At 40.1% G+C, this 141,994-nt stretch overlaps 9 protein-coding genes and 2 long non-coding RNA genes across 13 annotated transcripts; 8 read left to right on the forward strand and 3 right to left on the reverse strand.

Annotated features, from left to right (window-relative positions):
* Window positions 1–10,526: 10,526 nt before the first annotated feature.
* On the forward strand, window positions 10,527–13,874 carry LOC308411368 (uncharacterized protein; the record flags this gene model as incomplete). Its single annotated transcript, XM_080905249.1, has 4 exons — window positions 10,527–12,460; window positions 12,704–13,293; window positions 13,588–13,805; window positions 13,859–13,874. The coding sequence occupies exons 1-4, from the start codon at window positions 12,259–12,261 to the stop codon at window positions 13,872–13,874; spliced, it is 1,026 nt and encodes a 341-aa protein (XP_080761375.1). The 5' UTR covers window positions 10,527–12,258.
* Window positions 13,875–14,814: 940 nt separating this feature from the next.
* Window positions 14,815–16,617, forward strand: LOC308412210. The gene is made up of 3 exons (XR_013974538.1): window positions 14,815–15,238; window positions 15,506–16,311; window positions 16,470–16,617. It is a non-coding gene; the product is annotated as an uncharacterized lncRNA (long non-coding RNA).
* Window positions 16,618–17,727: 1,110 nt separating this feature from the next.
* On the forward strand, window positions 17,728–18,750 carry LOC308412211. Its single transcript, XR_013974539.1, has 2 exons — window positions 17,728–17,808; window positions 18,323–18,750. It is a non-coding gene; the product is annotated as an uncharacterized lncRNA (long non-coding RNA).
* Window positions 18,751–23,068: 4,318 nt separating this feature from the next.
* LOC308411309 (uncharacterized protein) lies at window positions 23,069–25,906 on the forward strand. The gene is given in 4 exon segments (XM_080905194.1): window positions 23,069–23,215; window positions 23,499–23,607; window positions 25,088–25,230; window positions 25,233–25,906. Coding segments are annotated over 3 exon segments (525 nt in total). The 5' UTR covers window positions 23,069–23,215; window positions 23,499–23,503; the 3' UTR covers window positions 25,511–25,906.
* Window positions 25,907–26,171: 265 nt separating this feature from the next.
* Window positions 26,172–28,020, forward strand: apnl (actinoporin-like protein). Its single transcript, XM_080905284.1, has 3 exons — window positions 26,172–26,471; window positions 26,942–27,072; window positions 27,176–28,020. The coding sequence occupies exons 2-3, from the start codon at window positions 26,969–26,971 to the stop codon at window positions 27,630–27,632; spliced, it is 561 nt and encodes a 186-aa protein (XP_080761410.1). The 5' UTR covers window positions 26,172–26,471; window positions 26,942–26,968; the 3' UTR covers window positions 27,633–28,020.
* Window positions 28,021–35,925: 7,905 nt separating this feature from the next.
* Window positions 35,926–40,516, reverse strand: ramp2 (receptor (G protein-coupled) activity modifying protein 2). 2 transcript variants are annotated; one of them, XM_080905467.1, is made up of 6 exons: window positions 40,353–40,516; window positions 39,699–39,761; window positions 39,577–39,609; window positions 37,755–37,772; window positions 37,458–37,587; window positions 35,926–37,369 (listed from the first exon to the last, which is right to left on the reverse strand). In XM_080905467.1, the coding sequence occupies exons 1-6, from the start codon at window positions 40,411–40,413 to the stop codon at window positions 37,120–37,122; spliced, it is 555 nt and encodes a 184-aa protein (XP_080761593.1). In that variant the 5' UTR covers window positions 40,414–40,516; the 3' UTR covers window positions 35,926–37,119. The 2 variants fall into 2 exon arrangements, with proteins under 2 accessions (XP_080761593.1, XP_080761594.1); XM_080905468.1 differs by lacking the exons at window positions 39,577–39,609; window positions 39,699–39,761; window positions 40,353–40,516 and adding an exon at window positions 38,004–39,556.
* Window positions 40,517–43,142: 2,626 nt separating this feature from the next.
* On the forward strand, window positions 43,143–55,182 carry ezh1 (enhancer of zeste 1 polycomb repressive complex 2 subunit). Of its 2 annotated transcripts, none has more exons than XM_080906207.1 (20): window positions 43,143–43,598; window positions 44,490–44,665; window positions 44,936–45,061; window positions 45,740–45,862; window positions 46,297–46,414; window positions 46,909–47,139; window positions 47,712–47,814; window positions 48,105–48,268; window positions 48,454–48,545; window positions 48,658–48,811; window positions 49,814–49,998; window positions 51,378–51,469; window positions 51,597–51,625; window positions 51,736–51,861; window positions 52,955–53,133; window positions 53,221–53,316; window positions 53,411–53,492; window positions 53,583–53,663; window positions 53,763–53,847; window positions 53,933–55,182. In XM_080906207.1, exons 2-20 carry the CDS (start codon window positions 44,492–44,494, stop codon window positions 53,991–53,993), a joined length of 2,301 nt encoding a protein of 766 aa, XP_080762333.1. In that variant the 5' UTR covers window positions 43,143–43,598; window positions 44,490–44,491; the 3' UTR covers window positions 53,994–55,182. The 2 variants fall into 2 exon arrangements, with proteins under 2 accessions (XP_080762333.1, XP_080762334.1); XM_080906208.1 differs by having other exon boundaries at window positions 43,143–43,365.
* Window positions 55,183–58,018: 2,836 nt separating this feature from the next.
* On the reverse strand, window positions 58,019–74,591 carry cntnap1 (contactin associated protein 1). The gene is made up of 24 exons (XM_080905640.1): window positions 74,463–74,591; window positions 70,054–70,155; window positions 69,372–69,565; window positions 68,939–69,092; window positions 68,458–68,661; window positions 68,050–68,234; window positions 67,804–67,953; window positions 67,368–67,629; window positions 66,676–66,825; window positions 66,404–66,578; window positions 65,932–66,038; window positions 65,695–65,817; window positions 65,118–65,321; window positions 64,852–65,008; window positions 64,652–64,779; window positions 64,374–64,547; window positions 64,051–64,269; window positions 63,705–63,944; window positions 63,392–63,631; window positions 63,103–63,230; window positions 62,545–62,638; window positions 62,194–62,424; window positions 62,057–62,101; window positions 58,019–58,744 (listed from the first exon to the last, which is right to left on the reverse strand). The coding sequence occupies exons 1-24, from the start codon at window positions 74,521–74,523 to the stop codon at window positions 58,545–58,547; spliced, it is 3,927 nt and encodes a 1,308-aa protein (XP_080761766.1). The 5' UTR covers window positions 74,524–74,591; the 3' UTR covers window positions 58,019–58,544.
* Window positions 74,592–85,491: 10,900 nt separating this feature from the next.
* Window positions 85,492–126,683, forward strand: plekhh3 (pleckstrin homology, MyTH4 and FERM domain containing H3). Its single transcript, XM_080904847.1, has 13 exons — window positions 85,492–86,129; window positions 92,438–92,493; window positions 104,523–104,617; window positions 108,409–108,591; window positions 110,070–110,227; window positions 112,693–112,816; window positions 113,546–113,843; window positions 115,807–116,014; window positions 116,225–116,352; window positions 116,977–117,097; window positions 117,536–118,024; window positions 118,148–118,339; window positions 123,243–126,683. Exons 1-13 carry the CDS (start codon window positions 85,995–85,997, stop codon window positions 123,411–123,413), a joined length of 2,358 nt encoding a protein of 785 aa, XP_080760973.1. The 5' UTR covers window positions 85,492–85,994; the 3' UTR covers window positions 123,414–126,683.
* On the reverse strand, window positions 125,714–133,073 carry tubg1 (tubulin, gamma 1). The gene is made up of 11 exons (XM_080904849.1): window positions 132,882–133,073; window positions 132,409–132,521; window positions 131,982–132,149; window positions 131,797–131,865; window positions 130,475–130,554; window positions 130,259–130,385; window positions 128,560–128,646; window positions 127,849–127,998; window positions 127,608–127,760; window positions 127,356–127,517; window positions 125,714–126,816 (listed from the first exon to the last, which is right to left on the reverse strand). The coding sequence occupies exons 1-11, from the start codon at window positions 132,928–132,930 to the stop codon at window positions 126,619–126,621; spliced, it is 1,356 nt and encodes a 451-aa protein (XP_080760975.1). The 5' UTR covers window positions 132,931–133,073; the 3' UTR covers window positions 125,714–126,618.
* A 1,253-nt stretch (window positions 133,074–134,326) lies between these two features.
* Window positions 134,327–141,548, forward strand: retreg3 (reticulophagy regulator family member 3). Its single transcript, XM_080904848.1, has 10 exons — window positions 134,327–134,410; window positions 134,635–134,911; window positions 136,324–136,430; window positions 136,798–136,828; window positions 136,948–137,074; window positions 137,916–138,000; window positions 138,475–138,612; window positions 138,937–139,016; window positions 139,673–139,805; window positions 139,893–141,548. Exons 2-10 carry the CDS (start codon window positions 134,664–134,666, stop codon window positions 140,438–140,440), a joined length of 1,497 nt encoding a protein of 498 aa, XP_080760974.1. The 5' UTR covers window positions 134,327–134,410; window positions 134,635–134,663; the 3' UTR covers window positions 140,441–141,548.
* The last annotated feature ends 446 nt before the right edge of the window (window positions 141,549–141,994 follow it).

A 141,994-nucleotide genomic window follows, 5' to 3' on the forward strand; every position in this document is an offset into this window, starting at 1 on the left:
AGTATTTAGTCAGCCACCGATGTGCAAGTTCCCCCACTTAAAATGATGACAGAGGTCAGTAATTTGCACCAGAGGTACACTTCAACTGTGAGAGACAGAATGTGAAAAAAAAAATCCATGAATTCACATGGTAGGATTTGTAAAGAATTTATTCGTAAATCAGGGTGGAAAATAAGTATTTGGTCACCTCAAACAAGGAAAATCTCTGGCTCTCACAGACCTGTAACGTCTTCTGTACGAAGCTTTTCTGTCCCCCACTCGTTACCTGTATGAATGACACCTGTTTGAACTCATCATCTGTATAAAAGACACCTGTCCACAGCCTCAAACAGTCAGACTCCAAACGCCGCCATGGCCAAGACCAAAGAGCTTTCGAAGGACACCAGGAAAAGTATTGTAGACCTGCACCAGACTGGGAAGAGTGAATCTACAATAGGCAAGCAGCTTGGTGTGAAAAAATCAACTGTGGGAGCAATCATCAGAAAATGGAAGACATACAAGACCACTGATAATCTCCCTCGATCTGGGGCTCCACGCAAGATCTCATCCCGTGGGGTCAAAATGATCATGAGAACGGTGAGCAAAGATCCCAGAACCACACGGGGGGACCTGGTGAATGACCTGCAGAGAGCTGGGACCAAAGTAACAAAGGTCACCATCAGTAACACACTACAACGGCAGGGAATCAAATCCCGCAGTGCCAGACGTGTTCCGCTGCTGAAGCCAGTGCATGTCCAGGCCCGTCTGAAGTTTGCCAGAGAGCACATGGATGATACAGCAGAGGATTGGGAGAATGTCATGTGGTCAGATGAAACCAAAGTAGAACTTTTTGGTATAAACTCAACTCGTCGTGTTTGGAGGAAGAAGAATACTGAGTTGTATCCCAAGAACACCATACCTACTGTGAAGCATGGGGGTGGAAACATCATGCTATGGGGCTGTTTTTCTGCCAAGGGGACAGGACAACTGATCCGTGTTAAGGACAGAATGAATGGGGCCATGTATCGTGAGATTTTGAGCCAAAACCTCCTTCCATCAGTGAGAACTTTGAAGATGAAACGAGGCTGGGTCTTCCAACATGACAATGATCCAAAACACACCGCCCGGGCAACAAAGGAGTGGCTCCGTAAGAAGCATTTGAAAGTCCTGGAGTGGCCTAGCCAGTCTCCAGACCTCAACCCCATAGAAAATCTGTGGCGGGAGTTGAAAGTCCGTGTTGCTCGGCGACAGCCCCAAAACATCACTGCTCTCGAGAAGATCTGCATGGAGGAATGGGCCAAAATACCAGCTACTGTGTGTGCAAACCTGGTAAAGACCTATAGTAAACGTTTGACCTCTGTTATTGCCAACAAAGGTTATGTTACAAAGTATTGAGTTGTATTTTTGTTATTGACCAAATACTTATTTTCCACCCTGATTTACGAATAAATTCTTTACAAATCCTACCATGTGGATTCATGGATTTTTTTTTCACATTCTGTCTCTCACAGTTGAAGTGTACCTCTGGTGCAAATTACTGACCTCTGTCATCATTTTAGGTGGGGGAACTTGCACAATCGGTGGCTGACTAAATACTTTTTTGCCCCACTGTATTTATACACACACACAAACACACACATAGCAAAGGACAACCAGTGCTAAATTATCACAAAAGAGAACACTGCACAAAAAACATCAGATTTTGTACAGAAAAACAATATTCTCAATAATATTCTCAATTGCAGTAGAAGAAATAGAAAAAACAGCAATACAATAAAGGCAGGTTACAGCTGGCCCACCAAACGTAATAATAAAATATCCAATTTTAGCTCAGATTTGAGGAAAATCTGCTTATAAATTTTTTGGCTTATGCTTTTATATGTGATAATCTTTTCTGGAAATCATACAGAATTCACCAAAGTCTAGTCGTTTCAAAACAAACACAAACACATGGCTAATAAACCTCCAACATGCAATTATTTTTTGTTGTTGCTGTCTTTTCTCATAATGCAAGTCTGGTTTGCTACTTGCCAGGAGTTCTTGGACTGAACTATTATATTTTTAGTCTCTATGAAAAAAAATCTGTTAAAATTCTGTTATTCTCTGACCATATGGAAATGTATTTCTGTTACCATTATAAGCTGGGGCAATATAGTAAAATACAATTGGAGCTAGAGAACCACATGATTATTGCTAACTGGGGACACTGATGAATGAGTTGTTCTGACTCATAACTGGTTTTGATGTATTTAATACCACATGTCATTTATTTCCGTTTTTAAAACAGAAATAAATGACCTTTCCTTCTGCAATGCACCTAAGCATGGCCCTGTGGGTCCATGTCATATTTATACCAAAAGAAATTGTTTTCATCTCTTCTTAATTGCAAATCTAAAAGCTTAATCCTGTCCATCGTTGGATGGGTCACAGGTCAAACTGGAAATAACAACTTTTCCTGTGTGCACAGCACGTGCCTTGGACTCCTGCTGACCCCATTTTAGAGCAAAACAAGACCTGCCGATCTCTGTGTATGCAGCATGTTTGCAGTATTTGTGACATTTTGGGAAGCAAGCCAAAGCAGGAAGAGTTAGACTGAATGCTAAAATTGCTAACTTATAATAAAAAAGGATTGCTTACAGCCAGAACATGCAGATGTGTGGATATACCTGACAACAAAACCCCTCTTCTGACAGTCTGAGCTTCAATGTGGCGGCAGTGTTTTTAAACAGAACTTTGTGCAATTGTACACAGAGATTACAAGTTCTTAAATCTTAATTTGGATTGGCTCTGGTCATCCTTATCCTGATGTGTACACGCTCTGTAAGAAGAGTTCAGGGTGTCTATACCAATGACACCCTTTAACTTTATGGTTTATTCCACCAGTTTGTGTCCCTAGCACTAATGTCCAATAATGCGGTGATGCTGATCAGCTCATTTAATGTTAATAAATGACAAACTGATTAATCATCAAAATAATGTTTACTGTACCACTGTGAACACTACACAGGGGGCATTTAGGCAAACCCCAAGCCAGCCAAAAGATACAATCTCTCCAGGATGTCAAGCGTCTGTTCTGTCTGCAGGTCCCAGAAACGACATCTGAGATCTCTGTCCAGAAGACTGCAGTCCTAGGAGTAAATATATAGAGAGAGATCTTATAGTATTAAAATGACACATCTGATTCAAATATTAAAATTTGGCCAAAAACAGTATTAATTTTGTACCTTAAACAATTACAACTATTAAAAAAATTCTTCATTTAAATAGGGAGTCAATGCTTCAGTCTCTCAGTGACAAATGACCTTGGCACAGAAACAGTGTAGTAGAGTTAGACCCACTCGCTTTATCAAAGCCACAAAAGGGAAAGGGTTAAGAGAAATAACCATGGAAGCACTGAGGAAAAGCCATCCATTGCTTTTTGCCCTTTTAAATTGTCAAGTAATGATTTAGGATAAGGTAGGGTACTGGACACATTCTCTTACAGCTAGGTCCTATCACCTCAGGAAGAGGCAAAATAAGACAGCTGGGAATTGGGAGGAGAATTCAGAGGAGGGGTTGTGGGCAGAGTGTGGGAATACAAGGGGAAAAAAAATAAATCCATATCTGTGCCTGGATGCATCTGTCCAGCCTGTCACTCTGAATTCATCGTCAGTCAAAAGCAAAATGTCACACCTTTCATCTGTTCACCCTGAGCTGCGGACTTTTAATTGCTTGGGTTGAACATAGTGAGATCGAAGTGAGGCAGCAGCGGGGATGAGAGCGAGGTTTACCAGGAGCAGGAGGGCCAGGTGAGGGGCGATGGCAGCCAGCAACAAGACAAGAAAGCAATAAAACTGATAAATGATGCCAAGACACACAGATACTGAGACCCACCACCACCACCCGCTCTTCTCTCACAGCAGCCCTTCTCACAAGCACACCTCTCCAGTACCAGCTGCACCTATAACACCACCTACCCACCCTAACACCCACCATCCCTCCGTCTCCTCTAGAGAACTGGACAGCTCTTATTGAGCACTCGTCTGTTTACAGATCAACGCTTCCCATCGGGTTTTGGATCAATAGGATTATATTTCTTATAAAGCAGGATGGAACAGAGGAAGGTGGGGGTGGCAGGAAGGACGGCACAGAGTTGTGGGCATATGAGTGAAAGGGAAAGGCTCAAGCTGTCAGAGATACTGCATGGGCACAGCTTGTAGATGCAGTGGCAGAGCCACAATTTGGGGAAATAGTAGGGTTTAGGGGCGAATGGAGGTGGGTAGGGAGGGGGGTTACTGAAGAAAAGCCAATACCTACAGATGGGATAGAGGATGGGGAGCTTATTGATCTCCTGTCTGTCTTTTCTTCAGAAGATCAGTGGCAAACAGAGGCCCTGGTGTTTATCATTTAGTCAATGCAAGGATGAGGACACTCTGCCTGAGGATATGGAAATGGATGGCAAACTTTACAATATGGCATGCATTTGTGATGCAGATGTTTTTCCAAAATGTCTTTGAAAGATAATATGAGTGCACAGGGTGAAGGTCAAGGTGGTTTACTTCTTTTCAGAAACAGCAACAGCATTTAGTATTCATGTTTGTTAAGTAGAAGGAATGTAGCAGAATGCTCAGTAAGGAAAACACATTTGTTTTCACTTTTGTCTTTTGATGTGCTTTTTGTGGGGGGGGGGCTTCTCTGAGTGGTTTGTGATTGAAATGAGTATCTGTTTGTGTTGTTCATGGTGTATGTTTCTGTGTGTATGTCTATCAGTATTGAAATCTATTCATGGGTAAGTACATAAAGCATGCTCTCCAGCTAAAACTAAATCAAGCCAAATGTTTAATTTCCAAGAAGACAATTGATACATGGGTCAAATGTAGAGATTTGAATGCCAAAATGAGATGGAAAGAGGTTTTTTGAACAATGAATGATGAATATGGTGAATATATTTACATATTTTGAGTGATCAAATGCTGGAGTTTCAAACGTTTAAGATTAGTCAAGTGCTATTTTGGTAAATGCATTAAATTTGCACGGAGCTTTCGGATGGAAAGTGAGATACAGAGAAACGAAGCTCTTAATTACTGGCAGCTCCCCAGAACCAGTTTAGTTCTTGCCTGGGTTTTAGTCATTTTGATGTATATTGTCTAAACCTGCTTCTGAGCTGTGTTTTCACTTCCTTGTCCCCAAAAGGTGACACAAATGTATTCCTATTCCACACAGTGCTATTGATTTTTCTTAGGTGGGGGAATTAATCCGCGCTGAGCGCAAATCATCTTTGAAGCTGGCATTTATTCCCACTCTCACCTCCTGTGCAACACCCTAGATGTGTTTTATCGCGTGGTAATTTGCGCGGGTTGATGCACTGGCATGCTCTGTCAACTTAAAGCCCTGATCTTCAGTCTTGCCCTCTTGAAAACACACACCAGCCTACATAAACATGCGTACTTACTCTCATGCATGCACAAACGCTAACACACATACAGATTAATGTCAAGGTCTTTCCTATTTAGAATTCTAAAACATTATACATGCAGATTAAAACCACGTTTCCTCATGCAACTACTCTGCTGTGGGATGTTCTGTGGGCCTGTCCCTTTTATTTCCTCCCCTCTCTCAAAGTGGCACCAAATGTAATCCTCCTTAATGGATGTGTAATATTTACACTTATACCATAATCGCTTAAACATTCATTTACAGGGCCATATTTGGTTGTTCGTGGCCCTGACAGCCTATTCATCAAAAAGTAAATGTGCAGAACCTCGCGCCCCCTGCAGCAATCAATCAATATGCTCTTCTCCCGGCTACCATCAGTGCAGATACGTCTCAGGCCAAAATTAATCACTGTGAAGTTTGCATAATCCCCCTCCAGTTCCCCTCAAGCCATTACCTCACGTTTGAGAACCTTTACCTTTGAAGACCATTTTGATGACTGAAGGGATTAATCAGAATCTCCCATTCTCAAAATGGATGAAATTGTAAGAGTTTATGCAGTGAATGACATGATATATAAAAAGGGGGCATTTATATTCAGCGATTGAATCTGTAGCTTAACTGATTGTCTGAAGTTTCATTTGAGAAAGTGCGCATGTTTTACATCACAAAGGTCTCAGCCTTCCTCTTTTGAATTATGGAAATTGGGAAATGACTGAAAAGTATTCTGATTTTTATAAATGTTTCTTCATCAGATTGCCTGCTGGTATAAAATATTTGCACAGAAAAACAAGGACAAATAATTTGATGTTTCTGTTTCCTTGTTTTGAATGTCATGAGAATCTTACAAAAGATTGCTTTTTTACCTTCTTTTTTTAATTTTAGGCAGCCTCTACAACAAAAATGTTTGATCTCGAAATGAACGTTAAACTATCACCGTGTGTTGTCGACACAATAAATATATGACCTTACAACATTTAATTCTGCTCCTACATGAAACAAAGCACTAAATATAAATCTTTTGTTGACGACTGTTTAAAAATCTGACTGCTTCAAAATAGTGTACAAGATGAATAACCCGCAGAAAAACGATTTCATGGATTCTGACCCAGTTTAATCACACAGCTTTAGCCTGATTAGCCAGATGACAAATAGGTGACAGCAGAAATGATATCAGGTTAACACCAACAACAAAATAATTGTATAGTACCATATGACTTTACTTACAAAATGCCAAAAAAGGAAATCTCCTATAACTCAACCTGTATAGTGCAGGGGTATATATACCAAGGCTGTATCCCTTACCCTGTATGTTAATCTCTCCGATTGATGCTATATAATGTAAGATATAATGCTATATCTTACAAAACATAAAGAAATACGGAGACTTCAGGTTAAACCATCTTTAAATTCCTCTGTATTGTCTGTTTGGCAACTCCAAATGCAAAGACATAGAGATGCTGAGAGAGTCTGTAAATATACATGTGCAAAACAATACAAAAAAGAACAATTACACAGTTATTGATGGTCATATTCTCATATATGCCTAATTTACACAATATTGATGTTTAAATGGATATCAAAAATCCATGGATACCATGACACCTCGAAGCGGATACTAAGCATTTATTAATGAACTTGTCAACAGCAGTAATAGTTATAGAAATTATTATCTTTTATAACCGCTTAAGATGTCTTGATAGCTTCTGGATGAGGGTGGTTACATCCTTCAAATGATAATCCACTCCCTATCAATGATAACAGAGGCACTAAAAGTAAAGTGTATTTTAACTATTACTGATAAATATCCGGATCACACAATATTACAAAATTTAATGGTGACTGAGTATGTTATGTTTGCCTCAGACCTGGAACAACACTATGATTTAATGCAGCATTTCCCCAAAATAAACACTGCGGTGATTTGCCCTTTTCATTTGGTCCCATCTGGTGCTGTATGTTTACATAGATTTGTAGAATCAGAGTTTGAGCTCTCAAAAAATCTTTAATGTCCTCTCCAGTTTGTGTCTTCAAAAAGATAACGTTATGCAAATTCATGAGAAATAATTACATATCAGTAGAAGATATAAGAAGTATATGTATATGTATTTGAACAGTATATTAATTTGCTCTCTTACATTGCAGACAGTGATGTGGTTTCATATTAGTGCACTTAAAGTGATACATTAATATAAGAAATGTGAGGAGCAAAAAAAAGTGACAGCCCGTGGGCTGAAAGTGATTCATTAAAGAGGAAAACACTTTTTTATACATGTGGTAGCTTAGGGTGGACACTGTTTTATAAAGTGAGTGGTCCTTAAAGTGGCAATAAGCACTTCATCAAGCAAACAGTTATCATCAGTTATAACAGCAGACATAAAGAGATTAAGACAGAACCAAATTGTTCCCTGAAGAGGGAGAAATGTCACTAATGTTACACATCATTAGAGCTGCAAAGTATAGGCTGTGCTGAATAAGGGGATGGAATGTGAATATGCTCATAACTCATAAGACATTAGTGTTTAACTGAAGCAAAACTGGTCTTATTTTGTTACTTTTCAATTACTACATAAAACATTTAAATCTTCTATATGATGAATGATAACAATAAATCGTGGACAATGCTTTGTTTCTCAATGATCAAAGAGCAAGAATGTAAGCACCCTTGCATGTTGCAGTTTTACACCGATGCTCAAATCTACAGTCACACAAATCTAAAATCGGTCTGGCACACCTGCCAGTCCCAGCAGCAGAGGAGCAATTTACAATGATTTTTGTTTTCACACATCCTAAGTGGCCAATTCTGCATCCCAGAACTCAATAATGTTGATATCACATTTGGAAGTGGAAGAGTGATTCTGGGAAGAGGTCAGGACAAAACCAGACATCAAGCAAGTCGTAGCTTTGAGTCTGAAAATGGACATAAAACACACAGTTTTTGGCATTTACTTTACTTTACTTTACTTATTAGACTCTCCTGACACAGGTGACTGAAGAAGTCTGTCCTTCTGCTAATTTTGAGGGTTTCCTCATTGTTCTAATCAGTCATGGAAATTTCTGGCAATTGCACCTGATCAGAAGACTAATATCACATAATACATTTGGAAGCCTGTGGAAGTTTCACATCTGTACACAGAATATTACATTCACAATGTTTTTTTATTAATGATATATTGATGTTGTCATAGAAACAGTTGTTCAACCACATCCCTGCCCCTGTGCATTCATTTTACTGTATACTAAATTCTCATCTTGTTTTAGACTGGCTAGTCCGCACATACCACCCGGCTGAGTTCCTGTCTCGGTTGGCAGACGTCAGATGTCCATCACCTGGGTGATGTTCATCCCTGAGGATTATGTTACAAAATCCTTGAACCTATGGCAACTGATTTTTTTGTCTATATTGCATCTTGCATATACTGACTGTATTGTTGCTGCTGACTGCTTAACACTTCTGACAAAACTATGATTGAGTCAAAACTTAATTTAACCAAGGACCATTTGCTTGAGCTGAGAAAAAAAAAACTAAACAAACAAACAAAAAAAACATCAATGGGGAAGTGCCAAGAACTTCAGTTACTTAATTGGCCATTTAAGGTTGGCTACAAAAGCAAATGAACCCTATGGAATTAGCTACTGTGACATCAATATGCCAATGTATCACTGTGTTAGGATACTGCATGTTTGTTACCATATATGGATGAAGGGTGATGTGCTAATTTATCACCTAATGCTAGCGAGCGTGGTTAGCAACCTGTATTCATAAAGTCATATCATCATCATTTGCTAAGTAACTGACTAATAAAACACTAGATTTTAATTCATCAAAAGTGGAGTACAAATTTCTTGGTCTATATCACACAGGAAGTTGTAACATTAGTCAGCTAATCCATTAAACATCTCCCAAAAGGCGCCAACAGCACACACGGTGAAGAGCATCAGTGTAATGGCTCAGAGTAGCACAGATGACTACTAGCAGACGCTGATGGACTCCAGCTGCCTGTGTCAGGACACCTGTCAATTAATGAGGTCACACTGCTAACGCACCTCCAAGTTGATGAGTTATAAAATAAAAATTAACATCACACTAAACATAATTATGATCAAGAGGGAAACTATCAAGCATCACTTTTTTTGTAAACCATTTTTCCTACCATGCTGTTAATATGTATTTTAATACTGTAAAATTAGGCATTGTAACATGTGCTTCTTCTGGAATTAACTCCCTTTTGAATCCTCAAGTGGCCATTAGAGGATCTGCACTTCTGCTAGTCCATGGAGCCTTAATTTTTTTAGCCTCAGAGGTTGCCTTTTGCTCAATCCACATAGACTTGTAAATTGAAATTACTAATTAAAAAATAATAATTAAAAAAATTAAAAACTTAACAGTTCTAATGCAAAATAAATCATCTATTTCTGGATGCTGGAGGTATGAGTGTAACTGTTTTGGCTGGCCTATGTGGCAAAGAGCTTTGCTTTCTCTGTGCCCGTCCAAGAGTTTTATGTTGTTGCATCATCAGTCAGCAGATATGTGCGTCTAAACAATGTACCTTTACAGCTTATGAGGCAACTTGCTAACAAGCTGATAAGTTAGAACGCCACCCTCTCATGCAGACACAGCAACATCTTCTTCATCTTCTTTTAAATGTCATATCTGGTAAGTCTTGCAGTCAGAATCAGCATCTGAATGGACTGTTGTGCCAAACAAATTCAATTTTCCAAGATGAGCTACACTGTTAAAAAAATCCGTAAATTTAGGGGTCTCTTTACCGTGGATTTGCTACGGATTCGCTCCGTTTTGTGAAATACGGAAAGTTTGCTGTTGCGCAAGGCAGAATTTTCTCCCCCAGCCAGAATATTCCGACGCCATTACTTTCAGTGCGGTCAGTGCCTACCTAAATTTCTGCAAGTCACAAGGAAAGTTGGAAACAGGTTGGTTGTGTGGAATGAGAATGAGAATGGAGTGCCACCTTGTTCCCCCTCGTACATTAAATTGGTCTCGATAGGCAGTTGGTAGTGGTGTGTATGTGAGTGGACGTTTGCTGCTAGCTGCGTTAGCATTAGCCAGCCGCCTGCGCTTCGTAAGTACGTCAAAAACCATTTTTCCCCTCCCTCTTACATGAAATTTGGTCTCGATAGTCAGTTGGTAGCCGTGTGTGTTTCATGGTAACATTTGAATGTGTGGGTTTTGCGTTATTTTGAAGCGTGGTTTGCCCAACTAAAGTTAACGTTAGCCTATAAGTTGGATGCGCGCGCTTGTGTGTGTGGGTGTGTGTATGTGTGTAAATTAGCCACATGTGTGTATTGTTATAGCTCGCTGTGTTACGTTAGCATGCAACTGAACATGGTAATAATTAAAAGGGGTGATAGTTAAGTAGAATCAGATTTCATTGCAGAAAACATTGCAGCCCAAAGAGAGTGGCCCATGCAGCCCAACGCAGATTACTTATTTGAAGGTACCTGAAAAGTGAATATGCTTCACTGTGCTGATATAAATTTATTGTTTTCATATTGATTCTGTTCTGATTCTGGCTATCCGTCAATTGGCAAATTCAATCTCTTAAAAATGTTGACTTGTAACATTTGTGGCTTTAACGCTCGGTCTTCGACTGATTACTTGAAACACTGCCGAACACACAGAAATAATAATAATGTATCTTTTTTATGTGGCCATAGGGATTGCAGAAGGAAGTTTAACACATACAGTAGCCTTGCTGTGCATATGTCACGAGCTCATGTAGACAGAAGGAGCACACAAACATGGAACCGTAATGTGTCTGTACAGTTAAGGTGCTTGTTTAATTTTTGCAGCAGTGAATATGATGATCTTAAAACTTTAAAGTGTCATTTGAGTGGTCACATAGATGAGGGTTTGACTGTAACGTGTCCCTTTGATGGATGTTCTAAGACATTCAATGTAAAGTCATCCTTTTTAACGCATATTTCCAGATACCATAAAGGGTGGGATGTTACCAAGATAGCCCCAGTTCATATATGTGAACCAAGAGAACGGTCTTTCCAAGGTGAAGGATCACATGTAGAACCTGAAGAACCTGAAAGTTTTAACATTGATGCAGAACAAAGTGATAATTTCTGCAGTGATCAAGTGAAAGACAACTTCACAGAGAGTCTTGCTCAGTTTTACTTGGGTTTACAGGCAAAATATTTGGTTCCAGCCTCCACAATAACAGAAATAGCAAATGAAATGAGAACTATAAGTGATATTCAACAGGAATATACTGTGGATGCACTAGCCTGTGAACTGGGGCAGTATGGTGTTCCAAGGGAGACTGTAACATCTCTTGGGAATAGTATATACGAGCAGAGCCCTATGCACAAGGCATTACATTCTTATTTTAAAAGGTGCATTAGGGCAAGTAAGAACTTCATAAATGTAACCAAGTCTCTGGCTGAACGGCACCAGTTGCTTCAGGCTTATCAGTCTTGTGGTACCTTGTTTCGTTCCCAGGTTCATGTCTCAGACTCAACACGGTTCTATCCAGAGCTCTATGACCAGAACATAAAGACAGTGGTTGGAGAATTTGATTTGAACTCAAGTAACTCAGTTGTCACAGAGAGTGTGCAGGTTAAAGGCACTACATATGCAAATGGAATGCTGAGCTACGCAAAAGGACTACTGCAGTTAGGACAAATAGCAAGCATTTTTGTAAAAAATGAAACTACTGTCCTACTTTTGCTTCGAGGGAAAACTGCCAGCTGGATACCTGATCTTGGACTCTATGAACTTGATGAAAATGCTTCTGACCTGTTCAGTTGCCATGATTTGAACAAACTTGATGATTATCATCCACTTTATTCTTACCAGAGAGGTACTCGGTGGCTCATTCCTCTTAAACACACACCAACATGGAACTTGTGAAAAACTATGTCAAGAAAGCAATGCCATCGCTCAGTAGCGATCAGATGGATACACTCATGGCTAAACTGGAGGAATTAGGAGTTCTCTCTGTAGATGACCTGAGCCTTGTGGACCCGGAGGACATTAAAGACACTCTGCCATTCATTCAGTGCAAAAGATTCGTCAGAGCTGTCAAAGCATTGGAAGCAGGTGAGTTTTTGCCCCTCTGTTTTAATGCAAGTTTTCTGAAACTACAAAGGTTTATTCCAAAAATGTAAAAAAAAGTTGCCATCAGCTGTACATGGCAATAATTACTCTATAATTGGTTTTCATAATTAGGTCCATTTGTATTCCTGGTTGACCCAAACTGAACATTGAGGACCAATGTATTAATTGATTTGCAACAATTGTGATGTGTTTAATTTATGGAGATGTTTGTCATGTCATCCATAGATTCACAAACTCCACCGCAGTTCACCCGGCCTGGCCCCTCATCAACACCTGAACCACAGAGGTTTCAGCTGCCCTCAACACCACCTGAGACAGCCGACTCCCCATCCCAAGACACATATTCTGTACCATGGCACAAATTTCCCTCAAAAGTCATGGATGAGTTGCGTGAAAAAAAGTACATAATGGGGAAAGACAGACGAGAGATGGTTCGGATCGTCGCTGAAGATTACCTCCATAAACACCCAGGAAGACCTGGTAGACAAAAGCTGAGGGAACTCGCCAGTATGATTGTAGGACAATATCCTGCCTCCTTCAAGCTGACAGAGCCGTTTGGAAACAAACCTTTTGCAAAAGATGGTTCTGAAACTCTCTTTCGTCAGCTGGAACACAGAATTGAAAATATGAAGAGGCCACAAAGCTCACTGAAGAGGCAAGCAGGGGGTGAAAATTCAACAAAGAAAAGGCCCAGGAATTCAGATCTGTATGGATGTGTGGCGTGGGATCCAATCATTGAGGGGGCCGTGTGTAGAGAAGACCTGCTGTCTAAACGAGATGAGTTGAAACGTGCCTTTCAAACCCAGGATCTTCAGGTGGGTCTGCAATCATCCATTACAGATACAGAAAGCTTTATTAATCCTCGAAGGGCAATTCGGTTCCTACAGTCCACCATCTAGACATACAACCATTCACACAGCAATAGTATATAGCAGGAGTAATGCGATAAGGTCTGGGTCCAAGTACAATTTAGGACACATTGTGAAATTGTAGATCGTCTGTAGATCACTATGCCCATAGTCAATTGAAATTGATACCCCGTTTTATTATTTTAATTGGTTAGTTTGACTAACTGTTTGACTGTTTGTCTAACTGCCTCATATCTTTAGGAGTCATCTGTTCGAAAATTGATGACTGAAACATATCCCATTCAGCGTGAAATCCTCAACGATGATGATACCACTATTGCCGTTGTAAAGGACGAGTGGCCGTTCCTGTTTGAAGTTCCTCACCTGTTTGATCATGCATCTAAACTCCTTGGCTTCTCTGTACAAAACAAGCTGGCACAGGTGTGTTGTTATTGTTATTATTATGATTGTGCTGTGCTGCTCCATATGGAGAGAATTTTGTCTTTATTACCGTATTTCCCGGACTACAAAGCGCACCTGAATATTAGCCGCACAAGCTAAAATCAGGGGAAAATCCTGTTTTGTACATACATTAGCCGCACCTGACTAAAAGCCGCAGGTGTTTCAATGTTGACTTATCATATGTAAGAGAATATGCACAAAGGGAATTGTCAGGAAAGAGATGGCTGTTTGGAGACATCACTTTTATTAATATTTTGAAAAACAAGTTATGGGTACATATTTGCACATGTAGTACATAACAGTAGCCTACAGCACACCAGAAAAATAGATTCGGCCTACCTTTTAGGCTCAGGTGCAGTGACACGGCTTTAACAAGAAGAAAAGTCAGTCATTCACCATCTTTCTCTTCTTCCTGCGCACTAAAACCACCAAAGTCCTCTCCTCCAGTGTCGGATACAAACAGGCTCAGGATGGCTTCGTCATCCACTCTCCGCTTCTCTCCTTCGTTGTCACTTTCAAAACCAAAGAAATCCTCGTTGTCAGTGTCAGAGTCGAACACCCTCTGAAGGGCCGTGGCGGTGTCCTCCTCTCCATCATGCAGCAGTCCAGCCCTTCAAAATCCGTTGGTGATCGTGGATGTTTTCACACTTTTCCACGCTGTCAGAATCCACCGGTGGAGTTGAGCATAACTTGCTTTTCGCAAGTTTATCGCCGCTCATCATCCACGCCTCCCGCTGAACGCGTACCGCTACTTTGAAGTTTGTTTTTCGCGCTACTTCGTACGGCACTACGTTGCCTGGCGGACGGACATGTGACTAACATACCACTCTTGAACCCCGATCCTTCCGCCAGGCAACGTAGTGCCGTACAACAGCGGAACAAACAAAACAAATCGTCTTACGATATCACAAAAATCATGGAAAATCCATAGAAAAGCCGCACCTGACTAAAAGCCGCAGGGTTCAAAGCTTGTGCAAAAAGTAGCGGCTTATAGCCCGACAATTACAGTAATCAATCAGAAAAAGATTTGCAACCAAAAAGAGAGTTGAGACCAAAAAAGATAAACTGGCAACCAATCAAATAGAATAACTTGGATGAACAATCAAATGGAATAGATTTGAGACCAAAAATCAGGAAGTGACAACCAAAAAAGCAGGACATTTGAGATCAAAACAGAACAGGTTGCAAATGAAAATGAAATAATTCATTTTTATTTTTATTTTTTTCAAAATTCTCTCCATAGCTCCAAACGAAAATGAGTGTTAGTCTTATGTACTTGTACAAAATTAACACCTTGAACCTTGAACAGGAACTTTCCAAAAAAGAAAAGGGGATCAATGACTTCCTTGACTCCAAAGGGATGAAGATGGGCGAAGGTCCAATACAGCTCATCTGTGGCATTTCAAAATACTTCAAGGAAGACTCTTATAAACTCTTCCACAAAAAAGAGGTAGATGTTGTAGATTTTAAACTGTGTGCAAGATAATTATTTGCATCCAGTGGTGAACCAAGTAACCAACCACAGTAGGAAGTATAGATTCCCCTAATTGTGCTGCTGATATTCTCTATAAACTCTCTATCTATAAACTATTTACATTAATGTTTGTGCATAATGGCTACCTCTGTCTGATGAAGACACTAGCAGATAGTCAATTTGCCAGCAGGTTTGTGTGCACTGGAAACATTAATTCATGTATCATGTCTGTCACCAAAACAGATCTCTGCAGATCCTGAAGTCGAACTCCCAGTGACCCCATTTAGTATTTATTTATTTATTGTCATTGTCAAGAACAATGAAATTGCGTTTGGGGCTTCCATACAACCCAAAAAAAAGAAGAAAATAATAAATACCCCTTAAAACCCAAGTGTACATATTTAACCCAGTGTGACTCCAATGCAATAAGACAATCCTTAGCAATAATGTTCGTAGAAATTCAGACAAAGACCTGAGAAACATGACAAAATACAACAATGCAACCCATTCAATATTATTGTACTGTGAGATATGATATCAGATATGATAGTTATCTATTTAAGAAAGAGGGGGGGGGGGGGGGGGGGCAGGAGGGGGAAGAGAATAAAGATATGATGCACCAATGCAGACCAGTTCATTGCTATTAAGAAGTTGGATATGGTTATTGTCCGTGAGAGGGGGGCAGAGAGTTCAGGAGCCTCACAGCCTGTGGATACAGGCTGTTGGCCAGTCTGGATGTTCTGGCCTGTATAGACCTGTACCTTCTCCCTGAGGGCAGCAGATGGAAAAGGTGGCGCGCAGGGTGATGTTGGTCCCGCAGGATACTGTGCACCCTCCTCAGACAGCGAGTGGGGAAGATATTACTGATCTCTGGCAGACTTGTTCCAATAATTCTGCCAGCTTCTTTCACCACCCGCTGGAGTGCTTGCTGATCGGCCTTGGTGCAGCTGGGGAACCACACTAGAAATCCATACGTCAGAACGCTGCTGATGGCACAGTTGTAGAAGTTCAACATCAGAGATCTGGGAATGTGTGCATCCTAATCAGAGGTTTGTAGTTAATCTTTTTTTGTATCCCAGCAAGCTGTTGTTAGCAGTTGTTATAAGCTGTTGTTGTGTCATATTTATTAAAGAAATGTTTTGCTTGCCTTAAAATATAGGATTTTTTTTTTTTTGTAAATGGTACATGGTTTTTATCTGTGTTTAAGGTGACCAGCAATTCAAGATTGCTGTTGATGGGTTACTTGTCAATGACCACATCACCTCTCCCATTGTGGCCTTGAGCTACGTCTTCTCCATGTTTTATGTCTGCAACGTCCAATACCCACCGGAGATGGCTTTTACTCTCGAATTCATGCAAAGTTAAGCACTCATTGTTTGGAAATACTTTGTAAATGTGACTTTGCCGTGCCTTTCTGCACCTGACCTGCTTTTTGTCAATCTACACTAAACCCGTTTGTCTGAGATGTACAAGCTCAAAATGTGTCGTCACATGCTGTGAGCTTTTAGATCAGCTGTTATTGGCTTATGATCCCCCTGAATATGGATTTGTTCAGAGATTTTGTAGCTCCCTGTTGAAGACTATTGTTGGAATAAATGTGTCATATCTTTTTAAAGGGCAGGTAACAGGCTTTTTGCTTTAAATAGTGTCCTAAGTCAATCAATAACAAAACAAACATAACATGATTCTAGTTGGGAAATGGAGCAAAAACATATTTTTCTCAGAATGGATTGTTGACACAAAATTCGTTTGAGCTATCTCTTTAAAACCATTAGCACCTGAGACCAGGTTATGTCAGTGGTGGGCAAACCTTTTCATGTCAAAGACACACAAACTGAAATTTATTTGGCTGCAGACCCCAAACTCAAAATATGTTGTTCCAGGGACCCCCCCCCCCCCCCCCCCCCCCCCCCCGAAGGAAAGACTAAACATATTAATTTAAAAAATACTACATAGTGGATTCATGCCCAAATGTTAATACTTGTACTGATGTGTAACGTGCACTGAATGTCACAGTTTCTCCACTCCATGTTTGAATAACCCCCAGGACAGTCCGTGTTCAAATGTGCTGTTACACCTTTTGATAGGACAATGTCAACTGTGTTTTCTATCCCCTTCTGTGTTCTGTGCATTTATAATATCCCTGCATACACATTGAGGATGCATGCTGTCATGTGTTGGTGATAAGCAGACTTCTCACCCTTGCAAACATTTCTGTATATGCGCAGTGTGAATGCATGTGTCTTGAAAAGACAAAAGGAAGAGATAAGCTTAGCCACTGGCACCAGCACCACAACAACATTGGGTTCTAGACAGATGGTCAACTAGAATGATAGAGAGGTTCACACATAGGGGCATATTGAAGAAAACAAATGTAGGATTTTATTGAACTGCTCCACTCCTGTCAAGCCACACTACATGTGCAAACTTTGTCTGCATATCACTATTGTTTTTTTTTTTTCCTCAGAGTTTTCTTTGGGGTCAATCCTGAGCGAGGCTCCAAGGCAGAGAAGAAGGGGAAGAAACGGCACTTCATTCCTCCACAGGTGTGCAAGCTGGTTTCTCAGCTGAAGGAATTTGAATGCAAGCAGAAGGAATCTGAATGGGCCATTTGAGTTGTTCTCAGAGCTCAGAAAATACCTTTTTGGACTGAATGTACACACACACACACACACACACACACACACACACACACACAAAGGCGAATCCAAAAACATGGGGCTTGGGAGTAGAAATACAGATTTTTACAGTATTAGGTGAGTTCAGATGTTTTAACTAGATGCCCACAACACACATGCTGCAGTTTCAAATCCCCCATGTTACGGGGGAGGGAAGGTGGGCGATATTTGTCATTCCAGTTAAGCTTTTCCTGTCATTGTGGAGTTGGAGGTGTAAGTTTTAATTTTTTTTTAGTTTTAAGTTGTTTTAAGAGTTTTAAAAATCTCTTTATGGCATGTTGCACAGTCATCCTTCTAAGGTCATGGTTGTTATTGCTGCACTGATGTTTTATAGAAAAGTTGTATAATGTAATACTTCTAATGTTCTATTTGTTTTTTGTAGAAAGGTCAGCCACTGGTTGCAGAGCTCTGCCTGTCGGTGTGATATGTGGAGTTGGAGGTGTAGGTTTCTGCATCCTCCTGGAGGGGGCTCCTCATTTTGCACTGACAGGTGAGACAGCAACAGCAATGCTGGCAGTTTTATTGTCTTATTTTGTCATTGTATTTAACAAATTAATTTGTTATTAATGCCTGTCAGCCTGTGGATGCTAAAAAGTTGCTAGATTTGGCATCTCCCTGTTAAAGGACATGGCTGTACTTCTTTGAGAGAACAGCTGGTTTATGTATGTAAAATTTATCTGAATGTGAAGGTGATGTTCTGAATGTTTTAATGGTTGTAATGTAAATATTGCAAATCATTCACCACAAAAAGTGAAATCACTTTAAAGCACTGGCAGCTGTTAAAGGAAATAAATAATTGCTGTGATTCTACATTTGTGCTTTATTGATGGTAAACGGTATAGAGAATGGTACAGAATTAAACATTTTAGGATGACTGAAGTGTCCGTAAATGGTATGGATTGAGTACTTAAATAATACGGAATATTCCATTTTAGGTTTGATGGAACTGTCCGTAAATGGTAAAGAAAAAGTCAGGTAAATCTACGGAAATATCTGTTATAGGGTTTACGGAATTGTCTGTGCAATAACTCCGAAATTTATGGAAAATACGGAATTTTCCATTTTAGGTTTGACGGAAATGTCCGTCAATGGTACAGAAAAACTCGGGTAAATCTACAGAAATATCCGTTTTAAGGTTTACGGAAGTGCCCGTACAATAACGGAAAAAGTGCTGGTAATTAATTACCAGCACTTTTTCCGTTTTATAACGGAATTTTTTTTAACAGTGTATATAGTCTCTCTATAGGCTCCTCTTGTTTGTATTTTTATTTTAATTCAATTTTCTTGTCTTTATTTATTTATCTATATCTTTTATTATTTACAAGTCCACGTGTAATATGGCAATAGTAAACAAAAAGGGAGAGAAAATAAGTGAAAAGATGCAGAAAACAAGCAGCACTTGACATGGTAACTTCCGGCTCAAACAAACTTAACAGGACAGTGGCCAAAATCCCAGCACTGAGCTTCAGAATTAAGAGTAAAACCCAATGTGTGATATCGCAGCAGCTACAGCTTTGTTTTCTAGTTATGATCCAAACATGTTGTACACAGATGCAGAGCATTTTGAGAAAAAACATATAAACATGGAAATTACAGCAAAACTTGTACACCATTTTCAGCTTGAATGTACCCCTGCTGTCAAAAGACACGAGTCAGTCTTTGTTTGATTTAGTCATACGGAGGTCTAAAATGATTACATTTACATTGCAGTTGAAATGTTCTTGTCATCTCTGGCACACAGATTGTTGCACTTTTGACCCAAATAGAGGGCTGGGGAACAGGAAATTGTTGCAGCTTGTTGCCTCCTTTGTGCCATGCACTTCACTCAGTTTGCCTCATAAACACTAAATAAGTACAAAATGGAGCAGTTATGCGACAGGAACTGATGCTTTTGAATAGACTTTGTACTTACCTCAGTTTACTTGACGTTTTCCAAATACTGCATTGTACACTGGTACAAAAAGGAAGCAAAAGTGGTATAATTAGTGCCACAATACTCAAATATCATTATTATAAGGTATTTACCTTACAACATAAACCACCCTGAGGCAACTGTTGTGATTTGGTTTGATTTGGCGCTATATAAAAAAAAGTTAAATTGAGCTGAATTAGAACTCTAACAGTTCACCAACCAAAGTTTTTAACAATTCATGATGTCATCTGATGCTTTTTTGTGTTGTTATTTTTTAATTGTGTATTTTATTTTATTCTAATGCATTTTCTTTATTCCAGTGTTCAACACTTTCGTCAGTGGTTTTCTGTTGGCTTAGCTTGGCACCCATTAAAATCACATAAAAAACTGAAAGTCACTTTTTGTTATGATCCCCGCTTTATTTGAGTCCATAAATATTGTGATATTGTTTGTGTGGCTGACCTATTCCTATTTTACTCTTCCAGCTTCCCACTGCAGTTGTTGCTGATTGTAGAGGTGTAGCTACTGTACTACTAAGCTATATAATTTCAACAAGGTGTTGATTGTGGCGCAACCTTTACCGCTGTACATGATTGTGTTTCATAGCTCAGCTATTTTCAGAGCAGTAAAACTTCACTGGTGACAACATGCTGACATAACATTTCACTTTACATTTTAATCAAGGCTGAATGGTAGAAGAGTAAACAAGCGCAGTGATGGACACATAATGTTCAGGAGGACCTATTAAATGCTGTATTTGTTCAGTGTCTGCTGAGATTTTTGGATAATGATGGCTTCTGCTGCTATCTATCATCCTCCAAAATAAATGATTAATAGCGTCAGTCCACTGACAGTCACTTTTCCAACATAAAACAGAGTGAAGAAGGAACGTAAGGGATGGACAAAAACATGTGTGGCGTGAGGCTGAGAGACTGCAGCCGCTATAATCAAATAAGGCTTCGTCTTCAGCGTGCATTTATCTTTGTCATCATAAGACTTTCAAAGGCTCAGCAACTCACGACTACTAATGTTCTGCCTTTTGTCACATCCCCAATTGCCTTTTATTAACCATTCTCCGAAAGATAACTCGGTGTGTTTAAATTTTACAGACCTACTCTGGATGTGATCTAAAATAGGTCATAATACAGGATAAAAGATCTCTGCCTTTAGCCTCAAAAGTGTAGCTAAAAAGAGACAGTACTTAGGGCTGTATATTTACTTATAAGTATTTACTTATAACTGGGATTTTCCTGCACAATCATTTCTAGGATTTACAGAGAATGATGCAAAAAAAGAGAGGGTAAATATCCAGTGAGCAGCAATTCTCTGGGTGAAAATGCCTTGTCAGAGGAGAAAGGCCAGTCTGTTTTTTAATCTGATAGGAAGATAATGCCACACAAATAACCACTCTTTACAACCAAGGTAAGCCGAAGTCTATCTCTGAATGCACAACACACCTAATTTTGGGCAGCAGCACTTCTGTCAGCTAAGAACGGGAAACTGAGGGTACAGTTTGCAAGAGTTCATCAAATTTGGAGAGTGGATGATTGGAAAAAAGTTATCTAGGCTGATGAGTTTCAATCGCTGCTGCAGCATTTGGATGGCAGGGGCAGGGTTTTGTGCAAACAACAAGAATAAGAATAAACGCATGAAAGCCATTATCCCTTATAACAGCCATTCAGACTGGTGGTAGCAGTGTGGAGGATATTTTAAGTCCCAAGTGAGCATTATTTAAATGCCGCAGCCTATCTGAAACCAGTATTGTTGCTGACCATGTCCATTATTTTATTACTAAATATGCCTAAAATACAACAAAGTGTAACAAATGAAGAGGCCAATAAATGCATACTCCTAATAAGTGCATACTCCTTCCTAAAACAACACTCAAGATCAAATGTTTCATCTAAAACATTGAGACTGGCCTGAGGGTGGCGGCAGAGGAGAGGTCACAGAAGAGTGTTTCCCATGTATCGTGGTCATTTAATAATAAATCTGCCATGTGACAATATATTACTTTAATTTGGATGAATTTGAGTTTATTTGTTATTCTAGTGTCCAGTGTGGAAACTTCAAACATGTTACTGTGATTGGTTATATAAACTCATTAATATTGTATTCTCTTAGATTTTTAGAATTGTAAGGTATATAATATGACCACTGTTTCTTTCTTATTTTCTTTTCACTGCTGTTGTCATGGGACATTGAAGGATATGCTAAATATATTAATGTTTGTCAGCGATTTTCTGCCACGGTCACTGGCTAATCATCAGAAAGCAAACATTAACTTGAAGAGTGTGTGTAGTGCAAATGTATTTTTGCAAATGCATGTTTGGTGCCATCTGGTGACTTCAAGCACAGGAGCTGAAGCATTTAAATCAAGGGCCGGGCATCTGATAAATGGAACACAACAGCTGCCATATTACTCGAGCTGCTTGGTGGAGTAATGAACACACCGCCAAACAAACTTATTCTGGAAGATCCCCGTGCCTTGTGAACTTATGGAAAAATATAACACTGTACTGTATTGTGTTGTGTTGTTACATAATGCAGTGTTTTTGCTAGTTACTGTACTGGAAAGAAGGAATTAACTCCTCCTCTATTCCACAGTCTGGATGGGAATTTAGTGAAACGAGCTAAAAAAGTGTGTAAAAACTGCTAATGATGTTTGGAGGTTCCCAAAGGAATGTATCACGAGTCATCACTTGTGAAAACAAGCAGCCAGTTGAGTAATCCCCAGTGACTGTAGCATCAGCCTAAGCAAGACAGAACATGAAAATATTCCACAAGCTTTGAATAGTTTTACTAAATTCATTTTTGGGGATGGAAATGGACTCATAAAAGATGGGGAAGACTAGAAATTCTAAAATACAATTTTTTTTCACTAAATCTAGTAAGTATTGACATAGAAAATAACATGTGAGATAAATTTTAAACTGCAGAGGAGTAATTTTGTATGATTTTGCTAAAATATGCTGCATAATAAAAACCTTATTGGAAATTTGATGCTAACCATGTAGTAAAAAATTTGCACAGTAATGTTTTTATTCCCCTGAGTAAAAGTAGAGATTACTGCTAAATCTTGTGATCATGTAATATTAGGTGCTTGCTTCTTTGTGAGATATGATTTCTCACAGTGGATGGGGTACTTTTGTTTCACGATGGACACGCCTGTGCTTGTGTTAGCACAAGCACTGTGGAGGTGTAATCACACAAGTCAAGTCAAGTCAAGTCAACTTTATTTGTCAATTCTGCCACATGTGCAGGACATACACAGAATAGAAATTGGGAGACGCTCTCTGCAAGACCTGAGAAAAAGAAGTTGACGCTGCTGTCTGGCACAACGCACATATTTTTCTCTAAAAGGTACCTAATTATGCTTACTTATAATAGGACTCGAACTTATTTCTGTCTTGGTTATCATCTGTAAAAACAACGTTTCTCTTGTTCTCGTATACTTAAGGTATACTCGTTTTCAAACACGCCTACGTCATGTTAAGTTAATTCTTATGAGAATATTATATTTGAGGAGAGATATAAACCAGCTTTTTGGAGGTAATTAATCTTTTCAGCAATTAAATGTGTTGCTGCTAGCTGGTGAACTGTCAGTGGGTATTGTTCTAAGCTTTCAATCCTGCTTCTCTTGCAGTCAAGATGCCAGAAACAGCTGAGGCTGTGTCAGCCACTCTCACCACCAACAGAAACTGCACTATAGAAATAACCAATGTCAGCGGTAGCTACTGCCTCATTAACCCCAAGTAAGTCTGCAAATGTCTTTGTCAGTTTAACACTTGTAAAACTGATTAATTGAGAAAATAAATGGATAGCATTTAGGGCCAGACCTGAATGGCTGAATGTTTACTTCATAAAACATAAATCAATGAATGACATTGCAGGAAAAACATTGTGATGAACAATGGAAACTTCACAACATTATACATTAAGTTCACTAAAATGCTGCTTCTAAGCTCTTAAAAGCAACAACAAGTGACATGTCCTGCAATTCATAATTAGGTTTGGCTGCCTAGTGTTTGTGAATCACTGTTATTAAAAAAAAAAAAAAGCATAACTAAGTTACATATATGTAATTATTATTTTCTTTTGCATAACAGCCATGTATAATTTGGGGGTCACCACAATCTCCACCTTGTGTTCTTTCTAATAATTCATAAACCTAAATTTCACAAGGAGGGCTCAATGGCACTGCAAGCAAAATGCAGTGCACCATCTATTATAACATTAATAAAATATTAGTTTTATATAGCCACCTACTGTATTTCTCAACAATGTAATATGGATTTCCCCCCCTCCGACCACAAAAAGGAGAAAAAAATTAATAAAACACAGCAACAAAATAAATATAAACAATTCATGTCTATTGGAATCTGTGCCATCCTTCTACATTTATCTAGCTGTGGGAAGACAGGCCATATTTTGGATGGCTGGTTTTCATGTGTGACATTACTTTGCTGAGAACATCCACCTATCCATCATGCAGTGACACACACTGCCTCATTGCACATCGCATGCAGGTACACTCACTGTTGCTTAGAAGTCCACAGTAGTACTCCCAGTCACACTCCATCCATCAGCATAAGATGTTTCACCCTGGAAAGCCCAACACTCAAAAAGTAAATTGACAATCTCCACAAAAGTTACAAAAGTGTGTTTTTTCATCAAAAGTACGAGAAGTGTGACATAAAAGTTGTTAACTGATTAGTATCCTCTGCACACGGCCATTAACAACCAGAAGAGTCTGTTCAGTGACAGGTTGCTTCTCCCAAAGACAAGAACTAACAGACTTAAAAACTCCTTTGTCCCACACGCCATCAGACTGTTTAACTCCTCTCTGGAGGGGAGAGGGAGGGGAAACAGGAGGACAAAGGAGGGGGGAACAACTAAGCTGTAGTGCCTCTTCACCTCACTGTGCAATACCTTTTGTGCAATACTTTTGTAAATAGTCAACGGTGCAATAGACTCAATACTTGAAATGTGCAATTCACTTGTATTTTTATTTTTATTCCTATTTATTCTATTTATCCCCTTCGTATATTTTATTTATATTGTCTCTGTATTTATATATATGTGTGTGTGTATAACTCTGTAACTTCTGTCGGTGCTGTGCTTTTTTGGAAATCGAATTTCCCAGAGGAACCCACCCGAGGGATTAATAAAGTTCTATCTTATCTTATCTTATCTTAGTGACGGTAAGGATTTATCTCTTGCTCTAATGTGTAGGGTGTACATGAAAAGTGGCTTCTGTCAACACCCGCCCCAGCCCACGATTCGTACCACCAAGACAGAAGTGTGCTCCTTCACCAAGGATGACAACACTGCCACGGGTGCCGTCGGCATTCTAACCTACGATTTGTTCCATATGCAGTTTGCTCCGAGCGCATGGCGATCATGTTCTCTGTGCCTTTTGACCACAACCTGTATAAGAACCAGCTGGCCATGGGTGTGTTTGAGCAATCCCGTGCTTGTGACAAACAGCTGTATGACCGGATGTATGATGGGAAGGATCTCAGCAACTTCACCCGCTCTGAGGCAAATGGCTGTGGGCTGGAGTACAAGGCAACATATGTTGACCTGAGGGCCACAATGTCTACTGTTGGAAAAGCCATGGTTAAAGTGGAGCTCTATGATAAAATGGGTCATTAGTGTGCAGTCTACTGGTGTTCTGCTTTTCTGTGTTTTCTTGTTTTTCTAGTCGCAGAAAAATAAACTTCATTTGATTTGACGACTCTTGTCATCCTAAAAAAAAAACATTTAGGAGAAGAGGAAGACTGATTTTGCTGTCATCTGTATTTTGTGTCTGCTGAAAGATATCAATATCTGACAGCCACCTCATTGATTCTCCATTAGCTTAGCTCTTGGGCTCATGTACACGGAATACTCTATTTTCGTTTATTATGGTAATAAAGCATTCAGACCCAATGCTTGTGCTACTTTGAGTGGGATATGTTTTCATTCATATGCTTTCATTATTACTGATGAACTGTAATCATTTTTTAATCTCTTATCTGGATCCGTCCAATTCTAATGAGCAACAACAGATGGAAGATGTTTTTTTAATTTCTACAAAAACAATATTGTTCTTCCTTCGCTGTTAGACTCTCCATCTTGCTTGATTGTGTGGTATTTGGAATGCAAGAGTTTCAGCAAGATACTAAGCAAAGTATCGCTCCAGAAATGTCTGTCCCAACTTGTTTGATCTGCTTTTTTTACTGTTTCACAATACAAGAGGAATGACAGTCCCAAAACACATTCATGTCTTGTTATTATAGTCTTGAAGGGCTCACCTCAGTGGTTGGGATCCAATGGGAAATTGTAGGAAACTGTTCAATTTAGCCACAGGCTAGGGTGTGGCTGTTTCATCCCACAGGGGAAAAGAGTAATATTTGTTCTCATAGTCTTCTTTTCGTGTGGGTCGTGTGTTTGGAAAGAGGGTGTGCTATCCTGTATTTAAGCAGGGTTGTACTTCAATTGGGAGGGTTTTCTGAGTGATTAATATATCCTTGGGGGGGAAAAAAAGAAAAAGAAGAAAAAGACAAAAAAAGGAAAACCAACCAGCAACTTTTACTGTTTTTGGACTTCAAGTACTAACAACGCTTCTCAGCAGGTAAGTCACTTCATTTAGGGAAAATACATTTAGAACAATGACTCTCCTAGCTCTTATAATTTGTAAGATATATAGAACTTTGATGAGGCTTTTGTTTGATTTCTTTAATGTATCTGTTGATAAAATGAGTGATCATGTTCTTTCATTTTCACTCTAACTTTATCACTGTGTAGTACTAATTATAAAGTACTGTCACTGGAGTGGTACACTCTGTTAAAAGACTGCAGCAATTCTATGTTCTCTTGTAAAATCTCATTAGCCTGTGAAATACACTATTTTTACGCAGTGACAGTCGATGTGTGCTTTTGAAGGTCAGCGGAATGATATTAGAGTACATCATCAGAGACGAGGTCGAACCTGAGTTCTATATTGTTATAAGTTTATTCCTATGATTCTCACTGCAGTTAGGAGGAAATAAACATCCATGTTACAGGTATGAGCTGGTTGACATTTAAATTATTTTTTATTAGATCAACAGAGCTCGCAGCCACTGCAACATGACAGAGACAGCTGAAGCTGTAGCTGCTGACGTGAGCAGCAAGAGAAGTGTGACCATCGAAATATCAAATCTCGCTAACAGCTACTGCCTTATTAACCCCAGGTAAGCCCAGCCCGTGTTGTGACTTTTCGGGCTTATATGAAATACATAGAAGACCAAAAAAAAAAAAATGTTGAATGCATTTTTCTATTTGTGTACTAATTAGGGTATACCTTGAGAATGGGGATGCATACAACCCACCGCAACCTACAGTGCGCCCTCTAAAGACAGAGGTTTGCACATTCACCAAGTCCAGCAGCAAAGCAACAGGAGCTGTTGGTGTACTGACCTATGACCTTTTCGAGAGGTCACAGAATGACTTCGCTGAGACTGTGGCTCTCATGTTCTCCGTCCCCTGGGACTACAACCTGTACAAGAACTGGTTTGCAGTGGGCATCTATAAAAGGGGCCGTAACTGTGACAAGGATTTGTACAAAGAAATGTACTACGAGAAGAATCAGCATGAACATGGGTTTGTCAGGGAGGAAGCCACTGGGTCAGGAATCAATTACATGGGTAACCGCCTAGATATCAGGGCCACTATGTGTCCTCTAGGCAAAGCTATCATGAAGGTAGAGGTGTGGGATAAGCTTCTTACACCCATGGGCCAGCAGGCATATTAAAGGGCCCCTTGATACCAGTATTTTTGTCATGTTTCCTGACAGCAGAATTCATTCTCTGCCTTCTGCTTCTTCCTGGTAGACTGTTTCTAATACAGCAGGCATTGTTGCTGACATGTGTCTGTATACCTGGATATTACCCTTCAGTAAATCTGCTTAAGATATGAATTTAGTTTGTTTATAAATTCACCCCCCACCCTCCCAGCCCCCGATCACACACACACACACACGCACACACTGTATAATCACAGCTTCTCTCTGTTGCAATAGCATTCAGTTTTAAAATGGAATCTTTAGAAATGGAAATCAAAGGATGACTCACCGGAGGATGAGGGCATATAGCTTAATGAAATACGCTGAAAGCTTGTCTGTATTTACCTTGACACTGTAGTCTGAGGAATAAAATAAACCTTTTTTCTGAAGCTATTTGTGTATGACTGTCTGTTGACTGAGTTTAGAAGATGCAAAGGGTTTAAAAAATGAGATTTCCAAAGCATGCGCCATGTGCTGTGCATTTATAAAGGCTTCATAAGGATCAATCTGAAGTGGGATTGATATAGACAAAAACAAAGGGTCCTGTTTCTTTTTGGGTGTCCCCTCCCCCCATGGCTGAATTCTACTTCGTCAAAGTCTTGGTATCACTTGAAAAACAATTGTATTATTTATGAAATTGTAATAGCTATTAGCTATGTTACGGCTAAATTACAAAATTTTCTGTAAAATCAAAGCATTCAATATCTCTAAAAACATGCAACGCAAGTCTGCGTTACTGGTTAGCCAAAAGATCATTCAGTATGCATGCCAAGTATCCTTGGGATAGATACTGTATGACTGGGTGAATGAGGCATGTTAAGTGCTTTGAATGGTCAAGTAGAGTAGAAAAGTGCTATTTTAGAACCAGTCCATTTACTGTTAATTTGCAGTAATAACTTGTAATGTAAGCTCATTACTTAATCTTTACGAAGCAGTAAACCTGAGATAACTTACATCTGCTTTCTTGTGATTATCATCTTGTCAAGTTGGATGAGATTTGGGTGAAGACCCTATTTTTGTAACTTGTGATACTTACTAAAAGCTTATAACTATTTAATTGGGTAGAAATTACCATCTTGTTGTGTAATGTCGTCATCAGATTTTATTTTCCAGTAATGGCACAGCCAATTCTTTGAAGAGACAGTCATTAACCTTAGGGAAATTTCCCTGTGAGCTTGTCACAAAGAAGGCACAATATCTCCTCTTAATTCACATCTTGTATGAGGTTATTATAGGTTCTGCTTATTCCGTCTACAATCTCAATACTGCCTTCCTGATTCTGTTTTCCCATTAGATTTATGGTGGTTTCGCCGTATTAACAGTTCAAACCACAAAGAAGCTCAGATCAAAGGTTCTGCACTCTGTCACCTCTGCATTTGCATAAAAGCCAAACATAGAAAAGAGGCATAACCTCAGCATGTTTAAGCACAATCCCTGAAGCACTGTTGAGTGACACTGGAGAAACGAAACAGTCCCTATAAACAGATGGGAACACTAACAAGAAACTTTTAGGTGTTTTTTTTAGGTATTAACTTAAGGACAAATGCCTGCACATTCCTTTCAAATTTTCCTCTTCAATCTCTCCTTAGCATTTACTATACCTGTGCACACAAGTACACATTTATTATTTGCATCATACTGTTTACTGCATGTGTTTGTGTAAGTGTGCTCCAGTATTTGCATCTACATTAGTATGTACAGTATGTGTTTGCACCCTTTTGTGGTGAGCATCTCTTAGTCTGGATACGCACCTGCGCCTGCAGATATTTCATATCGAATGCATTCTTTTGTGCATTCTTTTGTGCATTATGCGATTTGTATTTTGAAGTGAAAAAAATCTTTGGAGAACAGTGCAGGATTAGACCCTTAAGCAAGGAAGAAAAGATATGAGAATTTTTTTTTCTAGGTAGATAAATATAAGAGGCTCAGCATTTGAGGACTGAAACAGATGCTAAACACGAGGGAATCTGACTACTTTTCTGATAAAACCTTCTGTTCCAATCCTTCCCGGATGTTAAGAGGCAAGGGAAGTGAATAAAAGCACGAGAGGAGCAAAGTCAACATGTCTTTTTATGAGACATATATCAGCTGATCACATTTAAACGACTGCAAGGTTCTAGTTACAAACACTACAGGAAGTTGAGAAAAAAATTTTTAAAGCACACAGCAACTCAAATAAAATTGGAAAACATGGGAAAATATAAAAACTGTTATTTATTTGCATTTTTAGGAAGCATTTTTACTTTATAATAGCATTTTCTGCATTATTATATCACAAATAATAATTATTGAATTCATTTCTGGCACTACTAATATAGTGGCTACATTTTTCATCAATTTTCACTTTATTTTTAGAAAAAGAAAAGAAGACACATGAAGCTTTGGAAAGGAGTGGCTTCCTTTCCATAATCCCCACCTGTTATTTCCTGTGTCTATTTAACATATTTTTTGATAATTCATTCTTAATATTAAATTTCAGCTTCCAGTTTATTTTGTTTTACAGTGATTCTAATCGCCAACAGTGTTTAAGAAATATATTTGTCAATCTGGTCGTGCAAAAGAAATTTCCATGATCTAAAGTTTGACCGTGGGCCTATACCTCTGTGTAAAAATCACCCAGGTTATAATCAGCTGCATAAAAGATATTATTGCCCCTTAAAATAAACAGGCTTCTACTTAAAAAGGTTAGTTTTTCAGCATCGTCAACAACAGAATAAGCTCTCAAAGACTGCCATCTAGAGGCCTCCTACATATATTATCTCACACAATTACCTGCTCTAAGCATTTTAGAGACAGCTGGGGGAAAGTATTTGGGTAAAAACCTTTTCTAAACTCTACAGTTTGTATACGACATTCATAATATAATATGTCCCATGAATAGCTATTTCAAATTCTTGGTTTTAAGAGGTAAAGCTGGCTTTGTGTCCTTCAGAAACTGATTACTCCGTGTCTCCTTCTCCTACCACCAGCTACAAACATGTCTTGACATCCAGCAGTGTCTGGTACACTTTGATAGTTTGCTGTGCATCTGACCTGATGTGTGTCAGGCTGGTACCCAACACCTGCAGCCCCAACTCTGGAGCTCAGTTTCAGGCTTCAGTCTCAGTCAGGTTCAGTTTCTGTAAGAGTGGGGGGAAAGGGGGAAGGTTGGCTTACACAGACGTGCTTGTTTGTTTTGTTTTCAAAGATTTATGCGGTTTATATTTCACAAACTCTTAATAATTCCTTTAAGCTGATACATGAAGGTCAAATGTCATGTTATTCCTGGCAGGGAACTGTCATACCATTTTAGTTTGTTATTTTTGAATCTCTCAGCATGTAGAGTGACACAGATGTGTATCATGTAACAATACCGATAGCCTGAAGGAAAACACTTAGGTGTTCTTTATTTTCAGAAGTTTTACATTAACAAAATCATTCTTGATGCTTTGAATCCTCTAAATATTTTTAATCTTGTAAAAAAGGATAGCGATTTGAATTTGAAACGTTCAGCTTTTTTTTTTATTAACACTAAGCATATTCATTTAAACTTGAATTTATCCTGTCAGTCGACCTACTTTCCTTTTTATACCTTTAAGAAAATAAAATTTCAATGCAATAACCCCTACATAAAATTGCTCCATAAAGTAGCTAGAATTGATATTTTTATGCAAAAAGCATTAAGAAAGGATATTTGTAGTGATGACCTCACAGAAAAAAAATAGTTAAAATAAGTGAAACCAGGCTTCCCTTCACACTGAAGCATTCCCATGATTCCCAGCTCATTATTGGTTATCCTGCTTGAACACTTGGTTTTTTGACTGTTTGTTTTTTTGCTCAGAATTGCTCACAATATCCAGCTGTTTTGAATAAAAAGCACACTTATTGTTTCTGCCCAGGGCAAATTGGCAATTAAAGTAGCAGGTTTAGTGAACAATGTTCAGTATCTGCTGGATACAACAAAGAAGGCGTTTTCTCACAAGTTTGCAGTATCAGCTGAAAAAAAATGTGTGTTTACAGTTCATATATATATATAATTTGCTTTTTCAGGGATAAATGTCTCAGGTTCCTCATCAAACTGTTGATCTGCAGGCTGCTGCAGGCCTTGCTCCTTTTCATCATCACTGGAGAACTGATGTTTCTGGCTCTTTTCATTTTCATTTTCAGCTGGCAGTGAAACAAGGTTATCCATGCTTCATATTTCTTTGAGTTTATTCTGACTGATCTAGCAGCCGTTTTCATGTCAAACCTAGCTGAATGTACAGTCATCTGCTGCCAGCATGGTGTCAGCCAGCTGAAGGGTCAGCTCTGACACAGCAGTACCAGCTGCCTGGCTCTCACACAACAAAGTAATTACTCATGTCACACTGAATGACTCACATCAGTGGGTGCGATCTTTAATTTTCATCAAATCTGGACAAACTCCAGTGTGTATGTGTGGCAATAATCTAGCAAGTGGGGAAAAAAACATGTGTCATGCAGAAAAAGTTTATTAGGCATCAGGACATCTATAAATCAAATTAAATATCACTAATTGATCAAGAACCTGATATAGGCTGACTTAAGATTCTCCCTTTCATCAGTCATACATGAATCCCCAGTCACACTATCAAGGGCACATATGAAAGCCTGCAGCAGTTGATAGATGCCCTAACATGCCCTCATTCCAACCACACTGCCAGATCACTGGGGTATTGCAGTCATGGGTTCCCATAGTGAGATGATCCAGAAGCACCTAACAAAGAGCCAAAACTCAACACCGTCAACCAGGTGCACAGCTGAGGCTCACTGGTCCCTCCTACTGAGAGAGAGGGGGGCAGTGTATCTTTTTTTTGCTCTAAAAAGTTTATTTCAGAAATACATGTTGGTGTGTTCATGGCTTTTCTATGAGAATTAGTTTAACTAGAAACTAATTCCAAAACAAGGTTAGGTTTGATAAAAAGGCTGTTTACATTTTATGCTCTGTAAAATCTAAATGCAATCAGAATGTAATTATTTGAAAATATCTTAAAACAAGAGTTCATTCACAATGGAACACAGAAAACTTGGTTTAAACTGGGAGATTTTACAATTTAAAATATTAGCTAATTTTTCATTTAAGTACAGGAACATGTTTAGAGAAAGTTGGAACAATGGCAAAAAGTTCTGGGAAAGTAAATGGTACTAAAAAGAATCAGCTGGAGGAACATCTTGCAGCTAATTAGGTGAATTGGAAACATGCGACTAACATGATTGGGTATAAAAAGAGCATTTTAGAGAGGAAGAATTTCTCAGAAGTAAAGATGGGTAGATATGTATAGTAATTTCTGAATGTATAGGGGTGGAATTAGTAGCTTACACATCTGGAAAGACACCTTCAGTGCTGAAAGATATATACAGGTTTTAGATTAACATATGGTCCCATCCCATTTAGGGATTTCAGTGCAATTCAGGTAATTTTATATAGTGCCACATCACATATTTGGTGATTTGGCACTATATAAAAATTTGGTGATTTGGCACTGTATATAGTGCCAAATCACAACACCAGTTGTCTGAAGGCAGTATATGCTGCATTCTGTATCAACTAAAGGCTTTTCAATGAGCCTTTAGAACTCCCTGATAATAATGAATTGCAACAATCCAGCCTAGAAGTAATAAATGCATAAACTAGGTTTTCAGAATCACTCAGGGATAGGATATTTCTATTTTTAGACATTTTGCACAAAATGCAAGAAGGCAGTCCTTCTACATATTTGTTTAATTTGCATATTTAAGAACATATCCTAGAGCTGAGGTAATGCCATACAGAGCAGGTATCTGGTTGGACACCATGTTTCTATGATTTCTAAGGTCAAGTTTTATTTGAATTTAGAAGCAGAGATTAGTGTCACCCAGGTCTTTTGTCTTTGAAACATTCCTGTAGTTTAACTAGTTGTTGTGTGTTTCCTCTGGCTTCATGGATGGATAAAGCTGGGTATCTTCTGCATAGCAATGAATATGTATGCCGTGTCTTCTAATAGTACTGCCGAGGAAAGTATAATATAAATAGAATTGGTCCCTGCACAGAACCTTGTGGAACTCCGTAATTAAGCTTAGTGTGTGAACAACACTCCTCATGCGCATTAACAAATTAGAGTCTATTCGATACATATGATTCAACCCACTACAACTACGATTTCTGCAGTAAACTATTGTGATCGATTGTATCAAACTGCACTGAGGTCTAGCACGACAAGCATAGAGATGACTCCATTATCATAAGAAGAGTATTCATAACCTTACTAATGCTGTCTGAAACTCTTCAAATTAACCGTTTCTCTGCAGATTAGTTAACTGTTTCACAACTACTCTTTAAATAATTTTAGAAACAAAAGGAAAGGTAGAGATGAGCCTATTAGCTAAGTTAGGTCAAGTGTTCCTTTTTAAGTGTAAACTCTTTTTGAAAAGTCAAAATGAGCTAATATGTTTCTTAAAATATTGCAATCAAATCATTGCATTTTTTTTACTTAAATTTTTCAACTCAAAACAGGGTCCCTATGAAAATGCATTTGGATCAGCCGATTTATACTCAGCATATTATCTAATAGTACTGTGGTATATCTAAGAGGTTGGAGAAGAAACTATTGACCTCATACACTTGAAACGATTCCTGTTGAAATGATAGTTCGTGGCGCTACTACAAACCAATCCCAGATCCCTCAAAGAACATGTGTTGTTGATACATATTTAATATGTACATGCCTCTAAAAATAGAAACATTCAGAAGTATGTCACTATTTTTCTTTGTTTTATTGATGTGATGGGAAGCATCTCCCTTACTAAAGTGAGACACCCACAATGTCTTCCAGGAAGTTTTGATTTTGTTATGCTTTTGTTTTGAAGTCCATTAACCACTCTCTTTTTTGAGGTCAGCTTCCTGAAGGCCTGATTCATGGAGTGCACACACGATTACGGCCTAATGATGCTCACCTGAAAGGAGTTCTCCAATTATCCACTGCTAGTGGGTTAAACCATCAGATGAGAGCTGAGGGTGGGATCGGGCTGAATCTTCAATTTGGTTTGATTTAGTTAGTTTGCATATTATTTAGCTGGGGTGTGTTTGTAGTCAGATATATGTGAGCTGTGTTAAAATAACTACAGTATTTGTCTTTTGTAGCTGGACTGTGTCAGGGGAAATCTTTTAAATTTTATTGGTGGTGGTATGACCTGCACCTATTTAAGGAGGGGTTTTCTGAGCAGCTGCATTGGTCATTTTTAGATGTGTCACTGGTGAGCGTGTTAAACCTCTGTATGTGTAAAAGAAATATATTCAGAGCTCTGAGCAATGACTGTTTTTTCCCATTTGGTCCCCTTCACATTACCTTGCGAGCACTACATATATCTATTTGTTTATATGGTTTGGCTTGTTTGTGGTATTTTTATTACTGTTTTAAGCAATTACATAGCAGCTTCATTGCCCAATGATATTGATCATTGGGCAGGTGGTGCCTTTAGTGCACTTGTATGTAGTTCCATGCACTTAATTGTGCCCATTTGCCAAAACATGCTGTTCCAGAAACAAAGGATTAAAAACCCAACAATGGGTTAACAGAGCCAAATACTGTCAAGCCTTGCATTGCTGTGATAGTACAGATGAAGAAAAGATTATTAACAGGCTCCACTGTGTACAGGACTTTTGTGCTTAAGTATTTTCATGAAAAAATCAGTGTTTTTTTTCCTTTCTTTGTTTTTTCTTGTGTTGTTTTGATAGTGGTGTCTGTGTTCAAAATTTACTTGTTTATGTCTGTTTGTCAGTTTTTAATAGAACCACCAGAGGGCAAAATTTCTTTCCTGAAACATTTTAAAGCTCATGTACAACTATTGGCCCTTTGTGTATAGAATGTATGTTAATATTTTGTGATTGATAAAACATGACTGATGTTGATTGCAGAGTCTCATCTTGCGCAATGGCACCAGAAAATGTATTTCCTGGCTCTAACTATAAGACGTAACGCAAAGTTGGATGAGATCAGAAGGGGGTGGGGAGGATGAGAATGACCCGACATCTAGAGAGGAAGAAGGTCACTAAACACATTTTCCCACCCAGTCCTGCCAAACACACACACATAGACGCACACACAAATGCAGGCCCACCCTGTAGTGTTTTGTGTGCCAGATGAGGGCGTGATACATGACTGTTGTCACTGCTTCCTTCACTACCTCAGCACTTGAAGAGCACAGCAACTGCACTGCAATATACTGATCACTAAAGAGACAGTGAAACACTGACTAGAGCAAAAAGCAAGACCATCTGCCTTACACACAAGGGAAAAGGGTGTTTAATCAAATAGCTGCAAAGGTGAAAGGGTAATTTCACAAGAATGGTACTGTATTTACAAGTCATAGTAAGCATACAACTGTAGATTTATTGGTTTAAAATATAAAAATGCATACAGTTCATGGCATGAGAGCAGGCAGGATGTACTTTCACAGTAAGTCCATGAAGTCCTGACAATAGCAGAAATACATAAGAGTATATAAATACACATTTTTGTTCTAAATCTGAAAGCACTTATAGTGGCTTTATTGTCATTCAGGGCTAAAGATAAGACTTTTATCTTTTTGTCATTGTTCAGTGTTTGTCACAATTCTGTGCAGGCAACTTAAAATGTCTTTTGTCTGGAGGGAGATACGATTTTCTTTTAACCAGCTTCTCATCACATGAGTATGAAGATTACTTACAGTTAATAAAAACAGGCCTCGACCCTTTGAACAATTTGTGTGCTGTGACTTGAATAACTAGATCCATGCATATGGTTAACTTCTTCTCCTCCCTACACATACACACTATTGAGTGTTTAGGACCTTTGTCAAAGATCAGATATGAACATCTTTCTCCTTTTCAGAATTAAAAATCATTTAGTTTCTAAATGCTGTCTTCATAAATATATTTTATATTTTTAGGCTCAAAGTTTAACAGCAAAAAAACTAACAAAACATTGTCTATGAATGCAAAAGCAGCTCAGTAATAAACTTTACCTTGTCTTTCATCAGCCCGAGTGTCTTGCATAAAACAAAGTGTCAATACAAATTTTGTTTCTACTTTTACAAGCTCCGGAGCTTTCGTCAGGCTAATCACAAATATTGGGTTCTCCAGTATAAATGAAATACTGTGAGCAAACAAGAGATGACCAATGCTTCAAGCAACGGCCAACTCTAGCGTCAAGTGGTTTAAAACAAAACATTTTTGTCACAGTAAATGAGATACAGTATAGTACAGAACATAGTTTCTGACAGTGTTTGTCTGTATTAAGAAGTATGTCACCTAAGAGAAACAGCTGTGATGCCACAGAACACTATCTCTGAGATAGTGCCAACTATGTCTATGTGGCTAATTTAAGTTGTGAAGTGCAGAAGATCTAAAGATTCAGTCTCTGCTGAGATGAAAGTGTATGAGCAGTCTGTAAACAAGGTTAGGGGAAAAGAGAGAACATAGCTGAGCAGAGATTTTAGGTTATCAGGAGTTGCCATCCCCATTTTTGGTCTTAAGTACCACCAGGCTAACCATGACAGGGATCAGGCAGATGGGCGTGATGACCAAAGCAAACATGATGGCAGGTGGTGGGTCACTTAGCTCATCTGTGGGACAATCCTTGAAAAAAAGGGAATGAATGTCCAAAAAGGTCTGTTCCACCACACGGTTGGGCCATGGGATGAAGTATAAGTCACATATGTCTTCTGTACACATGCTTAGGTTGCTGTACCAACTGAATAGAAGGAGAACATGAAAAGTAAATTAGAAATTGGCATTTAAACAAAAAACATTCATTTTAAATATAAATGCACCCTACTTACCTGTTTACCTTACTCCAAACGCACCAGTCGGTTTCGTTCAGTGATGCCATTGCAAGCTTAAAACTTTGCACACAGTAAACAGCAAACATGTCGGAGAGGCAGCCCATTCCATCTGACTCATCTTCACAAACTACAGAGCAGAAGAGAAAAATCAACAACAACAAAAAAGGGGGGAAAGGGAAAAAGAAAGTGGCTTTAAAAATGAGTTGTACATAAAACAACTTCTGCAAGACTCCCTTTATCAAATTATATATGAAGATATATGATTATGTATGTTTAGAAGGTTATGCCACTTACCAAACTGTCCAGTGGCATCTGAAAGAGAAGAAAAAACACTTTTTAGCTTAAAAACATGTACATGAAGCAGTAAGTCTCTCCAAATCTGCCATGTAAGCCCTTCCTAATTCAGTTCATTAAAAAACGCATCTGTACAAGCAAATCGGAGTACCATGGGAATTTTTAGTCTACTTTAGATAATGAATTCTTTCCACATCTCTAGCACAGAGGCAGGCACTTTCATATATAAAAGGGAGACCACACACTCACCGAAGAGAAAGGAGAGGAATAACCCTATGAAACCAAGTGCTCCCTTCATGTCAGAAAAAATGAATAAAGGTGTGTTTTCCCCAGCGTACAACCATGTATAAAAAACCAAAACTTCTTAGACTTCGCACAGCGAGGCATAACAGGAAACCCGACAGGATGGAAGAGAAGCAGTGCAATCTTCGGTTACCAGATGTCCAAACAATGTTACCCGCGGTTACCAGATGTTCTTCGAAGATCTGTCTGATGGCCCTGCGCCTTGGCAGCAGCTCTCCCCCTCTCTAACACACGTTTCTTTAAAAATTTCTTCCGCTTTTAAAGGGGTGGAGGCAACAAAGATTGTCCTCTCCATTCTCCCAAATAAAAGGGAGCACACCCAAGCTGGGGCTGGACTCACATCTGAAAACCCTTTACTCTTTAACTCTTGTTCTGCTTTTTAGTCTCAGTTTCTCACAGTCGAAGGCCTGGCCAGCTCACAGCATGTGATTTATTTGCCTTTTGGGCTGCCTCTGCCAAATAGGAAACATAAGTAAACATTTAGGACTTAGCGTTTCGGGGTGGATGTAATCATGACTCTGCAGGGTGTGCTCTGCAGACAGCCATGATTTCATATTTAGGTTAATTTGACCAAACCTGGAAAGAGTTGTTTGTCAGAGTTGACCAGCTGTTTAAAGGGCCAACTATCGTTACGCGTGCATGCTAGTAGGAAAACATTCTGTAATTAACGCTACAAGTACGGGAAATCTTGCTCATGTGTGTGATACATCTGGAAGATAGTTTCTCACTGTCCCTACTCACCACTTAAAAAAAAAAAATTGTGTGCAAGAGAGGTGCTTTCACTGATTGAATTAAAAATGAAATCTATGGTTTAGGGTTTCTCACAACCAGCTTGTTAATTTATGACACTAAATCCATATGTTCGGCCTCTCACAACATCTGTTTGCCAAGCAACCTTTTGATTTAGTAATGACATCAGGAAATGTGTTCTCTTTTTTTTTTCCAGCGGGTGGGGGGCTCAGAGTTGAGAGCACTGGCAGGGGGAGGAGGGGGACAGTCGGGGGATACAGGAAAAAAGGAAAAAAAGGAAGGCACAGGATGAGGAACAGTGAAAGGGGCACTGCTCCAATGTTCTAGTTGTTTCACAACTCAGAGTTCATGCGTTGATCACAGACGTTGCGTGGGGTGAATGACGAACAAATTTAGGAAGTCGAGCCAGGTGGGGGCTGCTCGTGATGAGGTTTCAGTTAACCTCCAACCCCAAACCATTACGGGCCTCATGTCCACTGACGTTGACCCCTTACTGGTAGAGACCTCCCCAGGAGTTTGTCTTGGATTCTCATGGTAATACACAAGGACAAATCTTGGCAGAAAAAAGGATCCCTGAGTTCTGCTTTTCTGGTTTGTCAGTTCCAGACCAGGCAAATAAGTTTAGAAATGTAATCCAAAGCAATTCCTCAGAGGACACAATTACATAAACCCTATTTGGAACTGTAAAAATACAAAATCTAGGACATATAGACATAGATGTATAGCTGTCAGTCTATAATAAAGTGACAGAGAAAATGTATGCACTTACTAAGAGTCATCATCCTGTCTGTTGAGTTAAACTCTGCAAAGAAAGGGTATCAGTTAGTGAGCAGTCATGCATGAATTTTGTTTCTTCCTTGGTTTGTTGCTTATTTCTGTAAATGTACTTACCTACTGTTACTGTCGGACGCACAGTTACCTTTTCTTCACTTTGACATACCACTGCTGTGCTTGCTGTAATAAGAGGAATAAAATAAAGACCTGAACACTGGAATATAACTGTTGATTTAAAACACCACAATATTTTATACGTGCAAATAATCTTCTATATGTAGTTTGCAGGCCTGACTGGGGCAGTAAAGGAAATAACATGCCATGGTGAATGAACAAATGAGTGCATCCTCCCTTTGTCTAGCCCTTTTCTAGGGAAATCTTAATGTGTTCAACTCAAAAGCTCATCCCATGTGATCACGGTCTTATTGCGCGAAATAAATAAGTAATTGACTGAAATATTTTATTTATTAAAGACTCGTGACAACTGCATTTAAAAAAAATGCAACAAGATTCATAAAAATATCCTCCTAAAGTAAAAAAAAACTGATCCAAGACAAATCAGTTGTCTTGGGCTGATCACAATTACTCTGTGACCCTTAATCCAAACTGTTTCAGTGTAAAACTCAGTCATGGCATTGACTAAACTCCTTACTAAAATCTACTAATTACTAAAAGTTTTCTTTGAATTCTTACTGAGAGGTGAGTTCTTGGAAAAGTTAAAAGATTAAGTCAGAATAATAAAAATTAGGATAGCATAAAGCCTTTACTTACCCCAGATGAAAAAAGGCATAAAAACTCTGAAATACATAACTAAGAATCTGGTGAGTGTCATTTTGCCTAATGTTCTTCTCCTCTTCCCTGATGGGTAAGAATTACATATCTCAACCTTTTGCAGGAAGGCTGTGTAAAGCAACAGGAAGCCCTCATTTCCTAGTAGGGGCGGACTCACCAAATGGGGCAAAGAGCCTCTGATAAAGTTAGGACTATTGCGGCCCATTGGTGCAGGACTACCAATCTCTCTCTCTCTTCATCTATTTCCTTAGTTTGTCCCACCCTCTGTTTTCAGGGGCCACACTTTGTCCTGTTTTTCTCTTCCCCACTTTCTGCCTCTTTATTTATCATTGCAAGCAGAATTTTATTGCAAACATGGTTTCCAGCTGCAGGAGTTTCTGATCAAATGCAAGCTATGTTAGACTGACAGGATACATGCTGCTGACAAGTCGCTTTTCATGTCTTGCATAAATAAAGATTTAGAGAAGTAAATGTTTTAAGTCAATTATTTTTAGGAGAAACACACAGGGTTGCAAATCACAAAGAAGAGATACTTTTTTAGCTTATTGTTCAGAAATATCAGACAAAGTTTTAATGAATCTACAGTTAATCTACATTTTTTTAGGTTATAGATTCATATTTCATTACTGTGGAGCAACTGACTAACCGTGGGTAAAGAATATCTATCTATCTCAATAAACCTCTGTGGTAAAGAGAGGTGGCTGGAATATCCAGTATGAAATTGATGCGCGTCACTGAGGGATGAGTACTCTTTTTCAGCTGCTAGGCTTGGAAGAAATCCAAGTAGCAGAGGCCAAAATTGCTTCCACATTTCATTTCAGTTAAAAGAGGCCACTGTTTTACATGTAATGGACTGAACTTTAAAAATCCAGCATATAGAAGCTTAAATATTGAACTTGGAGTGTGAACGAAGTGGAGCACGAAGCATATTTGAAATGTAAGTAAGTAAACATTTACTTTGACACGTGTTCTACAAAAATGAATGCTTCTACAGTCACTCGCTATTTCAAATGGCTTTCGAAGTCTCTGTTTTATTAGCTACTTTGTAAACCTTTTCATCTCCAAGGCTTTGTCACAGATCATAAAGCCTGCAGCATATCTGAAGAAATGTATCCCAAATAGAGATGCCAAGATCAACACGCGCAGTTTACGTGATACAGAATTAAAAACTTCCTGCTGATAACAGTGTCCTAAGCTCATCTTCCTCTGTGTGTTTGCTTGTTTGACAGTTTAGTATCAACATGGCAGTGGCTACTTCAAATATCACTGTGGATATGGCAAACAAACTGTATCTGAGATACTTTATGCTCACTGAATGCATAAATCATAAGCAGGCATGCGTGCCACAAACAGCACAGCCAGGGAACAGAGGGGATCAACGACAACAGCAATCAGACAGAAACACAACGGGTCTGTTAAGGCGATATAAAGTTTCATTTCTCTTAATCCTACTTTGATGTGTACATATGAGTTCATGTGGCGTCCTTCCAATAAAAAAACAGCTAAACAGCACCATCTTGTGTCTTGCAGGTGAATAATTACTGCGTCTGCTTTTGGGGATTTTTTTGTAATATCTTACAAGTAATAAACTATAAAATGAAATAAATGGGAGCTATAAATAAAATACCCTGAGGGTAAATATTTTTAAATATATTTGTATACTTTGTATTTTACTTTTTTCTTTGTGTTATATCCTGAGGGGATGTGTTAAAATTCCTCCCGTGGAGAGCACACACAACATCGACCATATTTATCAAAGCAGTACTTTCAAGGACTTTTATTTATAGCAAACCACTACTCGATTGCCTGCACTTTCAGCTTCTTATTTGGCATTAAGTACACACACTAATTGTTTTATATTTGATTGAACGTAAATATTTGGATCTATTTAAAGTGATTGTAGCAGATTAACTGATTATCTCTGATTTTAATTTTATACACAAATCAGAATCACTGCCTCCATAGTAATGTGACTATTGGTAATTTATCGTAATTACTTATAGTGTTAGGAGTTAGCTTGTGTACATTAAATCAAATCAAGCCAGAAAATCGCATGAGATCAACTGTTACCACGTGAACCCTACGTCCGGTTTATGTGTGATGTGTTAAATTAAACATTTCCCTTCGAAAGGGGTGTGACGTTTGGCTACTTACACATATGCAAAGATTTAAACCAATCTGCTTCATACAGAGGTTAATATACTTCTCTGTAAATTCAAGTCATTATGCTTTCTCATATCGCTGCTCGTCAAATCAAAGTCCATCGAAAACATCATTCGATTGTGTTTTCAGCTTGCTTGCAGCAGCTTGCTGTATAGTGGGTTTTACGTGGGTTAAGTGACAGCATCAGTGGCGTGAATCCCTTCATCCAACCCTCTATCTTTGTGTGTCGGGCTCTCCCTGGAGGAGAAGAGCTGAACAGCAGCTGAATTGGTTTCCATTTGACCCCAGTACATTGGAATGTCCGGAAACTGTGTTCCAGTGTCCAAGTATTTATTATTTTTAATTCGTAGGCTAGACAGTTAATTCAGCTCTGTGGGCAGGCTGAATTAATGCATCCGTTTTCAGGTTCTGTGAGAAGTTTATTTTGCGTTTATTTTTTTTTAATTTTATATATATATATATAATTAAATACCCGATACTCCTATAAAACTACGTGTATTCATAATGTGTATTTAGGCCATTTTATTCTTTTGCTCCTATAGAGTGGAGCTATATTTAAGATTATGTGATTGCACTTGCTCTACTATCAAAACCCACAGAGTGATCTGCCTTCACGCATTTAGATGGCGATCTAGCACTCCGGACAGTTGCATCAGTTCCTGTGTATGCGTGTAAATGGCTGTGCTGCGGCTGCTGCACGCTACTTTTTATTCCCAGGACGCAGAATAGTAATAAATCCTCCTCTGCTTGGAAAGGCTGTGATCATAATATAGACGTCACCCTCCTGCTCGAGTGGATCAACCAAGCCAAGTGCGCAGTTATTTGTAAGGTACAACAACAACAACCTCCAGCACCATGCCCATGGATAGAGATTTCTCGGAGATCCCCTCGCTGCGCGGAGATGATAACTGCGTCAGAGCCATAGCAAACACAGCCTTGAATTGCTCCGGATCTCTCTACTAAAAAAAAAAAAACGAGAGAGAGAGAGAGAAAACAGAAAGGGACTTGGTCGCGTTGCGGGCTGTTGTCGCAACAAATAGGACACGAGACGTGGATTTAAAGGTATTTAATAACTGCGACACTGGATGTGGAGATCTTGACGTGCACACCCGAGCGCTAGTGTAACGTGCCGTCATTGTGCTGTTCGGTCGCACGTCTTTAGAGTGTTCTACATTTAAATGGGTACTGTGTAGCTCTCTTGGCACGGGGCTGCACTTACAGGACGTCGCGGACTTCATAGCTTCATGTGTCTGAAACGTGTGCACGTCTCGTAGCCCCCAAAAATCAAGTGCAGCAGTTTCCCCGAGCTCAGTTTTACCTTCGTATTTATTTTTAATTCCGTTTGAGTTCAGACGGGGAAGTTGATGTTCAGCGTGGCGATTATGAAACACAGAAAAACTGTACTACGCACTTTTCTATTCTGCTTTTCTGAAGTGGCACGCCCACTCCTGTGCAATGTGGATGCCCCGTGCTATTAAATTCATGTGCTGTATTCATAGATGCGCACACTGTCGCGCTGTATGCGCATAATTCAGTCAATTTCCCCCAAGTTTTGCAAAAAGAGCAGAAGCAGTCTACCAGAAAAAGGCCCGTAAAGCACTCGAGGAGGCTTTTTTTTTTTTTTGCATTAGACGTCTGTTTTGTTTTGCTAACAGATGGGGGCACTCTTTCAGAGAGACCATCGGCGAGGCGAATGGGGAAATGGGGGTTGTGAGAAACAGAGGGCGATAGTAAGCCCATTAGTACTATAATAAGGTAACTGAAATGGACTGCAGCCATATTACATCAAAACTACTGCCTATAATAGATTTAATGTAATTAGTGAAAGTAGTTACTGTGGCAGAAAACATGAAAACAAGCCTAAGTTTACAAACGTAACTTATCTGAATATGAAAGTGGAATGTTTTGAAGTTGGGCCTGTTTGTCATATGCGTTCCTTTTATTTTTAAACAGTCATGGAGGAAAGTGCTGCAGCAGCCCCTGGCACCGGTGTTGCCCCATCACTTCCAAGACCTCAGTCTTCCTCCTTTATCCCTTCTCGCAGCATGCTGGAGTGGAGACGGAGGGTCAAGTCTGAGTATATGCGCCTTCGCCAGGTCAAACGCCTTAAAAAAGCAGAAGAGGTCAAAGTGAGTCACATTGACGTCACACAAGTTCAATTCAGATGTTCAGGGGTTTTTTTCAGGGTCTGTGAATGAAGATAAGGTCGTAGCTAAATTTGGCACAAGACATCTTTTCTCTTGTGCAATCAGGGTTTTGTGCAATGGTCTCTAACAAATAAAGAGCAAAGCTTAATTTGCATGTGTGACACTGGTGTGTCTTTTGTATGCAGTTCTCAATGCGTATGTTATGTTAATAGTGTGTATGTCTTGGTCCTTTTTTCTCTTTTTTTTTTCTAGACCCTTTTCATGTCTAACAGGCAAAAGATTGAGCAACAGACAAATATCCTAAACACAGAATGGTCCAAGCTCCGGATTCAGTCCATCCCTCTGTCAACCGCTAATGGGGGTCTGGCCACGAAAAAGGTGGGTGGGTGGTCTGTCAGAGAGAGATGGAGAAATTATGGGGCGCTGATCTAGCTTTAGTAAAGCAGGCATCCCTTATGCTGTAATGCAGTGTCCAGGGTTTGAAACCACTCATTCCCTTCTGTCACCTTTCTTGTCTTTTCTCCACTGTCCTATCACAATAAAGGCTAAAAGCCCCCCAAAATATGCAAAAAAGAGAGCGATGGAGACTATTAAGACAATGGCTGGACACATGATTTGTACTATTATCTGAACCTTGCGGTACATCTTCTTATTCCTGTCCAAGATGCTCTGGCTAAGCTAGAAGTTCAATATATTTTTATAATGTGAACGTGTTGTGAGGAAATCCCTTCTTGAACATCATGTTGAGATCTCCTCATGCCTCCCAATCTTCTATACCGATTCCCAACTGGATGGGAAAGAGACGTGTGGTAGAAGTGGATCGCATGACAGTCTAACAGTCTGCGGCCTTGTGGGAGCTTATAATACATACAGCCTGATGGTGTAACCACATCTTTCTCCTCCCGCATGCTGTCACGGTCGGCTGTATTGTGTTAACTGGTTTTATTCCCCCTGCTCAGAGTTAAGCAGCAAGTGTGTAGTTATAAAACGGCCGAGTGCTGCAGCATATTGTTCTGGGATCTGGTGATTCTCAAGCCACCTCTGGTTATCTTACAGGTGTGTACAGTGGAGTTTGGCTTCCCAGGATTCAAAACTCAAGCCATTGCCATGAGACCACTGTCAACAGTAGCTGGAATCCCCTTTATGTACTCCTGGTCCCCTCTGCAGCACAACTTTATGGTATAAATAAAACACAATTGTCATTGATACAGTTACAGTGTCATATCACCCTTAGAGCACCCTGAATATAATGTGTTACTAATTCATCTGATTCTAGTTATGAGTTAAATGGAAACTGATAATGTTCTGCTCTTTTCTTATTAAATTCTCTTTTCATGGAACTTTTAGGGCAGCTGAATAAACTCAGGAACATATGTTATCGAGCTATAACATAGGAGTTTGTTCCACAGAAGTTACATTTTGAAAAACATATCCAAAAAACGGGGGTATGCTCACAGAACACTCTTACAACAGAACTTTTCATTTATTTTTTTCAGTCAGGCCGTGAATAAATTTCTGCTAACAAGTGTGATTGTCTATTGCTTTTACAGTTTTGGTCCCTCTGAAGCATCTGCAGTTAGAGACTTGTTTTAACCAAAGTTTGTATGTTCTAGGTGGAGGATGAAACGTTCCTCCACAACATCCCTTACATGGGCGATGAAGTGCTGGAGCAAGACGAGGCTTTCCTGGAAGAACTGATTGACAACTATGACGGTGTTCATGGTGACAGAGGTTTGTGTTGAATATTATATGTCCCTGCAAACAAGAGACATATTAAAGGAAATGCAGCATCAAGTGTCTTAGTAAGGTAATGGGTCACCTCGTACCAACAGAACAGCTTCAGTGTATATTGTCAGTGATTTTCTTTGAAAATCTTTGAAACTCTGCTGGTGGAATTGGATGTAATTCTTCAAATTCTTCAATTCTTTCCTCTGATTGTTTTTGATTGGGGTGGGGAGTACTGTCTGATATGTTGGTCCAAAAATCTCCAGTAGGTGTTAAGTTGAAATTTGGCGATTTTAAGATTTGCATCCTTTTCGTACTTCACTAATCAAACAGTTCAGTGGATAGGATAAAAGGGATAGCATAGAACAACTGAATTTTGATTTTCAATGATCCTGCACTTTTTAAAACCAAATAGACTTTTTGCCTTCTTAATAAAAAAGTCAAGAATCACACATTTAATTGGTGATAACTGTCGGTATGACATCTCGATTGTGTTCCAGAGGGAGGGTTCATCAGTGATGAGATATTTAAAGAGTTAGTGGACGCCCTGAGCCAGTATTCTGACCACGAGGAGGACGAAGAAGAGGAGGCCTCAGCAGGAACTGTTGGGGACATGGCAGGGAAGAAAGAAGAAGAGAGGGTGATGAGGAGGAGCTCAGTGGAGGGCTCGGAAGAGAACAAAGCTGGATCTTTGGCATTTGTCAGGAGGAAGAGGAGAAGCACTACTGAGGGTGAGTCTTCAGCTTGGCGCATTTGTGTTTTCAGATGATGAGAACAAGAAAAGTACAGGCTCATGCTGTTCGTGTCATTGCACTGCACACCTGCCACAAGGTCGCCCTGCCACAGCAGCTCTTGAGCTGACGTTATTTGCCTTAAAGCTGCCTCTGTGTCCCTACTGTGTGTGAGTGAACCCATTTGTCCTTTACACTGATATGGCCCAGCTCTAATTACAGAACTGAATGACCTCATGCACCGAGCTTTATGGAAAACTAGGCTATATACACACTTAGTGACAGTTCATTTGAAGCACACCTGGGCACACTGTCATTTAGAGACTGATTCACAAATACATGTGTAGAAGATGGGAACGTGAATCAAAGATAATGGTAAAAGAGATGTACAGTGTTCTTATTACATCATTTTTTTCTCTTTTATCATGTTTTTTTTTTTACCAAGTGACCTTGAGAATTGAAGGAACTTTACCATTGCAACAGAACATATTGCATAACCTTTGTTTGTGAGTGTGTATCAAAACCTGATGTCTGGACAAACCTGGGTGATTCACATCACATGTCTCCCACAGTGAAGGACATGTCCAGCAGCAAGAAGATCCCCAATGATAAGATATTTACAGCGATCGCCTCAATGTTCCCCTACAAAGGCACCACAGAGGAGCTGAAGGAAAAGTAAGAAAAGTGTAGTCTATCCGGGGATCTGTACGCACAATGCCGGGCAGTCTGTTGCTTAGTGTTCACCATGGAGACGAAAGCTGTCAGAGAGGAAAGTAATAATAGTCGCTCCCTGTCAGGCTCTCCAACTCAAAGGGGTAGTTACATCAGCATCTGAAAGAGCTGTGCTCAGAAAGAAAAAAATCTTCATCTTTGTCCAGCACTGTTTCACTAAGTTAAATGAGCGTCAATAGTGAACCACAAAGAAGTGACACATCCCGCTGAAATTTTTCATATGTCCTCCACAGGTACAAGGACCTCTTGGAGCCGCCAAGTCCAGTGAAGCTACCCCCTCTCTGCACCCCCAACCTAGACGGACCTTTTGCAAAGTCTGTGCAGAGAGAGCAGTCGTTACACTCCTTCCACACACTCTTCTGCAGACGCTGCTTCAAATACGACTGTTTCCTCCACCGTAATAGCTTCTTATATATTCTTTCAAAGTTTGAAATGTATATATTAAGATAATAGTGTTCCTTCTGAGTTTTGAGGGTAATATATTTATTATTTCTGAGTCTTTTGTTTTTTTTCCATGAAGCTGCTACTAATAACCACATAATGAAAAACAGGGGTCAAAAATTTTTCTTTCTGTTGATGAAGCTTTTCATGCTACACCCAATGTTTACAAGAGGAAGAATAAGGAGATGCGCATGGAGACTGAGCCATGCGGTGTAGACTGCTTTCTGTTACAGGTATGCCCACAGTTGTTTAACTGATGCATTCATGCATTCTCTACACATTAGAACTCCCTATGTTTTCCTCCTGATCATATTTTAAATGTTCTACGTCTTTTCTCTTGTGAAGAAAGGGGCTAAAGAGTTTGTGGATCAGAATATGTTGCGGTCACAGAAGTCTCGGAGGCGACGGAGGCAGCCCCGTCCAACCAGTTCCAGCTGCCCTGGACCATCTGGCTCTGCTGAAGAACCCAACAGTGACCATGAAACCACCTCCTCCTCAGGTGGGGCACCTTCTCAAAATGTCACTTACTCTTGAATGAATGAATGAATTTAAAAAAATCAGTTCATGTGTTCTTCTTTCTGGTAGCAAAAGGCTTTCTTCATTATGAGTTCATGCAGTATAGATAGTGTATATATTTTAATTCGTTTCTGAGATCCACCCCCCAGAAGGCTGTCCACCCTGTCTAACCCTCTTAAGGAAAGTGAAATTTGGCTAGAGATGACAGCTTTCAAGCCACATCCTCTCTCCTTTCCTTCCCTCTTCAATCTCCTCCTAGTATCAGCTCTTTCTTGCCAAGAAAAATAAACTAGCCATTAGTTTTGCATGCTTCAGCCTCAACATAAACACATTGTTCCCTCTCCACCTCACTACTTTTACTGCACTATATTCTTTCACATTTCTACTGATTTCTTCATGCAGAGAGCAAGAGGAAGGAAATAAGCGCACACACCCCTGGCTGTTTTTCTTTCTCTTATTCATTCTCAGGTTGTTACTGATTTCTATCAGTTCCTTACCAGAAGCCTGTGTTAGTTTTGGAAACTCCTGGTACTCAGGCAGTGACTCAGCAGAGTGTCCCACATGTGTTGGGATAATGTGGAAAAAGCAGATTGTTGAGCAGATTAATAAAGACACTCAGCGCTGGAGCATGTGGCCACAGTAATGCTCCATGCAGTCTGTTGCCTGGCAACATGCGCTGTCTTGAATTGTGGAGGCACAAGCATCATTGTTGGATATCCAAAACCCCAATCAAAACTCACAGTCCCTTTTGTGTCCATTTATATACAAAGACGGCTTCTAGAAACAGCAGCTTTTATGTTTGTGCAAGGTTAGAGCACCTTTTATTGCATGATTGCGGATAAAAGCTGTCACAAACTTTGCCAAGACCAAGTAATTTAAAAAGTGCTTGCTTGTTCAGATACGTGTTGAGTAAAAAAAAAATGTGACAAAATGCTTTCCAGCTAAATCCCCAAAATATGTTTGTGTATGTCTGTGTGTAAAAAAGAGGGGAATTCACGGTGCCAGACTCCCACCAAGCTGCGTCCAGGAGATGATGACGGGGAGCAGCAGGCGTGCTGTGTCGTCCAGTGGAGTGGAGCAGAGGAGTCACTTTTCCGGGTGCTACACGGCACATACTTCAACAACTTCTGCTCTATTGCTCGCCTCATCGGTACAAAGAACTGCAAGGAGGTAAAACATACAGGCACATACAGGTGTTCACTTGTTTTGGTTTGAAAGTTAGTGTTAAAACTACTAAATATTAGTCACCACTAATAATTGCACTTTATTTCAGCTTTATCTTCGTTCTGTGTCCAGATAGGATAGCTACATTAACCGCAGTGTACCGGTAATTAGATTTCAAACTATGTAGTTGAGAGTTTATAACATGTTTTACCTGTAGCAGCAAATGTAGCCTGGAGACATGAAGCCTCAAGCAGAAGTGAGGAGCAGTGCACAGAGATTTCTTGCTAACTCTATGCCTTTGATTTCCTTTTCAAACTTGCCTTTAGAGCAGCTTGACTCAACTGACATCATTTTATACATTTTGCACAGCCCCATCATAACTCACAAATAGCTTTGTTAAACAGTTTCAGTCATATGAACCAATGCACCAGTAAACAGACATTAAAATGTAGCTTGCTTTATAATGACAGTACAGATGCTTTCATAAGAAAATGCAAGGAAGTATAAGTAAAACAGTTCTTCACCTCTTTGTAGACTACAAAACAAAAAAGAAAAAGAGAATCTCAGTTGTGCCTCAGTTGTGCCTGATTACCTCTCACATCTGTTGTTTACTAACTATACTAACTATGAAGTGTGTTTTTTGTAGTCTATGAACTCAACTAAAACTCTCTAAAACTGATTCATAGTTGTTTTTGAAATAAAGTACAAACCATACTTGCGCTGCTGATTTCTGTTGCGTCAGTCCAAGTATAATAACGTGCATCCGGTGCTTGTGGTTTTATGGTGTGGATAATTGGACTTACTACAGAGAGAATTGCATATGGCACCATAAAGAGGAATGCCAACCAGATGTGACGTCTCTCATTTTCCCTCATGATGCAGTTGTTCAGACATTCCCAGCTTCCCTTGGGCTGTGCATGAGAGTGCTCTGTTGGGAACATTTTGCTATTTTAAAAAATTAGATTTCAAAAGTTTTTATAGTTGTGCATTTATTTAAAAAGCGTCACCCTTGATATCCAACCCTTGTATCCCCTCTTGTTCCATGGCCAAACAAATCTGTACTGGGCTGCTAATATTCTGACTGCCCCACCCACCCACTGCTTCTCTGAGGGGAAATGCTGAAACCAGCTGCATTATGTATGTGTACATCCCAGGAAAGAGGCCAAAACTGGGTTTTAGCAACCAGAAGTGGTTGAGCATGTTTTCACACAGATGCATGTGAATGTCTGGTCTCTGCAGTCGGGTTTTAGATAAGCAGCTTGTTTTGAAACTTGGGTGCCTTTGTTACTTTGCACAAAATAATTGCAGAATGTCTTCATAGTTGTTTGCTTGCACGCTGAACTTGCAAGATGATATGTCGTCCACGTCATTGTCATTTCCCAAAGGTCTATGAGTTTGCAGTGAAAGAGGTTCTGATCCATCGTGTTCCTTTGGAAGATGGAGGCATCTCCCCTCAAAAGAAGAAAAGGAAGCATAGGCAAGAACTCAACTGTTATTATCTTTTCTCTGACTTATTGTTTCGTCTTCCGGAATAGGTGTGAAAGAAATGTGAGCTTTTAGCAAAGAGGAATAAAGCTCTCTAATATATTTAATGCATATTACAGGTTGTGGGCAAAGATTCAACTTAAGAAAGGTATGTATAAAAAAGACATGGTTTTTACTTCATTATGCCTTCATTATGCCTTCTGACATACAACACAGCTTACTGTTCCAGTCTGAGGGCTTTGTCCTCTGTTGTTCCAGATAACTCATCCAATCAAGTGTACAACTATCAGCCATGTGACCACCCCGACCACCCATGTGACAGCTCCTGCCCGTGTGTAATGACCCAAAATTTTTGTGAGAAGTTCTGCCGATGTGAGCATGAGTGTAAGTGTTAACTTTTTTATTCATTTCATCACAATTTGTGGCTTAATTCTACCAAAAACACAATAGCCTGCTTGACCATGCGATGCTCAAAGAAGATTGTTTGTTATAATCACATTTTCCACTGAGAAGCCGTTTGCCAGGCCACAGTAGAGCAGGGCAGCAGAATGTAAAACGATTTTGCAGTAGTCTGGCAGCGGTCAGAGGAGAAATTGTCCTCTGGCAGGGATAGGTGGGTGTCTGCTTCACAGAGAGCTGCATTCACAATGAGCTATTTGCTGCAGCAGCAATGCCCCAGAACTGTGTTTTCTTAAATGGCCACATGGTGGAGAAATGCTTTTTCTGTATGATGCCCTCTGGAGAGTTGATAATAAAGAGAGAGGATAAGATTAAGCAAACATTTTTTTCTGTGGTCTCGGAAGAGGAGTTTTTTCTGCTTGATTTGTTCATCTGTGCTGGTTTAGTCACCTTTTCTCCTCCCATCTCCTGATTACCTCGCCTTTTCCCGTAGCGGCAAAGAGCCGGGGCCAAACAGGAAGCAGGCCCTAGTTCCACATGTGCGTGCATTAAAAACTTGGAGTGAAATCAAAGGGATGTGACAGGCTCTGTGCTTGATATATAACATCGTCTCCTGCGTCAGTATGAGTCAAATAGCTCGAGCTAAACGGCGCTTGATGATACAGAAGTATAAAATCCACTCGTGGTGGGAATGGGAAGCGATAGGCTGCCTTGAGCAGCCTTAGTATGGACAGGTTTTTTCCAAGCATAGGCTATTGGAAAGACATTTCCGTTATTCTTGCTTGAGCCTTCCATTCATCTGCCCTGAGGGTGTTATGTTACACGCCTCAAAATTGTATTTCAGCATGTCTGCCAGCAGAGGTCTCTGATTAATGAACCTCTCAGCATTACTCAACCTCTGAGCTCCTCTTCTGCAACTGTATTTCGAAATTCAGGGTTGTTTTTTTTTATTGAGTTTTTTAATCATAATGATATTTCTTCACATAATGTAGTATATTTCTGGTTTACTGCTAACTTCTTTATAAAACATGTCAGCAATTCCCCTTTCAAAGCAGCTCTGTGTCTAAATGTTGTCTAGGCCAAAACCGCTTCCCAGGCTGCAGGTGTAAGACTCAGTGCAACACTAAACAATGTCCCTGCTACCTGGCTGTAAGAGAATGTGACCCAGATCTTTGCATGACGTGCGGTGCCGCAGACCACTGGGACAGTAAAGTAGTCTCCTGCAAGAACTGTAGCATCCAGAGAGGCCTGAAAAAGGTACACTGGAAGATGTGGCTGTTTAAAATTTTTAAAGAGTGAAATTTAGTGGTATTAAATAACTCAAATATCATATGGTGTTTTTAGCACCTGCTTTTGGCTCCCTCTGATGTTGCTGGGTGGGGCACGTTCATCAAAGAGCCTGTTCAGAAGAATGAATTCATCTCTGAATACTGCGGAGAGGCAAGTCTGTGCAGTTTAGTCGATTTTATTTTCAAATACATCATCCATGCTGCGTGCTTACAGTGTTATTTTTCCTATATGTGTGCATAAGCAGCTGATCTCTCAGGATGAAGCAGACCGACGTGGAAGGATTTACGACAAATACATGTCTAGCTTCCTTTTCAACTTGAACAACGGCACGTATTCCCCACAGCGTAAAATTCTAAGCCAGGCGTACCACTGCAGTGTATTAAAAAACCCATAACATACTCTGTTTCTCTCTTTAGACTTTGTTGTGGATGCCACACGAAAGGGGAACAAAATCCGCTTTGCAAATCATTCAGTTAATCCCAACTGCTATGCTAAAGGTCAGTGAAGGGGGGGTGGGGGTCACTTTGCTTTACTATATGAATTCAGCAGCTTTATAAGAGTTATTTTGTCTGATGTTATATTCCCTGCCCTTGCAGTGGTGATGGTAAATGGAGACCACCGCATTGGAATATTTGCCAAACGAGCTATCCTTCAAGGAGAGGAGCTCTTCTTTGATTACAGGTAGAGTTGAAGGCCCCTTTGTAATCTCCAGCTTCAAGAGATAATGTATACAAACTCACACTCTTCATACTGTTTCCTCCCACAGATACAGCCAAGCCGATGCCCTCAAATATGTGGGAATAGAGAGGGAGGTAGACTTGTCTTAGCTTCATCGGCTGCCTACCTTCAGAACTGGTCCTTAACTCCTCAGCCACCTACTAATGCTTCTTTCCCCGTCTGCAGCATCACATTTAGCTGACAAATTTCTATCAGCAGTCACCGTCTCTGCCCTCCCTGCTGCACTTCCAAAAATAGAAAGCCCCTCCCCGCTGTTTGCAGGTGCTCATGCGCCACAAACACTGTACCACCTCCTTCAGTGACAGCCATTAGCTCTCCTCCTCATCTGCTCAGACCCATCCGCCTACCTGTAAAACTGTATCAACCAAGCTTAAACTATTTAAAGTGGAAATACTATTAATCCCTATCACTTACTGTACTGAGAGCATCTCAAATTTTTTATTCCATCTCGTCAAAGCAAACAAAGCCGAAATAACCCATAGCACAGTGTGTAACTCTCAGCAGTTTTGTTATTGTACTTATTGACTGGCTTTTCTTTGAGAATTCAGTATGTAATGCAATTTTTTACAGTGTATGTAATGATGGTAAATGAAATGCATGTGACAAACCATCCATTAAACATGTTAGATGCAACATTAGCTTTGGACAGATACTGTTGTTAACGTGCAGTCATGCAGTCATGCAGCTAGCAACTTCATCCATCTTTATGGTAAAATAAGTTATTGTGCATTTATATCACTGTTCTGCAAAAATAGGCAACCAGACGAGAAACCGACTGACTGAATGTAACCTGTAGATGATGGTGAAGAGATCTCATTCTGCTTTTCATTTTAAACATTATCCTATTATTGGTACTCAGACTGGCATGCATACGTCAAGCATTTATCTTTGTGTTTACAACAGCCCGATACTCTCGCATTTTGCCAGGAAAGTAAGTCACAGAGTAGATGTTTCCTTTGCAAATAAATAAGTGCCAAATGATTCCAGGAAGAAAAGTGCTGAAACAACATGGCTGTGTTGCGTAACAAAGCTGTGTTAAAGGTAACCAATGAAGGTTATGACCATTGAAAAAGCAAATTTGTTAGTGTTTGACCAAATATTAAGGCCCCCCACATGTGAATGTAAATGATCCTTTTTCATTTGTTTTTCTTTATTTTTTTATGTCCACACTTGCCGTTTGGTCTGTTCTTCATTTATAAAACATTAAAAGCCCACTTTGAAATGAGATCTTTCTCAATAGAGATGAACAAAATGGAGTTTAATGCTGTGTACAGTGTATGCCTATAAAAATAAAAGTTTAACTTTATACATTAAAGATGCCACCCTAGTCCTTATCTGTGCTAAATGCTCCCTACATTGAAAGCTCGAACAACACATTGATTTCCTTCAAGCTTCATTTATTGAGATGACAGTTTGGCTTTGCTTTGATTTACACAGTTATGGTCATTTACAGTGAAACTATTACAAAACAACCTCGAGCAGAGAGAACAGAAAAATAATCTACACTTCAAGGTGATCAAAACATAACTGTAATCTTAATTTCTAGAATTTGTTCCAGAAGGATTTAGTTTGATGTTGCAGAGAAATCTAACCTGCCTACTCTTCACATGATTTCAGACATGATATCACTGTTCACAGGGTGTCTGCAGATTTTTAAGGCCTTTATAGACACTAAAATCTCTAAGTGCTAACAGAACACAATACACACAAATCACAATTCCTTTATGAGCCTAATTTAAGCCCCTTTAAATCTGCTTTTTTTAATCCTGTAAATTCTGGCATTAATCTGAGCTTCAACTCATTAAACAATGCTCGGAAAGTTTGACATTTTAAATCGTCAGCACATACCCTGTCTTAGATAACATCCAGCTGGCTGACTCCCTCTACTGGACGTTTAACCTACCCATTTCTTTTCCTCCATTATGAGGCTGCAGGATGGTCCCTTCAGGATAAGGTCATGTGATGCCTGTGCAGATAGGAGCCATACTGAACACTGTCTCACTGTACTACTGTTGGTGCACTACAATAAGTGAGCTGAATAGTTGGCATGAGTGCACGTTTGTCATTATTTTAAGATCAGGTTGTATCTTGGTGGGATCAAATGTAAATACACAAACATTAAAACATCAGACCACACAAACAAACGCTCCAGGGACCACATATGAATTAATTAGTGAGGTGCAATAATGTGACACTGCTAATGCTGAATACTTACAGTCCATTTACCAATGAATACAGTGAGATATATACATTTATATGATAAAGAAGTCGACTCTTTGCTAAAAGGCAACAAAGCACATTTGACCCAAGTTTGTTAATGTGGCGATTGTCCAAATAACAAAAACATAAATCATTCTTCGATCGTCACAAACCATCAGTTTCACTCTGTTTGCTCACTTTTCACTCTCATTCGTGTTAATAAATTACATTCTGAAAAATAGAGCCTGTATTTGCCAGTTTTGGCCAAATCTATACATGTTCATACATTATTAGCAAGTCGTGCCTTTACAGTAATTGCAGTTTTTACATCTACTGTACATTCTTTCACTGTACAATTTCGCACAGTCCTGTCCATCTGTAACGGAAGAAAAACCAACAATGTTGAGTTTTGGAGGTGTATTAGTGCTACAGAGAACAAGTACTGTACTTTCTTTATCCTGAGCATTCTAAAAAGCTACAATGAATAGTTTTACTTTCAGTACTAAGCAGTCTACAATAAAAACAGAATAGGTCTTCAGTGTAGTGTCTGCTCATACATTACACAGTCTGAGGATATACATTCAAACCGTTCCATTTGACTGTAGCTTTTCTTGTACAAACTGAAGGAATTTTAAAAACAAGTCACTTGACACATTATTCATATAGTTACGTATACACTCATTGCATCCTACTTGCTATTGTGCATTGGCAAAATAAACTGAGGCATTAACATTATTGGTGGCTGGAAGAAGCTAATATTATTGCATGTTACTGCAAAGTGCGCTCATGCTCTACATATGCATAGCTGATATGTTGCAAATGTGTTACTTTTTTCATTGTTTCCCACATACACGATAGTGCTTTAGTGTACACAAGGAGCTGCAGTGAGTGATGATAGCCCTAAGCTTTGGTTGCACCACAGATCAAATGATATTTCATCTTGCCAGAGATGAAAATTTCATGTGACTGTAGAATTTTCCACTTTTTCACTGAAAGCAGCTAAACAAGCAGCAGTAGCAGTGATGACTTTGTGGTCAGCTACTGCACTACAATATCATGAAAAATATTTTAGCATTATGAGCTAAAAGAAAAAGATCAGCATTTACATTTTTGTGGTCCTCTGTACATATGTTATTGTGTGTGTGTGTGTGTGTGTGTGTGTGTGTGTGTGTGTGTGTGTGTGTGTGTGTGTGTGTGTGTGTGTGTGTGTGTGTGTGTGTGTGTGTGTGTGTGTGTGTTCTATGTATGCTTCCCATATGGCCATAGCAGCTTTTCCCTGAAATTTGTTTTCACTGAAAAAGAAAGGATTGTGGAAGGACTTACTGTATACTCTTTTTGTTCTGACACTCTTGAGACGTTAGAGACTCAAATGTCTGTAGCACCAACCTATTGGCAGATTGATCATAATATGCAACCAGAAGTAAGACAGAAGAAATAAGATCTAGTTCACTCTGTCCCCGGCAAGCTTCATCACTTGAACTTTTTTTGTTTTCATTCTGCAGTACACCAACAGCCTGTTAGCTCCTACAACCAGAGGTACTGTATCTTCAGATCATCACATTCTCATGTCCAAAGCCCCCATGGTTGAGAATGTGTTTTGAATCTGAGCATACTGTAATCGGCAAAGCTGCTTTCTACTGACACTGTATATGTAATGCAATGTTATAGGCTTCAATACAACAAATACAAGCATATGTACCTTGTAGAATCTATACGTATCATCTCAAAGCTCATCATCACAAAGCTCCATGCTTATCAGTGTATTCCTTTTCGGTTGATGCTTCTTTTTTTTATCCATGAACACCAGTTTTGTGTGTTGATTTTCCTTGCACTGTTTTAATTCCCCACTTCAGATGCTCTTACTGTTTAAAATCGAAATGGATTATGCACTATGGTGTCGATAGTGGTTCCAGAAGAGATTGTCAGCAAAAGGTATATTTTGGATGGCATAAATCTATACAGTAGGTTATTGGTAGTTTTCATCTGTCTTAAAAATGGCTCAGAAAAGAAATCACTCAATTAAAGCCTAAACACTTAAATCTGATGTTCTAATTAAACATCCTTTCCCACAGTGTCTAAACTAATCCCAATCTGAATAAGCTATTATGGGTACTTTAGATCAAGCTTGCTCAGATGAGGCACTTCAGTATTTCATCCTGCAATACAGTGTGAGACTTGTTGGCTACTCATGCAACACGGGGCTTGATTTGAACTTTGAACCCAGCAAAACTAGACTTACCAAAATACATACTATGTAGAGCACCAGGCATCATATCCAAATCAACTGGGCAAAGGAACAGAAACCAAAATGTAAATAAAAAAAATCAGGAAACAAAAAGAATAGAAAACTTAATATAGGTATCTGTGGTTTTGTAGATGCTAATTCCCACACTCCATCCCCCACTCAAAACCCCAACCACTGTCCAAGAGGTTCTCTGATGCTAGTCGCTCCTGAACTCCTCTTCAATTTCTGGGAGGTTCTTTTTTTCTCTCCTCAGAGTCTCGGTGAGGGGTCTGGAGCTACTGGGGGACTCCAGGTTTTTAGGTTCATTGGTATGGTAACTGCCCTTCTGCTGATAGGCATACACATAGATGCTGTACAGGCCTCCAAAGAGCAGCAACAGCGCCAGGATCACAATAACTGAAGGACAAGAATAGGAGTCAGACATTATCCACAAGACCTGGAAGAAAAAGCTGCTCCAAGAAATACTGATGACAAGCAAGTGTTGCTTGACACAAAGATAGGTACAACTTTCTTATCTTAACAAGACAAACTGTTGGAATAAATTAATTTAGGTCTCATGTCGCCTATGATGACATAACACGCTTTCTTTCTGCTGTGCCAGAAGTCTGTGATCTAATTCTGTAACATCTTAAGTGTGATGTTTACATTCTGCGCATGTGTGGTTTTTTGGTCTCTCTGAACAAGAAATCACTGCTCACACTAGTGATTTAATTAGTTAGTGTGATTTACTGTGAAAGGTCATCAAAACATACAGAAAGACAAAAAATATAGGGGGTTATCTGATTGTTGGGTTTTCTCTGTTCTGTTTGTATCATTTGGGGGTTTTTACTTTACAATATAAACTGCCTCGAGGCAACTGTTGTTGTGATTTATAAATACTGAATGCGCTCTCACTGGAATTAGACCTGCCTTTCGAGACATTCTTTGCTGGGTTTGATCTCTTCTTCCTCTTTTTTCGCCTGTTCCTTTTAGGGGACGCAATGGATTTACCTCCATCTTACCCGATCACCAGCATATTCTCCCACTATAACTCTCTGCATTTCTTCCTTTTCTACATTCAAAAATCTTTTTCTGTGGTCTTCTTTTTTTCTTCCTACCTGACAGCTCCATATTTAACATACTTTGTTCAGCATACACACTCTTCTGCACATGTCCAAATGATCTCAGCCTTGCCTTTCTCACTTTTATCTCCAAATTGACCTGTGCTTCCTGTCTTTTTGTTATTGCTGCACTATACATGATAGCAGATTGCACTATCATCTTACAAACCTTCCTTTTCACTCTTGTCACAAATCTCACCTGACTTGCCGCTACCCACTCCATCTGGCCTGCACGCTCTTCTTCGCCTCTCTTGCCTTCCTCTCATTCTCATTCTTCCTCTGTCTTGCCTCTGCTGACTTTCATTTCTCTGCAGTGCATACCTCCATCTCTATAGACTCTTTTAGGCCTGCTCCCTACTCTCAAATACAAATCACAGCATCGTCTACAAACATTCATGGAGGCTCCTACTTGACCTCATCTGTCAGCCTGTCCATCACTATTGTAAACAACAAGGGGCTCAGCGCTGATCCCTAAGCTAATCCCACCCCCAACTTGAACCCATCTGTCACTCCTACCGCACACCTCACCACTGTCCCACTGTCCTCATGCATGTCCTGCAACACCCTCACATACTTCTCTGTCACTCCTGACTTCATCCCCACACACTTCTGTCATCTGAATAACCGCCTTCCACTCTTCTTCCTCTCCATACATGTCCTCACTTCCTCCTCAGTAATCCTCTGTTGGATTTGATACATTTAAAATATGATCTGAAATAGTGCACTCTCTGAAGCAAGGTCTTAGTAAGCCAGAGGAAATTTTCAGATAGCTAGAGGAATTTTCTGAAGATTGGAGTGACCTGATAAGCACTTTGTCCTTAGTTCCCAAGCAGCTGCATTTAGAATTTGCTAAATGAATATGGACTTTGAAGATGGACTTTCTGTAATCCAGCTGTAGCAAAGGCATAAATGAGTTTTTGCATCAGATTGAAATGACATCAACTATAACTTCAAGATGAAAGACCATATTACAAACATGGTTTTTCATCTTAAAAGAGAGTGCTTGTAAGTATTCAGAGACCAGCTGTACATGAGCTTTTAGACCAACCACATTTAATATTTGACAATTCAATGAGTGCAATCGTGGCATTAAATTGCCTGTAGGTGTGTGGAGGTTTTTTGTCGCTCAGACTGTTTGCTGTGTAATGAAATGGCAAAACATCAACAGTGTTTGCCAGCCTTTCTGCCAATAAAATGTTCTCAGCGCCTTAGGTTCATAAACACAGCAAATGGTTACAGAGAATGGTCTGTGAAGTATAAAAAAAGATAACTTCTGATGTTCTACAGTATTTCTATGTCTCTTGGAAAGATATAGAAGGGTAGAAATGGAAGGAAAATCAACATAAAGTGTCCTAAAATGGTGTTGAATCCTTTCACTAAAACTTCATTGTACGTTTACCTCAATCTAAAATGAGGAAGACCGTCCTTCCACAAGATGTATGTCGTTCTGATTGCAGTGATTATTCCCTCAAAGAGTAAAAGGGGAATCTAAATCAGGCTGACTAAATATCCCCCAGAGCATAACAGAGCCACTGGATCATTCACTGTAGAGCTCGAGCATTCGGGTCTTATTATCTCTGTGAACGCTTTTTCTGCCAGTAGAGATTAGCATTTTATTTCATTGGTAATATTAAAACAGGAGGTGTAATTTCTGAGTCATAACCATTTTATCTATGACAATATATCAGACAGAGAAGATGTCTGATATCTGGGAGGGACCTTTGTCAGCATAGCTGAATGTTGCATTAATCTTTAATGACATACTGATGTCCAGTATTAGCATAATATCTCAGAAGCAAAATGATTTATTAAGCTAAAGCATCTATCAATGATGAACAGTAAGCTGGGGCCATGCAGACTAAATATAGCTAATCCGGTAAAGGTCTCAGACAGGGATGGAGCAGGGAGTCTCTGTGCTGCAGTTTAATCCTGAGACTCCAGCCTCTCCTGCTCATCAGGGGGACCTGCTCTAATTTTTTTTTCATCTGTGATACTATGCTGCAGGCTGCTCATCTGCTCTCAGTGCATGTCCTCCACATCCATGTTCTCATTATAATATTCATGTTGATTATATAACAAATACCTTCTATAAATGCATATTGAAAGCAAGTCAGCTGGCATTGTTATTGTTATGACAGCTTATATCTCTGTGTTGCAAGTACGGTCCAACACTCATGGCTATTAATTATATATATATATATATATCAAATAACTCATACATTGCACTAATTTTCTTTATTTAATCAGTATACCTGAATGCACTCAAATATAGACAACACTATCATTTGGTATGAACTGAAATGCTTGAAAAATACTTATTTACTTTACACATGTTTTGTTTTTCCACATATAATGAAATTCTGCCTTCAGAAAGAATCAACCACTGAAATGCTCCTGTCAGACTCTGACAACTCTGCTCTAATTTTGGATTAGAGGATTTTAGGAAAAACTAAGAGAGAATTTGAAACAGCATTTGTGTCATCTGGGGCACGAGGAAAAGAGTAAAACAGAAATGAAGGAGATGAGTGGTGCTTTAGATTAAATGAAATAAACTACTAAATGTCACATTACACGTTTTGTACAACTTCAAGGTAAAAATGATTCTTACCTGTTATCCAAAATAGACCTAGGTCATCATGGATATAAATATACTCTGTAAGAGAGAGATGCACAGTTCAGGAAATGAACAGAAACCAATAATGCCTTTATTTCATGAGAGTTACACTTTGAAAAATAAACTTCTACCTATTCCAGTAAACCAGGGGTCGGCCTCCCATGGTACATAACCGAGGACAGGAGGGAAGGCACCACAAATAGACTCAGAGACATAGCCGTGCGTCTGTACTGGAGGATCTGTTTCGTTTGGACGGAACAGGGTCTTCAGAGGTGCATAGACATTATATCTGACCCCAGATATGCAGCCTATGAAGCCTGGAGCATTGTGCCTCTGGATTTCGTAGTCAATGTCACCAACCTCTGAAGGAAACGATACAGAAATTAAACATGAGATGAGGATCTGATTAAACAAAAAATAATTTAAAAAAAAATCCTTGCAGCAAGATGTTATTAATAACAGATCGTTAATAAGCCTTATACCCATCACTCTGCCCAGGAACATGGACTTTGGAGAGTCAAACCTGGCATCTTCCACCAAGGTTATCTTTTCCACAATAGGCTCCATGTAGTCCACCTATGGATAGAGAAACATTTGTTTTTACACCTCAAAGGGACATTGCAGAATAAAAAGACACCACTGCATTCCTATAGTACGACCAGCATCAATGATTATAAACAGTTAACCAGCTACAGATAAAGCACTTCCAAATAAAAAGCACTATTTTTAAGACATTCTCTGACGTGACATATGAAAGTAATAAATGTGAGGCTACCAACCTGGCTTTTATCAAAGGTAAAGATTCCAGCCTTTTTACCTGACCCCAAATCTAATCCCCAAATGTAAAACTATTACTTGAACATTTGTGTAGATCACTGTTCTTATAATTTGTAGGAAAATTCTGCTTCTCTTGGGGAAGTTCAGTTAGTTGGGTATCCTTAAGTAATGTTCAGAATTACGAGACATAATAAATGATTTCACAGAAAGTAATCTAAACCACAGATCACATTGTACACAGTGGGAGCAATGACAGCTTGAACCTGGGTTTTGATGGTTCTGTTGTGTCTGGTTATGTTCACATAGTGAGGGAATCCATCTGCCAGGTTTCTGTGAGTCAGCTGGTACTTGTGTGTTATGACTCCCAGCTTATACCTCAGATCTACACTACCTGAGGGGAGAGGCAAGAGAGTAAATCAATAGCATACAGTACTGTTTTGCTGAATAACTCTAACAAGTGAATAAAATCCCTACGCTCTCCTAAAAATGAGGTTATGTGCAAAGTTACGGCTTTCCCATTCTCAACAAATATTGTTTCTTAGTTTTCCATACCATCAGTCTTGAGGACGACAGCGATGTAGTCCTGGACGAAGGAGCTTATGTAGAGCAACACGGCTGGTGTGTGAACAGTGCTAAAACTGAACTCTATGTCATCTGCTGTATCGTTGTAGCCGAGACTGAAATTGTCGTAGTGCGGGTCAATCCAGTTGGCCCACGCTGCTTCATCTGATACTGGCTTCTTTCGTATGTTGTACCTCATCCATGATCCAATCTCAAAATAAGCTCCAATATCTTAGAAAAATAATTATTAGATTTCAGTCTGCATTTCATTACATTTACTTTTGTTGTGCTGAACATAACTTACCTTTATGGCAGTAGAAACCATCAAAGGCTGTATTGTTACAGTCACAAGTATAGGAAGCATATCCCTCGATACACTGCCCGCTGTTTCGACATGGTATGGTAGCATTAAGACACTGTCCAGTACAGTTCCTCCTTATGCCCTGTTCTTCGTTTACTTTCCCCTCTAAATCGAGAGGCACGCCATTCATCCGCAACCCTCGAAGGCAGCCCAAGAAAGGTCTCAAGGTACGATTGGCTGAACCTGTGACAAAGAACACTTGTATCAGTGGCTAGAGGACACATTAAATTGATTTAATTTGTGTCATTTTTATATTTTGAAATTTCCAAGTACACCTCAGGAAACCTACCTACAATGAGAGGATGTGTGAACTTCATGGTGATAAAAGTCTGAGGTGGGAAGCGTTTGACTGCCCATGGCTGATAATCTACCTTAATCCGAGCCAACTTCACGTTAAGCTCGGCCTGAACGAAATGCCACTCGTTGTCATTAAGTGGCACAGGAGAGTGTAGGGTCGCATTAAGGATGCCATCGCCAACCATAAATACAAAAGCAAGATCCTGGGTGGCTGGAGGAAAAGAAAAGATACAATTAGCAAAATACTTTTTACAAAATGTACAGTTCTAATAGGATAAACTTGAGAATTGCCTTCTAACAGATGAACCCACTCACTATTGAGCTCTATTCTTATAAAGTTTCTAAGATGATCATCAGAGTTCTCCAGGAAGACACAATGGTCACGGTAGGTTTTGAAGTGGAAAGAGATGTCAACAGTTGTTTCAGGCCTGAAGGTGGGGAATGTTATGTAAGTGGGCTTTGTGAAGGCTATGGTGTTCCAGATGTTTCCTGTGGAAAACATTGAAATAAATTTGGAGAAAAACAACTCAGAGCCCCTTGATACACTAGAAATGAGCATATGTGTTTGCGAAAGCCATAATATTTAATCTCACTGTCGCCATGGCAGCGGAGTGGCCCAACTGTGAAATGTGCTTCTGAGCCGGTCCTATTGGTGTCCCCGACCACCACCCTCCTCACAGGCAGATGGTCTCTAAAGTCCAAGTAGCCTTTGTCCGAGTACCTGAAAAGCCACAAAGAAAACTATTAATGTCAAAGTCACAAGGTAAACACGTTCAGCGTGTTCTTCTCTCACCATTGTCTATAGTCAGCGTCGCAGTTGCACTGAAACTTGGGGTCGACGCAGGTTTGATTGACAGCACAGCCGCATTTTTGGACTTCTCTGAATGTCCCACCCCAATAATAATGGCTCTGATTGTTGCGACCAATCCAGTAAGTGAAAGGCCTTCCATCTATTTTGAAAGAGAAATTGAATCTGTGTTTGAAACATGAATTCATTTTCAATATTTTCTTGCTTATTGATCATCTGCACCCTATTAAAATCTGTCTCATCCTACTTACTGGGTGTATTGAGGATACGGGACTTATAGCACGAGTAGTCTATCCACTGTTCACAGTACATGGAGGTGTTTGCAAGAGCAGTGACTTCATCCCAGGTGGCATTCCAGTAGTTGACATCTCCTATATATGGCTTGTCGATTGAACTCCCAATCACCTTAGTACCTTCCACTCGATCACTCAATATCACTGTCCAAGCTTTATATGCTGCAAAAAGGTTTGATAGATGTAAGTCAAATCAGAAAAGGATCAAAGAGAATAATGGGGGGAAAGTAAGGAACATGATGAAACACTAAAGAGAAATTTACTATATAATAATATCTTCCTCTATAATAATATGGAGGAAGCAGAGGATGAAAAGTTTTACAAGACAGATGCAAAGACAGCAACAGCTGGATCTCTCTTGATATATAAATCCTTTTTTAAATTTCCCTTGAAACTTCAGTGCACATTTCTCATTACCCTCACATAATAGCATGACTTTTTTTCTCTCCCTCTTTTCGCAATCTACAGATAAAACATCAAACACTGAACACAGTGCTGCTGCAGCCATGCATTATTAGCAACAATGACTACTTACATTTCATTTTGCAGTACACTTCAAATGGTTTCAATGGCCCACTGAGATCGGGATCGATGGTGTAGTTTCCAGACCAATACTTGCCACTGAGTCTGTAGGCCTCACATGATTCTTTATAAACCGCTGTTTGGGGAAATAATGGAGCAATTTATTATAATAAGGAGTATAAATAACACAAGCAAGGTGTTATTTATTTAAGAAAGTGTTGGCGTTTTACAATTATCAGCTAGCACTTACACATGTGACACACTTCTCCTTTATAGCCTGTATTCTCACACAGGCAGATGAAGTCATCCCAAGACTGGATGCATCTACCTTCGTGCTCGCATGGATTTGGAGTACATCTGCAGACAAAAGAGATTATTATACTAAGTTTTTGGTTATTGAAAAAGTGAGCGACTTACATAAATAACCAGTGTTTTTTTTTCACCATCCTATTCTCCTTTTGTGATATTTTTGTCCCGCCAAGTTCCTTTAGACAGAGTTTATGAGGTCAAGTTACTTTTAAAAACCAGACACACCAAACAGTTATGTCTGACAGCAATGTGGGGCCAAGTAGTCCACAAACATTACATATGGGTTATTAATAAATATGATAAATGATTCAGCATGACATACACTAATAGCTCATTATTGCAGTGCCGTATTAGTATCTTTTTAATTAAACGGAATCAGTCAGGTTTCCTGAATGACTGATAGTGTGTTTCACCTGTCAGTGATCCCACAGGTGCCCAACAGCAGCTCGGCATATCTTCCCCACTGTCGCATCAGAATAATGTCAATATCGAGCTGTTCGTTGTCTATGAAGATATGCTGCATGCAGCCATGGAAGCGATTCAGCTTGGTTTCACATTTCCTGACTGTGTTATTAGTTTTCGGACAACCTAAACGGAGGAAAGCAAATTTTGTAAGATTTGATGAGCACAGATTTGATCTATTTGATCTTTTTGTTGTTAGCAGTTATCTGAGAAATCGACTCACCTCCAAAAAAGTAGCGGTCGCCTGTCCGAATAGTGAAAGGGTTGGTGATCTTTAGTGGTGAGCCCTCCTCCTCATCAATAGTGAGAGTTAGCAGGTTGTCTCTGGCTGCCAAATCAACTGAATGCCAATAACCATCGTTTAGTCTGTATCCTGTGGAACAAGACGAAGCCCTTTGTGATGCTGTCATATTATGTTATCAGTACAGATATGTACAGTTGTTTTTGTACATATTATCAGTACAAAAATCACATGCATAATGCTAACCATTCTTTCAGTTGTCAGGTAAAGGTTGCCATGAATTGGCCATATAGAGTTTAGGGGCATGTCTCTACTATGGAGCTTTCCTGACCCTCCATGCATTTACATCCATAAGATCTTAGACAATGATACTGTTTTGTGATTTGCCTGTGTATACCACCACTGTGGATTTCAAACAATCAAGATGTGATGCATTAATAATCTTATTTTAACAAAGTCCCAAAAAGTTGATTCTGTTCATCTGGACATAAAGTTTTCAGTGGAAGAAACATTTCGTCACTCATCGAAGTGACTGCTTCAGTCTCAGCTGACTGCAGGTTCCCCCACCCTTATAAAGAGTAAATTTGCATATTGACTGAAACTAGCACCACTGGCGAGCAATGGGCTGTGAGGTCTGTTTCTTGATCATTAATATGTGTCTGAGAAAAGCCTACCAGCAGCAAACTGAATTTTCTTCTTGCCAGGCTGGAATATAGTGACATTGATCTGTCCCTCACTCAGACCCAGCTCAAGAGCACCCAGATCATCAGCAAAACGTGTGAACAGCAGGAGCCCTGTGTAGTCCCATGAGCGGAACTTGAACTTGACAAACATGCGGGGCCTCCTGAAGAACCCTGGCACCTGCAGGTAGTTATTGGGCCCAGCGAAGGTCATTGGTTTCAGCAAAATGTCACGGCAGGTAAAATGCATCTTTTTCTAGATGGAGAGAGAACATTGACCTCATTAGCCACACTGAAATGAATGACAGTGTTTGTGATTAAACTGTGAACATAAAACAGACAAATTTGGGTGAAGCTTCAAATTTTAAAGGCGATTACCCAAAATGATGATGTTGCTATATAATGGATTAGAGTTATCGTAGAGCCCTACCCTTCTTGGTATATGGATGTCGGGATCTTCTCTCTTGGCCTTGTCGATGACATTGATGCCATTGATGAAGACGTTTTCCATACAGCCCGCGAAATTTGGTGTGGAAGGGAGGTGAGGCATGTTTTGCTCTATTACTCCTCCTACATAGATCTAAGCATCGGGTATTAAGACAGTCAGATACCCAGCGCATTGTCCTACATTCACTAATATTTCTGCAGTTAAAGGGGAATATATTCCAGACAGTACCTGTTTATCTAGATCCAGATGAGTAAATTCTCCATTACATATTGCTGTCACTGTCTGACTGTCCACTGTGAGGTTCACCTGTCGACCATAACGTTTGATTGTGACATAGTGCCAGTGGAGATTATCAAGAAGGCTGCCAGCGGTCAGTGTAGTCCGTCCATTAACTTTGTGTACATTACTGCTTCCTGCAAACACAGCATGGAAGGAACTGAATAAAAATGTTCAAACCATGTTAAGATATTTGGCATAACTGAAAGACCTAACTCAACAACCTAACCAGCAATACCAAGATCCCTACCGTGACACTTCGGCTTTGTTTCAGGTTATCTCTGAGATGGATGTTACTCTTACAAAGATTTTAGTTCCTGGTTACAATAAATGCAAAACAATTTTTAATGCTGGTTGTACCAAGACTGATGTGCAGGTAAAGCCGGCCTTTCTTCAGCTCCAGGGTAAAGAGGTCTCCCTGAATCCCTTCACTGTGCAAAAGAAGGCCATCCTGCTCCAGAGTCTTGAAGTTTATGGCAATGTGGTCCTGCAGCGTACGGGACTTTTTTTCAGGATACTTGTAGACCACTGAGTCATCTCCATTGTACTGTAGCACATAGGAATCTGCAACAAAATTTCAACCTGATTCAGTTTAAAAGAGTAATGTGGCAAGTATGCTACATGGCTCCTGTCCTTGAGCTCCTTGAAATTGTTTGGCACTTTAGCTTGCGTAATGCATTCAAATAACTGAAGAGTACTGAGAGTAGTCGCTTATGAAAGAATATGGAACTAGTATAGCACATTTGGCATGTTTTAAAAATATAGTTAAGAGCTATGGTTAACTGCTGGATGTCAGTTAGAATCAGGAAATCCATGTTGAGCATCCTTCAGTCATTTTTACCATAAGGGCAGCCAAACAGCTCCAGTCTCACACCAATCTTCCCCCCATTCTCTGTGTTCCATGCCAGAGGCAGCAGACGAATATGTTTAGCGGTAAAGGCGTAATGGAAGACATTCCTCTTCACCTGATAATAATTCCAGTTACCAGGCAGCGTCTGCAAACAGATGAGACAGGAGAAGAGTGGAGAGTTATTGAGCCACTGCTATGGTGTTAAAGCCTTATTAAGAGGCGATGATGAATTGATGATGAGATTAGCTTTGTCAGTGATAATATTCTGTGCTGTCTTTGTTTTTCAGCCTGTGGCAATGAATATAATGGAACACCCACTGAATCCCAAATCTGCCATAGAGATTACATTTGACTAGTTAATCCTCGACTCATCCCTTTTATGGCTTTCATCCCACCACGGCCATTAGGGCCCAGTGACACCTACAGAGTTGCCTCCTTTCATGATGTACGGCGTCCAGGAGTCTGGTCGATCTCCGTAGAGCAGAGTGTATTTGGTGACCCAGTCATATGAGTTGAAGGTCCCCTGAGTGGCAACTGCCACCAGTCGGTACTTCCTGCCCAAGTCTATCTGCAACCATGGCTGTCTGTCCCTTGGGGAAGGGGACCAGCCACTGCTGCCTGAGGGCATGAAAACGAAAGATTTGATCAAATTTGTCAAGAATCAAATAACTGGAAATACAACTGTGACCTTACAGAGCTAACCTTAAATCTTACTGGAATGATTACACAGTATGCAGTGTATGCTACTACTTATCAAACTGTGTTTGAAATACCTGCATCATAGCTGGTAAACACTCTATTTTACCTGCTAGTTGCTAACTTTGTTTAAAAAAAAAAATAGCTTCCTTTGCTAAAAGAAGGTTCAATCAAATTAAAAAATAATAAAACATGATTTTATGTTTTAGTCGCAGGATTTTTTAAATAAATTATATCATTTTCTCTTCATTTCCATTGAAAGTATTGTCACCTTAAGATAGAGTCCCTTACTTTATGGCTTATAGATAGTGGATCTGAATGGAAGTACTACGGTGAATTTGTGCTGTGAATCAGGTCTCAAATATAACTAGCATAAAGTTAAGGACTGGCTCTACATTACAAGAACTTACCATATAGTTTGGCAAAATTGGCAGAGTACAGAAAGTTATATCTGGAAGAGGCCAGGAAGGAGGACGCATACAGCCCAGAGATGAGTGGATCGGCACATTCTCCTGCAGTGAAAACAGGGACAACACCAACGTCAGAAGGTGTTTTAAAAAGTTGCTTTTTATAACGATGCATCATTCGAAATGAATAACAACAGCAGGCACTCCTGCACAGCTAGATAAGAAAACTCCACTTGGAGATTAATTAGCGGTTACTGCATTCTCTGGGAGACACATTTACTCGGATTAATTCAATTAAATTCAAAGCAAAGCACTAATACCTTTAGTATTGTTTTGTTTGTTTTTTTGCAGATTAAAATAAACACATGTTAACTATAATAATAATAATAATAATAATAATAATAATAATACGTTTATAATATAATGTCAATTTTCATTGTTATGCTGATGACACCCAGCTCTACATTTCCTCCAAACCTAATTCATCCCTTCTGTCTTATGGAGATGAGATCATGATTCTCCTCTAATTTTCTCAAACTTAACAGAAATTAAACAGATCCCTATCTATGCGATCTGCTCCATATTACCACTAACTTCCCGCTCTCTCAAATCTTCATCTGCAATTCATCTTGTTGGTCCTTCTGCTTGTCTTATCACTACGGGGAACAGAGCTTTCGGTCGCTCTGCTCCTCGGCTCTGGAACTCGTTTCCTCCTCTCATAAGAAATATAGATTCCCTTCCCTTATTTAAGTCACAGCTCAATACACATCTTACTTTTTTGTATTTTAATGTATTTTAATCTACTGTTTTATTGATATCTTTCTTTTCTTTGTAAGGTGACCTTGGGTTTCAGAAATGCACCATCAAATAAAATGTATTATTATTATTATTATACAGACATATATATATATATAATATTTAAAGAGAGAGAGCGCTGTCATGCTGCTTTGCTATTGTACATGTGGTTATAAGGCTAATGGGGCCATCACGCATCTGCTCAGACTTGCTCCCTGCTTGAGGGCTGTTAAAAGTGACCATAATTCTACTTAATCTTGCTTCTGTCGTGGCTGGGGATAAATGGCTGATGCCCTCACCTCCAGCTGTAAAGGAAACAGTTTCTCATTTTACGTGCCAAAATATGCTCCTTGAGACTCTTAAGACATTTAAAATAGATAAACCAAAATCCTAGAGGGATAATATTTGTTCAATGAAAGACAAAGCAGGTGCATCAATAAATAAATAAAATGTTTTAATCTTGCTTATGTATAACTATTATTGAAATGGAAGAAGCTCCTATCTGACCTTCCACCAGTGTCAGTATAATCCTCTCTTAAATGTTTGGAGTTGTTTACTACTAAACAGGAGTTTTAATCATTGTTTTACATTCGTGGAGGTCATACAGAAGAAGGCATGGTAACCAGCAGCTAAGGACAAGGCATGTTAGCAGAGTTAGTATACTGACTGCAAATGGAGCTAGATGAGGACAAGTGGAGCACAGTCTGAAATTTTAAACAACTTTAATGAGTTCCGTCCACATCTCTCCAAGGGCATGCTGCACATTCAGAGGGAGGAAATGTGCTGAACTTTCTGATTCAGCTTCTTCTCTAATGGCTTTCTCTCTCTTTGTGATACAGAAATGCCTGCTATTCTGCAGATAATCAATAACAAATCTCTGCTGCATTACTTTACTGCTGTGCTCTAAAGCCATTTCAAGTGAACCACACCCTCAAATGTCCAGTCCCACAAAAAATACATATACTTTGAAGTTTTGAGATGCAATCACATAAAAAAAAGCTCCTTTTCTATTCGTAGCTTGAGTAATTACTTCTTTAACTTCTTCAGTTACTAGTAAATGAAATGGTGTTTGGCTTTAACAGCTTCATCTTAGACTGCATCAAGGTAACCTAGGTCACACAGCTCCTCCTTTTTATGAAAAGCATGTCACGCACTCCGCACCCAGACCTATTCACTGTCTCACTTCCTTTCCCTCCTTTTGATACCACTCTCTTTATCTCCACCCCAACTCTAAAAACCCTCCAATCTTCCGTGCTTTCACTGTATCCCATTACTCTTGCTCATCATCATCATCATCATCGCATAATGTTCTCTGCCTTCTCTGCCTGTCTCTTCCCTATTGGGCGTTGTCATGCTGCAGCAGTTAGAGCATACCTGAAGCCTGTGTACCCTGCTACTTGTGATTTTGCACTCCTCCTGTCTGTGCACCACACGGGGTAGTCTATTTCTCCGTTTATCATTAAGAGGCTGTGGAGAACAGCGTAGCTGTGTAGAGCTCTAGCACCACTCATGCTGAAATATCATTCTGCCGCTAGTGTGGGTAGGCCTGTCTGGGCTGACACATCGTTTTTGCCGGTTACATACAGTATGCAGAGGCACCTCCTTTGACTGACGCTGCTCTGTGATGCATGGCTGCTGACGATTCACACAGCAACCCTGTCTGAGTGAAGGCATCCACTGAATGCGGGCATCTCCAAACATACCAAAACATACTGCAACAAAGCAGCACATAAGAATGGCAAGAAAGGTTTTGCTAAATTATTCATATTTGGGCAGACATCACAGTGGGTGGTGCCTGACTACCAAGGACCAAAACTACAAACACTACAGAATATCAGAGTTCTGCTGAGACTTAAAGTTAAATCTAAATGACTATTGCAGCTTCTTTAGATATAAATTCCCCTCTCATGAACCAAACAGTTAGTTCCTTGTTATTCAGACTATAAGCTTTAGATTTATTCACATGTATTCCACCTTCTTATTCCTCACACACACACACACATACACACACACTCTCACTTCAGAGAGCGAGTTTCAGCCTCACCCCAGGATGATTTAGTGGGGTGAGGCTCTGAGATCTAAGACTCCATTTTATTCTGGCACAGCTCCACTGTGCATGTCTCCACAGCAGACCACAGGGCTGCATTAAACTATCATCAGAACTTTTGTAGATAAAACACAGAGACATCAACTTATTGATTGGAAATCAGCAAACGAATGCACTTGACAAACATATTCAGCTTAACTGGTTTCTCTGTTCATCTTCTGCAGTTAGCGTGGCATCACAGAGAAACTTTCTCTTTTTCTCAAAATAAAAAAAAAATAGTTCCTGTATAGCAAAGTTATAATTTCTCATAAGGGGATATCTCAAAGGCATATATCAATACTACAATGTGGAACCATTTATGTTCTCAATAACCTAACAACAACACATAGATAGATAGATAGATAGATAGATAGATAGATAGATAGATAGATAGATAGATAGATAGATAGATAGATAGATAGATAGATAGATAGATAGATAGATAGATAGATAGATAGATAGATAGATAGATAGATAGATAGATAGATAGATAGATAGATAGATAGATAGATAGATAGATAGATAGAGGTAAGTCAGTATCTGAATTTCTGAATTTCACATTCCAAAGTGACAGGAAGTCATACCTTAGTCCATCCTCCATCTTTCTTACCTAAACTAATGAGCCAGTATCTGGGAGTGTGCGTTAAAGAAGCAGTGAAGACTCTCTGAGGTCATCTTGACAGTGACATCACACATAACGCTTATCGGTATGCATTCAAGCTCTGGTGAATGGGTCTAGGTGGGTGTTTAGCCTTACCCAATTTTAGCCCCAAACATACCCCCACAAACGTATTCCTTATTCTGTCACCTGCAAGACAACTGAAGCACTTCAGCAGTCTTATAGCAGATGTTGATTTCCCATTAAGCTAAAAGCGAGATGCAGCGCTTTCTGGGCAGCTCATGGACACCTAGGTTTCCCAAAAAAAAAAGTACTGCAGTGGGCTGGTCCCGGTCAGGACGCTGAGCCCTGCTCTCTCAAACGTTGCTATTAAAAATCGCTCAACCGATTCTCGCCAACAAGAAGATACACTGTGTGTGTATATTATTATATTTGAATCAACATAAACAGCACTGCGCTTTTAAAATAAAATAGAGTTGAGCCCGCACGCTGCAGAAACTTGCGTGCAGGCTGGGAGAAAGCACTGCAATGCAGACAGTCCAGTGCAAAGGGGGATCGCCGTGCGCACCTTTTGCAGGACCGACGTGGTTTGCTTCAACACTTTTCGTGCTTTGAAATGTTCAGTAGCCAAAAGAAAGCCGTGAAAATGAAATCGTGTCCGTTTAACACAATGCCCGGTTTCGTCGCAGCGTGCGTTGCCCTTCAAACATCCCAACATCTCAGGCTACATTTTGCCCTCCAGTGGTATTTTTCACTCATCAGGTTATCGCGTGTTAGAATGCAACTTTTTCGTCAGCGTATGATCCGACACTAAACAGTCTGCAGATAATGCATGTATATACACCCTGAAATATTTTAATCATATTCTAGCAAGCGACAGTAGATGAATAATTGCTGTTTCACAAGACTTACGTGATGAGCAATGTTGAAACCCCCAAAACAAGAGGCATATGCTCAGTGTTTTGCAAGTCATCCTTCACTTAGGACACGTTTATCCACATATGCTATGTTAATTAGATCGTAGATTGTTCTGCAGCATCCTCTCACCCCCCCTTTAGCCCAACTTTAACTCGCGCTGCTCCAACTCCTCTTCCCGGGATCTCGGGCAGCCTCTACCGGGGCGGGGACGCGCATCGGTTGCTGGTGCTGATGCTGCGCTTCGCCGAGAGCGCGCACTTTTCTTTTATATCCTTTTAATGGTTTTATTTACATGACCGTAATGGAATGCAATAGCTCCTGTATGGTGGCAATCAACATGCTTTTCAGTTTTCTGCATAAGCGGTGCGCTTGCAGGCAGTTCAGACAGGATTCAGATGGGTCCCGTACGCAGGAGCCTGGATTTTCAAATGCAGAAGAAATTTGATAGGCGGAGAAAAAGAAACAAAAAAACTTTTAAAATCCGCAGCTGTCAGGTGTTCTCCACAGCAACTAAGAATACAGTGATTTCAGTCCCCAAATCAATATCGTGAAGCTGGTCAAAGTGATCAGTTTTCAATCAGTTTTCGATTAAATATCAATGTTCTGAATATTCATTCCTCTTTTCTTTTCCTTTATATTTCATATCATCCTTTGGCACTGTTTTCATGGCTTCCACTTGTCCGGTTGTGCCCCGTGTTTTCAAGGGTTTGGTTAAGAACGCTTTCTCTCCGGGAACGCAGACGTGAACTTCTTCCAAAAATAAGATGACGCTCAGTAATATCCTTTACCAGCAGCAGAACCGCAGAGTTGGCTATGACAATCACATCTGACCAGTAGGCTGCACTGTTCTGCTTGATGCTCGTGTGACCCTTGTCCAGGTATTTCGTGCAAGTGCAACCCTCACAACAGAACAGGTCATAGCCTAAGGATGCCAGTTGTGGCTGAACTCAGATTCATCCCTGGAGACTCACATGCACAATGGAGTGGGGGCGGGGTGAGAATGATGCGGAGGAGAGGGATTTATGGCGATGGGTGGCACACTGACCACAAAAGGGGGGGGGAGGCTTTGGGATTAAGAATTGGGTTTATGGGACGGCAGTGCGTCAGTGATGATGTGAGATTGAATGCCTTTATCGTGGGATTTACGTGTTTTCAATCAAATCAGATTGTCTGTTTGTAAGCTGCAACTATTTTCACTCCCGAAATACCGTAAAAGTACAGAATTATATCTGCAGAGAGAAGACAATGGCAAGCAGGAGAAATTGACACGGGAGAGTAAAATAGGACATCAAATCAGCACCAGAAAGTGGCTGCAAATAGTCTCCAGGCTTTGCATATGGATTTGTCTAACTGACAAGAGACAGAAAGCAAAGTTTCTACAGTCAAAGTAGAAATTTCTTGAAACCCCCTACTACCCCAAATATTCAACTGAGGTTTTAAAGTAGTGGATTGTACAATAATCAGTAATATTTTACAGATGTACTTGTTTCCGATAAGATGACCTTAATATTGAGAGGAAAATAAAGAGTTTAACACCCTCACACAGCTTGGATAATTTATAGTTCAGTATACTGTAATTTATGGTAAGGCAGCAAGCAAAGAGGATTACTTAATTTCAACGGGCATTATTTTAGATATAATGTGGTGCATGCAGTAGATGCATGCAGCACATCTGCACCTAGCTTATAGATATGGCTGGCTGGAGGCCATCTCATTCTCTAATTACCTTTTATATTTGACCTTATAGTGACTTTAGAGAGCTGATGATAGCCTAATGCTGGCTGAGGTTAAACAGTTCATCTGGATAAAACAACTCAATGTTAAAAGTGATAAATGATTAATATGACCAGTTCGTGGTGGACTTTCCAGATAATATGTGTGGGGGTTTTTTGGAGGGGGTGTTGTGATTCTCAATGGTTCTCAATGGTCACGATTAAAAAAAACTATTAAAATATTTTAAATATTTTGTTAAAATGCTCTTAATTAATCCATAATAGGGAAAAACTCCACTTCACTTTACATTTAGTTGTTACCCCAAGTAATATACATTACAACTCAGGTAACAGAAAGAGAACTTAGACTTATTTAATTAACGTGTATTTTTTTAATGTGCTCATGTGCAGCATTTTTGCAGGTTAGGTACAGGAGCAGTTACACAAGAGTAACAGCAAAACTGCACAATTCACCACTAGATGTCAGATATGGCTCATACTTGGGTCGCTGCTTCTCACAGTACAGTGGGTCTGCTCACATTACAACACTTGAGCAGCAGTTTTGCTGGTTGCCATCCAACTATCTCACACAATATGTTTGTTTTAACTCTGTTTTGCAGGTCTTTCGAAACATTTCATGTTGTCAAAAATGTTCAAAATTCTAAATTCTAAATGAATAAAAGAGGGAGCTTTCATTTTCTAAAATTAACCTGGCACACCTTAAACCATACACAAACAATTATTTATAATAAAGAAGTAAGAAGGTATTTCCATAATCGTGTATACATCAGTCTCATGCTTTTTTTTCTCTTTTCAATTCAATTCAATTCAATTCAATTCAATTCAATAAAACTTTATTGATCCTGAAGGTTGACCCCGAAGGAAATTGGGTTTTCCCATTCAACCTGAATCACAAAATATTCTCTGTCTTTAAAAAACACACACATGCAAAAACAAACTGACAATTGGAGAACTATGATGGTCTTGTTTCTCACAAAGCCCTGGATTTTAAAATAACCTTTTGTGCTTTGGGATCGCATTTTACTGTGGTCTGCACCCATTAGCACAATGTGTATTTTCCATAGGGGTGCCACTCCAGAATAAAAAGGACATGTGCTATAAGGGTACGAGGGTACACTGTCGAGCCCATATCAGAGGGCATATAAACACACATTTACGCATAAACAAGGGTCATGCCTAGATGTTTCCAAGAGCTAATTTTGCTGACCTGTTACCATAGAATAACACTGTCATGAGGATGGATGGAAGGATCTGGAAAGGTTTCTATGGTAAGTGCTGTCTTTATTTATGTGTAGCTGATATGTTAACGCAAAACAGATGTAAATAATGCTGATGGTGTCTGGTTTTCAAATGTTTGCCAGAAACCTGATAATTCAGCAAGATAGTCAGACACTGATGAGACAGGTGTTTATTTTTATCCCAAACTATGGGAACCTGGTGTCCCTCCATACTGGTGCGTAAAGGGCTGTAAACAGAGCAATTAAAACAGCTTCCTTTCAGGTGTCCATACACTAGTATGACCTCCTGCTGGTGAGGGCCAATCCCAGCTAAAAGTGAGCCCAGCGGGGGATTTGCAAACTAGTACAGGGGTCCTGGAGGCTCTCCCCCAGTGTTAGCTCAAGACAGCTGCCACAACCTCTTTAACCACTCACACCAAAAGTGGATGCACCAGCTCAATTAACAAAACTAGAAGCAAAAGGAAGCACTCTTTGTCCAAAGTAACAGAGCCCATCATCTAGTCTTTGCAAAGCTCAAAAATTTGATGGTTTTTTTTTTTTGTTCTTGTTAAATCTGTGCAAGCACCTCAGTTCAAAGAAAAATGTGGTTTTTGAGAGGTTGTGTAGAAGCTATACGTGCGTTCTGGGAGAATATAGTTGACTTGCAACTTGATTTTGCTAAGAAAAAAATCTGTCAAAGGGTCAGCAAAGAAAACTTGTTATTTTTGGCTTTATCTCTTTTCTAAGGATTAGAAAAAGTAAAGTAAAACAGTGATTAGTGAGCTCTAATGGTGCTGGTGAGTAGATGTGGCTGCTTTTGGACAGAATCTGACTAGTGCGTTCCTCCATGTTTATAGTTTTAATGCTGTGTAAGGAATAATGTGGCCATGGAATCATGAGAGTGGTATAGATTCTGTTGAAATTTCAACAAGCAAAATGTGTTACACAACACTTTTATGTCCTGTGTTTGAAGTATTTGAAGTATTTATTCAGTATTTCAGTATTTATTTTTTCATGCAATCAATCACCAGCAACACTTCAGACACAAGCTGTGCAGTCCTGTCAAAGATTCAATGTCAGGGGTTTCCAGGTCAACCCAGCATGCACCGTGTACTATACTTAGCTAAGCTGATAGGACCCATGTAGAACCCTAAACACTGTAGTTCCACACTTGATCAACATTTACATTACCCCTTTAAAATCCAATTCTCCTATTGTTTTGTTTTTTATATATATTTTCTATTTATAGGTCTTGTAACCTTTCTGTATTACTACAGTATCTGTATTGCTTAGCAAATACCGTATAAAAGACATAGCACTTGAAGATTAGAGTACATGTGGTTTATATTCTGTTTTAATGTACTTTTATTCCTTCACTTTGAAAGAAGAAAAGGACTGATGCCAAGGGACAACATCTGTTGCGCTCCGTCAACCGTTTTTGCACAAATAGTGACCTATATTTGTGAATACACACACCTGCACATGTCTTCAGATTTGATTTAAATACAGACAAGACAGGTTGGTATAAACACAATGACAAGTCCACAAAGACAACAGTACAGGCTCCTGCATTGGGTTTAAATACCATGAGCAGCTGTGGCCTGAGTTACATGGAGTCGAGACACTTTTGTTTCTGATGTTTGCTGCCAACACGGCACACACGCAGAAGTTCACATATAGGCACATGTATAGCCTCAATGAGTGATACACACTCCTTGGCTGTATTTCCCTCACGAAGCAAACAAGCCGCAGTATTTAGTCTGCCTCCCAGTTTGTTTGCCCACTGTCTTTTTTTCCTGTGTTGCACTGCCTCGGGCTTTGTTTAATCTGAAACTGTCTGTAGTAAATGACAGTTGCAGCTGGAAGGATGATGAGTGAGGATGAAAAGGGTTTATGCCAAGTCACAACGTATAAAGGTGGTCAGGTTGGCTAACCAACAATGTTTCTGTGCTTGTTTTTAAAAAGTGGCAACTGAATGCTTCTCTCTTTGGCTAAAAAACACACCGGAAAATACTCCAGTAATTGCAATAGTGCAATTGCTAATTCTCAAGGCCTGTTTTTCTTCAACGTTCTGCCGAACCCTCTCTACAATACACTTTGCTATGCATGCACACACTCTTTAAATATCTGACTAGACATGCAAAGTGTGTCCTTCCCTTCCACAGCTCAGCTCTGTGCTCCAGTAAAGTACCTTTGGCAGTGAGGTTACAGAACAACTTGTCCCCTCAACGCTGGGCCCCACTCCACTCACAGCTTCTAGGTGGGGTGGGGGCTAGGGCATCTGATGGGCAGCCAAAGCAAGGGAGGGCTATTTCTTGCAATGTAGTGTATAAAGTAGCCTATTTAATACTAAAACCTTAATCACTGGGGGGGAAAGACTGAAATATCCTACCTCTTAGGATCATAGACTGCACTGCTTCCTGTTAAGAAACATCATTAGTTATGAGAGATCATTAGTTATGAATATAAATGGATGCTAATGATGAACTTGAGTGAACGAGCCTAGCCAGAGGCCAGGCCCATTGGGACTTTGTGGTATACAGTGTGTGTTTGTGGTAGGGGGAGGTGCAGAAATAAAATACAACCCTGGTCCTCCTCACAGGGTTCACCCTCTCTACCCATGAATGTTGCTCTTGGAGGTCATGGCACCTAGCAACAGCTTGGCTCAAGCCCTCAAGGAAACACGAGACAACACATGGAGGGACGCCCGTGTGTTGTCTCAAGCACACACCGTTTATTTAGTAAGGCACAGTTCCTTAAATGCAAACAGATTAATCAAACTTTGTTACGATACAGTAGTGGGTTCAGGTAAGTGCAATATGTGGTGATGTGTGGGCTAATGCTGCCAGACTAAGGAAAGAAAGAACCAGTAGGCTGTTAATTAGCATCCCAACTAATGCAAACAAGTTGTAAACTCGCGTATTTACCTTAAGGCCAGGTTAAATTTTTGTGTTTTACGCTATTCTTTGTCCCTCTGCTTTAAACTGAAATACAGAAATGTCTCAAATCCCTTACCTTGTTCTTTTTCAGGTGAGCCTATGAATCGCAGACCTCCACTCTTTGTAGCATCATCGTATATTTGATTTCCTCCTAATAGAATTCAATACCCATTTATTGAAACTTTTAGCTTCTGAGAGATCCTGTTTACAGAAGTGTGGAAAATCCCAAAATCACAGGAGTGTGCAATTATTTTCTTCTGCAAAAACATCCAGATTCATACTGATAAACAGGACCAAAGGAATTGAAGTTTACTCAGTTGCTCTGTGAAGGGCCACTGCTCAGACTGAGGGAAAGCAGTGGGCACTTTTTCCATATTCAGTAATTATACTGCTTGTACTTGTAAGAGCTGCTCTCGAGGCTGATCTCTAAACACAGGAAGCAAGAGCAAGCCCTTGCACAGATGCACAGGACTGGACTCTTTTACAAACAGCAGATTGTTTCCAGTGATTCTGCAAATCCCGATGACACGTCTATGGTGACTACCAACCAACCCATTCTTAAAATGCAGAGTAATTTTTGCATTATTTCCATCAAATAAGTGTTAGAATATGCATACATGTGCCTCTGTGCCAAGGCACGTCTTTTTCGCAAATGTATATGCTTAAGAACAGAAATTCAAGTTTGCACAGACACCACTAATGCAACGCAGGTTCAGATTTTGGCAATGTGTCATCTATTCTGCATTCAGCATACTTTCACACAGTCGGCATCCAAAAATAGCTGAAGGACTCTGGTTCTCTGCCCAGCCTTCCTAACTGTCAATATGTTATCTTCTCCCTCACTCTAACACTCACAGTGTTTAACCTACTGTATCATTGACTTCCAGACACCAAAAGTTTATAATAAATTATTTCAATTTGGATATTCCCGAGTACGGGATGATAAAAGTTTTAGAAAAACTATGGAAAAAAATAGAGGACTGAGGGAGAGCGTGATTGTCCTGTACGATTAAATTGTAAACAGCAAGTAAGAAGATATGTTCAGCACAACTATTTGAGGAGTCTTATTGTTTTTTTTGTTTTTTTTACCTCTTCTTTGATGTAAAAATACCAGATACTATGAGGGCATATCTCTGCTTGTTTGTATTGTCAGATGTTGTGTCTATTCTTCAGTTGCCCTGGCTGTTTATCTACTCCAGTTGACTATTGATTTTTATCAGTCTCCCATCTTTCTCTATGCCTCTTTGATTCCAGTACATCCCCTCCTCATTTGTTTTTTGATGACAGTTAGTGATAACCACATTTCTGCTATCATGTCTGCTCCTATTTACATTTTCACCAAAGCGGAGGAATGCGTGCTTTTCAAATATAATTACTAAGTACAGTAAAGTCTGAAGAATTTAAACAGTGAATCAGCAATGCTACAGTTAAAAGCATTCATTTATCTGCTGGAATGAATAATGGTATCAATATATCTAAATACCTAGATTGAAATCTTTCTAACATCTAGTTGACAGAAGCTGCTGTATAAAAAAGACCCTTAAAATCGCTTTAATAGACTGTGATGTTTCTTGCACATTTTCCGTACTTGGTACTTGCGACACATGCTTCGGGTATAGAATATCACCCTGTCTCTTAAAACATGAGAATCATTGTTGCGAAACTATATCTATCCATTGCACACGTTTTGCTGTCAGTTAATGCATTGACAGGTTGAACCGGTGCACAGTAATCTTGAGTGCTGAGGGTCACTGTAACGAAGCCAGGAAAGAAAGGGAAACGGGGAGGGGTTAACTGGGGCGAGAGGGTCAGAAGTTGAAGCCAGGAATGTTTTCTCTAGCCTTGCCTGTCACTGATACGATCGTGTACACCATGCAGTCCCCAGGAACAGATGTACCCACAGCCAGGGTTAGAAACACTTCCTTACCTGTGGCATTCATAACACTGTTAAACACTATCTCTGAAGTACTGTAGAACAGGAAAGGGTAAGAAGATACTTGACATGGCATGGGTGTGAGCCCAGGTGTGCACCTAAGAATCCCACTGTCTCTCTTGTTTAATGTTTGATGCATAATTTGGTTAACAAATCTTTTAACAAGGCCCCCTGTGACTGGATGTTCTGCAGTTAAAACCAGATCCTCAGGTATGCCAGGTATTCTAGTGACTTTATTATTCATTTTTGAGTTCTCGTCCATCTATATTTTCACTCATTTTTTGTACATAAACAACTTTTCTGTCACAAGTAATCTCATGCACTGCTGGATATTTCACAGTTTGAAGTTGAGGTCAACCGGCCCAGGGGTTTACAGAAGCCTATCCTATTACATGGGCTAACAGCCATCAAACAGCAGTCCTCTGTCCTCTAACCTGCAGCCTAAACTTTTGGTCACCCTAAGCACACAGGACTGGTGTCAAAGGGGTTGGTGCCACAGCAGGATGAGGGTTAAGTTCAATGCTGAATACAGCAGGGAGGAAATCCTGTCTGAGTCACGAGTCAGGGCCACAGAGGGTCCGTTCCAATCCTAAATCCTTACATGGGGGCTGTCAGATAAACTTTGACCTTGGACCTGACTTTTGAACAGAAGGTGCAATTTACCAGATGCGGAGTAGCTTTCAAATACAGATATAGAGCTTCTTACTGTTTGCTCTGTGTGTCTAGAGACCCCTTTGAATGTTCAAATTAAACCTCAAAAGCAGAAAGCTCTTGAAACATATCAAAAGATTTTATCAATCATCACTCAGAGAAGAAAAAAACAACAAAAAAACCCATAACAACCACCCAAATGTGAATCATGCAGGGAGCTTTTTGGCAGGCCAGACTTCACATCTTTTTCTGTTGACAATCAATTTGTTTCACCAACATATGAGTCTGGCTGTGATGCGGGCAGCAGTGAAACAGGATCCTGCAGGCAGACACTCAAAGGGGAAAGAGTGAGAGACAGAGAGAAGGAAAGAAAAGAGGGAGAGGCAGAAAGAGAAGGGAACAGCACTCTGCTCTGCTCTGTCTCTTGATGTGTGTGATTTGTGTCTACTCTACGTCTCAGTTGGAAACCCCATATGCCAATTTCAACAAATGGTGTTGTGAGAAGTTGGAGGCAGGAAGTGTGTGTGTGTGTGTGTGTGTGTCTTGGGGATGGGGGTAGTGATTATGGGGGTGGGGTTGAAGGGTGGAGGACTGAAAAGAAAAGAATGAGGAGAAGTAAAAGAGAAATGTCCCTTCATGTTACCTGCAAGAAATCCAAATTCACACAGTGCTTTAAAAGCAACATCACATTTTACTCGTTGTTACAGAGACACAAGGAAATACTGCAGCTCCACTACATCTAGCAGCTGCATTCCATCACATTTTCAGATTTCAATGACTACCCTGTTACTCCAGGTTCACACTTTCCTCTCCTCTGCCATCTTGAGGCCAGCCAGCTTGGCTTCCGTTCAAACTGGGAGCCCTACCAAATCATCTGCCCTACTCCTGATCTGGTTCCTCAACCTGACACACTGTATCAGGTTATCTTGTTTCTATCCAAGTATGCGTGCGTGAGTGTGTGAGTGCATATATGCATACGTGCTAATAGAGAATCGTGTGTCGTCTCTTGGAAGGGGGAAAAGAGAGGAGGAGGAGGTGGATGGAGACAGTGAAAGATACTGAAAGACTGGGATAAAGTTTGTATGACACAGAATAGAAATTTTCAGATTGCTGCTTTTGTACCAAATAAAAAAAACTAATTGCAGATCATATTTGGGTTAAGTTTTTTACTGATATTTGAAAAAAATTATGCTGTAGTACTTTTAGTCTTTCTTTTCTACTTCAGCTCTTTCAGAAACCATACACGGAGGGAGGGTTTTTCTCTTTTTTTCACTTTACTAGCGTGGGCTGAGAGAGAGGGCTCTAAAAATAAAACATATGTTCCTCCAGGTCTGTGGGAGCAGAGGCCCCCAAGCGTATTGTTTTGGGATATGGGGGAGGACAGGGAGGATCTGGCCTTGAGAGCGATACTAAGAGAAAAGCTATGGCTTTCAGGCAAAGAAACATTCTCTTCTGTGTACTAATATATGCCATCTTTTTTTTGCCGTTTGTCAAAACAAAATATACTTAAAATGAAACCAGTTTGCTTCCTTTCCTCTTTCCTTTTTGACAGTGGGAGATTGGGTAAAGAGGTGGCAACGCTTACGGTCCATAATGCTAAGGTGAAAATGTGACCCCCATAAGCCTTCTTATTGATTTTTAAAAGCCCCAAGGGAGAATGCAGAGTGCAGAGGTTAAAAGTATCTGAAGTAGTGATGTTCCTTTGTGCTCACAGTGCAAAAATGACCCTTAGTTCGTATGTACTGCATTTGAGAACTGAATTAAAGAAGTATACCTATTGAGCCGATGTGGGTGAACCAGCTGCTGGGAGCTCTACTTGGTGAGGAATGAGTTAAAGCCAAAAGTGTGTGGGGGAAGTCTACACTGAGCAGCAAAGGGGAAATGAAGGCATATTAACGGAGAAATAGCCATGAGTGCTGAGGGGGCTGGATCTGTCACGTGTCTAGTTTTAGCACCAGTGCTCCTGCCTCCTACTGCTGCAGTTTTGTGGATTTTAGTAAAGTATAGTATAGAGAGCAAAGTAAAGACAGTGTGAAAGATTCCTAATTATACAAACATGATACTGACATAATGTAGCGTAACACTAACAAGTCTGTGAAGAATTTTGTCATGATTTTAGCATATTACTATTTTGTAAAATGTCATCTTAAAATACACTTAACGGTCATTTAGAAGTGTATTATTAAGATACTTATGATTTTGTGTTCTTATTCAATATATTCACAGACTAAACTGGCTGCTGAGACATAATGAGTGTCTGTATAAATACTACAAATACTACATCAGAGAGATTTATGAGCGGTTAAAGACACTATCCCTACAAGTGAGCACTAGAGACAGTCAATATTAGAATATTATAATACATCATGTTGATTCTGGATGATTTGATTACTGTCATCTACCACAGGACATGTGACGCTGTGGATGATGTTTGCTTTGAGAGGCGTGCACCGTGGGCGTGGTATCCCGGGGAGTGTCTGTGTCCAGCCAATAGCGCAGTAGAGCTAAAGTCGATGGGCGTGGTCTATTTTCCCACACGGTCCTGTCCAAGCAGCAGCACGCTTTTGTTCAAACTCGGGACTCAGACATCGCTAAGGTACATTTCCAGGTTACTCGCTAAATGTGAGCAAACAATGCTGATCTCAATAGCGGTGCTCCTGTCAGGGTTACTCACACTGGTGTTTTTCACTTAAAGTACCAGGTTGGGATACTAACTTTGAGTTTTGTTGCGCCTCGGTTTTGTGAAGTCTAAAGCAGGGTATTGCGAATGAAGCAGCTGGAGCTCTGAAAGCGGTGGAGGATTTTCCTTTAACCACATCTTCGTGTTGGAGAACGATTGCTGTCATGTACACTTACTAGACATTTAATGTTCCTTTACATAAAGGAAGAAAATAAGCTTATGCTTTCCATCACCCTCCTCGCTGGACATCTATGGAGAGGATTTTCTGTATGCGCTCACGCAGCTTTTGGAGTTACTTACGGTCGAGACGACACCGTGAATGTTAAATTTACCGACCTGGATAGAAGAAGACGACACACTTAACCTGATTTGAATGCCTTTGCAAGGAGTTTGCTGGTTTCTGTGCTGCAGGCACGGCTTCAGTTTGCTCGGACGGGACTATGGGGAGAAAGAGGAGGAAGAATCTTTTGAATTGCGCAACAAGGAGGACTTGACTCCCAATGGACGGGTAAAAACTTACCACCTGCACTAGAACAGCTTCAGAGCACCAATAAATTAATAGCATGTTTTTAATGAATGCCCACACTACATTTAAAACATCAGTATTGGTTTTAAAAACTGCTCAGTTTTTAAAACCAATACTACACGGGAAATTCAACGAAAAGAATGTTAGTTCAGTGTTTGAAAATGATTTCACTTGGAAAACTACTGTCCTGTGCACAAGTCTTGAGTCACCCTTTACTTTAGCGTAGGTGCAACGGTTCATTTGTACAAACATACATGCAGTATACAAGGCAGAGACAGACTGTTTAAATATAACAAGCTTAAAAGTCAATATTTGGTATGATCAATTTCCTTCTTTAAAGCAGTCTGAACACTCTCAGCCAAGCTTTCTTGTAATTTCTTGAAGTAGTTCTCAGGAATAGTTCTCTTCTTCTTAGAGATCTTTGGCTTTGTTCTCTGTCAAGATGATCCCACACCACTAATGTTGAGGTCTGGGCTCTGGGGAGGCCAATCCAAGGCAGACTGTGTTCCGTATATGCTTTACCTGCATTGGTAGTGTGTTTGAGATAATTCTCATGCTGAGAAATGAGGTCAGTTGCCAAGTAAACACTTTCCTGATGGTATTACATGGTGGAACAAAAAATGTTTGTACTTCTCTGTAGTTGTGAGTCCATCAGTTTTGATAAGAGCCACAAACCATGACAGAGCCTCCACCATGTTTTGCTTTAGGCATTCACTGTACCTCTCTCCTGGCCTTTTCCATATGTGTTGATGAACCCAACATTTCAAATTTAGATTAGTTTTTGTCATTTGGCCTTTTGTCCTGCTTTCCTTTTGCTAAAATGGCTTCATGGCAGCTGCCCTTCCTCTGAAATCATTTCCGAAGTTTGGTGAACAGTAGATCAATCAACCAAGGGTCCTGATGCTTTTCTCTGGTCCTGTCAGATCTTTGTTGTTTTTTTAGGGTTTCTTTAGGCTTTTGGCCTCTACTTGTCAAGTTTTTCTTGCTTGCTGTACAGGACATACAGAATGCCATTCCCATTTCGGCTAACAGCTCTTTGGGAATCACCTTGTTGGTGCAAAAATACTTTTTTATGCCTGTCAAATGGGCATCTTTGGCTGAAAATGAGCACATACAAGGACTGGACTGAAAATGACTGAAAAAGCTGCCAATGTCCAAATAAAAGTTTGAAAGACATTGAGACCTGTTACTAAAGACCACTTAAAAATTACCAAGAGGGTCTGGCTTCTTGTGAGCAAAATATTAATAAATTAGACTTTTACACAGTACTGTACATATAGGTTGGAAATTCAGGGTATGATAAAGAATTTATCATGCTCCCGTTTATGGCATTATGTCCAGTGAAGTGGTGAGCTACAGTGTTCACGTGCAAGTTTAGATACATGTTCACTGTTAACCTTGTTGTCTGTTCAGTACAAGCCTCTAAAACTGATGCATGACACAGAATCTACTGATCCTTAGTTTAACGTTTAGGTTTGTGTGGTCTTTGAGGCCTGGGCAACATTGAGCAATCCCACATGCACACACTCTCTGATGTAACTTGTCGAACTCTGTGTTGAACTGATCCTGTGTATTTGGCCTCCCATTTGCTCAGTGGCAAATAAGACTGTGGCCTTGTATTCTCTGTAATGTTAGTCATCTGATCAGCCACAGAGAGTTCAGCATTGTCCACCCACTTGTAAGGGGGCATTGTTGCCTTGCATTAAGGTAGGCTCTTTCTGTACAACCCCACATGCAGCTCTTAATGTAAAGTGTCCCAGGAAAAAAAATGCTCTCAAATATTTGTTAGGATTTTGTGCCTTTCCAAACACCAGCTCTTTTTTTTTTTTTTTTTGATCATATTTTTAGACTTTGACTTCAGTGCACACTAAATAACATTATGTGCTGGTTGAAATTATAGGCACAGCTATTTTGTGCTTCTGAGATAAACTTTACACCAACACTAAGCCTTTGCAGATGAAAGTAATACCACCTGGAGCCATTACTTGCAAATCCTGCTTATCTGTTTATTGCCCCCTTTGTGTTTTTGCAGCCAGCCAGTTATACACTACAGCAATTTGCATGTAAACGATGGAAACAGATAAGTTTTACACAGTTATTGGCTCAACAGAAATCTAACAGTTCCAAAAACCACCAGATAAGAGCAACATCTGTTACTCAGCATTATCCGAAGAGGTGTTGGTGTGTAGCACACACTATCTTGGTCATAATCTACCATCTGTTCTACCATTGGTGGTCAGAGGAACCCAACGGTGCTTCATATTTGCAATCAATACAAGATCACAGTTACATGTCCCAGTGGAGATGGCTGATGGCCTTCTAAAGTGAGACACCGAGATCCTTTTTCCTCTAACTTTCCCGGATTCCCTCATTAAAATGCAACCTATGATGCATGTGCATAATTGTGCTCCTCTGGGGGCTTTGGTTTAATGTTTATTGAATTATAGCTTTTTCAGAGAAGCTTGATTGAGACTTGAATCCTGGCCTTTTAAAAACATATAAAGATAACCAGAGTGCCATTATTGACTGAACAAAAAGGAACCAAGTGAAGTCGTTGAATCTAGTTTTTACTATAAGAATCCAATATGACTTATATGAGCTGATACATAACTGATAGTAACAGGGAACAGCAAAATTATGATTACAACTAAGTTGTTGCATTTTTGTTTTTCGTTTTTGAGAGTTGAACCAAGCCTACTGAACTCCTATAGTAATCAGAGAAGATAAAGGGCTTATTTAATGGCATATAGACTAACAGTCTTGTTCAAATGATGAGCTGAATACAAGACTATCCCAATAATGAAATGATACAGCGACATTTTAAAAGGTCAGCTCAAATTTGTAATCTATGCAAGAATAATTGTTTAAAAACAGCTTTTGTTATTTCTGGCAGTTTAAAACTCACCACTCTTAAGCTCATAATGCTGCTTTGTTTTTAGAGCTACTGTATCCCCAACATTGATGTTACATCACCGATTAGAGTCTTGGCTCTATTGATTTCTGCTCGTAAATATTTATGAATATGAAAGGCGTGACCTGAGTCATAAAGTATTTGCCTGTCTGTATTAATCTGAGTGATGTATTTTCTTTTGAGGGACATTTTGTCTTAATCTATCATGTGGTTAGACATGTTCAGTTTATCACATTACTTGTAAATGGAAGGAATCAAATAGTTGACTGTTGTAATTCACAGTAACAATTGGCAGTAAAGCATTATTTTGGTCTTAGAGATCCTTTGCCTAATAATAAATCCCCCTCATGCGATGGAGTTATTTATTGACGCTTCCAGGCGCTTGACGCATTTCAGCAAATCATGTTACCTCTTATTTTGTGCCACTCTGATTGTGACAGTTGTAATTCTGTTATCAATATCTTAAGCTGAGCCAATAATTAGGAACACAGCTGAAACTACTCCAATCTCACATCAGCTGGTCAATCTTAACTGTGTTACAGTCCCCAGAGTAGATCCAGTTGATACTGTTTGGTTTTCCATAATTTTTACCAAGGGGGTGAGGTCAGTTGAAGGGTTGGTCTATAATGATTTCTAGGAAAGCCATCTGGGCTGTGTTCGATTATTAACCATCATTAACCATCCTCAAGACATTCAAAATCACGAGCTCCTGCATTGTTTTACAACATGCTGCCAGAAGACGCCATGATGTGTAGAAACTGAAGTACCAAAGCCCTAGATGACACACTCTTCCTTGCCAGGACTTTTCTTACTGACGTTGGGATCATGAGTCAGTGCCGATGCTTATGTAGGCTTGGCCCTTGAGAGCACAGGGCTATGCCAAAACCTTTTCTCTTCATGTTTACAGTCGCCATTCAAAGAAACTACTCTTTAACAGCTGCCCAAACAGTCACACCAGGCTGAATGCCTCCACTGTAGGAATACTTGGGCACTAATTTTAGGGCAGGATATCCGTCATTCTCTTTTCTTTCCATGTTTCCACTAAAACCATTATTCAGTATTTATGTAATATGTATGCAGTTTTACCAATAAACTACCACCACAGAGGTTTAGGCCCAGGCAGTTGTAAGTGTGGACTGGAGTACCGCAGTGCATCCTGTTGCTCGGAACAAACAGACACAGTCCTGCTTTGCTGAGAGCAGGTCCTATTAGCCATCCCTGCTGCCCTCTGCTTTCAGAGGTGTCACGGTACGCTGGTTTATATTTGGTTTCCGCTGCGTCTCTGCCTCACCACCTCGAGGCCACACATCTGGTCTTCAGGCCGACACTGGCTGAGCCCAAGCATTTTCTCATGGTTACTCAGCCTCCCAGGAGAGCTGAAGGGAGAGAGAAAGAGAAGGAGAGAATAAACTGGGAAAAGCGAGAGCGGAAGTCAGCCACGGAATGAACACATCACGGCATCTTTCCCTATTTCTCTTCAAGCTCTGCTCTAGTCTGGAATGATTCATACCCTGCCGTCCACAAAGAGAGATCTTTTGCCAGGGCTCTACATCGCACGCTATCCTTGTTCCTCACCCCACAGCCCATTAACTCTATTGGAAAGCATTTTTCTCAGTAAATTGTAAAGACTTGTGGGCAATGACTCAGACTATTTTGACTGTGCCTACCTGTCTTATTAGTTTACTGATTGTTTGATTAGTTGATATTATTAAATTATTGCTTTTATGTCACTGATTTTTATTAAGGGTTTCCTGTCATTGATGTGATGTCTGTCTAGATTTTTTTTATTAGGCCTGTTGGCTTGGCTAAATGATTTACCATACACACACTGTCTGTTCATTTGTTCGCATCAGTATGGTTTGACATTTATAGTACTTCCCTCTGAGTTAAACATTAATGAGATCTCATTATCCAAAATGTAATCTTTTCCTTATTTGCATATGGGTCCGTCTGCCTTAAAAATATAACATAGATTCCAAGCTAGCCTATAAATTTGCAGTTCATGTTTTCTTTGTTATTTTTGAACCATCTAAAAAGAAGCCTAGACTGTTTTGTGGGGCAATGGTTAAACTTAGGATAGTTTGCCCTGTAGTAAAGTGTGGTGTGTGAACTGTGAGGAGCCCAGAACTGACCTGGATAGTGTTTCAGGTAGGCCAACACCCCTGAGTTGGGTCAGGGCAGCCACAGGAGCTGGCTCAAGGCTGTGGTTCACAGAGACAACAAGTCAGGCCACAGGGACACACAGTGCTGCTCTGCACACCAGGGAATCTGTCCAAATTGCACACAGGCAAGCTGTCTGATGGGGTTTTCCAAGGTCAGGTTGGGAATCTAGGGGCCGGAGCACTGTGAAAGGAAACATCCTCTTCCATCTTCTGCTTCACAGGGGAGTCCTCGAATGAAAAGTTCATTGTTTCACCCATGAAATCTGATTTTACATGTCTGCCAGTGGTAGGCTCATTTTAGTCAGTAGAGGAACTAATTCCAATTTCCACACAAAACTAATGTCCAAGAAGGTGTTTATGTGATTTTTAAATGAATAGCTGGCTTGCAGTTTAATATCCATCCTTCTATCCATTCTCTTCTGTTTTTCCTTATCGAGGCTATCAGCCTATCCCAGCTTCAGTTTAATATTTAAGTAAATAATTAATCTGTTCATCAGATGATTATTAGGGCACAATAAATTTTACTAGGTAAAGTGCAGTTAATCAGGAAAACCTTGGGTCTTTAAGGCTTCTCATCTCTATCATAATCACTGCTATTGTTTGATTTTGTTTTCTGTCAATAGCATAACCGTAAAGACTTTATCTTTACACTTATGTGTTTATCTTTAGTGTAAAGATTCTGAAAGGCACTTTCTCAATGCAAGCTGTTATAATTAAGGCTAAAGGGTCTCTTTGTCTTTCTTGCTGTTTTTTTTCCTCAAACTCTCACAACTTATAGCAATCAACTCACAGATAGAAACGATAAATACAATTGTTCTGGCTGTCCATGAATTCTCAAAAACTGATGTTATTTTTAGGTTAATCTTCTTAGAGAAACGAATGGAGAGAAAAAATCACTTTGGGTTGCGAATGTTGGGGTGCACTCAGCTTAAGCATGAAAAATTCCTCTGTTCCCATCACTTATATTAAATTAGCCTGTTTTGCATGCCATATTTCTCCCATCAAGTTTACTCCTTGCAAGTAAAAGCCAAGCATTACAGGAATAGTGCAGCTATGTGCTGAGGCTTGCCAGGAACAACTGCATGCCCTATTGTAACATGGCTCCTGAAGGCAAAGCATTGAAGGATCACTTCAAACTGTGGCCTATTTCTGAAGCTAAAGCAATGTCTGTGGTGCATGATTGTCGATTTACCCTTTTCTCTCTTTTCTATTGACAGACTCCAGCTGAGGTGATTGTTTCTCAGCCATCTTGCACAGCCAATGGAACAAATGGGTAAGGAGCTACAGAAGCCAATTTCACACTTGAACGTTGGTCAATTTTGGGAGATTTGGATCTGGACATTGTCCAGCATTGTCTGATTTTTGTCCTTTTTCACATGTAGCCAATAGCAAGAGATTGTACATGTCAGCTGCATTATCTGTAGTGGAAATGGTCCATTTCCAATAGAGCGTATATAGCTTCTGGGAAGAGCATGCCGGAGACGGGGCATGTGACACCCAATCTCTCACTATGAATTCTCCAGGAAATTATATGCTCTATTATCACATGGGTTTGACTGGGCATTACATAGAACTGGCAGGGTAAAGTCCATTTTATGTCCAATTCGATTTGTTCCCCCATTCAGCTCGACTTGGTTGCAGGCTACAGTGCAAACGACAAGGGAAGTAGTAGTTCCGTCTTTTACTTGTATACTTCCTCTGAGCGCCGGGGATTTCTGTATATATCCGCAGGCGCATGTGTTAATACTTGATTTCTTTCAGTTCCTCTTCAGTATCTCATGGTGTTCTCATGTGTGCATGCAAGTGGTACAGAGTCATATACATACTGACAGATGATCTGTTATGTGGTGATATTTGATTTCTTTTAGGTGAAATTAGTTTTCAGTCTTTCAAACTGGTTGAGCTTTACCATTAAGAAGTTAACCTGGCTGTTATTTGGGGCTGTTATGGCTGTTATGTGTTATTTGCCAATAATTTTCCATGTGAAAGATGTCTGATGGAGGTTTTTGACATGTTTAAATTTCCAAACAATTGATTTTCATAGATAAATCGGGTGCATTCAAATAATGGGAACATTAAGGAAAACCATACATTTATTACACCCCCAACCTCCTGAGGCATTAATAGATGGAATTTGTCTTATTTAAATTTCGGATATCTAGGTCATTTGCTATTGTAGTGTGCCCTGTCATTCGGCTAAGATATAAAGGCCCTCAGAGGGGAAAAAAAGAGATTATGGCTGCCTATGAACCCAGCATTATTCGTTGTATCATAAGAGAAAAATGGGCTGAATTTTAAACAACTTGCAATTAGTCAAGAACAGACTTCACCAGATAATTAGCTGAAGAATAGACTATTTGTTGCAAGCACATATACTATTGATGTCAAAGTAAATGTTTTTATAATTAGACAAATATAGAACATATTGGACCTCTGTTCAAGACGTGTCTTTTCTGAATAGGCAAAACCTACAGTTTGTTAATGATTATATTCTGAAGACCAGGCCTTTTGCACAGACAAATCAAAGACTGGGTTGCTTGGCCACAGTGATGCTGGTTGATGCGCTATGTTTGGACCTGGGGAGCCTGCATTCAGTAATTATGAACTATGACTCCTGCATCATATCAAAGGGTACTTGAAGATAATGTGTAGCCAGCAGTCTTAAACAGATAAAACTTTAACTGGACCTTTCAACAGGTTTTCATCCTCCCTGCAAACACACTGAAGAATGGCTCAATAAGCCCATTCAAATTCCTGATTGGAATCCCCTTCAGATCTTTTGTGGGGTTTTGAGTAGAAAAAAAACAGTGCTAAGGATCGTACCACTGAATGAAGCGCAATCAAGATTTTTAGCAAGCCTACACCAGAGTGAGTCATTATGAAAAATGCATACAAGAAGCTAATTATTTCTGCTAAAGGGAGCAATACTAGTTTCTGTGGCTTCCTGTATTTACTTTTTCCACAAAACACAAGTAATTATTTTTCAATTGGATTGGATTGAACTTATTTAAAGATATTGCTTCAAAAGGGATGAGATGTTTGCTTATCTGCATATGTGAATGGCAGAGGATTTCCTTGGGATGTACTTACTTTTATTACATGGTTAATGTAATCTTCATCTTAGATGACTTTAACCAATCACCCTTTCAATATCAGGGCATCTTACTGTAAATGACATTCAAATGGCCATGTGGATTACATGTTAATGCAAATGAGAGTCAAAAGTGATTCATGGAGGGCTTGATCCAGACTATTAGTGCATGGCTGTGATCTCAGACAGTGATGTAGCCAGGCTGTGCTTCTCTCTATCTCTGGCATCGTGCCCTTATCACCACCCCGTTCTCCCTTCCACAATCGTAACTGTACATCTGCCGACTCACAGGCAATGAATCACAAAGCTTGACTTGTAGGCCTATCGCCCATCACAAATGAACAGACGAGGATCTGCAGAAACTCTCAACAAGAATAGAGCTGTCCCAGGAAGTGGTTATGTGAGATGAAATATTTTGCTGTAGTCATACGTGACATGGTGTCTTTTGAGGCTTGAGGGGGGAAAATAGGACGGAAAGAAGTAAGGACTGGGTGACTCAGTCCTGCCTCAACAGCACTCCTAAAAGAGGTGTGGCTCGGGTTCATGTGCGTGTGTGTGTGCATGTATGTCATTTCTGCACTGTTGTGGTCCGCATGGCATGATTAACTACTAGTTTGAAGAGTCTGTGTGTTTGCCTGGCTGTAATCATCACAGTAAGTGCAAAGATTAGAGAGCATAGCGCTTGCTCATTACCTGGCCAATGAATGGACACACCCAGAAGTTCAGCTGTACGGAAGGAATGCCAAGTTAGGCTCTGATAAGCCAGAACTTTGCTATTTTAACAAATTGAGTCATATCAATTCATCTTAATTGTTGCATAAGAGGAGACGCAAGCTCTGATTTACATCGGACTTTGACCAAACTATTGGATTGCATTGTGCAATTAGATGGAATAAAGGTGTGACTGTGATTAATTAGGGTTTTTTTTTTTTGTTAACATGGCTATACTCTGCTAATTAGCCGTGCTACAAGCCTGATGCATTAGCTGATTTCAGGGGGTCTCACAGAATCCATGCCTGCAACTTCCTAACATATTTCCTCAAAATTAATTGGACAAACTAACACAATTTGAAATGAAGTAACTGAAGACTATAAGCCTGTTTATAACTGTTTATGTGTTGTCCTTCCTTCTTTTAAGATGATCTGCTAGGCCTTCACTGCAGCCACCTTTGGTTGCTGCTTGTTTATAGGGCTCTGCGTTCAATCAGATGATGAGATCAGATGATGTTGACTGCATCATGAAAGAATATCCTTCTTTTTGCCTTTAGAAACTCTTTGGTTGCTTTTGCCGTATGCTTCGGGTCTTTATCCACCTACACTGTGAAGTGCTGTCTGATGAGTCTTGCAGCATATGTGTGAATTTGAGCAGAGTATACCCATGTGGACTTCAGAAATCATCCTGCTACTTGTATCAGCACCAATCGAATATTTAAAGATGGCCTCCTTCAATTGTATTTATATATCTTAATCAATCTCAATCATCAAGAAATCCCAGAAAGATGATTGCGTTCATCTGGACGTAGCGTTTCCAGTGAGAGAAACGTTTTTGCATGCATCCAAGCAACTTCTTTAGTCTCAGTTTCACCAACTTTATAAAAAGTCCATTTGCACAATGACCAAAACCAGCATGATTGCCTAACAATGGACCATGTGCTCAGTTTCAGCATCATTAATATGCAAATTGTCCTGACCGCTGAAGAAAATGTGTCCAAGCTGAGGATCGGGGTCCCCAACGCAAACAGGAGGATTACTGTGAATTATACATCAGTGAAACCAAACAACCTTAGCTACCTTGTCAGGCCAAGACTCCACAGTCTATTTACACTTACAGACCAGTGGCCACTCTTGAAATGATGAGGATGTACACATCCTGGACAGGGAGGAATGATGGTTTGAGCAGGGAGTCAAGGAGGGCATTTATGTGAAAAGGGAACGGCCATCTCTGGACAGAGGAGGGGGCCTAAGGGTAAATCCTTTACCATATTACAATACTATGATTGCAGCCATTTCTCATTTGTTTGTAGTCATGACAATTTGCATATTAACAATTGTGAAACTGACCTCACAACACATTGGTAAGGCCCCAGTTGTTACTTTGCGTGCTGCCAGTAACTTCTTCAAAAGCAACTTCTGTTTTTGCTCATTGTTAAACCTGCAGTTAGTTGAGACTGCAGAGGTCGCCTGGATGGGTAGCAAAGTTCCTCTTGAGGTCTCGTGAATGGCTCCCAAGTAAAAGTCGAGTACTTGGAATCAACTCTAGATCTTTCATCTGCTTCATTTGTCATTGAATTACAAGGAAACGGATCGAACCTGGTCATGAAACTACTTATCACTCAACTGTCCAGTTGCTTTTGAAACTTTAAAAATGGGAGACTGTATAAAAAAAGGGCTGTAATTCCTAACCAGTTAATGCAATACTTTTGTTAATCTCCTAAAGTTAAAGTTGAAAATTTCCCAAAACCTACTTGGGTGGTGTGGAGACACAAAATTACATAAAAATGTTTAATTGTCCAAACATGGGTCTTCAGGCAGATGACACGAGGCGTTGGTGTTTCGGTCAGTAGGAAGTGCCACCCAGCTGCCACCTCCCTCCTTGCTGTTCTCATGCTGAAATCCATTTTACATTGTCACTATTTATTTATTTATTTTATTAATCTTCCCTTTCCTCACTCTCAAGTTCCTTCTCATAGCTGAGGCAGGGGAGAGTACAAACTGTTCTAAAAAGAAAGTAGACACTTGAAGACTTTTCTCTGTTCTATCTGTTCTGGAATTAGCTTCTCCTCTTCTTCGTTGACAGCTCTCTGAAGTAGTCAGAAGCTTGAAGTTTTTGCCACTAGATAACTAAAAGAGAACAGTATTAAGGAATGTATTTCATGTGTGTAAATTTATGTACATGCAGGACAGAGGGTGTGTATGCATAACACAAGTGAGTGTTTGCGTGAAGAGCTTAGGAGTGGGCCCCCAGTAATTGCCTGTCTGGATGTCTGTCGTCCTGTCTGTCAACCATCCAACCATCACAATCTGGACTTGTTTACAACATCAACAAATATGGAAAGTTTTAATCCGCGTTACTAAGTTTCACAAGTAGAATGGCTTTATTCAAACTAAAGAGTCACTTACTCTCTATCATAAAATGCCTTGCTGACAACACTTCTTCAGTCACAAACTCAGACTTCCTGTCCCTCCTACTCAGGTCTCATAACATGACTTTGTTTTCCCTCTCCCCTCTGCCTAGTCCAGAGCTTCTTGGCAGTGGTCTTGAGAAAACAGTGTATTTTTAGCTGGGAGGTCATATAGGCCCAGTCTTAATCACCACATTCCCATTTTCCCACCAGCCCAGTTTCAGCCAGAGGCCCATGCAGTCAGCCTATGCACTCTATGGAGAAGGGAAGAGAAATAGATGGATTTCTACAGGAAGAATGATTATTAAGCCTTTGATATGAGCATGATTTTAATAAACTTTGGTTTATTTTACTTGGTGCTTTTTCTAAATGCCTTTCTGGGCACATCCTGAGCTATTTATCCATCAGACAACTCTCCCAAGTATTCCTGTGACTAATCAATGCAATGGTCATTTTTGCAACCGTGCATGTTCTTTTGGGTTACAAGGAATGTTTCATTTCACTGCGGTCATGCAAGCCCGAGAGCAAGGACAGTGGCTCTTTAGCTTTAATTAATGTCTCAGCAGTGTGATTAGATCCTGGACTGAAATCAATTACTCATTGCCACAGAAACTAAAACCAGGCAGACAGACACAAACTAATTAATTCACTGTGCTGCTCACACTGCTGGATGTGTGTCATGGTCATTGTACAGATTTCCTAAACGTTGGCTGCTTTAAAAAAAAACAGTGAAAAAATCATGCACAATATTGGGAATCCTTTTCAAAAATTTCTCTTTAGAGAAAAGTTAGAGAAGTGACATTTGGTTAATTTGTTTAATCTTTAGACTTTTATAATATTACGCTGTTTAATTTTTTTAAATGATGGTTACCTTTTTATCTCCATCTCTGCTCTCTATCTCAGTTAGAGATCAGAAAGGTAATCTTGGTTTAAATAATTCCACAAATGTCCATCTCCATATCTGTACACACTGAATATTCACATAGTCAGCAGCATGTTTTTAAGAGTATTTTGTTTTTTAAGGCATTCTTACTTCCTTTAAAATGCATCTACTTCTATAAGATGGATCATCTTGCATGCATGCTGCTTTCAGGTCTATCTGGAGATTTTGTGGCATTTAGGGCCAATGGCAAAAGCTTGAACTTGTGTCTCTTCAGGTAGTTTATTGTTTAGTTTGAAATATGTTTAGGATCATTTTTATCACCAGCTTTTAAAAAAAAAAATTGCTGGACATCCTTTCTTCCGGGATTTGCTGGCATTTAAATGAATCTAATATTCGCTCCAGCAGTAAAATATTCCCTAAGCTCAGTGTTGTGCAAGGTCACCCTTTGCAAGAGCTAGCTCAAAGTTCAGTTCACACAGATTAAATTGAAGTAGTTCACATTTCTCATACCAGCAAGCTGTATTGTTGTTCACAGAGCATCATGTGCAGTTCATGCACTCAACTGCACTCCTTGGCTTTAAGGAACACTCACATCATGTACATCATTTTCTTCAGTTGAAAGAACCATTTATTTGGGCCAGGGATCACTGAAAATATTTGTGTTCAAAGACGTACTCTTTTTAGTAGGTATGCAAACTTTATGGTCACAGTACCGATACATTATATGAATAAAACCTACACAAGGTCAAGGCTTGCATGCAGTAGGCATGCCTAAAGAAGCAGCTCGGCCACGGAACTTTGTAATAGGAAGCTCCCGACACACAGTTTTTGTGCTGTTGTTAAGAGCTGCGCAGTTATTGAGTCACCAGAGCATTGGCAACTTTGACACACTATGCACCTCAGTACTCCGCAACCTCACTCTGTAACTTTACATGATCTGCCACTTAGTGCCCGAGTCGCTGCGGTTCCTAAAACACTTCGGCTTTGCAAATACTACTTAAAGATGATTGTGTAATATGTTGGAGGAAATACATTTCATGAACTAACATTCTATTAAAGTACTGTGCTTGGATTCTTTGAGCTTTGTAGAATGGTCCATTCTTTCACAAATGTTTATAAAGGCAGACTCAATTTTTTTTTTTTTTATAACTGGAAATAGGACTGAAAAAAATGAATCAAAGATTAAGAGGTGGGGCCCACTTTTGTCCATAGTATACCTTTGCTTTGGATATCTGCTGATACAAGTACAACTCTGATAGCACTGCTTCATTTATAGACTGTTAGAGACCAGCAATCTCCCTCTATGTGTCTTTAATTTCCCAACTTTGTAAAAGAAAATAGAAGAAATAAAAATATTTAAATATATAAATGTACTAAATTGCTTTTGGGACAAAGATGAGCAGCAATCTATAAAATAAAAAAAGGGTATTATTGTCTAGTTTATTTGCAGTTGCTCGGCTTAGTGCGGGACTCCTTGTGAGTCTTTTCTGTGGTTTGCTGTCATTAATGGTCTTTCTAGTTTTTCTCTGCCTCCTCTCAGTTTCACTGGGTGTGTGTACGCCACTGAAGTTCAATAAACATTCAATCATTGTCAGCTTACTTCATCACTGTTTGCTGTTAAGTCACAAACTGTTGCAAACACACAAAGAAAATCTCTTGGGATATCAAATTACTGACCCTTTGCTGTTAGCTACGTCCCCGGTTAGCTGTACGACTAGCATTAAAGTGCAAAGACATGCGGTATGGCTTGATGTGATGTCGTAAACACGGAACAAAATAGAATAGAATGGAGCTGAATAGATCATATACCATCACAGATACGTGACCTATCTCTTTAAATGAGTACTGGACCAAAATCGAATTTAAAAATATTCGACTGATGGCTTGTTAGCACATTCATGCAGCCGTGCATGTTTCTTTTCAGGAAATAATTCACTTTTTTGTTGTTAGGAACCAAAACTGTATTTCTACTGATGACTTATGCATGAGGATAATTTTTGTGTTGGTGCCACTGCACTTCAGAACAGTGGCACCGCTTCTCCAGACTGTTAAATATTCCTCACGTCCTTTGGCAGTCAAACCAGGGGTTTCCTTTCTTTCTAGCAATGAGCAGTTTTTTCAAAAGGTTATTTGGTCTTCCAGACTTCCTCTTGACTATTCCTGGCATTGCTATTCCTATATTACATTTACTTTACTTTACTTTAATTCGAAGTGAGGTTGTGGTTAGGACAACTTTTGATATTTTATAAACCTCTGAAATTTGCCTCAAGTGACCTAGTTATACTATGATTGTGGAAAACTAAAATCAAAACCCAAATTAGGGTACGAGATCTTACAAAGCAGAGCACATAATCATATATGGACAAGATTAGCAGGTAATGAAGTTGCTGGGAGGAAGCTAAATTCTCATATGGCACTGACTTTACCTGCTTTGGCTTATTAGATATCTTCCTATTGCCTTTGTGGGTGTGTACACACCCGTGGCTGTTTGACATGTTCTTGCCTCTCCTTTTAGTCTTGTTGCACCTGTAAGGGTGAGACATTTGAGACAACATTCAAGTTTGTCTTTCTATTTAGTGCATGGAATTTGGTGACCTCATTACTAATTACTACTCAATCTCCACCCAGCTAAAGAAGGTAGACAAATTCAACTGTATACACCTACATGAGTGTTCAAGACCTTTTATTATCATGGGTATGACATAAATGGTATTGGCATAAGTCATCTTGCTAAACCTTTATAATTTATTGACGTTTATTTACCCCCTGAGATTTTCAGGCCCTCCAAATAATCATTTGTAAGGCAAAAGAAGTTACAGTGTTGGTATTACTGGTACGATGTGGCAATTTTCACCCTATTAGACTCTAAAGCATGGTGTCCTTGATCCTACCAATAAAAAAATGTAAAATGGAAACACATTTCCAAATTGAGGTGAAATGAGTTCTGCATTAGTTCAAGCTATATTGTACTCTTAATCTTTTTCTTCCTCTTTTCTTTGGTATGTTCTTCTCTATTATTTTGTTCCCATTTGTCAAATACATCACAAATAATTTGCTGCTTGTAACCACATCGACTCCTGAACTGTGTATTGACGTTGCCATTGTGGGGATTAGGCATAAAAGAGATGGCAAAACAAAATTTGTTACATTGGAAGATTTGGGATACGGCAAACGCAAATTGTTACATAGCCCAGTATTTAAGGCCTCATTGGCTTTACATCACGCAGGCAATATCTTCTGTACAGAGGACAGAAGATATTGCCTGCATGCAACTACACAGGTTGTTAAAACGTGCTTTGTATTCGCTGTGGAGTCAGATATCTGTGGTTGTGTGATAATAGGGAAATATGTCCCTTCCTCTCACAAATCAGGTCTCTTTTTTTCTGAGCCTTATTTTCATAACTTCTCCCTCTTCCACTTCACAGGATAGCCAACAGTTTTTATTTTCTAGTTGAAACTGACCTGTGTGATGTGAATCCTTTTTTTTTTTTGCTTTCTTTACTTTTCACTTTAACGTTACATGCGCTGCCATATTGGTTTTAAAAGCAATACTGCCGTACAATGTGTTTCTCTGAGATTGCAAATGATTATAAAAAAAACTGAAAAAAAAGTCCTCTCCTTGCCTTCTAGGAGAGGACAAATGAGAGAGAGGTGCGGTCTATAGAGGTGTGGTCTGTAGATCTGCGTTAGCTCTATTCGTCGTGGTGTCTAATCCCCATGTTAAATTGCTTCCTGCACTCAGGAAGTTGCCTACCGCCCCACCGTCACGGCCTGCTGCTGCAACCTCTGGGAATGTGGGGGGTGGTAGTATGGGGGCGAGGGGGTTGGACTGGGGTTGTACTGTAGGGATGCTGGACAGCTGTGGAGATCCAAAACTCCCACATCAACTTTACTTAGACAATTGCCCCATTTGTTACACCATAGATTGCCATGAAGAAATAGTACTTTTTACCCAGTTTATGTATACATAGACAAAATGGAATGTCCACATGTGTCTGTACCTACACTTGCAAAATACCAGAGTAATAAATCTGTTGAAGCAATTTTTTTTATACCTCCAACATGTGGTCAGAGGACAATGATGGTTATTCTCTGATATAGCCTACAGTGTTGTTTTTTTCATATCTTATAATGTAATTCTTCTTGAGTTAGAAAAAATGTTAGCCACAAAAACAGCTTGTTATATAGAAATAACAGTAGTAATAATACTATACCGCTGTGGTCTGCAGCCACAGTCAATGATGTATAGATTTCGATGTTAGAGTGGGTTTTGGGACAATAGTGGCCCTGCTTATAAATCATTTATTTTGAAAGTCGGGCTTTCGGTGACGCTAAAGTTCAAAACGTTGGACAGAAACCTGGCCTCCTACCTGAGTTTCTGTCCTCTTTTAATGTTCCCTCTTTCTGTACATGACCTTGTAGCAGTGACTTTTGGCTTGTCTGGTATTTCAGGTTCATTGTGGGGGATAACACCATTAGGGGTCAGAGATAATATATATGAATGTGCTTGAAGTGTAGCAAAAAAAATGCACACAAGAGCCAAGTTTTCTAAGATGGATAACCATTAGACATGACCTGAATGTCACTTGTACTCAATTCTCTGAAACACCCCTCTCAAATCCTGCTTTTCTTTAGAGAAGCTATTTAGAATTTCAGACTTAATATTCATGTAGACTAAACTGATATTTATAAACAGAAACAATAGTACAGCTACGCACTCCTCTCATAGTTATTCTATAGATCCTTTTCCCATCCTGTTTGGGCTGCTTTGTCTGCGTGCATGTCTCTGTTATGTAGAGGGAGTTAACAACCTCAAAAAAAGAGATGTCACATTTCTGTGTTTATTTTAATACATTTAAATGGGGTCTGTAGATGGACGGGGTGATAGAGATCCCCATAGGCTGCTGCTGTGGCAGGCGAGCAGGCTTAGTTTTATAGCATGGCTGAGTATAATGTGACAGTCTCTCTCTCTTTCGTTCTCTCTCTTCTGCCTTCTGATTATGCGTCCTACCAATTTATACACACATATGGAAAAAATGGCCTGCTAGAGTTTCACGGTGTCTGGACATTAGCTTAAATTAGAGATGCCAGTTAGTTAGAATCAGCCACTGCAAATAAACATCATAAAGATAACATATGCATAAGAGACAGCATTTCAGAAATCCTTTGACCTTATCTCGACTCTCCCCTGTGATCAGTGATCAGGTCAAAGGACAGAAACTGGCAGCTGCTGTAATCTGAGCCAGTGCAGATAAAGGTATATTCTGACCCACTGATTATTGCTGCCTTCAATGAGGAGGAACCTTCCTGAATTATCTGATCAATAATGACATAAATCAGCTAGCAAATGCATAGGTAAATAGATGAGAGATAACCCGGGGAGGGAAGGAGGGAGGGCTTGATTTCATTTCCTGAGTGGTAATCCCAGGAGGAAGAAGAGGTGGAGAGGACAGGAAGGAAGGAGCGCTTCGTCACTTGTACCTAACATGCTAGTTAGATCCAGGAAATAGAGAAAACAAACGAGTAATTAGGTAAATAAATGACAAGAGATAAAACGTCTAAACAATGTAATAGAATTGAAATGGGCCTTGGCCAGAGATAACAAGTCTGAAGTTGTCCACAGCATTGCTGACCAGATGCAGAACAGTCAGTGTGCGTGGAAACGGCTGTAGACTTGATTGTGGGGCATTAAAGGGCGAACAAGAAAACATCCATTCAGCAGATTTAATTATGTTTTTGATGTTTATGCTTTAAACTATCTAAGGTGGTGACCTCTTGAACCTTCTGCTTTCCTGTGACCAGCATGAGCTGGCTGGCTGGGAGTCGGGGCCGGCGTCGCTCTGTCACATTTATTTTCAGTCGCCCCTTTGGCTCGCCGGCCAAAGTGATAAAAGAGAGATGAGCTGTCCACAGTGGCGTGGTATGTATGAGTGTGTGTTTGTGGGCTTGCGTGCTCCTAGGGAGGGAAAGTGGGAAAACGCTAGAGGACAGATATTCGTGGCACCTCTTTCAGTGTGATCCCCCTCCCCACCTAAGAGTATCAGAGAGGCTCAACGCTGGCAAAGAGTCACATAGGGGCGGGGGGTCACAGCCAACTGTGTGTCTTTGAGCCAATTAACTGTCTAATGGGAGGGAGTAGTCAGGGGAAGACTTGAGTTGAGAGGGAAGCAGGGTTATTTACATTCTCTTTCTCCTCTTCCACTTAGCCACACTGTCTCGGAGTCTTCTGAAGAGATGAAAAGCCTGATCATTGACAAGAATAAGATGGGACAGGAGGAAGAACCTGAACTCTTGGTAAAAGGTGAGCCTGACACACACAACTAACATAGCACCACCGTTTATCTTATCCTCCTTAAATAAATGCATCTACCTGCTATTATCAGATATTCATTATGCTGACATCATTACTAATTAAGTAGGCTTCAGACAGGAAAATTATTTTTTAAAATGCCAGTCGTCAGTTTAACAGAAATACTTAACTTTTTAGCATTTTTCTAGCAATGCAAATTGTATCTGGATAGTTGTTTGGCCAAATGGGGGGGGGGGGTGGAATGAGCTATTTTAAGACTTCCCTTTGGTATATTAAAATTTTTCATGTAATATTTACTATTATTTATTTTTTAAGGCTAAACAGTTGATTGAAAAATCCAAAACCTAACATGAAGAACAATCACTAACAAAGTGAAAAATCTCTTGTTGTAGTTTTGTTTTCCAGTTTATTCACCAACTCCCTGCAGGGCTTAGTCAGTGCTGTTCATGTCTTTTTGTATGGTGTATATTTCATCAGGCTAATTGCCTCCTGTCGCAGCTCCATACTGGGCTGTTGCCCTGTAGCCAACCCCTCTCTTACCACATGTGGCGCACAGCTGCCCTCACCCTCCCCTCTGTATGTATTAATGCAAAGACAGCTACTGGCATCAGGAGCTCTATCCTGGATGTCTGATGCTTTTGAGGAATGATCTCATAGGATATTTCTGTGCTATTTATTTTTTCCTTTTTTTTCCGTTCGGCCTGCTGCTGACAGGGAGCAGTAAAATGCCAGTGCTTAGATATGTTACGTCCTGCTGGGAATGGCGACAGTCAGATTGCCTAATTCTGACAGCAGTTACCATGCACCCTTGGCTATGGCCTCCTCCCTTACTGCTGTCCCCACTGTTTCACTGTTAGAAGAGTTTCCCTGTGAAACTGAGGATGGCTACAGTCTGTGGGCAAATTTCATTTAACATTTCAGCTCTTGCACCACATAGCAATCCTTCACTACACTTCACTAGGCACCACTATTACAGCCAACAGCAGGCAACCTCAGGGTGTTAGATAATTCACTCTGCATACTGCACAATAATATGTTTTGAAGGATGCCTCCATTAGGACTCTCTCTCTTTTTTTTCTCCCTTTTTTGTAGGGCATCCCGAGGCTACATGGGCCGAATGTTGCCCCAGTATCTAAAGTAGGCCAACAACATTACAGATATAGACTGACGAGTGCTGACAGACAGAGATGTTGACATTGGTTTATTGATATTCCTTTGTTGATTTAAAGTTAAAGTTGTTCCTCATGTGATGCAGTTTCTCATGCTGCAGTCGTCTACAGCTGAATCTGTCTGCTGCTTTATGATTCAAAGCAGGGGAAAGGTTTAGCTTTACATTTTTTTTAAACTGTTCCACACAAAAGTAGTTCAATGCCAGTTTGTAACGTATTATTTTCCTGAAATGCTGCTCTGCTTCCGGAGATGGTTTTTATGAAATGACGGCAAGCACAACACTGCGACCCATTTTCTCAGACGTATGTATTTTTATCATGGAGTTCAATGTTCAGTATATTGAACAAACTTTCAGCGGTGAGAGCAGCAGGAGGCTTGCAGTAAAAAAAGATGGAAATACACAGAGAGAGTGTTTTCTCAATCTGTGTTTGAGGGGGCAGGGCACTGAAGGGTCAAGGGTCACAAATGAAACAAATTAAGGGCGAGCTGTGGCCCTCGGGGGAGGCATTAGCTGGCTACAGAGATGAGATCCAGATGGAAGATCATCAGTGGGCTATACATGGGGTCTCCAGCTTTATCTCTGTCCTTTTCACATCAATTCTTATTGCATTGTTTAAAGTTGCAATATTAAGTGCAGCCTATGTGGTGTATATCCCATGCCTGCGACAGAGCTGCGGGGCGTGCAGGCATGCCTGTGTCTTGTTTTTGATCCAACCAGCTTGTCTGCCTCCTGTCCTGCGTGTCGTCCCAGCTTTCTTTGTGATTTTTATTTATCCATTTCACATTGGGTTTTGATGCTGACCCTCTCTGATGTGGTGTTAAGTACCTCCTGGGTTTTCACTTTGGGCTATATTTGAGGGTTGGTTATGGTAGGTTCAAAATCCCCTCTTATATCATATTGAGGCCTGAACCTTCACCCCGTCCTTTCTTTCTTTCTTTTTTTCTTTTTTTTGTTTATTTGAAGCAGGAGCAAAGCAACAGTTTCTCTGTACTTCCTGGGTAAACCACATTTAAGCAAGGTTAAAAAGAGGGAGAGAAGAGAAATTTGGGGCAGATGAAAGTAAATGAGAAGAGAATGAGAGCAAGAGGAAGAAAGATGCAAGCAAAATTATCTCTGGGTAACAGGTGACACACAGCTCGCTGACCAGAGAGGAAGTTGTGATGCTGGGGAAGCGTTATTACAGTTTCACAGGGTTAGAGGCTGAAGATGTATTGCCTAATTCTTTCTTCTAAAACCAATATCAAGAATGCATATGCAAGCCATATGTATTGTCATGCACAGGCACCCCATGTACGGCTGACTGCCACTGCATCTCAATGCCCTAGCCCTGCATATAGTCCTACACAACCCAGTATCAGTCAAGGTGGCCAGCCAAAAGTAATTTAGTTTATTTATCTGCTCAGACATGAAATGCTTATGCACTTATGTAATTGTTCCTTATTAAGAACAATTTGTACACAACTGGGGATGCAGAAGAGATTTGGGATCAGTAGATCTGGGCTGTTGCAGTTTTCCCAGTCCTCAGAACTTTAGGAACACAAGAGTCTTTTATTACAGAGAGAGAGACCTGACAAAATTAGCAGACATGCCTAAAAACTAGCTGCCTCATTCTCTTTGTGTCTCTCTCTGTCTCCTTATCTGATTCTGTCAGCCTCAAAAGTGGCAGTTATGGTGGCTTTGTGCTGCCTTTAATGCCTATGCTATTATCTGGCCTTATTTTTAGCACCTAGTATTTATTCCAGCAAAACTTTTACTCATAGATTTCTGCGAACTTTAGGGACAGTTAGAGCCCTTGGAGATTATTCTTTGTGAAGACAGGGTGTAGCAGCATTTATAGACTTACAACCTGCCCCCAAAAATCTTTCAAGGGAAATGCTTGCCTTAGTGTGAAAGTCCCATACTTATGAAAGAAAGTTGCAGAGCATTGTTCCTTTCTGAGAATGTACAACTTGCTTGGTGGTAGCAAAGATTTCTTATAGGGGACACAATCTAATGGGTTTTTTCTTTTTGTTTTTAAAGTCATGTGAAACTACTGCCAGAGATTGCTCTAATAAAAAGGAGGTATTTATTCTTTACTGAAAAAAATAAAATGAACAGGACAAGAAGCTGCAGGCTCGCTTGCTTGAAAATTTGAAAACATCACATTTCAAGATTAATTTTCTTTTGCTGGACTAATCAGTTTAAAAAATCCTTTACTGCAGCTGAACTGGCGTGTGATCTTTCATTTCAGGGTTAAGTTGTAACATAATCCCTTGTGTATATCCTTTTTCAAGCCACAGCAGACAACTTCAAGCCCCCTTTCCTTGTATCTCTTTTGCAAAGATTGAATTGTTTCTTATTATTCTTGTGTAAATGCAATAATAAGGACTGAGTTTGCACAGTTACTCAGGTTTTCCACCCTGTCAGCTAGCTGTGAAAAGTCACCAGTAGCTACCAGTGAAAACAAAAGCACTATTATCGTTCGGCCTTGATTATAGGCGGCCAATCTTTGGACCCATGATGTCATCATTCTGTAGCCACTAAAATGCACTATATACTTACTATATTTTACTATATATTTACTTCATATTGATAAGTAAAAGCCAAAAATATGCATTCTGCTTGTTTAAAGGTTGGTTGTTACGGGAGGTGCGTGGCAACTGGATTAAGCAACGTCGATACTGGTTTGTACTGACCCAAGACTCTCTTGACTACTACACCGGACCGGAGAAAGGTGCCCGGAGACTAGGCACATTGGTCCTCACAAACCTCTGCTCTGTCATCTGGCCAGACAAGCAGACATACAAGGAGACAGGTGAGCAAGACACACTTATATTCCTAACCATATGCAGACGGGATGAGACATAGCTGACTCACACTCATGCAGGCTTTCCTGTAATCTCTGTAGAGTCCAGTTAGTTCTTTGTGTTAATTCCCTTTGTGGTATAGTGATCATAGGCATTATTTTAAAACTTCCCAGTAAATTGTTGGGTCTTTCAATATGAAAGTGGTGACTTGTGGCTAGCTTTCCCCTTCCCATGAGTACTGTAATTCTTAGTAAGTTTGGGAAGCCCCGGCTTTGTTTGGTCAGAAATGCGGGTCAAGGTTGGCCTACAAGTGTCTCATTCGCGTAACCAGCAAGGCAATCTCTTGGATGCAGGAAACAAATGACAAAGATTTATAAAAAGAGTTGCTTTTGAAAAGACACAGGGATGACTTGTGTTTTTTCAAATCTGTATTCCTCAGATACCCTTTATCTATGTTTGTCTGCCTCTCTGTGAATGGAGATTATGCCCTGCTAACTTTACCAAACCGCTTAAAATGCCAAAACCATAGTGCAAACCCAAACATAGTTCTAACTCAATAGGCCAGGGGACTTTTCTGGACAGAGGAGGACTTTCAACAGCGACTTTGTCACAGACTCCCGGCTGTTTCACTACTGAGTAGATCTGTGTTCCTCTTAAGCAGGGAAATTTGTCACAAAAGAGTTGCAAGAAATCTTTACTTCCTCTGTATTTTCTGGTTGTTGCCATAAAATAGGAGTTCACTTTAAGGGCTCCGTTTTTGGTCTCATAGACCCTTGAAAGCAGTGGTTAATATTATATGTGAACATATTCAAATTGGTCAGTGGCAATAGTGCAGTGTAATGATTTGAGTAGTAAAACTTTTTCATTTTGGGGTTATACTTGACTAAGAACTTTAAACAAAGAAGGATGTGGTGCCAAGTCACGTAGCAGGAAAGCCTGATAACCGCCACGGGGCTACAGATCAAGCTAGGCTGCCTGGGGTATGTCTAATACTTCCTCTGTAGAAGGAGAAATGTTCCTCTTTTTTAGCTTTTATTATGTTACCCGAAATGAAACTCACTAAGGGCTTTCGGACTCGTGTCTTAAGACATCTGCAGAATATCTACTCTTGTTTGGTTTTGGTGTAGTCTGAGGTTTTTTTCTCTGAAGTTGACCTTTGATCATCAGTGAAGCTGAGTGAGTAAAGGAGAGAGAGTCTGTATGGAAGATGTGCAGGAATCAGTTTATTGTCTCACATTGTAGGAAACTGGATCAGGCCTAAATCCATGCTGTTTACTTTAAAAAAAACAAAACAAAAAAAATCAAAACAAAACCATCCCACACATGTCTGGAAAAGTGTCAGGTCAGATAAGGTCCAGTTTAAATTACTAACTATGAATTATTACCATTACATGTCATAAGATTTGCAATGGTTTTTAAATGTGTTGCTTTATTATTATTATTATTATTATTATTATTATTATTATTATTATTGGGTTTTTTTCAGGTTACTGGAGCATTACAGTTTATGGTCGGAAACATTGCTATAGGCTGTACACCAAGCACTTCAATGAGGCTGTGCACTGGGCTTGTGCCATCCAGAAAATCATTGATAGTAAATCACCCGTGGAAACGCCAACACAGCTCCTGATTCGAGACATTGAGGTGGGCCACGCAACGCAGACACACAAACATACACAGGGTTGCTGCCAAACTACCTATGATTACAGCCACCAAACACAAACGGCCATCAGGCTACATAATGCTCCACAACCCCTGCCCCGTTACCATGGAAACCACACGACCACATTGTACCAGGGAGTCCAAAGTTTATTCTGCTTGCCTTTCTCTTTTGAATGACCTCATTTCATTCTGTCACACAGGGACAGGAAATAATACCAGACCTGCAGTTGAAAGGTCATTCCAAGATAAAGGCATTTCCAGCTATTTGAATATTTAGAAAAACAGGATTTGTGGCTTTTGAAAGATACCTTAGTTTGTGCAGGGAGTGTGTTTACAAGGGATCGTCATATTTTAATGCACGGTGTGCTAGAGAACACATTGTGCTGGAATGTCATTGAGCAGAGAGACGACTCATCTTGCATCAGTCTGCCTCTTGGGTGTAGAGAAGGGCAGTTCTGGCAGAGGAGATGGAGGAGGGCTCTGCATGAAGCAGCAGGACGAGATAAGCAGTCCTTTGCCTGGCCTCCTCTCTCAGTAATCTCCCAACGAGAGTCTCTAATCTCAAAGAAAGTGGTTAGTCTGCTCCCTCTACCCTCATCTGGTTTGCAAAAAGGGGTCAAGCTTTTGTAGGAATAAAGGGGTCTGCTTTTCATTTATTGCTTTGACAGTCACTCATCCTTCCACCTAAAACCTTTTTCTCAGTCTCTTGCTTTCTCTCTCCCTCTCCCTCACCTTTATACATAGGCACTTTTCCTCAACTGGACAAAGTATTCTCTCTCTAAAGTGTGAGGCCATGACTGGAACTGTAAAAATCCAGAGAGACTAAACAGAGGCGGCGTTGTGTGAACAGGACTGCTTGCTTATCTTTAAAGTATAGAATCAGGTTACAGACACAGAGGGGCGAAAGCCTGGCAGTTTTAGCAATGGATCTATAGCCAGAAGTCATATTTGAAAGAGATTAGGTGTGTGAAATGTTTTATTTAAACTGTGACTTTATCAGTGCTTAGATCATAAACACATTCATGCTCTTAACCATTGTCATCCAGTTCAGGGTCACAGGTGGCTAGAGCCTAGCCCAACTGTCACAGGGTGAGAGGCAAGGTATATCCTGGCCATGTCACCAGCCTGTCACCAACCTACCATGTAGAGACAGGAAGCCAATTTAGAATCACCAGTCAACCTAACATGCATGTCTTTGTGACTGTGGGAAGCTAGAGTATCTAGAGTCCACACAGAAAAGTCTAAGGCTGCAGGGGCATTTGAGCTTCTTATTAGCTAAACTGATAATTGAAAAAGCATCTTGACACAACCGTTGTTGTGATTTGGTGCTATATAAACAAAATTGAATTTATTTGAATGAGGCATAAAACACAAGCAGCCCAATAATATGTTAGACAGACCTTTTAGAACCTTACCTTGATAACTGTCCATGAAAAAAAAGTGGGAAACCCTGTTTATTTTGTCTTTTCTTTTACCACGCTCTTTAGTCGTGCTTGGTATATGAACACTCCAAAGTAGTGTAGCGTGCTTGGTGTATTCTGGAATATCAAACCTTTTCCCAACCTGGCAATGAGGCTGACAGAGACCAGAAGAAAAAAAAACAATCGTGCTTTAGAGCTTGTTATTGCAAAGCATTTCTTTGTAATATAAATAAGATGAACAGATTTTGTTGCCGTTGTACAGGCTAGCTGTTTGCCCCTGTTTCCAGTCCTTCATAATTACCATTCTTGCTTTTGGCAAGACGGCTAATAAGCGTATTTCCCAAAATGTCAAACTATTGCATGTGGCAGTGGATGACCAAATGGAACAAAAACAATCTCTGGCCCTGGATCAGTGGATGAATGTCATCTGGGATGTTGAGTTGCTGCATCCCACTGCACGTGGTCCATAGAGCAACATGTCATTCCCATAGTTCAAACAGACAAGCTTGTCACCAGTGTGCACCAAGCATTTCAGTGGAATGTGTCAACTTTGCCCCACTAAGGAGGGAGAAAGCTGACTTGTCTCATAGCCAGAGAGAAAGATCGGGGAAGTTGCAGAGTCAGGAGAGAGCCAGAGCAGTGGCAACGTTACTAATGAGCAACAGGTGCTAGGGCAGTAGCATGGAAGCCATCTGTACTGCTTCAAGGTATCTATCCACATACCCAGTAAAGGCACAAACACACGCACACCAAACTCATTGACACCAGTGTATAAAATATAACGTGTCAGTCATGCTAGTGTGGTTTGCTGGGTCATCACTTGACCTTCCTGCTGTTTAAAAGATGCCAGAGCTGGATTGTGACCCCGGTCAAATCGACCTCAGTTACCCTTCATAGACAAACACACAGACACGCACTCACAGAGTGTTCTCAGGCTGGCTTCGTGCTTGTTGACTGCACATGAACGTTTATTTTCAAATGTGTTTGTTTATTATAGATTGGTTTTGTTTTACTTGTGTGTTTTAGGAGAATAAGTTCAACCCTGAGGTAGTGGAACACATCTACCAGCACAACCCCATCCTGAAGTACACCCAGGGACCCTTATATGCTCCTCTGCTGCCTTTCCCCTATGGCAGTCTGGAGCACACATGTAAGTGCTTAAGATTTTTACACTGCCATATCTATATGTATGTGAAAGTACCGGTTAAAAACAATAGCATGATTAGCATTTTTTTTAGCACTGTTTGAGTAAGTGTCAACTGGCCGAATTTACCTTGAAGCTCTTACGAAAGAGATAACCAGTGCACATGGCCACTCGGTGTGTGTGCAAAGCTGGCAGCTGTTTTCTATAATTGCAGTGTGGCTAAGTGGAAAGAGACTGTTTTAAAAACTGTGATTGCTCTGCAGTTTGATTTGTTTAGCGGAAGAATAAAGCTCAATGCAACGCAGATTGCTTTTCATTTTGCTTACGTATGCTTCCTTGCGTGCACTCTCCTCCTGTGACCCTGAAATCGCTCTTTCTTCCACCCTAATGGACAATCTTCCAATCACTTAAATGCACTGGGAGGAATCTACCGTGGGAGCTTAGTGTGAAAATACATGCCTGCAGCTCTCTCTCTTTCTTTCTCTCTCACGCACATCCTCTCTGAGAGTTCAGGGAACACACTTTGTTTTATTAAGCTAAAAAATCATGATACGATGATAAAACTGATGAGATGCTAATGTAATAGGTTGCTATATTACAATACTTTACATGATTAAATGTTATACCATTCCTTTAAGATATCTGCAAGGTTCAAATGTCTAGAAAAGGGGTGGGGGAGGAAGAATATGTCCTGACAAAAACTTTTGACACACTGTTCTTTGTTTATCTCTCCAGACCACAGTGGGAAAGGCTACGGCTCGGTGCGTGAGGAGGCCGTGAAGCTGTTCAACTGCCTGCAGCAGCTGGAATCAGCAAGGGAGCCGGTTCCAATCATCCAGGGTGTGCTACAGACCTGCCTGGACCTGCGGCCTCTCCGCGATGAGGTCTACTGCCAGCTAGTGAAGCAGACCAGCTACACGCCTTCCCCAAACACTGCTGCGCATCTCCGTTACTGGCAGCTTCTCACCTGTATGAGCTGCACTTTCCTTCCTGGGCCAATTGTGCTCAAATACCTGCGATTCCACCTCAAAAGGTGAGATGCTATGATTGAGCCAAGACTAAAATCTAATGCTGCTTGCTGGGAAGTCAGGTGCAGCGCTTTGTATTTACCTTGCAGTATTTCATTACAGTACTATTGTAATGAAATACTATTTAGCTCAAGTAAAGCAGTTCTCACAAGTGACCGCTTCAAGATTGTTGTTTTGCTTTTGCAACAGCATTCAGACAGGATTTTTTTCACATTCAATTAAGCACACACAAATGCTCCGAACTTGAGAAAGCTGCTCACCTCGTCATCTCTTACTTAGAAGTGGAAAACTTTCTTGCTTTTTCTGGCTCTGATTTCTCCGACTGGGAAACGTGGCTTGTGGAAGTAAGGTGGAAAACACTACAGCGTATCCACCCATGTTGACAGTTTGAGGTAACAGACTGCAGTTGTCAGTTAATAGAAAAGTTGCATTAAGTCGTTTATATAGTCATGCAAATTGTTTTACATGAGTGTTTCAGCAGTACGATGCCCTCAATCCCATATGAGACATCAGACCTGGAGTACACTGTAGATGATAGACAAGGGTATAAGAGAGGAATGGCTTGACCTGGGAGATAAAGGTGAACCAGTGTTGCGTGGTAGCAGCGAAACATGGGGTCTAGACATCGGACAAAAAGCAGGCGCCAGCATCCCTAAACACTTGTTTAGATATAGTAGCATGATATGCCTTCACATTGTTAGCATGCTTCCCTAGACAGATCCAGTTTTCAAGGGCTGGATTTACAGGTCTGAATTAGCCCTTCTGTCAAGAATGCTAATCTAAGTTATTAGAAGCACTAATCTCCTGCCCTTGATTTTCTGTCTAATGCCATGCCATGAAACCACTACAATTTTCTATCTATATTTCTGTACTGGGAATCGCCCTCTGGCTAATGGAACAGTTGCATGCAACGGCAATTCATAACAACTCTGTGGAACTCGCTGGCTGTGTGTTTTGATACGTCTTGCTGTCACTCTCACGCACTCTCTCACTGTTTGGACCACTGCTGAGGCTGCAGCTGGGCAGAGCTAAGACTGGAGCTGGGCATTAGGCCCAGAAACCATCCTCCACTCCCCCAGTGCCCTGAGAAACCCCCAGGGAATGTCTGCTGTCAGACAGATTAGGCCAAAAGAAAGAAAGCAAGGGAGAAGGAGAGGGAGAGAAAGCAGGAAATGGTACAAAGACACAAACAAAGGAGAGTATAGGAAATCTCACACAGATCAGTGGGACATTCGTAGTTATGTTTCAGCCACCCTTATGAGACAGCAAGATGTTAAAGTGAATAAGCTCGTTTTCCTCTTTCTGCCCTTGTTTTTGCGTATTTTGGGACGAGTACTGGAGTGTAATTGTTTCCTTCCTGTTTGTCCCCCCCCTGTGTTTACAAAGGGCTTAGCTAATCACTCAATCAGGTTGTATTTCACACCTTTCACACTCGCAAACCTCAGCCTCCCGCTAGATTGGTTTGCTGCTTTTTTTTGTCCCCTCCTTTAAAACAACAGCACACAGACATACACTCACCTTCCACTCCTGGACACTCCGTTGGGAGGAAGGAGGGGGTCACTCTGGTTCACAGGAGCGGAAACGCCTTTTCCTGTTTCGTGCACTACCCAAAGTCAAACATGTTTTCTTTGCCATTTTCCTTTTCTTTGAAGAATTAAGGGATGTTGAGTCTTTTAAGTTCCTAACAGCTAAAGTGAGAACATTTGTCATTCTTCGCCTCATTGACTTTCTAGCACTGCCAGCCCAAACAAAATAAAAACTTAGTTGAATCAATGGAGTGACGCAAAGTCCATAATCACACCGTAACACCTAACAGATTTTGAGTCGCAGGCATGAGTAAATTCTCTCTTTTATGTGCTTAATATTTTCATCTTTATGACAAATTGCTTTCACAAGTGCATGCACGCACACACACAGACACGCACTCACAGCAGTATCACTTTCTCACACATTTAATCTGTCTTGCAGAATCCAGAGCCAAAGTCCTGAGTCTGAAATGGATAACTATGCGTCATTCATCAGTGAGGCTCTGGAGAAGACAAAGTGTCGGGAGTGCGTGCCATCTTGGGAGGAGATCCAGATGCTGATGAACCGACAGGAGATGCTGTGCACCGTGCACTATCCAGGCCCTGGATCCTGCCAGCTCTACATCAGCTCACACACTACTGCCAATGAGGTTTGGAAGCATTTCCCTGTATTCTACTTGGCAGCACAACTTTTCTGAGCTGGCTTCGGAGTCTTTCAGCTACTCACTAGTTCCAATTCAAAATTTCACAGTGCAATCAAGAGCCTAGTAAAATGCTCCCTCTTCTGCCTTCACCCTTGAAGCCCAATAACTTATGAGTCCATCTGTCTTTTCAATCCGCTTCTCCTTCCTCTTCACCAGGTGGTTCGAAGGATGCAAGAGAAGCTCGGCCTACAAGAGAGCAAAAATACATTTGCACTATACGAGCAGAATGCACTGTGGGAGCAGCCAGTCACAGGAAGCGCTCTGGTCGCAGACATCCTAACCAGGTTTGAAAAAGTGACTTGTCAGTCTTTACCCTGGAAGATAGAACAAACAAAAAAGTCAGTCATAATAAAACCAAGCAGACGTGCTATCAAAACATTGTGGCAAAAAGCCTATTTGTCACTCTATAGATGAGTATGGACAGAGCAGCACACTGTTTATTTATCTCCCCCCTAGTCCAAGTGCTATGCTGAATGTTAACCAGTGTCCTTGATATCTGGTGACCTTGTCTGTTCTTGTTGGTCAAACATGACACTATGCTGGGAAACTAGATTTGTCTCTATGTCTGTCAGCAGTGCCAGCCAGGTGCTAGTCAAGGTAAAGATGATGTCATTTAATTGTACAAGGCAATAGTCTCAAAACGAAAACAATGAGCCAATTGGAAAAAAGGGCGCTATGCTTTATTTTTTTTTCTTTTTAAACAGGCATGGGTGTGTCTGTCCTCTCAATGTTGAGTGACAGGGTAAACATGAAACTGTCGGGTTACTACACAACGGCATTACACAGCAGGGAAGCAATAGCTTGTAACATATTAACAGAAGGCTTAAGATTCTTTGTTTGTCATATGTGTCTTTAGTGTATCTTTTTTTCTTGACCCAGATTTAACTTTCTGTCCCTCTCTTATGCAGCTTCTCTACTAAAGAGTCAGAGTCTAAATCCCAGTGGAAACTGTGTTTCAAGCTCTACTGCCTGTTGGATGCAGACAGCATATCAGTGGACAGCATAGAGTATTTATTCCTCTTTGAGCAGGTAATGGAGTGGAACATGAGCCTTCTCTTTTCACTATTTCTTTGTTGTGAGTGACCAGTGATGGTGTTGATGATGGCATCTGATTTATTGTCATTCAGTGATTCATCACTTGTGTTGTTGTTGAATCGTGTATGCTTTTACTAAACAATCTGCAATCACAGTCTGTAATTTCCCACTGGCTGTGAGTGTTATAAAATGGATTGCATAAAAAACATGACTAAGAGCACTGGCTGGAGTGCAGAGGGGGCAAAAGGCAGCCAGCATTGGCTTCATTATAATTTTTTCCTGGGGAATTCTATAAAAGAGTTACGGGATGAAATAAAACAAGGTGGGGTAGAAAGGATGGATGAGGGGACTTGAAGTTATTACTGACGACCTTTACCTTCTTTGTGTTTGGTTCTCTTTCTCTCTGTCCTGGTTTTGACCTTTGTGCTGCAGTGCCATGAGATGGTCGTGCGTGGTCAGCTACCAGCCTGTGAAGAGGACCTGCAGGCATTAGCTGCCCTGAGGCTTCAGAGCCTAATGGGTGACTTCAGCACACATGCCCCCTGCCCGCCTCTGGATGAGCTTTTTCCAGGTCATATGCTTGAAACTCGGGTTCTCATGTCAATTTCTGCACCGCAAGATGTGCCTCCTTGTCAGGTAGCTGCTCAGGGCTGTCCCACGACGCAGCGCTTCCACACAGGACTCCTCGCAGGGACTCTGTGGAGCCACACAGCTACAGCAGTACACAAGCAAAAAGTTGAGCAGGACATGCGTCTGCGGACCCGCCTGAAGGAGGAGGCAGCGGCTGTCATGACGTCCATCTTGGAGCGTTGGAAAGGTTTGGCCGGCTACAGCCGCAGGGACAGTATGGCCGCCTACCTCACAATTGCACGCCAGTGGTCCGGCTTTGGATGCACTCTTTATGAAGTGGACTTTTATATTGTGAGTATTGTGTGCTTATGCTTTAGTTTTAGTATCACTCTTAAACGTTTTTTTTCCTCAAAGCTCAAGAGCCACTTGGATCCTGCAGTCTCTTGACATTTGCACGCCTCTTTCTGCCTGCAGAGTTCAACGGGGAGTTTTTCCCAGAAGTTATGGCTGGGTGTAGCTGCTACATCTGTATCCTTGTATAAGCAGGGAGAATCAGAGGCCCTGGAGTCCTTTCCTTATGGCCAGATCTGTTCTTATGGTGTATCTGACAGCAACACCTTCAAGATTACAGCTGGGGACCGGGATCTGCTCTTTGAAACCACCAAGGTATAAACAGAGTGCAGAATTGTTTCGTTTAAGGGGGGAAATGTCATTCTTAGTTTAAAATTTGTCATTTTTGTGATTTATTTAGATAGTAAAAGGTTTTATTTTAGCTTTTCTGGATCTTGGTCTGTGAAGAAAGAGTTATGAAGTATGAAATTAGAGCCACACCTTTGGATGACTTATTGAAACATGAGCTGTGTAGCAGCAAATAAACTTTCAAAGTAAACTAGAAAAATTTGCATTTCCTGCGAAAATGCAGTGTGGATGCTTTAAAGCTGAAGCTGTATGCAAAAACTAGCTGAAAAAACTGAAAAGTTGCAGAAATTGTAAAAACTTTGCAGAAGCAAAGGAACTTTGCTAAAATGGAATAACTTAGCAGAACTGCAATATCTTAGAGGAAACATAATACTTGGCAGAAATACAATAGCATAGCAGAACTTAGCAGAAATATTGTAACTTACCAGAAACATGATAACTTCTCAAAAATACAAGAATTTAGGAGAAATAGTTTAAGATAACAGAAAGAATATATTTAGCCAAAAATACTTAAACATTACAGAAACACTATGATTTAGAAAAATAGTGCAACATAGCAGAAATACTGTGATTTACCAGAGACACTGTGATGAGCTATGAATATTGTAATTTTAAATGAAAACTATGTTTTTGCACAAATACTATAATTTGGCAGAAATACTATCATTTTGCAGAAATACTATGATACAGCACAAATACTCCGGTTTAGCACAAATATTATAACATAGCAGAATACACTTATATAGCAGAAATGTTATATTTAGAAAGAAAAATATAATATAGTAGAAATACTATGATTTAGCAGAAATACTGTAATCAGCACATATACTGTAACATGACAGAAATTCCTCCACTTAGTTTTAATACTATAACATAAGACAAATGTTATGATTTGGCACAAAAACCAAGATTTGGCAAAATACTATGATTTAGCAGAAATACTATGATTGAGCAGAAGTACTAAGATGTAGTAAAAGTACTTTGATTTAACAGAAATACAATTATGGAGGAGTAATACTTTAAAATGGGAGAAATATTGATACACACACACATACACAGAGCCTAAAGGGAAGAGTATTTGTGCCATGGAGTGTTAACAAGAATCTGAGGTCCATATTAGAAAAGCTGGTAAAATCATAAAAGTTTGCAGAATACTGTAAAAGGCTTTCTCTCTCTCTCTGTGTGTGTGTGTCTCGCACACACCCACACACACACACGGCGAGAGAAGCAAGTTTCTAGGTCTGGGAGCAGCTAAATTTGAATCCACCAATCAGAGAGGCTGTGTACTTTTTCCCGCCAAAACAGGTGCACGCAGCACAGAGAGACACAGGATTTTTGCAGTCTATTTCTCATAGTGAGGACTCCCCTCCGACAAATGACCATAATTTCCTAACCGTAGGGGCTAGAACGGTCATTCTTACACCGTTTTGTTCAGAAGAGATGGGGGAATCTTCAAGTGTTGACAATTTATCATTAAAATATGGATTTTTAGAGATATATGACATGGATGACTTGTTGGCTTAGAAGCCACGAAGGCCCCAATATGCAAATTTGAATGCCTCAACCCACATATATGATTGGCTGGCTGGGAAGCCGTGCAAGCCCTGATATGTAAATTTGAATGTCTCAGGCCTCACAGAGGATTGGCTGCCTGGGGACCTGGCAGTAATATATAGAAATAGTATGATTAAGCATAAATACTACATTTACCAGAAATACTATGTTTTAGCACAAATACTATAAAAAGCAGAAATACTATAATTTAGCAGAAATACTATATTAAGCACAAATCCTATAAAAAGCAGAAATACTATATTAGGCACAAATCCTATAAAAAGCAGAAATACTAAAATTTAGCAGAAATACTATATTAAGCACAAATCTTATAAAAAGCAGAAATAGTATGATTTAGCACAATAGTAATAACTTAAACAGAAAAATTGGAAAAGCAAAATGGACAGCTGAAAAAATGCTGAACATGCTGAGGGTCCCTCAAATATACTTGTTAAATGAAAAAAATCAGCAAAAAAAATATATAACAGCAACACAATCACAAATATGGACACATAAGGAAACACACACACACACACACACACACACACACACACACACACACACACACACACACACACACACACACACACACACACACACAGGGAGAGAGAAGTAAGTTTCTAGCTCAGTCAAGCAGCCTGGGAGCTGCTGAATTTGAATCCACCAATCAGAGAGGCTGTATACTTTTTCCCGCTAAAACAGGTGCACGCAGCACATAGAGACACAGGATTTTTGCAGTCTATTTCTCATCGTGACGACTCCCCTCAAACAAATGACCATAATTTCCTAACCGTAGGGGCTAGAGCGGTCATTCTTACACCGTTTTGTTCAGAAGAGATGGGGGAATCTTCCAGTCTTGACAATTTATTATTAAAATATGAATTATTAAAGATATTTGACTTCTAATGCACCATAACTGAGTAGAGCAAAGCAAAAACTGCCTTGACTTGCCCTCAAACAACGCTTTCTAACTCTAAATCTATTTGGAGTATCAATATCATTCTTTCACCGTAAGAGACAGCAGGCTTTGGTGAACAATCATGGAAATTTTCAGGTCTCTGTGGAAATCCATTAAAAAGATATGACGAGAGAAAAAAGTGGTTCATTTCCAGAGTTTGAAATCTGAAGAAATCTGAGCAAAGGACGAATTTCCTACCCTCAAACAAGTCTAACTCATTTCAGAATGGTAATAGGTGAGAAAGAAATTCTTGAATTGTGAGCGTCAGGAGTGTCTGAAGATATACTGGGACAAGCCTTATGTCTTAACTTTGCTTCGTTAAGGAGATATGACAATTCGAATATGCCTCTCATTACAGAAATCAAGCGGTGATTTTGAACAAGCTCTCCATTGACTTTCTATGGAGAGTTTTGTGACATTGTGTTGGTCTGAGGAGATTTGCCAAAATTCTATAAATGCCACAACAATGATAGTGACATTTCCTGAAAGCCAGCAAAAATACCTACGTTTTGATGTATAATTTGTGGAAGTTGAGTGAAAATTGAGCAAGTAGCAAGAAGTTGTTCGGACATGAAGAGAAGACTGCAAAACCTTCAGTGGCACACTGGAAGCCAAGTGCATAGCAACCATAACAACGCATGTATTTTGTGAAAAATCACAATTTTGCAACTGAAAACTTTAAGAGGCATAAAAGTAAAACGGTAAAAGATTTGAAAAAGCTGATTTATACCTGAATAGCCCAATAACTTGAGAACATTTTAAAGTTTGAATGGTTGTTCTATGTGAAAATATGAGGAAGTAGTTAAGTTTCAAAAACAAGCAAATTTTAGCAGAATTGCAGAAGTTTCCCATTCATTTCAATGGGACAAATTAAGCTTAATATTTTAAAAAGTATAATAGTGAAAAATACCAAAAGACATAGCCATAATTAGCAGAAATAGCAGAATAGTTTAAAATTTGAACGGTGAAAATCGGCTGAAAATTGTGGAAGTAGTTAAGTGCCAAAAAGTGTACGGAAGTCCCAAGAGGAACTCAATAGTGTGGATGCTTAAAGCATCCACACAAATATTAAAAAGCATTACAATGTCCTAAACTGAGCTAGTTCTGACTTTGCCCTGTAAAACCAACTGTTAGTCCACAGGGTTAGCATCTCTGAGAGTATGTGTCACCCTAGTATAATGGCTCACCTCCCAGGATGACACATACAGGGTGAGGCTGAAGGTGACTGGAAGGAAAATATTAATTGAAGCTGGTTCTGCTCTGACCTTAAACATAATGTGTGTCAGCTGTAGGCCGGATTCAGTTTATGTATAGTGCAGAGCCAAGGGGCCTTATCACTGTGCAGTTTTCTGCAGAGTAAGAGAAAGACACACAGTGTCTGCCCATGATACCCCCTTCCCTCCGCCTCTTTGACCCACTTTAAAAACCTTCATTAATTTGGTCTAAATAGAGAGCACACAACCTGCCCATATTCCCCAACAGATGGTAACCACCAAAAGTCTCACTTCCTGGCATTTAATAGCATGGGGGTAAGTTTTATTGCAGTGGTTAGATTAAAATATTAGGCAAAACATTTCTCAGAAACATAGATGTGCCTTTTTCTTCTCCCCCCCAAATCAAGAACAAATCATGCCTTTCATTGGGCCGCTTTGCTTGCATCTTCCCACACACAACACAAAAGCTCTCTGTGATCTCTCTTGAGGCACAAAAGTGACTTTATTTATTTATTTATTGGACACACAGGCAAATTGAGGTAAGGTTCAGAAAGACTTCTACTTTATGAACTTAAAGCCGTCGTATCCTTTTGACATAAAAGTGGAAGGTTTTCAGCCGATGGGCAGAGGGGAAAAAAGGAAAGACCAGATTTGCAGGGGGTGATTATGATTAGGCCTGGAGTTGAGTGTAAGATTAGCAGCTGATTCCAGGGTTATAGTTGAAGTTGAAAAGCAGGTTGAAACTCAGGGACTTGTCTTATGCACAGACTATGTTTAGCCAAGAATCAGTAGGACTAGAGTAAGGGTAATTGTTGCTTCTGGTGGTTTGGTGGTTATGTCCTCTGAGGTCTGTGTAATGGAGAGACACATGAAGAAATGAACTCCTCCATAGTACCCTCCCTTAATTTTTCTGCAACAGCTGCTGAACAGTGTGGTGTATGTCAAAGTGAAGAACTACCCAGACACAGTTAAGAGATGTGTATGTCCCCTTAAATCTGCCAAACATCACGCTTTACTTCTGGAGGATCTAGTTTTTCTGGCAGCTGAATGACATCATCTTTACCCGCCCTCCTGTGACAGTGCCAGACAGACACTGAGACTGCCACCAATTTGACCTCTCTCTCTCTCCCTCTCTCCATCACAGCTGACTGAGATCATGCAGCTGATGAATGCTTATTTCAGTGCCATCCATCGCCAACGAGGAAAAGGGGAAGATGCAGACATCACCATAGCAGACAGCACAGAGGTGGGCTTCCGTCACCTCCGATCAGCGCCGACACCCACACTCCTAGAGCTGCCCTCGCACCCTGTTTGAGAGGGACCCATACCCGGACACTCACTCCCCAACCCCTCAGCCAACTCCTCCGTGTGGTCCCCTGTGAGGCCCAGTCCCAGGCCCAGTCCTCAAGACACTGTGCCTCCTCCGCTGGGAATGGCGCAGCAGCCAAAACAAAGAGAGAGCTGTTTTCATTCCCCATCTTTGAAAATAAACCCTCGCTGAGCTTTCCAGCTGAAGGAGCTGGCCAATGTAGGAGAGAGGGGGGTTGGGGAGAGGATGAGAAGGTAAGGGATTCTGTTTTGCAAGTGAAGCCAGAAACCCACAGAAACCAATACGGCTGCTGATGAGGTGTCAAACACCCTCCCCCCACCCAGTCCTGTCACGCAATCTACTAGGTTACCCTAAATGGCAGTATCTCCCACTCCTCCTTCACACCAGCCTTCAAGACAATGTGAGTAGTTGGGGAAACACAGCAGCTGAGAGCTGAGACTTACGGCAACAATAAGCTGTGGTACCCACCTCATAAAGGTATGGCTTAGAATAAAGACACTACTTTGTCCTCTTTCTTTCATGAAGAGTGCCATATGTGCGCTGCCTTTTGTAGAAGGCAGCGATCCCTCACGCACTGCTGGCATAGTGCTGAGAATATTCAGTGACACAGACATCTCCCCTGTCTTTGCTGCTCTCCGTCTCTGCCACACACATAGAAACCCGCTCACTCTCACATCCCTTTATGCTGAAATGTTCATCAGAGACGTTCAGTTTTCACAAGGTCCCGGCTGAGCTTGCATTACCTAGAACTGTTGATGCAGTGAGCCATGTGAACTTGGAACTGGAAACAGATGTTGAACTCTATAGTTGAGTCATGTCGGCCGCCACTGCTACAAAACCCCTTACCTATGTGCGCTATTTGATCGAGAAATCAGAAAAGCCGTGTCATTTTCTTCATGACGCATTCAGGATCCGGATTAACTGTTTCTTCTTTCACAGAAACCAAAGGATTTTGGAGTCCTTTCTTCAGTGTCTCTACCAAATGCTCTGATTCGTCCTTCGTTGTGCTGCTTGTCTTGACTTTAATCCTTGAACTGAAATTTGGTTAACACTTGACTGATTAGGTAATTTTGCTTATGTTGACAAATATCCTAATGCAGCTGTAGTCTGCTGAAAAAAAAGGTGCTTTTATGTTATACATATATAAATATAAAAATCTCAGCCCCAGTCGGCAATGTGGATCATCGAACAGTGCCCCTACTTTAAAGAAACACTTTTCTAATCAGGCCACAGATGCTGTCTTAGTATTATTTTGTTTCAACGCTCCTTTTATGTCTTAATTTCAGACCCATACATATATTCATTTGAAGTTTGCTTTAACTGATCAGAGCTGTAGATGCTCCCTAAAGCAGCTCTTATGTGTAAATCTTATGTAGCTCCTCCTTTGTGTTCACTGGTTATTCTGAAGCCAAAGTTTCACCAAGTCGTGGGTTTGAGCACGGACCAAAGATGTGCGTATTTTAATAAGCTTTTACAAGAAGAAATTAACCAAATGCGGACAGATTCCCTAATTTATATGCAACTCTTTCCACTTGTATTAACATTTTCCTGCTGTACACGTCTTCTTAGTGTAGTATTTACAATGTAGGAATTTAAGACAGTAGATGCTTTGTAAAGATAATAGTCCAGTACTGTCTGCTACACTGCCCCATGCAATATAACCAGCCTAATTTTCATTTTTTTTTCTCACCATGGAAGGCCTTGACAAGTCATTGCAGTCTGCCCTGTATCCTGCTCAGAAGCAGGTCTTTGCTTTTTCTACTGCAGCTGCAGGCAGCTCCAAGCTGTATGAAAAGGAAAGAAGAAAAATCAAACTACACGTTTTTTCTTTGTATTACGCTTGTTTGTATGTTGCATGGTACCTTTCTATTTGTGTATAGTTAATTGCACTATTGTTTGTTTTGAAACTAACTTGAGAGTGCAATAAAAAAAAAACTATAAATACTGTATGTAATTAATAAAATTTTTACCATATTGTCTTTGGTGCTGTTTTTCAGCCTCATCTATCCTTTTTTATTTTGAGAAATGTACGTATGTGGTGCCCAGACTTGTGAAGCATTAGGACTATTGTCTTCCTGTAGTTTTGAGGTAACTCAGTTGTGCTGTTAGTGCCAACGCTTTTTACTGGTTTATAAGAATAGCTGGTTGAACAAGTAATGCCAACGGTCTTTGTTGCCCTGTGGTTATGCGCCGTTTAATTAGTCGAATGAACAAACATCAGGAGCACAGCTCTATTCCATTCTCATACAACCGACCAGGTGTGTCTTCAGATAACATCTGAGACATTTCAGGTAAGAATTAAAATAATAGAAAATGTTTTTATTCAGTTTAAAACAGGTCCAACAGGCAAGCGAAATGTAGCAGTATATTCACTTTTAGACAACACAGGGGAAGCCAGTGAATCAAGAATATTTACAGGCATAGAGATGAAGTGTTTAAATTAGATATATCCTTGTACTGTGTTCAGCTGCACAAACTCATTTTCTTTAGAGGACAAATGCTGTTAAAATGTCAATGCTGTTTTTATGGCAGGTATTTCAACACCATTTATGGCTCCAATCCAACTTCAACTTGACATTCTTGTTGGTCATGTACTGTGATAACAAATGAGCAATGTGTATCAGCAGCATACAGATGGTACAGCGCACCACATTAACCAGCATGCTACTGCTTTCTGTCAGTTCCATCTATATGCAAGGACACCTCTCTGCCTACCAAGTGCACAAAAACTAAAGTACAGTACTTTGTATAAAAATAGACCAAAACAAGGCAAAATGTTGATTTAGACTGAGGATAACTGTAAATAACATTGCTGCAAGAGATTAACAATAAAAATACAGAAACGGGTATATTTACAGATGTTTTGGAGACAACAGCTGTTGATGCTTTGTACAGGATTTTCTATAATTAGTGCTCTTTTATTTCACAGAGCTGTTAAGGTTGAGAACACTTCATATAAACTGGGGGTTCAGAATCTGCAGGATGTGATGCATTTACTTTTTCTGGTTAATAGTCATGAAAGTCTCTAATTTGGAGACACAAACACTGTTATTACATGTTAAAGCAAGCCAATAAATATCGTTTTTATCCAGAAAAGCAGTTATAGCCAAATAACTATTCTGTGATATCTGTGTGAAAGAAAACTATTTTTGTCCAGAAGCGAGAATTAAGTATAAAAGACAAAGTCTGTTCACTGTTCTTGCGTGCCCCAGGAAATATAGTCAGGCCTTGTTGCTGCGCTGTACTCGTCTACCAGCTGTTGGACAACTTCCCTCGAGTTGTCCAGCTCATCAAAGTTGTCCTTGAATATGTCCTCTTTGCGGAACTGCTCCAGGAAGGCCTCGCGCTTACGCAGTTTGTCGTACTGCCTGCATGTCCGCTCAAACAACTGCGGGACAGCAAAAAAGAAAAAGTGACATCAACGCTAACATCCCAAAGTGAGAAAAGAACCAAAAGGTTCTTTTTCAGATTTTTTTTTTAGAGCAATCACATTTTCTGTTTTGTTTCTTTGCCTTGGTGTTACGGGAAAGAAATGAAGTCTATTGCATGACTGAAACTTCTGTGTAACACTAATTTCCCCTTGCTTTAATTTTGGAACCTACATTCATGAGAAAACAAAGCACAGCAATATAACCACCAGTAAAGGCTTTCTAAATCACCTTAGATTGAGTAATATAATGAAATGACATGGCTATAGCTTCTTTTAGTTTTACAACTCGTTTTAAACCAGTAAAAAGATTACTTAGTTTTGAGGAAATGTCTTGTTTGGCAGCATGATAATCCAAAACCTAATTTTTCCTGGAATCCCCCATGAAATGCTGCTTGGGCAGCTCACTGCATATCCTCAACTATGAACAAGGACAGATTAAGGTCTCCACTACATAGCTACACACTGGAACTGAACATAACTTTCCAATATGCACTTACAGAGGAGATACTTGTGTGGTTGGCCATCATCAGGCCGCTGACTCGGTGAGCTGAGGGCAGGTACGGGGACTTTCTGGACAGAGCCACCTGGATGCTGGCGGGACCCCAGGGAATAAAGCTGGCAAGTTTACGTTCCCGGATCCTTTGGAGGCTTTTATGTACCTAGAGTCAGTTCACATATGTTTAAATATAGTCCTAACATAATTATGTTGGATCAGTTCAACACCTCAGACAACAGATGTACAATTGTACCTGTGTTGGGTCAACTTCCCCCTGGATGATGTTGAGGATGGCGATGTAGCAGTGGCTAGGCTGCCTCTCTCTTCCTGTGGACACCATCACATTCTTGGGTTGTAGGAGTCTCCTCATCACGTCCAGCACTGTGGTTTTCCTCACACTAGCAACCTGAGACACAGCAGGGTGATTGATTTCAAACGCAACACCATCGGAATTATTTTCTAATTTCACACGCATCACAAGGGACGCAACTCACCGACTGGTCAGTAGTGAGAGGTGTGTATCCAGTCATAAGGAAGTGGAGACGGGGTGTGGGGATGAGAGATGCGATCAGGCCAATAAGGTCATTGTTCATATAGCCTGGGTAGCGCAGAGTGGTTGTGCTTGCAGACATAATGGTGGAAACCTGCATGTATGAATGTTAAAGCAGACATTGACAAATTAAGCTCCTTTGAAATGTTATTTGTGCACTATATGCTCAATAGCTGTGTTTAAAAGACAGATACTTTATTGATAGAACAACTAAAATTATTGATCAGCTCTAGTGAAAACACAAATTTTTCATCTTCCCACAAAATAATAAAAATATATTATAAAAAAACAAACAAACAACAACCACGCACCCAAATGTAAATCAAACCCTAAGCTTTTCTTTTTTTTTGCCACTTGGCCCTAAAAAAAGTGTAGCTCAAGTCAAGCACTTTTAAACTGTTTGGAAAGTGAAGCCAAGTGTGGTTCTTTTCAAGAAATCTGAAATCCATTTTAAAGTTCAACTAACTTGTCAAACTAGTTTGTGCATCTTGTAATTTCTGCATTGGGCGCCACGTCTCGCGCAGTCTGTCTCAACATTTGTCTTTGTTCAAATACATCAAGGAAGACTGCAAACTACACCTATAACTAAGACCTGCTGACTGACAACCAAAAAGAGAGGCAGAGGCTCTAACACAGTGTTATATCACTCACTCACCAGCTGATTGATCTGGGAGAATGAGGGGTTCTGGATATGCAGCCTGTCGGTGGCAATCCGATTTAGAGCGGTGTTATCCAAAACCACCTGACGCAAAGCACAGTTCACATACAAAGGGCAATGATTAGACAAATGAAGAGGAAAAACAAGGGAGAGGGAAAAACTCTCCAGCAAAACAGTATAGTGAAAGCCAATACACTACTACAATGTTAAAGAAAGGGTGAGAGGATATCGCAGTAATGATGCAGTAAAGGAACCTCTTAAGAAGCAATACAGTGTGCTGTTGTTAGAGGAGTTGAATATAAAAGACACACTGTACAGTCTCAACAGGGGGACCAATTCTTGGGCAGATTCTATTAGCTCTGCGGCTAATTTAATCAACATGGGGGCCTTATGCAAGACCCTGGAGGAAGTAGGTATTAAAGGGGAAACACCATTAGACTGTCAGAGCATCTCAGACTAATACAATCACCAATTCAGGACTTAGATTTAATAAGTTCGATATTAGATAGGATTTGCTAGGGCTCAAGGCTGGCACTCCAATTTGCTTCTTTATTAGCCTGCTAGACAAGTAGTGAAGCAGCCTCAAGAGTAGATCTTCAACAAAGGAAAAGATAAGAGTTAGACAGTCTCTATCTGTCAGTAGCATCATAAAACAAGATTGTGCAATTCAAAATATAAACAAAATGCCATAAAAAGCATCCATCAAAGGCACCGTCAGCAATTAAGCTGTAGTGCTTAAAGCCAAGTGTCACATAATTTCACTTTAAAAGACAAATTACAACAGAGTAGTCAAATTGGGGGGAAAATATTTAACAGTTTTTGTATCTGTGTTATAATGTCACACTGAAAAGTTAAAATTAACATAAAACAGACCTTAAAGAAACCTTTTCAGTGAAGTATGGGTTCCTTATAAAAGGAGATAGCTACAGTAGTATACAGACTTTAAGTACTCACTGGCCACTTTATTAGGTATACCGTGTTAGACTCCCTCTGGCCTTCAGAACCACCTTAGTTCTTCATAACACAGATTCAACAAGGTGCTGGACACACTCCTCAGAGATTTTGGTCCATATTGACATGATAGTGTCTCATAACTGCCGCAGGTTTGGCCTAGCCCTTCTTCCTCTGACTGCTGACAAGGCATTTTTGGAGAACTGACACTCCCTGGATATTTTCCTTTTCTTTTTGGGGGGGCCCCATTCTCTGTAAACCCTAGACATCGTTGTGTGGGAAAAAACCCAGTAGGTCAGCAGTTTCTGAAATACTCAGATCAGCCCATTTGGAACCAACAACCATGCCGCATTCAAAATCACCTTTCTTCCCCCATTCTAACTCAGTCATGTTAACCAAGTCTAGATGCACAACATGCATTGGGTTGTTGCCATGTGATTGGATTTTTAGATGTCTGCATAAACAGGAAACTAAACAGCTGTACCCAATAAAGTGGCCAGTAAGCACATGTTAAGACATCTCATCTCAACATGTTAAATTTTATTGGGTGGAATAGCTGAACAATTTGGTTTGTTTTAACTTTATTTTGCATGGCATGGTTATAGGGTTTCCAAAAATGCTGATTGCTATATCCCTATGCCATCTTGTGAGATTATTTATGTCATTGGTGTGTAATGATGCCAAGAAAGCAATGGGATTAATTAGTATCCTTTCTTTTTTTCCTTTTTATAATGCTGCTGCTCACCACGCAGTCTGCATTCTGAGTGAGTCTCTTCAACGTCAGCAGTGAGTTGTATGGCTGAACAACCACATCACTCATCTCATCCTGGTTTGGGAAGACTGAGTAAGTCTGAACCAGCTTCTTTGGGTACCTGTGGGACAGAAATTATATATTATTTGCTCGTACTATACTGCAAGAAAAAGAAATACAAGGGATCAAGTCGAGTATGTGCATGCGGACCTGTCATTGAGCCTCTCCAGGAGATAGGATCCAAGCCCCGAGCCTGTCCCCCCAGCAATCGAGTGACACAGGACAAATCCCTGCAAAGACAAAGGATCACTCAATACCTTCAATTTCAAGCTACAGAGTGCGCCACACATGTGCGAACCTTACTGTGAACTCTTCTGAAGCAGAACGTTAAATGTGCCTGTGGGTGTGCAAATGCCTCTTTTCCTCTGCAGTTATATAAATGGGAACGCAGCCCCACCTCACAAATAGGCTCCCTCACCCCCCCAAGACAGCCCAGTAATACCTGCCTTCTTCACTCGCCCGGCTATTATCACCAGACATACCGCACGCCACACCCTGCCAACATACACATGCCCACAGCAGCTCGGCCCACCTTCCTATCCAATGCACACACGAGTGCACACACTAAATAATAATGTGGGGTCATAATGTGAATGAGTTACAGAAATTGCAGACCTTCGAAAGGAAATGCGACTGTTATTTTATGGGAGGTTGGCAGCTGAAGAAAGTTCACCCCCCCCCAAAAAAAAAAAAAAAAAAAAAAAAAGGACGCTAAGAATAATAGTGAGGCATGGCTAGGGCTGTGCTGGTTTTAAGATGACAGGCTCTGGCACCATTTTAGCATGCCGTTTCTATCAAGTCATTCATTTCTACATGCATTTTACCACAACAAAAACAAAACGCAAGCCTTAAAGACTGAGAGAAATCATGCCTGAGTAAAATCCACCACTCCATAACAGTATTCAGACAACGAATGGGTTTACTCAGTCTAGACTGAGCTTCACCTCCAAAAAGTCACTGAAAAGAAACACAAATCAACCCCAGAGACACCAAAACTGCCCACGTGACCACAAAGAAAGACAAAATGATCGCAAAATGACAACAAAGAGACACTGAGACACCAACTGCTCCACTACAAAGAGACACAAAATGACCACAGAGCGACACAAAATGATGACAGACATTACCAGTTAACCAGATCACAAAGAGACAAATGGAACTGCAGCATGACCACAAAACTACAAAGAAACACAAAACAAGCTACAAGGTGTAAGTATATCCATATCAGACAGAAAATCCCTGTAATTTCAACAGGTTCAAAAGTAATCCCCTCACATTAACAACAAATACCTGACACTTTAATGCATGAATAAGGTTTAGGCTACAGTTTCAAGCTGCTCTTAAAAATGTAATATTTCTACACACATCCATATCAATTTACTCTTAAATCAATTTTTAAAATTCCACACTGCCACAGCCTCAATCGTCCCAGCCCTCTGGGATAGTCAGTATGTGATAAAAGATAAACTTGCCTCCAAGCTGTCGCTGCCATCTGCCTCTCTGTCAATAATGTCGAAGATGTCTTCTTGAATTTTTTTTCCCTAGAGGTAGAGAATCCAGAGCAGATTTTAGATGTGTTATTAAATTTTTTATTGAGATTAACGGGGTAAGGGTAAAAAAAACAAAAAGAAAAAAGTAGGTTATATCAGGTGATCACCTGTGCATAGCCACTAGCCCAGTTGTTCCCAGCACCTCCACCATGCTCAGACAGGTAGATGTTCTCTGGGTTGTACAGGTTTGCATATGGGGAGTTAAGGATGGAGTGGATCACGCGGGGCTCTAAGTCGAGGAGAACTGCACGAGGGATGTAGTGCTCATCGTCAGCCTTTGGGGTTTTAATCAAAAACAAGCGGTTAGATGAAAACACTGCAGTGTTGAGCTTGTCGTCTCCCTGCAGGAGCTTGGTTCTTACAGTTTACGATACAAGCATGCCACCTAGTCGCAAATAATATGATTGCACTTCAGCTGCATAGAAGCATCATCACACTGGAGACGTTGTACACTCTGCGGTGCAGAAAATGTAGGCTGATTGTACATAGCAAGAGACTATGTGCTACGAAGCAGAATACTTCTGCTCCACTTACCTGATAGAAGAATACATCCTTTCTGTCGGTCCCTTCTGTAGCAAACTCCTCAACAATCCCCTCTGGACTTATGCCATGCTCAGCACACAGCTGCTTCCAAAACTCAAATCCGACTGAGTAACAGGGAAGGGGCACAAGTAAACAAAACATGTTCATTTTGACTACTCAAACTGGTACAACTTTACTCTAAATGCACGGATGCCCGTTACCATAAAATGCATATCATAAAGGCACCTGATGGTAACCACACAATATGCACAAGTTAACATTATGTTTATAGACACTATTAGTCAATTGGTAAGCTAGGATACAAGGTCGTTGTTTCTGTTACATTTAAAGTTAGCTCGACTTATTATTAGCAGTTAGCTACTGTCGTTACACAGCAGAATACATGGCAATCTGATGACATCTCGCACAGCTAACAATAAAAAAAGCTGTAGCGGTTTCAACGCTATCAACGTCTTTGCACGTACTTTGGTTTCCGCACTGTCCGAGCTGAAGCGTTATGATTTCCCGCGGCATGTTCCGTCTTCAGTCGCCCCTTATTTAGCTAGCTCTTGTAGTCTGCCTGCTAGCTAAATAATAGAAGAAAATAGCCACTGCTTTCACACCGCTTCACCTCTGCCCGCTCCTTCCCGCTTGGTCCTGCGGTGACGCTTCAAGCAGACTTCTTCTACTGTTGGTTAGCGAGTCGCAAGGCGACTCTAAACGTGTGCTGCCACCGGTCGTGTCGGAGTGTGTAGTGCTGCAAGGAACCGTAAAATATGCCTTACATCATCTGTCAACCTGTCCATCACCAATGCAAGCAAGAAGGGGCTCAGAGACACTCTTACTGCACACCCCAGCTTGCTTTGTTGCCTGGTCTACACAATGCAACTCTTTCTGACCGTCTATATGCTTTTCAATCAAGACTCTGAAAGCAAACATCGCATCTGTATTGTTCTTTCTCATTTTTAAGCCAGACTGCAGCTTCCTGATCATCACCTTTATTCAATTTCTCTTTCCCATAGCTTCATTGTATGGCTTATCAGCTTTTCGCCCAAGTAGAGCTTTGAATATTATCCCTTGTTCTTGAAAATGTATACCAACACACTTCTCCATTCCTCAGATTCTCCATTCTCCAAGATTGTGTTAAACAATATGGTTAAAAAATTCCACTCTCATAGACATCTCCATACCTCCACACTTATGTAATCTTGGCCAACTGCCTCTCCACTCTTCATCCCCTTCATTCTCTTCATAGCTACTTCCTCCTTACTAATCCTCTGCCCTTCCTGATTCACTAACTGTCCTCCATCTCTCCCCTCTGTTATTTTCGTTATTCATTAGCTCTTCAATGTACTCAGCACACTCTTTAGTACAGCTTCCATCTGTAATCAGTCTAACCTGCTGCACATCCTTTCATTATAAACATTATATAATAATAATAATAATAATAATAATAATAATAATAATAATAATAATAATAATAATAATAATAATAATGTTCCCCTTGTTTGTATTCATCAATGTCATTATAGAATGTGACCACAAGGGGACAGTGTAGACACATTTTAAAATGCTCAACTGTAAATTACAGTAGCTAAATAAACAGGTATACAGTTAAATTTAGATAATTTAGACAGGGAAGTAAAGTTCTTTTCATAACAAGCCGTTTTCATTAATAGGTCGTAAGTAATGAATTGTACGAGATGATATTTTTAATAGGCTTAAAATCATGATGAATAAAGAGGGAAGAAGTGGGTGGTTGTGGACAGCTTAATCGAAAATGGGTTAGGTTTTTGGTGTGGAAAATTACAGTCGCAATAGCGCTTTCATTTTCAACTTTGCCGACGAAGTGCTTCAAAATAAGCAAAGATGTTCCTACTGCACCTGAATGCCTCATGACGCAGGGCCAAAGTGTATTGTGATTGGGCCGCTGACGGCTCAGAAAAACAGGTGACGCCATATTGTAAGTTCTCCGAATCGAGCGCCGCATTTCTGCAAAAAAAATGACAAAATAGTAAGTGTTAGCTGCTTTTGAAACGTTTATCCATTTGCTTTGATAAAATATTTTATTTTAATATAGTCAAATGTGTGTTGTTAGACCATAATAAAGTGGTTTGGCTGGCGTCATTTGCTTTTAGCTTAAAAATCCGTTAGCATAAATGTTAGTGGAGCGGCGCTGTGGCGCTCCTTATGAAGCTGTTTACATGGTTCCACTTAGCTTAAATCTTTATTTTACAGGCTTACTTTGTCAGGAGTAGGACGCTGAGATGACTCACACTGGAACAATGCAAGGGGCAGACGTGGGGGATTGCTCTGCTAATCAGAGCGCTGATATCTGCCTTCGAAGTCGTTCATGCTCTAGCGAAAGAGATGGCCAAGTACGAGCTGTCAAAGCTGCTCTCCAGTCCAGGCTGGGGCCCTATGAGCCTGTCCTGACCTACCTGCAGTCTGTCCTGGTCTGGGAAAAACCCTTTCATTGTGTCCTTCTCTACATTGTGATCAACGTTGTGTTCTGGTAAGTTTTAGCTTGTGTTAGTTTGTGAGTTATGTTTCCTCAGTGTCTCTGTGTTACAGTTGCCGACATCCAGACAACACCAAGAGGCAAGACAGCGTGACTGGAAGCAGATGGTTCTTATACACAATGCAAATATTTTGCCTGTCAGTTCAAGATAAAGCAGCTGGCTGAGTGGCGGTACTATTTTTATGCACACTCTGCAGGGACTTTTCACTCAACTTTAATGCTCCAAACTGTTGCTTTTAATCTTGAAATCTGTGTAATGCTGTGGATTATCTCTACCAATTTTACCAGTGAGCCTGTAAAGGTCAAATCTACAGTTAGTGTCATGGGGATAAGAGGGGAAGTTGTTTCACTATATGAATATGTAAGTATGTTTGAGTGTTTCACTGGGCCAAATTTTGGCTTACTTAGTTGACCTGGGTATTGCTAGATGTACAGGAAGGATCATTGACCTGACACATGGAAAGAAAGCCTGACTGGTGGGCATGTTTGCAGAGTTCTGGCGTTCAGCCTGAATTTGATTAGACCACCAAGCGTTTCAGAACGTTTACACTGCATCTGCTTTATCTTTGCTTCTGCACACACATAATGGTGCAGGCCATTTTCAGCCCAGAGTGATGCAGCCGTAACCCCAAAGTGACTGAAAGTTAGACATTAACAAGGGCAGCCGCTCTCACAGTAGGATAGGGTTGTCCTGATTTTCAACATACAGGTGGCGGATGACAAACTCGTGAAACCACGAGCTGCATTTTCAGTGCTGAGCACTTGTTGTGTTCTCATTTTTCAGTGACCCAACTTTCCATAAACATTTTCACATTGCTTTTGTTACTGTCACTTCTAATTACAGCATTAACCCAAATACTGACACCCCTTGTTCTGCCAGCAAATTCTTTGTTAGGTTAATCTCTAACCGGTGATTGGCAGAATCCTGCAGCATTGTTGTTCCCATTACATTTTGGAGTCTTGTGATCTGAAAATGGAGCAGCAGTTGGGATTTAGTTAGGGTTGTGTGCAAGACAGAAAGATGGAAAAAACCCTGAAACCTTATGTATAGTTAGACCACATTTTTTACAATATGAACATCTGTTAGTCTGTTGGATTAATATCATCTAAATGTTTATTGATATAATTGATATTACAGTAGTGTGTGGAGTTAAAAGAAATGGTCAAATACTCTACTTACTGCCAACCTTCTTGTTTAAAATACATTTGTGTAAGACACCAGAGGGTGGGCTTTCTTTCTTATTCTGACTTTGACAATAATAAATGGAATTTGCTCAGACTGTCTTGCGGTTTAATTAATTTTGCATTAACTTTTTAATTACATTGCTCTGTGATTGTTTATGCCTATGAAAGCAAGAAATAGATGCACTGTGTTCATGTGTTTTCTGTGGTTTATCCCCTGCCAGGTTCTTCGCTCTGACCTCACTGCGCCTGATATTCCTGTCGGCATCTGGCATGGTTGTACTCGTCTGTCTAGATACCTGGAGAAATAAGATCTGGCCAGAGATTAGAGGTGCTAAATTTTGTCTCAATGTATATTTGTATATTTAAGAGAATACATCATATTCTGCATTTTCCTTTTTTTCCGCTTCTGGAATGTCATAGATTGTGCAAAATGCAGCCAATTCAATCCCTAATGTACTGTGGCTGTAGCAAATGTACTTTTGTTCCTAGAATAAATGTGACATCAGTCAGCAGCCTTGTACTCTGGACTTTAAAATGATCTGTATTAGTCATGAAACGGTTCATCTTTGGCAGTGGTTTTTAAAATCCCGAAGACACTGTAGATGAAAGCCAAGCAAATGTCTAAATAATGTATACATATTTAGACAGTGATATTTAATGTTTCTTAAAGTGATGAATGTTCTCTCCCTTTACAGTCAGAAAGCTGGATGAATCAGAAAATGAGAGGTTTGTAGCCACTGTTGTTGTTTTTTTTGTTGTTTTTTTTATTCTCATATTGCAGCATTAGTTGAATGATAAGGAGTTGATTAAGCAGTAAGGAGTTAAATGATTGTGTCCCTGTCTAGCTGGGGTCTGGTGCATCCTGGCACCCTCAGTGTGCCTGAATTGTGCCACCATATTGCTGAGGCCTGGGTCAGTGGAGTGGTTGTGAAATCCAGTATTGTGCAGTACAAGCGTCAAAATCCTGGCACAGTGAGAGCTACACACAATAACACAATGACTTCATTCTGTATCACAACACCTATTGTATGATTTTTAAGTTATCCCTGTTTGATTTACCTATTATCCTTTTCTAATTTTTTTTCCTTCACTGGTTTATTAACTCGGTCACACTAGAGGAAAAATAGGCGGTTGACCAATGATTGCGCAGAATTTTTTTCACATTGGGCGAGCAACTTGTGGTTGAGCATGCAACCTTTGAACATTCAACCATCAACCTTTGGGAGACCATTTTTTAATCACAAGGCGACCTGTTGGGAGGCAACACCCAGTCACAGTCCAAGTTGGACTTATTGGAGTCGCTCAGACAGTTTGGCAGAGGCTTGAAGAAAATTGTTGTCTAATTTGTAAACACAAACAGTTGGAGTCGGTCTGTAACGATGGACACAACTTACATGTGACGATTATCTTTGCAATAGATCGTTCTAGTCAGCTGCTTGTTTTCTTGTTATATTCCTGTATAATATCAGTTACTGAGCAGCTATCTTTGTCCAGTTAAATCACAGTTATTGCTGTTTTATCATTGTCACTTTAAAGACTGCAACTGACTGTGATTTGTCATTGTCCTGCTCGCCATCTTTAAAGTTACCATTTCGAAGAGATTCCACATGTTCATTGCACGGGGTTGGAATACTTTTGGTCGTGATACGGTCTCCTGTTTTCCCTAGTGTGACTGTAGCTGTGGATAAGTGCACCATGGTCAACACGATATGGTGTTGTTGACTATTTTCTGTGTGTGTGTGTGTGTGTGTGTGTTTTTTGTTTGTTTGCTTGTTTTTTGTTTGTTTTTGTTTTTCCGGCTCTTCTGTGACAGTTTTGCATCGTGACCTGTGGAGTGTTCAGCTGTTTGGCTATCATTGGACGCTACATTCCTGGATTAGTGCTCTCCTACTCTGCTTGTGAGTCCGAGCAGTTTATCCAGTTCTAATTAAAAACCCACGCCTCTTCACAGAACTATGTTGGCAAAGAAACTCTGCCTGACTAGTCTAATTAAAAGTGCATGGGTGGGGAAACCAGATCTGTGGGGGCTCAGTACCGGGGCCTGATCTGTGAGGTGATTAAAATGTGGATGAGGCAGACCAGGCAGGAGTGAAAGAGCCAGGCAGAAAGCTAAGGAGGTCAGACAGAGACCAAGCTAATCTCCTAACCTTCAACCAGTAGGCTGCAAAGCTGGGCAAGGAGGACATCTGACGTCTGAAACAATCCAAACATCAGCTTGTACTCTACATATTAAACCTCTATTCCCTGTCCCTCAGTTTTTCTTTATCACAAAAAAAAGTCAACAGGCTATCTTTCTGTAGTGAAATACTGCACTTTAATAGAAATGTCCCTCTTCTCTATCTTAACTAGTATTCTCTCTGCCCCTCCTCTAGTGTTAGCTACTCTCCTGACTCCTCTGGCAGCCTATCACAAGCTTTTCCAGCATCTTGGCATCAAGCTGGAGCCAGTCCTGCAGCGGCTGGACTTCAGCGTTCGTGGATACATGATGTTAAAGCCCATTGACAATCAGTGTAAGTTGTAAACCAAATTGTATCGTGTATATTTTTACTAGAATTGGAAGCTAACTGGATTTTATGTAAATTTATTCGTTTGAGATGAAACTGTTGTTAAGACAATTTCCACTCAGTAAATGAGACCAAAGTGCAAATATCAGAGTAGAGATAGTGATGTAAAGTGGGTTTTTTTTCTTTGTTTGTTGATTAATCTGTTAATCAGTTCTAATTTTACAAACCATTTCTAAAACTGGTTGTCCTGCACACTGTGTATTTAACTACTACAGTTAAAATAAGCTGGACTCAGTAATTATTTGTTGTCTTGGTCACTCCACTCTGCAGTCCTACGAAGACCTCTACATGGTGCAGCCTCGGGTGAAGCCAGTGACAGTGAGGAGGAGTTGGCCGCTTTTTGCCCAACAGTAAGGCTGTTGCACTTCTAAAGCTCTTAATATTTTAATCAAACTGTTACTCACTATGCCTGCCTTTCTATTGTTTAAAGTCGGGGACATCATTCCTGAAATTTGTCTTCAAATATAGTTTTTGTTTTTGTTCATATTGTGATCTAGTAATTATGTCAACATACACAAAATGCTTCCTAAAGCAGAAGTAAACTTTTATATTTAAAGTGTTCATAATGAGTAATGTGAATTTGTGAAAAAAATCTTAGTCTTTACAATTCTATAAATTAAAATTTAAAGTCTGTCCAGGTTTTTTTTTTTTCTCTTTTAGTGAACATGAGTTGTTGTTAGTCAACAGTGTTGGTTACAAGGTTATAAAATGAAACGAAAGATGAAACATTCACTGCACCTATTGCTTTTTCAGCACACTGTTAGCTACAGCAGCACGTCAGCACCATTTCCTGTTGTGGTTAGGAACGTCACAAAATGTACCTGTTTATTTTTGTGTTAATGTGTGTTTGTGGCAAAGCCTGCAGACGGTAAAAGGATGAGAAACAAGCAGAGAGTCAAACTAAGAATGTTTCTCTGTTTATGTCAGAGTCGGAGTTACCAGCTTGACTGCCATCTTAAAAAAATGCACCACAGCACAGCCTAAACCATTTCATTTTGTCTCCTAGTTTGATGATGCTGTTGTTGCGAAGGAGCTTGCACTGACCGACTCCGAGCATTCTGATGCTGAGGTTTCTTATACTGACAATGGAACATTTAACCTGTCACGTGGCCAGACCCCACTGACTGAAGGCTCTGAGGGTATGTATGCCAAAAAGACGGACTTCTTACCTCGATTTCCTGGTTAGTTCATGCTTCTGATCTTCTCCCTGTCTGTATTCCGGCCAGATTTTGACAGGCATAGTGATGCTGAAGAATCCTTTGCCCAGGACCTCCCAGACTTCCCCTCCATAAACCCTGATGCCACTCTGATGGATGATGATGATGACACGAGCATTGGACTGCCTAGCCTGGGTCTGTCTGGGCTAGCTAGTCACCGGGCTTCAGTGCTGGATGTGGAATCTCATCTTGACTCAGACCAAGAGGATCTAGATGCTGAACTTTCTCTTAGCAGCCTGCCACCTGCCTCTAATATCACTGGAGACTTGGCTGGAGTCATTGCCAGCAACATGATCCAGGCAGCAATAGCCGGGGCACTGCAACCACGGCCTCCTGCTGCCCAACGCAGAGAAGGTCCCCCCAGGGCCGGGGCCCACCGAAGCTATCGCAAGCAGTCCAGCTCTGAGCTAGACACAGACTTGGATGGAGAAGACTTTGAGATGCTGGATCAGTCTGAACTAAACCAGCTGGATCCCTTCAGTGAAGGTGCAGGTTCTAGACGGGGAGAGAGCCAGGGGTCTAACTTTTTGTCTAGCCTGCTTGGTAAACCACAGTAAGGTGTGTGTGTCTGTGTGTGCACAGCTTGAATGTGTGTTGATAAAGTATGAGAATGTGTGTGGGAGATGGTTTTAGGTTCCAGCACCCCTGCTCCTGATTAGCATCAGTTTATCACTGTGAAGTATTTCATATTTTCTATCTTTTCAGACTCTCTTTGCTGTAGTTTGAAAATGTGATCATCCAGAAAACTTTTACTTCGTAGGCTGAGCAATAGGTAACGCAATAACATACATAAAACACATTCAAACATTAAATATACCAGCATTATTGAGCCTTTTTGCAGTCTTGTAACTTTACACACCACTCAGTTACAAGGTACAAGTACTTGTTGACTTCAAATGAAAGCCAGAGGCCATCAGATCTTTTCTACACCGAGGTCTAGACATACAGGGCTATTAACACAGGACCAAATGTGACATTCCTCTTGGTTGAGCTGAGCCATGTTTTAGTACTGATACTGTGCAACAGCCTTTTATATAAAAGCTTATTTAGGCATTGCAGTATTTGGATGTATCAGCCCTTCAATAAGTAGTAGCTCATGTTCATGTTGATACTCGGCTGTCTTTAACACGATCTGATGGAAGAGGATTAATTTGATGGTGCACCATCGAATTCATTTAGAGAATCATTTAGACAATTTAAACACTTGACAGCAGTTGCATATTTAGTCAGTGATTATGTTCTTCAATGAAGGTGAATGATATCTGGATAAAGTTCAACATTTTCTATTTTCCTTTTCTCTTGACTAACAGGAACGCATTCAAAGTTTATTTTGTCACAATAGTCTTATGTGGCCCAAAGTAGCTCTGTTACATTTGTGTTAATGAATTTGTTCCTCACATCAGAACATGCTTCTTTTTCGCGTGTGAGTAATTTCTGATTTTATTTTTTTTTCCATTTTCCTGCCCTTTAAAATGGCTCAATTACCTTGTGTGCATGTTAAATACCTGGAATGAGCCCTCGGGTTTGTTTGCGATTCAGTTTTTTTTTTGTTTTTTGTTTTGTTTTTTAAAGAAAAAATTTAAAATAGTCTCTTTATGTCTTACCACTCTTGTATTCTATCTGGTTGACCTTCAAACTGACCTTCTTTTTTTTTTTTTTTTTTTTTTAAAGAGAAAATTATATTCTCAAGGCTCTTTTACAATCTTAATAGGCGACCTTGTTTACATCAAGTTTGGATAGGAAGTTAACCTCATATCTTTTTTTAAGTGTTATTTTATAGTGGCTTTTGCTGGTCGGCCTGATTTCCTATACATGGACAAACCATGTCTGTATAGTGTTTTAGAGTGGAAATGGCACTTGAAATTTCCATGAGCCACAAGTGAGATTTACTGAAATGCACATATGAAAAGTTAAAATGCTGGTTGTTTAATGGAGGGAAAAAACATCACTGTTTTCAATTGTGTTATTTTGAGAAGAAAATCGTAGCTGCAATTTTAGCACAGTATAGAAAAAAATCTGCTGGATTCAGAATTTAAATAGAACAATGTAAACTGATGGGAAATTGCAGAAAATAAATGTTACTAAATTAGTTGGACTTGGTTTGACCATAT

This window comes from Rhamphochromis sp. 'chilingali', assembly GCF_963969265.1.
Source record: "Rhamphochromis sp. 'chilingali' genome assembly, chromosome: 15".
Taxonomy (NCBI): Eukaryota; Metazoa; Chordata; class Actinopteri; order Cichliformes; family Cichlidae; genus Rhamphochromis; species Rhamphochromis sp. 'chilingali'.

What these genes read in the sequence shown, in the direction of transcription:
- ezh1 (XM_080906207.1), top strand. Translation starts at nt 44,492, where the DNA reads ATGGAGGAAAGTGCTGCAGCAGCCCCTGGCACCGGTGTTGCCCCATCA. An exon ending in ATACGACTGTTTCCTCCACC is followed by an intron (nt 48,269 to 48,453) that starts GTAATAGCTTCT and finishes CTGTTGATGAAG; the next exon opens with CTTTTCATGCTACACCCAAT. An exon ending in CTGCCGATGTGAGCATGAGT is followed by an intron (nt 51,862 to 52,954) that starts GTAAGTGTTAAC and finishes AATGTTGTCTAG; the next exon opens with GCCAAAACCGCTTCCCAGGC.
- plekhh3 (XM_080904847.1), top strand. Translation starts at nt 85,995, where the DNA reads ATGCCTTTGCAAGGAGTTTGCTGGTTTCTGTGCTGCAGGCACGGCTTC. An exon ending in CTGCGATTCCACCTCAAAAG is followed by an intron (nt 113,844 to 115,806) that starts GTGAGATGCTAT and finishes TCTGTCTTGCAG; the next exon opens with AATCCAGAGCCAAAGTCCTG. An exon ending in TGCTCTTTGAAACCACCAAG is followed by an intron (nt 118,340 to 123,242) that starts GTATAAACAGAG and finishes TCTCCATCACAG; the next exon opens with CTGACTGAGATCATGCAGCT.
- cntnap1 (XM_080905640.1), bottom strand. Translation starts at nt 74,523, where the DNA reads ATGACTTGCAAAACACTGAGCATATGCCTCTTGTTTTGGGGGTTTCAA. An exon ending in AGTGTACTGCAAAATGAAAT is followed by an intron (nt 65,322 to 65,694) that starts GTAAGTAGTCAT and finishes ACCTTTTTGCAG; the next exon opens with CATATAAAGCTTGGACAGTG. An exon ending in CCGTATCCTCAATACACCCA is followed by an intron (nt 65,009 to 65,117) that starts GTAAGTAGGATG and finishes CTTTCAAAATAG; the next exon opens with ATGGAAGGCCTTTCACTTAC.
- tubg1 (XM_080904849.1), bottom strand. Translation starts at nt 132,930, where the DNA reads ATGCCGCGGGAAATCATAACGCTTCAGCTCGGACAGTGCGGAAACCAA. An exon ending in GGGCTAGTGGCTATGCACAG is followed by an intron (nt 131,866 to 131,981) that starts GTGATCACCTGA and finishes CTCTACCTCTAG; the next exon opens with GGAAAAAAAATTCAAGAAGA. An exon ending in CTCAGAATGCAGACTGCGTG is followed by an intron (nt 128,647 to 130,258) that starts GTGAGCAGCAGC and finishes GCTTTGCGTCAG; the next exon opens with GTGGTTTTGGATAACACCGC.
- apnl (XM_080905284.1), top strand. Translation starts at nt 26,969, where the DNA reads ATGACAGAGACAGCTGAAGCTGTAGCTGCTGACGTGAGCAGCAAGAGA. An exon ending in TACTGCCTTATTAACCCCAG is followed by an intron (nt 27,073 to 27,175) that starts GTAAGCCCAGCC and finishes TGTACTAATTAG; the next exon opens with GGTATACCTTGAGAATGGGG.
- retreg3 (XM_080904848.1), top strand. Translation starts at nt 134,664, where the DNA reads ATGACTCACACTGGAACAATGCAAGGGGCAGACGTGGGGGATTGCTCT. An exon ending in GTGATCAACGTTGTGTTCTG is followed by an intron (nt 134,912 to 136,323) that starts GTAAGTTTTAGC and finishes ATCCCCTGCCAG; the next exon opens with GTTCTTCGCTCTGACCTCAC. An exon ending in ACTGACTGAAGGCTCTGAGG is followed by an intron (nt 139,806 to 139,892) that starts GTATGTATGCCA and finishes TATTCCGGCCAG; the next exon opens with ATTTTGACAGGCATAGTGAT.
- ramp2 (XM_080905467.1), bottom strand. Translation starts at nt 40,413, where the DNA reads ATGACACTCACCAGATTCTTAGTTATGTATTTCAGAGTTTTTATGCCT. An exon ending in GCGTCCGACAGTAACAGTAG is followed by an intron (nt 39,610 to 39,698) that starts GTAAGTACATTT and finishes CTTTCTTTGCAG; the next exon opens with AGTTTAACTCAACAGACAGG. An exon ending in GTTTGGAGTAAGGTAAACAG is followed by an intron (nt 37,370 to 37,457) that starts GTAAGTAGGGTG and finishes CCTTCTATTCAG; the next exon opens with TTGGTACAGCAACCTAAGCA.